This window comes from Orcinus orca, chromosome X (genome assembly GCF_937001465.1).
Source record: "Orcinus orca chromosome X, mOrcOrc1.1, whole genome shotgun sequence".
Lineage (NCBI taxonomy): Eukaryota > Metazoa > Chordata > Mammalia > Artiodactyla > Delphinidae > Orcinus > Orcinus orca.
In genome coordinates this window covers 117,147,578-117,291,756 of record NC_064580.1, presented here as the reverse complement: position 1 = coordinate 117,291,756, position 144,179 = coordinate 117,147,578, and the positions used below count along the sequence as shown (strand labels likewise).

The following is a 144,179-nucleotide window of genomic DNA, read 5'->3' as shown; positions in this document are numbered from 1 at the left end:
CAGTGGTTGAGGTTGATAGCCAAGACAATACTGAAAAAGAAAAATAAAGTTGGAAAACTCACACTTCCCAATATTGAAACTTACTACAAAGCTACAACAATCAAAACAGTGTGGTACTGGCATAAGGACAGGCATATAGAACAACGGAATGGAATTGAGAGTCAAAAAATTAACCCATTAACATGGATGATCAATTAATTCTTCACAAGGGTGCCAAGGCCATTCAGTGGGGAAAGAATAGTCTCTTCAACAAATGTGGGGAGAACTGGATATCCACATGTGAAAGGATGAACTCGGGTCCCTACCTCACACCATATACAAATATTAACTGTGAATGGATCAAAGACCTTAGTGTAAGAGCTAAACTATAAAACTCTTGACGGATAAACCACAAGGTCCTAATGTATAGCACAGGGAACTATATTGAATATCCTGTGATAAACCATAATGGAAAAGAATTTAAAAAAAGAAAAAAATATGGAGACACTGGGAGGAAATGTATCAAAATGCTAATGGGTTATCTTGATGGGGGGGTTATGGGTGAATGTTATTTTTTACTTTATGCTTTTATGCATTTCTAGCTGTCTGTTATGAATAGGTATTGCTTATAAAATTAGAAAGAAAACAATAAATACTATTAAAAATAGAAAGAAAAAAATTAAATACGATATTTTAACTATGAGAATGTTTACTCTAAAATGAGAAACAATCTTATGCTCAACAATAACAATTTAGTGAAACAAAACTAGTACCCTTTATAACAGTCAAATATTTAAAATGGAAAGGAAATAAACCAAAATATGAAGAGAAAAAAAAGCTCTTGGAAGAAAATATAGGAGTATATCTTGCTGACTTTGGGTTAGGGAAAACCTTCTTAGATATGACAGCAAAGGCACAAGTGACAAAAGAAAAAATAGATAAATTGGAATGCATCAAAACTAACAAATTTTATGCTTCAAAAGGGCACCATCAATACATATATACAATGGAATACAACTCAGCCATAAAAAAGAACGAAATAATGCCATTTGCAGCAACATGGATGTAACTAGAGATTACCATACTCAGTGAAGTAAGTTATACAGAGAAAGACAAATACCATATATCAATTATACGTGTAATCTGAAATATGACACAAATGAACTTATCTATGAAACAGAAAGAGACTCACAGACATAGAGAACAGACTTGTAGTTGCCAAGGGGGAGGGGGGTACGAGAGGGATGGACTGGGAGTTTGGGGTTAGTAGATGCAAAGTATTCTACTTAGAATGGATAAACAACAAAGTCCCACTGTATAGCACAGGGAACTATACCCAATCTCCTGGGATAAACCATAATGGAAAAGAATATAAGAAAAAGAATGTATATATATGTATAACTGTCACTTTGCTGTACAGCAGGAATTAACACAGCATTGTAAATCAACTATTATACTTCAATAAAAAAAGGGCACCATCAAGGAAGTGAAAAAACAACACACGTGAGAAAACATTTGCAAATCATATATCTTGGAAGGTGCCTGTAACAGAATATATAAAAAATACAACTCCATAATAAAAAGACAACCCGATTAAAGAATGGAGAAAAGACTTGAATAGACATTTCTCCAAAGAAGACATACAAACGACCAATAAACACATGAAAAGATGCTCAAAATCACTAATTATTAGGGAAATGCAAATCAAAACCGCAGTGACAGAGTAGATCTTAAAAGTTCTCATCACAAGGAAAAAAAATTGTAACTATGTGAGTTAATGGATGTCAACTAAACTTATTGTGCTATCATTTTGCAATGTGACACATATCAAATCATTATGTTGTACACCTTAAACTAATACAATGTTATATGTCAATTATATCTCAATAAAACTGGAAAGAAAGTAAGTGAAAAATTATTTTTATAAAAGAAAATAAATGTTGGAGAAGGATGTGGAGAAATTGGAACTCTGTACACTGTTGGTGAAAATGTAAATGATGTAGGCACTATGGAAAGCAGTATGGCAGTTCCTCAAAAACTTAAACATTGAATTACTATATGATCCAACAATTCCACTTCTGGGTATATACCCAAAATAATTGAAAGCAGGCTCTTGAAGAGATATTTGAATGCACACTTTCATAGCAGCGTTACTCATAACAGTCAAAAGGTGGAAGCACCCAAGTGTCCCTCAATGGATGAATGGATAAATAAAATGTAGTATACACATACAATGGAACATTATTCAGCCTTAAAAAGGCATGAAATTCTGAGGCATGCTCCTACATGGATGAACCTTGAGGATAATACGGTAAGTGAAAGAAGCCAGTCACAAAAAGAAAAATACGGTATGATTCCACTTATATGAAGTACCTAGAGTAGTCAGATTCATAGAAACAGAAGTAGAATGATGGTTGCCAGGGGTTAAGGGGAGGAGGGAAGGGAGACGCCTTGTTTAATGGGTACAGAGTTTCAGTTTTGCAAGATGAAAGAGTTCTGGAGATGGATGGTGGTGATGGCTGTACAGCAATGTGAATGTACTCAATGTCACCCAACTGTACGCTTAAAAATAGTGAAGATGGTCAATTTTATGTTATGTGTATTTTATACAATTAGAAATAATTTTTAAAATTGGCAAAGGATTTGAATAGATACTTCTCCAAGGAAAATATACAAATGGCCAATAAGCATGTGAAAAAATGTTCAACATCATTAGCCACTAGGGAAATGAAGATCAAAATGAGATACCAATGCACACCTGCTAGGATGGCTATAATTAAAAAGACAGACAATAACTAGTATTCTCCAGGATGTAAAGAAACTGGACCCTTCATATATTACTGGTGGAAAAACTGTGCAGCCACATTGAAAAACAGTTTGGCAGCTCCTCAGAAAGCTAAACATGGAGTTAACATGTGTTCTAGCTATTTTATCCCTAGGTATATATCCAAGAAAAATGAAAACATATGTACACACACACACACACACACACATATGTATCTATGTGTTTGTGTATACACACGTGCTATATATATTGTGTTCATAGTGACATTATTCAAAATAGCCAAAAAGTGGAAACAAACTAAATGTCGTTCAACTGATGAATGGATGAAGTGTGGTATATTTATACAATGGAATACTGTTTGTCAATAAAAAGGAATGAAGAACTGATACATGCTACGATATGAACCTTGAAAACATGCTAAGTAAAATAAACCAGTTGCAAAACCCCACATATTGGGCTTCCCTGGTGGCTCAGTGGTTAAGAATCTGCCTGCCAATGCAGGGGACACAGGTTCGAGCCCTGCTCTGGGAAGATCCCACATGCTGCGGAGCAACTAAGCCCGTGAGCTACAACTACTGAGCCTGCGCGTCTAGAGCCCGTGCTCCACAACAAGAGAAGCCATGACAATGAGAAGCCCCCGCACCGCGATAAAGAGCAGCCCCTGCTCGCCGCAACTAGAGAAAGCCTGCGCACAGAAACGAAGACCCAACACAGCCAAAAATAAATAAATAAATAAATTTATTTTAAAAAAACACACATATTTATGGTTTCGGTTAATAAACGTCCAGAATTAGAGACAGGAAGTAGGTGTTTGCCATGGGCTGGGGATTTGGGGGGTGGGGAGTGTCTGCTAACGGCTACAGGGCTTTGCTTTGGGGGGATGAGAATGTTCTAAAACTGACTGTGGTGATGGCTGCTCAAGTCTATGAATACACTAAAAACCATTCAACTATACAGAACTGCCTGGTATGCGAATTATATTCCCATAAAGCTGTTAAAATGTGACGGTATTCTTCCACATTTACAAAACTCGCAGATTTATTTATTTCACAAACATTGACAGAGTACCTACTATATGCCATTTCGTGTGCTAGGTGACTTTGGAGCCAAACCCCCTAAATTTTACATTAGAATCGTCACAAAGAGTTTTCAGTACAGTCATGTGCACCAATGACTATAATACATGGAAGATAAAGTGAAGACTGAACCCAAAGAGGTACTAAAAGTTCTGATGACGATAAGATCAATTCTTAATTTGGGCAGGCACCATTTGAGGCGTTGAAGGGTAGTGGAGTTTTAACTGGTATCGTTCAGTGAGAGAAGCATTCTAGCTGTGTGTGGGATACCAATGCACAGCAGAAACAATGGAAATGAGAGGCCCCTATTGTGTTTGGGAGATGTCAAGACCCCAGTTGGCCTGGAGGTGAACACTGGGGTTTAGTGGCCCCCTAAATCAGGACAGGAAAGTTAGGCCATATCCTGGAGGGCATTGAATGCCATGCTAAAGAGTTTGGAGTTGGCTTTACTGGGCAAGAAAGAAACATGAAGGCTTTTGAGCAGGGGCATTACCTGATCAGAACTGCGCCTTAGACAGATACCCTTGACCCCCACCCTACCTCCACCGCCACCCTCACCCTCACCCTGAATCACACAGCGACAACTACACCTGTCATCCTCAAGAAAGAGATCCAAGCAAATGGACTAGAGAGGCTCATGACTTGAAGACACCAGGCACAGCACAGAGGAGGCTGAAATGTCAGAACTAGAGGGACTTACGGAAATATCTTAAATCTTCTGGAAAACCAGTCACATAGGATACCAAGGAGAATCAGAACACTATCAGGCTTCTCAAGAGCGACACTGGAGGCTAGAAAGTAATGGAGCGATGCCATAAAAAATGTGAGGAAAAATAATATTCAATCATTAATTCAATGCAAGAAAAGCAAAGGATCACGCATCTTTCTTAGAAACTACTGGAAGATATGTTCTAGCAAAATGAGGGAATTAAACAAGACTGGAAAAGAAATGGGATTCAGGAAACTGGATCCCGCCTGGGAGTGTAGTGTGGGGAAGTTTCAGGATGAAAACTTAAGCAGGCCTTAAGTCTAGACCGGTGTGGGAAGATAGGAGACCCTCGGAGCTTGATTTCTGGCGGGAAAAAAAGAGTACTTGATGAAATATCTAATATTATGGAGAAGTTGTAGAACATTTAGGGTATGTAGATTAATAGATAAAATAAAAGAAAACAAAACAGTAGGTAATTAGACATGCCAGGAAAAAACGAATATTATATTATTTGACTCTACAATAAAGGACATTAACATAGTTGTAACAGTGTAAACACTTGTTTTATTTAAAAATATAATTACAACAGAACTATATAGTGTCAGATTGTTAGATCTTCATCTATTTAGTGCTCTTTGAGCGTAACAAGAAATCAATAGATGTTGTCTGAAACTGGTGAACCTAGAAGTACCAATAAAATCATACTTTAAAGAAATGTGGTCATAATTACTAGAAGAAACAGCAAAAAGTATTTAAGTGGTTACTTCTGTGGAACAGAACTAGGGTGTGGTAAAATGTGGGTAGGAGGACTGTAGTTTTTCATTATGTGATATTTGATTCTGAATTGTTTGTTTTTATAATTTTCATACATTATAAAATACATATTTAAATTATGCAATTATTAAAAAATCCAACCCTGGATGTGTTGTGAAGTTTGACCTGGAGAGGGTTGAAACTTAATTAGAAGTATGGTGCAATAGCTCTGACAAGAGATAATAAGGGTCTAAACTAGGCTGGTCAGGCAAACAAATGTTCAACCAGATTTATTCAATTTATATTCACGAAGACCTTTTCTGTTAGGAGACTCATTAGAATGTAATCTCCTTCCAAGAAAGGACCTTATCTATTTTGTTCACTACAGTATCTGCCTCATATAGCACAGTGAGTGACACCTGTAGAAACTTGATAAATATTTGTTGAGTGAGTGAATGAATAAATCTTGACACATTTTTGCAAGGCCAGCTTGCATTCTTTCTGATTCCTAAGGTGGTGCTTATTTATAAAATAAATGCTTCCTTAGATGGCAATAAAACAATAGCTATATCATTCTTGTCTCTTCTGCCCCCAAAATGACAGAATAGAGTGGGACCCACTTAACCTTACGGAAAGCAGGGTGACAGCTTGCTACAGGAGCACAGGCAAGCTCTGTAACGCTGACGTGTGTAGCCCCAGGTAAATGGTTAGTGGGGATGGTGGGTAGGGATTGTTCTAGCTGGACCTAAGAGCTTTAGGGTTTCCAAGATTCCGTTCTCTTTATCTTTAGCAAATAGAACAGGATCAAAGACAGAGTTGAAAAACCATGATCTGGATATTCTCGAACAAGGTATTTTAACAGAATTTTGTACAGAATTCCCATAGCCTTGGTTGGAATTTGAGAAAGCAATAACTCAAAAGGCTCAGTGCCTGAGAAGTATTATACCAAGTTGTACAACAGTCTATAAGCAGTGCCAAAGGAGTTTTGCATCAGTATATTAGAAAATAAGAAAGACATGTTGGTTCCTAGCTGAAAACAACTGAGAGTACACTTAATCTGCAAGCCCACTTCCTGAATCCTCTTGGAACTCTGAAGATCTAACTTTAAGGAAAAGTAGATGGGTAAAGGACACAAGCAAGGCAAGGTTCTATATAAACCCCACCATCTCAGCAATTGCTAGGCAGGGTATAGACTAAGTCCATTCATCCATGTGTAGTGTTTGCAAATTCCTAGGCATTTAAGTTTAGAGTCTTATTGAGTATGACATGATATTGTGTCCATAAAATAAAAAAGATCTGTTAACTGCATGAAGACAAGTTACCAAGGCAAGAAGCCAGATACAGGGGTGGAAGACAAAAGAGTCATGTTAGTGGCGGTGAGGGGCAAGGTGGGGAGCTGGGTCCACCCCACCACAACTCTCAGCAGGTACTCCACCTCAAAGAAGATCTCCTTCAAAATTTGGGACCCTCCCAGTTTGCTCCAACTTGTAGCAATTAACTCTGTTAATCTCTGGATTTTCTAAGCTAGTCAATGTAGCTTGTATTATCTGGTTTGGCTTCATGGCTACTTCAGTAATATGAAAAAAATTTTAAAAATTAAGAGCTGGGAGAATGCTCAAAAATGAGAGATTGTTTGTATTTTCACAGTGCACACAAGGCATAAAATATGTTTCTCAACATTGCAGCTGCTAAGTAACACAAATAGTTTTCCAGTCTCCTAAACACTTGATTATGCACTACTGCATTCCTATGATACCATTCAGAAGTTGTGCTTAAGTTCTCCATGATTTAGATGCACAACCGGCATAGGAAACATCATTTCTTGTTTATTATTTCTTTTGCTAGACTGAATGTTTGTATGCCCCCCCCACAATTCATATGTTGAAATCCTAACTCCCAATGTGATGATATTAGGAGGTGGGGCCTTTGGGAGGTGGCTAGGTCATGGGGGTGGAGCCCTCATGAATGGGATTAGTGCCCTTATAAAAGAGATTCCAGAGAGCTCTCTTGCTCATTCCACCATGTGAGGACACAGAGAGAAGATGGCTATCTGTGAACCAGGAAGAAGGCTCTCACCAGACACCAAATCTCTCAGCACCTTGATCTTGTACTTCCAGCCCCCAGAATTGTGAGAAATAAATTTCTGTTGTTCATAAGCTACCCAGCCTGTGGTAATTTGTTATAGCAGCCTAGACTGAGATGCCTTTGGACTTAGCAGCCAACACCACCACAATTTTAGACTAGACAGTTAAAAGCAGTCAGCGTTTACTCAGGAAGAGGTGACCATGGTGTTTTGTCCTAAACACAAATGCTAAGGCTCTGACATTCATCCAGTGTCCAGGCCTGTGCTGGGTACAGGGGATATAGAAATGAATAAGACAGGCCCATTCTGTGCCCTCGTGGAGCTCAGAGTCTAGTAGAGAGCCAGACCATAAACAAGAAAAGAAAGAAAGAGCATTTCAGGTTGTAAGGACAGCTACAATGGGCATAAACAGGGAGGCATCGTAAGCGCCATGGGGGGCAGGGGATACTACTGGGGGGGTCAACATTTTTCATAGGAATAAGACAGCCTTGCTCTGAGAAGTTTTCCTTCTAGTGAGGGAGACAGACTACAAATAAGCAAACAAAAGAATTAACCTAATTGTGGGCTATGATAAAAGAAACAAACAAAGAAACAAAGGATGGTCAGAGAAGACCTCTCCCAAGGGGTGCTATTTCAGCTGAGGCCCCATGGGTGAAAAGGAACTAGCTAAGCCCAGAGCTGGGGAAAGAACATTCCAAGCAGTGGGAACAGAAAATCTGAAGTCTCCAAGATGGAAAAAAGCTGGTCATTTCCAGAAAGGTGGCCAGTGTGGCCTAGTGAACAAAAGGCAGACTAGAAGGAAGCAAGTTTGGTGAAACCCACAAGGGCCAGCTCCGGCCCAGCGTGAGGAACAGGATTCTTATTCTAAATGCACTGAGAAAAGAAAAAAAGAAAAAGAAAAGAAAAAAAAAAGAAAAAAATAATGCAGTCTACTGTTCCTTGCCCTTTTGGTCCAGACAGTCTTTCTCTGTAAACTTTCATTGGGAAAATGGGTATGGGTTGTTGAGAAATGTGAGATGTCTGGAGAACCTACTGTATAGCACAGGGAACTCTGCTCAATGCTCTGTGGTGACCTAAATGGGAAGGAAATCCAAAAAAGAGGGGATATATGTATACGTATAGCTGATTCACTTTGCTGTACAGCAGAAACTAACAACATTGTAAAGCAACTATTCTCCAATAAAAATTTAAAACAAATGTGAAATGTCTGAAAGCAGAATAAACTAGTGTTGGCTTTAAAAATTTCACTGATGTCCAACTGAACATTTGAATACGGTGGTAATATGCAGACCTACTTTTTCTTTTTTTTTTCTTTCTTTTTTTTTTTTTGTCCACGCTGCACAGCTTGTGGGATCTTAGTTCCTCAACCAGGAATCGAACTCATGCCCCCTGCAGTGGAAGCGTGGAGTCCTAACTACTGTACCACCAGGGAATTCCCCAGACCCACTCTTGTAGATCACTACGACCATTTAACCTGGTAAGCCAGGTGGAGCTTAAGTTCATTCCTCCTTCACTTTCTCTAAAATGGTTAGGGACAGTGTTTTCAACATGGAGTAATATTTGTAATGTTTGTACTGCCTTCCTCTGCTAGTAAGTAACCAAGGTAGTAGTTTGGTCAGTTATATACTGCCTACTTCCAAAGAGGATGTGAAGTGGGTCATGTAAATCCATGTATTACAACAGGATAAAACAATAATCAATATATAAAGTTCACTACCGAGGGAAAATTCAGGTAGGAAAAAAAAAGTAAAACCAAAAGTCAAGTTAAAACAGTATGCTGGAATGCTACAAGTGGATCTCAAAGCTAGATATGGGCTTCCTGGTGAACAAAGGAAAGGAGGAAGCAAGACCAAGTTCATATTGTCTATAAGATAAACCATAGTGTTGCTCAGGATAAGTTCAGTTTTTCCTGGCGTAGAAACCTGAGAGAAATTTCTCTCATGAATCCTATTAGACTGGGGACATGGTGCTGAAGTGGACCTGTATCTATTTTCATAAGCAGCTTTGTTAAGGGATCAATTACATACCGTCAAATTCACCCATTTTAAGTGTACAATTCTTGGTGTCCCTATGTTTTCTTAAAGACGTCTGCCTAAGAACACCTAAGGAGATTTGTAAGCAGAGGACAGAATTATTATCTTTCCTTCAAATAAAGGGATTCATATGGGTAATCATACTCTCTCCGAGCAAACAGTTCTATAATTGTTAGCATATTCCTTCAAACTACTCATCTTAAAGATTACAGTATTTGTTCCATTTTATAAAATGGAGAGCCTAAGGAGCAGGGAAATTAAACAATTTAGCTGAAGTCAGACATTTAGCCAGGGCTAGACTTCAAAACCGGACTGTTACACAAGCCATATTCTGATTCTAATTGCTTAATATGGGATGATTTCCCCTGTTTACAGTTGGCTACTCTTGTAGTGTGTTCATCTCACTCAATTGAAGTCCGGAAATGTGAAAGGCTCCAGGAATTCAAACACCCTTAAGGTCCCATTTCAGATTGCTAAACACAGATTAAGTGTGAGTAATACACTCCAGTGCTGTAAGTGAAGAAATAAGATGGTTGCTTCTTCATTTTTGGAGAAACATATGAAAGTTTATGCTGAACCTTAAAAAAGTAGGTAGACCGAATGTAAAATAGATAGCTAGTGGGAAGCAGCCACATAGCACAGGGAGATCAGTTCAGTGCTTCGTGACCACCTAGAGCAGTGGGATAGGGACGGTGGGAGGGAGGGAGACGCAAGAGGGAGGAGATATGGGGATATATGTATACATATAGCTGATTCACTTTGTTATACAGCAGAAACTAACACACCACTGTAAAGAATTATACTCCAATAAAGATGTTTTTTTAAAAAAAAGTGGGTAGAACATTCCATCACACTGGTCCAGAAATCAATTTCTCAGAACTTTGGTTAATGGCATGCGGCCCAACAGGAATGTATAGATAATTGCTCACAAGCAGAATGTGAAATATGAAGATATTATTGCAAAAGACCTTGCTATTTCCAGAATATATTAACAGAAGTATAACATGCAGTCCAAAACATTTGTACATTCATTCTCTTTGTTTATCCAGCAGTTTTGAACTCCTTGTAAAGTATCCTACAGAGCCAAGCAAGGATTTGACCATTCTGGAACCCACAGTCCCAGAGCAGGACATGAGTATGATCTCTCCAGGCTCCAGCCAGCATAGACTAAGAGCTGGGGAGGGACAGGGGGACCGAAAGGTGCTTGCTGGGATCATCTGAGAACCTAGCACAGTGCTGGGAACATAGTAGGTGCTCAGTAATTGGATTTTAACCTGAAGACAATGGGGAGGGGAAACAGTATTTTATTTTCTTATTGTTTGTGCATTTAAAAAAATCCTTTTTGTTGAGTGTAAGTATAGAGCTTGGTGAATTCTCACAAGCTGACCACACCTGTGTAACCAGTCACTCATTTCCAATGGAGGATTTTCTTTTAAATACCACATCTTTAAAAAAAAAAAATTTATTTATTTATTCATTTTTGGCTGTGTTGGGTCTTCGTTGCTGCGCACAGTCTTTCTCTAGTTGCGGCGAGCGGGGATACTCTTTTTTTAAAAAAAATTAATTAATTAAAAAAAATTTTGGCTGTGTTAGGTCTTCATTGCTGTGCTCAGGCTTTCTCTAGTTGCGGCGAGCGGGGGCTACTCTTCGTTGTGGTGCGCGGGCTTCTCATTACCGTGGCTTCTCTGGTTGCGGAGCATGGACTCTAGGCGCGCAGCCTTCAGTAGCTGTGGCATGTGAGCTCAGTAGTTGTGGCTTGCAGGCTCTAGAGCTCAGGCTCAGTAGTTGTGGCGCACAGGCTGAGTTGCTCCACCGCATGTGGGATCTTCCCGGACCAGGGCTTGAACCCGTGTCCCTTGCATTGGCAGGCAGATTTTTAATCACTACGCCACCAGAGAAGCCCGCGGGGCTACTCTTCCTTGTGGTTGAGGGCTTCTCATCGCGGTTGCTTCTCTTGTTGCAGAGCACGGGCTCTAGGCCCATAGGCTTCACTAGTTGTGGCACGCAGGCTCAGTCATTGTGGCTCATGGGCTGTAGAGTGCAGGCTCAGTAGTTGTGGCACACATGCTTAGTTGCTCCGCGGTATGTGGGATCTTCCCAGACCAGGGCTCGAACCCGTGTCCCCTGCATTGGCAGGCGGATTCTTAAGCACTGCACCACCAGGGAAGCCCCACATCTTCTTTTTTAATTTAAAAAATTTTATTCTTTATTTTTTATTTTTTTAACTGAAGTATAGTTGATTTACAATGTTTCAGGTATACAGCAAAGTGATTCAGATACATATATATATATACATATATATATTCTTTTTCAGATTCTTTTCCATTATAGGTTATTACAAGATGTTGAATATAGTTCTCTGTGCTTTACAGTAGGTCCTTGTTGTTTATGTATTTTATATATAGTTGTGTGTATTTGTAAACCCAAATTCCTAATTTATCCCTCCCCCCACCATTGCCCTTTGGTAACCATAAGTTTGTTTTCTATGTCTGTGAGTCTGTTTCTGCTTTGTAAATAAGTTCATTTGAATCATTTTTAAAGATTCTACATATAAATGATATCATATGATATTTGTCTTTCTCTGACTTACTTCACTTAGAATGATAACCTCTAGGTCTATCCATGTTGCTGCAAATGTTATTATTTCATTCTTTGTTATGGCTGAGTAATATTCCATCCAATGGAGGGTTTTTAACAAAGAAATAAGCAAAAATGAGTAAGACCTGCCCTCTGTGCTGGAGGAAGGCATAGTTCAATAAGGGAGACAAATGACAAATAAAATGTTTACATTATAATCTACGTGCTGAATGTTCTAATAGAATTGTGTACGTGGTACCTAGGAACGTGGTGGAGAAAGTGGTTCAGTTTACCATGACTTAATGAAGTCCTCACAGAGGAGTGGACATTTGATATGGATCTTAAATGATAAGAGCTTGTCAGGTGGAGAAGAGTGGAGATAGAACTTTGTACGTAGAAAGAATAGTGTGGACAAAGGCAACTTTGGAAGAAATCTGAGAAGGCCAGTGCTGCAGGAGCCCTGGGGGCATGAACATTCCTCCATTGACCCCACAGTCCTCTCCATCTGATACTCTTTTTTTCTGCCCCCTTTATAGCCCAACTTTTCTAAAGATCATCTCCTTAACACTGCTTCTTCCTCCTCAGCTCCCATCTACTCCTCAACCCATTTCAATCTATCTTCCAGACTGTACTTTACTGAAACCACCCTTGCCGAGGCAGCCAACTTCCATGTTGGCAAATCAAAGGAACATTTTTTGGTCTTTTACCTTGTGTCTCAGCAATATCCAGAAGTCAGTCATTGTTTCTTAGGACAATCTCTTTTCTTGGTTCCTGTGACCTCCCACATCTTGAATTTCTTCAAGCTTCTCCCTCAGTGTCTTTTTCCTGGATCCCTGTCTTTCTCTATTCATGCAAAGAGTAAATAAGATAATACATTAAAAGTGCTTAGAATAGTTCATGGTAAATAGTAAGCACTTAATAAATAGTATCTATTATTATTTCTGGCCTTCTGATGGCATCTTTTTCATTTTTCCCATCCTCTTGGTGATTTATTCTTAATTTATTACCCAACCTCTAAATTTCATTATTCCTCAGGACTCATGCTTTATATACCATCTATAATTATAAGTCACAAATTTCTATCTCTAGCCTTTCTTATCCACTGAGCCCTTTTTTCACACACCAGAGAGAGTATTCACTCTGAGACTTATATATCATCATATTTACTGGTGAAATATTGAATACTTTTCCTTAAGATTGGTAACAAGGCAAGGATGTCCACTCTTATCACCTTTATTCAACATCATACTGGAGGTCCTAGCCAGTGCAATAAGTCAAGAAAAAGAAATAAGAAGCATACAAATTAGAAAGAAAGAAGTAAAACTTTTTATTCAGATAACATAATTGTGTATAGAAAAATATCTAAAGAATCAAAAAAAATCACTAGAGCTAATAAGAAAATTAAGTAAGGTCACAATATAAAAGGTCAGTATACAAAATTAATTGTGCTTCTATATATAACAATGAAAAATTGGGAAAAGAAAAATTAAAACACATTATTACTTATGATAGTATCAAAAAAACTTCAAACAGCCAGAGAAAAATCTAATAAAAGACATTTGTGCTCTCTAGACTGAAAAAGAAACACATTGTTGAAAGAAATTAAAGAAGACCTAAATAAGTGGAGAGATACATCATGTTGATGGATTGGTAGAATCAATATTGTTAGGATGTCAGTTCTCCCCAAATTGATCTATGCATTTAATGCAGTCCCATTTATAATCCCAAGAAATCTATCTTGTAGAAATTGTCAAGTTGATTTTAAAATTTATATGAAAATGCAAAGGACCTAGACCAAACAATCTTGAAAAAGAAAAACTTTGGATGGTGTACACTACATGAATTAATACATACATACATACTCTAAATCTACTGTGTAGTACTGGCATAAAGATGGACAAATAGATCAATGGAACCGAATAGAGATCCTATATATATATATATATATATATATATATATATATACACACACACACACACAGAGTTGATTTTCAACAAAGGTGCAAAGGCAATTAAATAGGGAAAGGATAGTCTTTTCAACAAATGGTACTGGAAACAGCCAGATATTCTTAAGGAAAAAAAATGAACCTTGACCCCCTACCTCACTGTTTACTTAAAAATTAATTTGAGATGCCTCATGTACCAAAATGCAGCTAGATATAATTAAAACTATAATGCTTCTAGAAGAATATATAAGAGAATAGTTTCATGACCTGGGGATAGGCAACAGGTTTTTAGACAAGATATACAAAGCACTGACATAAAAGAAAAAATAAGGATAAATGAAACTTCATCAAAATTAAAAATTTCTCATCAAAGGCACCATTAAGAGAATGAACAGTCAAGCCACAGATTGGGGAAAATATTCACAATACATACAACTGACAAAAGACCAAAAAACCCAATAGAAAAATGGGCAAAAGACTTGACACTCTACAAAAGAAGGTAGATGGAGGGCCAATAAACACATGAAAAGGTTCTCAACATTATTAGTCATCAGGGAAAAGCACACTACAACTGCAATGAAATGCCATTTCATACTCTTTAAAATGGCTAAAATAAAAAAGATTGATAGCATAAAATGTTAGCAAAGATGTGGAGCAATGGGAAAACTCACGCATTGCTACTGGGAATATAAAATGGCAAACCACTTTGGAAAACTGTTTACCAGATCCTTATAAAGTTAAATATACATCTTTCCTCTGACCTAACAATTTCACTCCTGGTTGTTTATCCAAAATAAATATAATCATAGGTCCACAAAAAGAGTCATATAAGAATGCTTACAGCAGCCTTATTCATATAGTCAAAAACTAGGGGTGAAGGACCAAAACGTACATCCATCAACAGGAGAAAGGGAAATCTGTGGTAAATTAATACACTGGAATATTAATCACCAGTAAAAGGAACAAACTACTGATACATGCAACAACACGGATGAATCTCAAAAATATTATGTTGGGGACTTCCCTGGTGGCACAGTGGTTAAGAATCCGCCTGCCAATGCAGGGGTCATGGGTTTGATCCCTGGTCCAGGAAGATCCCACATGCCGCGGAGCAGCTAAGCCCGTGCGCCACAACTACTGAGACTGTGCTCTAGAACCCGTGAGCCACAGCTACTGAGCACATGCACCACAACTACTGAAGCCTGCGTGCTTAGAGCCCGTGCTCTGCAATGAGAGAAGCCACCGCAATGAGAAGCCCGTGCAAGGCAACGAAGAGTAGCCCCCTCTCGCCGCAACTAGAGAAAGCCCGCGTGCAGCAACAAAGACCCAACGCAGCCAAAAATAAATAAATAAATATTTCAAAAAATATTATGTTGAACAAAAGAAGCGAGACATAAGAGTATATACCACATGATTTCATTTATATGAAGTTCAAGAGCAGACAAAACAAATCTACAGGATAGAAATCAGATCATTGGGTGGGGGAGGGGCATGGAAGAACTTTCTGGAGTGATGGAAATGTTTTACAGCTTGATTGAGGTGTTGGTTATGCAGAGGTATATAACTCATTAAACTTAAGATTGATTAATTTTTACAAACTAAAATTAAATTAAAATAAAATGAAAATTAAAACACAAAGCCCCAAAGCCTGAAACAACAAAAAGACTTCATATATCCAACTCCTTAATTGACAGGTGATTACACAGGCATAAATGGAACTCAGATATTGAATGGTAGTCTCAAAATCCTTTGACACCATGAAGAAAATAAAAGACGGTCTTGTGATAGAAAATGACTGGACAAAGGTCTGTTTTAATTTGGGTAATTAGGACGCCACGCAGTGAGCAGAGGTTGACACATGCCTGGAACTTCGTGAGCAAGGGAAAAGTGGTGGAAGATGAATCAAAGAGGAAGGGCCAGATCAAGTAAGGCCATATAGGCCGTGGTGAAGAGCTTGGATTTTATTTTACGTGTGATGAGAAACCACTGGAGGGGTTTAAACAGGCCCATGGTATGACTTGCATTATAAAGGATCACTCTGGCTGCTCTGTGGAGAGTCGATTTGGGGAATGGGGAAGAGGAGAAGCAAAGTGACCAGTCAGAAGGTGTGTTGGTTATTCCCCTTACCCTCGTTATCTCTTACACCATTTCATTATCTGCCCTTCTCTGACCCTGAAGGCTGACAACTGCAGACAGCATCTCCAGGGCCCCTTTGCTGCCTGGTTTCTGGTTGAGTTGAGCTTAGGCCATGAGAGGCACTGGCAGGAGATCAGAGGTGAGAGCAGAGAGATGAGGGTACTCATTACCACTGCCCCCTGCCCCATTTCCTTCCTTCCTCACCCAGGTCCTGTCTGGGGCTGTGTTCCTGCAGCTCCTGGTGCTTTCACTGGGACTTCACCATCTCTGGGTTGTTTTCTTAAGCTTGCCCCCCGCCTTGGTTAATAGTCAATAGTTAATGGTTTACACATAATGGTTTATGGTAATAATATATGCAGTAATAATATACAAAGGTTTATAGTTAATAGTCATTAGAGTCTTTTGGGGTTATCTCTTTTGAGTGTACCATCTGTTGGTGCCCTGAATGGCACAGATGGTTGTTACAGGCAAAGATGCTGATGGCTTGCACTACAAAGATGGTGAGAAGAGGCCCCATTTGAGATATATTTTGGAGGTAGAAACCAGAGGACATCCTTACGGATTAGATGTGGAGGATGGGAGAAAGAGAGAAAGGGAGGGAAATTCCTAGGACTGGGGCTTGAGTGGTTGGTGGTGCTGTTCATTGAGGCAGGAATGTCTGAGGGAGATGCAGGCTTATAGGAGCAGAGACGAGGGAATCAAGAATTTCTTGTCTGCCGTGATAAGTTTGAGTTGCCAATTAGACGTCCAAATGGAGATGTCGTGAAGGTGTGTAGACATATGAGTCTAAAGACCAGTAGACATGTTAGCTAGAGAGAGAAATTTGGGAGCCATGAGTATGTTGTAGTGTTTCAATCCAAGGGGCAGGATGAGATCACTTAGGGAGAGAGTGTGTTAGGGAACCCCCGTTGTATGAGTTGTGCTGGACACTCACAGTCCCTGACCCCTAGCAGCCCAGACACAGGCAGTGACCTAGGCTCAGTCAACCTAGGACTCCTGTCCGGGACTTCGAATCTGGAGCCAGTGTTGCAAAGAAGCAAGGGACAGTTCCGAATTCCTTCGGATGGCAGCAGCTGCAGCATCCACGTGGTCACTGGCAGTGGTTGGTGGTGACAGTGTCAGCATGCAGTGTCCAGTCTGTTCCTGGGGTGTGAACTTGGCTGGAATGCTGACCCCTGAGCTTCCCTCAGTCTCAGACCGTTTCCAAGCCTGTTTCACCGGCCTTCCTGTCAACTCCGTTCGCTACCTGATTTCCTGCCAGTGAATTCCTTTTCTCCTTAGGTTAACCAGAGTCAGTTTCTGCTGATGGCAACTAAGAACACTTTTAGCACAATGCCTTGAACTTGGAAGGCATTCAGCAAATATGTGCTGAATAAGTGTCTGAATAAGTTTCCTCCTAAGTCGAAATTAGTAAGGAGTCCCATGCTTTTCCACCATGGCTGCCATGGTCTAATGGAGAGTATTCTTTTTCGTTAATTGACAGCTTTCCTTGGAGTTTTCAGAGGACAGAGAAACAAGAGGTCAGCAGCTGAAGTAACTGTTATCCTAATCTAATAGGAATAAACATGTTGACGCATTGGTGAAGTCAGTTTCCTTCTAAAAATGCCATGTGGGAATTATTATTCAAGGGGAGGAATTCTTCCCTGGATCCTCTGGTAGTTAAGGATGCTCCAGGTCAACCCACCCACCATTCCCCATATTTTAAACAGCAGTTATAGAAACCTGTGAACTCCTGAGTTTAAGATATGTAGCCACAATGAAAGCAATGATAAATTTTGTCCTTTGCAACTAGAATAAAGAGATCACGTTTTACTTTTCCAAACTTCTCAAGGTAATTCAATTCCTCCCTCCCCTCCGGCGCTTTTAAATGAAAGTCAACTGTTGTCTTTGAAGAGACTTAAAGAAATTATTGAAACAGCTGGAGTCTAAATCTGCTTTGGCAAAAACAAAAAAAAGTGTGGAATTATCCTACACTGGTCTATTTTACATTTTATTGAGTTTGAGCTGCCTAAGGGGCCATCTGCTGGGGCTCCTGTAAAGAAACCAGCTTTCTGTCTACAGCTAGCTCTGAATCCAAAGAGAGGCTAGCTCCTCAGCCACGCTGTGAACCCAGTACAGGAGAGTGTGCCGTCAACTGGAGCTCTCGCTGATGAAAGTATGGAAATGTCAGCAGCTGGAGAAATAAGTTAATTTTGAAAGGATCACTACATCTGATGCTAGATCCTGTCAATTCCACCTTAATGGCTCTGTCATGTCTATACCCTCCTCTCCATCCCCATTCAGTCTTGGCCAATGCTTCTCCAATGTTAATGTGGACACCAATCACCTGGGGATCTTATTACAATGCAGATTCTGATTCCACAGGTGTGGCGTGGAGCCTGAGATTCTGGTCATGTGACAAGCTCCCAGGTGACACGCACACTGCTGGTCTTGGACCACACTTTGAGTAGCCAGGGTCTAGGCCACCATAACACGTCTTCCCTGGATATTTACAGCAGCTTTCTACCTGGTCTCCTGGCTCTAGGCTTGATCTTACTTGCAACAGATTTTCCCTAGAGAAGCTAGAAGATAGAAATGATTAGAAGCTAATCGTGGATCTGTAACATTCTCACCTCTCTCCACTTAAAATTTCCCAGTGGCTTCCAGTGTTCTTAGAATACCATCCAGACCCTCTCCTGTGGCACCAAAGGTCTCTATGCCCACGAGCCTCCAAGGCCCACTCTCCTCTGTAGCACCGGGCATTCCAGTCCTCTCGCAGCACTGGTGTTCGCTTCCCCTGCAGTGGAAGCGTGGAGTCTTAACCACTGGACCGTCAGGGAAGCCCATCTTTGCACGTCTTTGTACTTCTTCAGTTGGGGCTGTTCCCCTCTGTCTGCCTAGTGAATGATTCTCTGCTAAGTCTTTTCTTTCCCTCCACAGCTCCTGCCTCTTACACAGAGGGAGGACCTCTCCCTATGGGTTCCCACAGTACCCTGAAAATCTCTCTACCACCAATTTTAACAAACTGTATTTTAATTGTTTATATGGTTATCCCTTGGACTAAACTGTGAGCTTCTTGAAAGCATAGACTCCCTTCCTTCCTTCTTTCCTTCCTTCCTTCCTTCCTTCCTTCCTTCCTTCCTTTTTCCTCCCTCCCTTCCTTTCTTCTTCCTCCTCTCCCTCCTATTCCTTCCCTCTCCCTCCCTTCCTCCCTCCCTCCCTCCCTCTTTCCCTCCATCCTTCCTTTCTGTCACACTGAACTATCGAAATTTCTGAGATCTCCGGTCTATGGGACTTTGCAACACTGTTTGATCTCCCACCTTCCAGACGTGGAAATTCCTATTCATGCTGCAAGATTCAGCTGAGATGGTATTTGCCCCAAGAAAATTTTCTAAATAATTCTTATGCCCACTCCAGCCCCAGCCAGACTAGGGGCCCCTACCCTGTACAAACAGATCAGAGCTCTGAATACACTGCATTATCATTGAATATTTACTTCTCTGCTCAGCTAGACTAGGTGCTCATTCATTCATTCAACAAATATGTGTTGAGCATCTACTGCTCTAGGCACCAGGGATACAGCAGTTCACAAAGGAGACAAAAATCTCTGCTCTGCTTCCTTGGATCTTACATTCTAATGGAAGGAGACATGTAATACACAAATATCAATACGTATGTCAGGTGGTGACAAAGCCTTTAAATGAGAATAAAGCAGGTTAGGGTGATAGAGAGGGACGGGGAAGTGTCTGTTTAGGGTGGTGAGCAAAGGCCTCTTGCATAAGATGGTACATTTGGGTAGAGACCTGAATGAAGTAAGGGAACAAGGCGTGCAGACATCTGGGAGTGTTCTAGACAGAGGGAATGGCAAGTGCAAAGGCCATGAGAATGGATCGTGCCGGGCATGTCTGAGGAACAGCATGGAAGCCAGAATGGCTGGAACAGCGTGAATAAGGAGAGTGGTAAGCAGCATCGCTGAGCCTTGGAGCAGGACCACCTTTGAAAATAAAGAAGATTGTGGACTCAGGAAGACAGGGAACTTCACTGACGTTCAACAGCCAACACAGAATAACATTTCTTGAGCATCAAGAGCTGTTGTTTATTGCACGCCTGCCGTGGGCTCATTGCCCTTAACACTCATGATGACCCTGCCAGGGAGGTAGTGTTAACCCAACTGCACACACGAAGCAACTGAGGCTAGTGATTTGCCAAAGGCCACTCAGCTAGTAGGTAGATCAGGTGCGACTGCGACCTGGGTCTGTCTGACTGCAAAGCCTGTGCCACTTCTGGTACATTTCATGATGTATCCTTATAGTTAAAAAAAAGAAAACAACAGTTATCGAATAACCAGAGCCTTTTTTGAGGGGTGAAATGAAACATTATCACAGATTGAATGGTTAAAGAAAACAGGTCACAGCATACAATTTAAAACTTAAAAGTACAAGACTTACCAAGAATGTAATGCCATTCGGTGTTCTAAGCAGGGCCTGGACTGAGTGAACATACGTTTTGAATGCGAAGGGATGGGGGGGTGTACATTTCCTGTGGCTGCTATAGAAAACGACCACAAACTTAGTGACTTAAAACAACAGAAATTTATTCTGTTCTGGGGGCCAGAAGTGTTGAACTTCAAGGTGTCAGGCATGGCCAAAGGCTCTAGGGGAGAATCCTTCCTTGCGTCCTCCAGCTTCTGTTGGCTTCAGACTTCCCTTGGCTTGTGGCTGCACCACTCCAGTCTCTCCCTCCGTCTTCAAATGGCTTTCTCCTCTTCTCCCTGTATCTGTGTCTTCTCATCTGTCTTATATTAGGACACGTCATTAGATTCTCCCACCCAGAGAATCCAGATGATCTCTGAACCCTTAATTACATCCGCAAAGATCCTTTTTCCAAATAAGGTCGCACTCATAGGTTCTAAAGGTTAGAGAGTAGACATATCTTTTGGGGGCCACTACAACAGTTGGTGACATAACATTAACAGATCCATAGTCCCCCCCATGACCGTCCCAACCACATTTGAGTCCCCACAGGGTTCTCCTGAACCCTGGCCCTTCTCAAATGCCTCAGACCTTACATAGGAGAAAGAGAAACAAAGTCAGACTAGGTGTGCATAAATTCTTGCTCTGAAATATTATAAAGTATAGCCAACAGGTTTGTATTTAGACAACAGTGTTCTTATCTCTCCTTCCAGGCAGCCACCGGGGTGATACTCAAAATATTGCACAACTGATCTAGCGCAGGTACCAACCCATCAGAATGGATGCCGCAGCCCATCAGGATGGTACCCACTGTAATCAACAGGCACTTCTAGGCTGGTGTCTACTGGGAGCAGAGCGGTAGTAACTAATTACTAATCCCTTACATTTAGGCAGTCACCTGGTTTTCGATGTTTTCTCATAGCATTGATACTGTTTGGTTTCCACGACGGTGCTGTGAGCATAGCAGGGCATGTTATCTCACAGACAAGTGAACAAAATCAGAGGAGTTGGTTGCCTCACCTGGGATCACTCAGCTGTGTGGGGCAGAGGCCGGCCCAGACCCCTTGTGATTCCTAGTCCAGGATTCGTTTCCCTTTACCAGGCGGTACTTGCTAGGATAGACTTAGTTTACTTTGCAATGAGCATAACGTGCATAGAAGATGAGGGCTGGATATCTCTTTTGGAAGCTGAATGGAGGAGACTGACCAGTGGCCAAAATCCAAAATGCCTTCAGGAGCTGGCAGATAAACTAAGAGTGCGACCGCCTGGGGCGGGTGGTGGGATGCACAGAGAGTGTGGTGGAACCTACATGGATCTGCAAAGCACATGCCTCCCTTAAAGGTGCTTAAAATCAGATATTTTTTATAACTCTGTGGTAGCCAAACAAAACAAACCTGTTTGTCTTATCAGCCCACAGGACACCTGTGTGTACCCTTTGATATACCAGCCATCTCAATGACAGATGACAAAACTGTGATTCAGAGAGGCCAAGTAATTCGCCCAAAGTCAAACAGCTTGTTACTGACAGCTGAGGTTAGAAAACAAACTACTGGTGACCAGTGGGGAGAGGGAAGGGGCGAGGGGCAAGAGAGGGGTAGGGGATTAAGAGGTACCAACTCCTATGTATAAAATAAATAAGCTATAAAGGAAGCAGCCGCATAGCCCAGGGAGATCAGCTCGGTGCTTTGTGACCACCTAGAGGGGTGGGATAGGGAGGGTGGGAGGGAGACGCAAGAGGGAGGGGATATGGGGATGTATGTACACGTATAGCTGATTCACTTTGTTATACAGCAGAAACTAACACACCATTGTAAAGCAATTATACTCCAATAAAGATGTTAAAATAAATAAATAAATAAATTACTGCTGAATGAAAAAAAAAGATATATTGTACAGCACAGGGAATAGAGCCAATATTTTACAATAACTTTAAATGGAGTATAATCTATAAAAATATTGAATCACTATGTTGTACACCTGAAACTAATATAATATTGTTATATATTATATATAACTATATATAATAGTTATTATATATAGAACTATATATAACTAACCCTAACTATACCTAAATAAAACATAAATTAAAAAAATGTTACAATGCTAAGAAAAAATGCGCTCTTCTCACTCTCTGCCCAGTACTCTTCCCATCCTTATTCACAGGCTGCACTTGCCCCTACAGTGCCCTGATAGGTCTATCACCCTGGGACTGTGGCTCATAATCCAGGCTTTTACTATCCCTGTGACGCCATACTCCCTTGTCCTCCCAATCGAAATTCCCCAGACATTCTCCCTGTTCCCTATAGCCCTGCTCCATGTTTGGTCTAAGCTGAAAAAGGAAGGCACGCTAAGGCAGCAATGAGAGGCAATGGCTTAGGGTGAATTAGCGTAGCCAGTTGGGTCAGTTGTTATGTCAGTCAAGGATAAAATCTCTTTATTGCAAGGTCATTGGGGAAGGGAATATAATAACAGCATGAAGAAGAGTTTGGGATCTCTAGTTATAGAGACCTGGGATCAAATCATGACTGTGTGACTTTGGGAAAGTTACTTATCCTCTCTGTGCCTTAGTTTCAGCTGAAAAATGGTTATAATACTAGTCTCTTCTTCCTAGCACTACTGTGAGGATTAGACACAGTATATGCAAAGCTCTTAACACTGTGTCTGGCATTTGGTAATTCATCAGAAATGACAGATCTTGAACATAAAATCTTAGACAATAAAAAAAGATGCATCCCATGTGAGCATTCCTTGGCAGTCTAGACGGCTTCTGTGCTCCAGATCTGCCTGGGGTCAGAAAAGAGAAGGGTGAGGAGGGAGAAAAAATCCTCTGTGTCAACTGGTGTTCCTACATGTTAATGTATATAGATAGCCACCACCATCAGATTATCTTTATGTAAGCAAGAGCGTTTTCATATACTTTACCCATAAATGGGAGTTCCTTGGCAGGGCTATTTTGTGCTGGACCAAGAATAAACTCACAGGAAGAACGTAATCATGGAATAGACAAATTGGATCCAATATGCAGAATTGGGAGTGTCAGCCAGAAAACTGTAAGAGGCTAGAGATAGACTGGGAATAAAGCACAACAAGTGAAAGAAAACAGGGACAGACTCCGTAACCCCTTGTTCTGCTCAACATTTCTTATCGATAATTGGAATAAAGACTAGAGGACAGGACTTCACTGGTGGTGCAGTGGTTGAGAGTCCGCCTGCCGATGCAGGGGACACGGGTTAATGCCCCGGTCCAGGAGGATCCCACATGCCGTGGAGCAGCTGGGCCCGTGAGCCATGGCCGCTGAGCCTGCGCGTCCGGAGCCTGTGCTCCGCGGCGGGAGAGGCCACAGCAGTGAGAGGCCCGCGTACCGCAAAAAAAAAAAAAAAAAAAAGACTAGAGGACAAATTCATTGAATTCGGGAGGGGCATACAGCTTGGAAGGGATGGTTAAATACCTTGCATGACAGAATTAGGTTTCAAAAAGACCCAGAAAGAAATCTGACTTCCTGGTCTAATCAAGATGGAAAAGCCCCTCTAACAACTAAAAAAACCCTGGACATAAACCAACATATGAAGACTCTAAAAGGTGGAAAGAAGAAGGTGGACTTGGCTAGGGACCTCGGGACTTCAGGAAGGACAAGGCAGTGAGTTCTCTGGGTTTCCCTTTGCCTCCCATATATCCAGAACAGGGAGCTGGGAAAGTCTGCAACCTGGAACCACCAACAGGCACAGACAAGAAAAGCTCCTTGAGGGGCCTGCTCTCCCTACCCAAAGGGCCAGAAAAAAGGTGGCCTAACACAACAGAAAACCTTTTTGCCAACACCTGCCCCAATCCAGCTAAACACCAGTCTGTGTGTCTATGCCTCTACCCATACCACAATGAACTGATTACCGGAGCTATATAATAAGGCTTCCATTGGGCGGTAGGACGATCTCTCCCACTTCATTCTTCTTTTTCAAAATTGATTTAAGCTCTCCTAAGTTCTTGCCTTTCCATTTCATTTGAGTGGGTGCTTATATTATTGATTTGCGCCATTTCCTCTTTTCTAATGTATGAATTTAGTGCTGTAAATTTCCCTTCAGCACTACTGTAGTTCTGTCCCACAAATTTTAATGTGTTGTTCTTTCATTGTCATTTTGTGCAGTGTTTTATTTGATTTCCCTTGAGCCTCCTTCTTTGACCCATGGATTATTTAGAACTATGTTGCTTAGTTCCCAAGTGCTTGGAGATTTTTCTGTTATCTTTGTGTTAGTTTCTAGTTTCTAGTTGGTTTATAGTTTGATTCCACTGGGGCTGGAGAGCATACTCTGTATGACTGGAACTCTTTTAAATTTATTGAGGTTGGTTTTATGGCCAAAATAGAGTCTATCTTGATTAATGTCCCATGGGCGCTTGAAAAGTATCTGTATTCTGCTGTTATTGGGCAGAATGTTTTATAAATGTCCATTAGATACTGTTGGTTAATGATATTGAGTTCTTCTATACCCTTGCTGATTTTTCTGTCAGTTGCTGAGAGTAGGTCATTGAAGTCTCCAACTATAATTGTGGATTTTCTATTTCTCCTTTCGACTCTATCAGTTTTTGCTTCATGTATTTTGAAGCTATGTTGTTTGATGAATACACATTTATTTATTTATTTATTTTTGGCTCTGTTGGGTCTTTGTTGCTGCGCATGGACTTTCTCTAGTTGCGGTGAGCGGGGGCTACTCTTCGTTGTGGTGCACAGGCTTCTCGTTGTGGTGGCTTCTCTTGCTATGGAGCACAGGCTCTAGGCGTGCGGGCTCTGGAGCGCAGGCTCAGTAGTTGTGGCGCATGGGCTTTGTTGCTCCGGGGCATGTGGGATCTTCCTGGACCAGGGCTCAAACCCATGTCCCCTGCATTGGCAGGCGGATTCTTAACCACTGTGCCACCACGGAAGTCTAGACAAACTAAATTTAATACAATTATTGATATGTTAGGATTTAAGTCTGCCATATTATTGTTTTCTCTTTGTTCTGTTTCTTTTTTCTTGCCTTCTTGTGGATCACTTGAACGTTTTCTAGAATTACATTTTGAGTTATCTATATTTGAACAATGAAGAGGATAAACTATCCTACCAACATTCTCTTTATGATGACATATGAATTCTCTAGATGATACAGGCTTCCTCTCCAATGCTCCTGACTTCCTCCTGAGCCCTTCCTGGGAGAATCTTTAACATCCATATTTCTATTAACAGTCTGTTTAGGCCAATGTAGGATTTTTCTATCATGCTTTTCAAAAAATTTCCAGCCTCCACTCATTACCCACTTCCAAACTCACTTCTACATATTTGGGTATTTGTTACAGCAGCACTCTCCTGGTACAAAATCTGTATCATTAAGGTTTCAGAGTAACAGAACCAGTATGAAACATATATTGAGGTTTATTGCAAGAAATTGGCTTATACAATTGTAGGTTCTGGCTAGACAAGTCTGAAATCCACAGAGTAGACCAACAGGAAAGGCAGTCTGGGACTCTCAGTCATGAGCCAAAGCTGCTGTCCAGAGGCAGAATTTCTTCTTCAAAGAAGCCTCAGCTCTGCTCTCAAAACCTTTCACCTGATTGAATCAGGCCCACCCAGATTTTCCAGGATAATGTCCCTTACTCACAGTCAACTGATTATGCACTGTAATCACATCTACAAAATACTTCTATAGAAACATCTAGATTAGTGTTTGATTGAATAACTGGGGACTGTACCCTAGCCAGGACACATAAAACTGGCCATCACAGATGGTAAATTGCCACATTCACATTTTAAAAGTGTTTGACAGCATATACTAAAGCTAAACATATATGTCCTTTATGACCCAGCAAGTATCCTTCCAGGTTTAGATGTAGTATAAATGCATGTATCTGCCAAAAGTCATGTACAAGAATGTTCATAACAGCATTTATTTGTATTAGCTTGAAATTGGAAACAACCCAATTTTCCATCAACAGGAGAACGAATTAACAAGTTGTAGCACATTCATTTAATGAACTACTACTTAGCAACGAAAAAGAACAACCTACTACTACATGCACAGTGCAGATGAATCTCACAGACATAATGGATGAGCAAAAACAGCCATTCACAATTGAGTACATTCTGTATGATTCCATTTATATGAAGTTCAAAACCAGGCAAAACTAATCTACAGTGCTAGAAATCAGGATAGTAGCTACCTTGGGATGGGAGTTATTGACTGGAAAGAGGCACGAGGGAGCCTGTTGGTGCTGATAATGCTCTGTTTCTTGATCTGAATGGTGGTTAGAGGGATGTGTGTGTACGCACGTGCGCACGCGCATGTGTGCACATGCATGAAGATCAATCAAGCTGTACAATTAAGACCTATGCACTTAAATTATACCCTAATAAAAAGTTAAAATAATAAAAAGATCCAGACAGGATAGGAGAATGGGTTGAAACCAACAAAATGATCTTTAATGTCTAACAGTTTTAAAGTAGGGCATGAGGAAGACCTGGGGGCTTCAGCTGACCCCAAGTTCTGTATGAGTCAGCCATGTGACATGGCAATTTTTAAAGTGCAAGTAATTTAAGCCGCTTTAGCAGATGCAAAGTCTCTGTTATATTTCATCTTGTTGGTTCCAGCCCATCATTTTCAAATCTCTTTGGATCTTAATTCTGTCATGTAAGACAAAATGGGGGTGTAGAAAGAACTCTTAACTAGGAAAATAAAGCCTTGGAATGATCTTTCTAACTAACTAAGACAACAATCTAAAGTTGAGCAAAAGTCCAATGAGTTGTTTTGTTGGTAACTGGACTTAGATTTAGAGACCAGATACAACATTTTTCAAAAGTTGTTGACAAATTTAAGAGGAACCAGAGGCCAAGAGTTAGGATGGTAATGAGAAGTAACCCTGCCATATACGGAAGAACTTGAGACAAACAACTAAGGAGGGATGTGGAAGAGTTTTCATTTTGAATATTGGAAGGGCTGGCATTTGGAAGAGGGCATATCTGTTCACGCCCAAGGGCAGAGCTAAACCTGTGGTAGGTGTGATGGTGAAACTGACTTGGGTTCTACTGTATTAAGAAGGAACCTTCTAATGCCAGGGGCTCTGCAAAAGGAGGAGAGCTGGCCATCATGGAAGAGTTTAAGCAGTTGCTAAATGACCTCGGTGTGGAGACGGTGCTCAGAGGAGTCCTGCTGCATTGTGCCTCTTTCCAGATATGAAGAAGCAAAGAATGGCACCAAGGGGAAGGAAGGTGAAATCTCAAAGAAAGGAAAATGTTGACCTATGTTCAATCCTTACTATCCATTTGCAATCTCTTGAAAGTAGTAGGTGGGGATGCCTATGAAGGTAAAGCATCACACATTTTTAACTAGAAATGGACCAGAAATAGAAGGTAAGGTTGTTGCAACTTCCCTGAGGTGCCTCTGTAAATGACGCTAATATCAACTCCCAGCATTATGTTTTCAGGAGAGAGAGACCAGTTTCAAATGCTGTCTAGCCTCTCCAGTCCATTTACAGGACCACCTGTTAAAAACTTTGCATTGGGGCTTCCCTGGTGGTGCAGTGGTTAAGAATCTGCCTGCCAATGCAGGCGACACGGGTTCGAGCCCTGGTCTGGGAAGATCTCACAAGCTGCAGAGCAGCTAAGCCCGTGCATCACAACTACTGAGCCTGCACTCTAGAGCCCGTGAGCCACAACTACTGAAGCCCACGAGCCACAACTACTGAGCCCGCGAGCCACAACTACTGAAGCCTGCGTGCCTAGAGCCCGTGCTCCGCAACAGGAGAAGCCACCACAGTGAGCAGCCCGCGCACCGCAACAAAGAGTAGCCCCCGTTCGCCGCAACTAAAGGAAGCCCACATGCAGTAACGAAGACCCAATGCAGCCAAAAATAAAAATAAATAAAATAAATAAATTTATAAAAACCTTGCCTTCATGAAGCAGCGTAGAAGAAAACCCTATTATGACCCTTTTTGTGGACATTCTCTTCAACCTCACTCCTCCTGCCCCTCCCAAACTAAAGTCCACCGATGTAGAAAATCCACTAGATCTTTATACTCACGATAAAGTGATTTTGCTTTCACTGTATTTAATTTAGTAGAGTTGCACCAAACATAAAGGATTATTCCAGCAAGTGTTGGTCAATCTGACCCTGTCCAGAATGCAATTCTTATTTTATTATACGGCTGCAAAAATATTGTCACAAGTATCTGTGACTATCTATAAAGGACATAAAGTTATTAAAACACATTCTCTTACCAGAGCAGTACAAAATATTACATAAACAAATCAAGCTAGAAGCGAGCATATTTCATTTGCTTAAATAGCATGAAGGAAGCCACCGAAGCAAAGCGTCTGATGGGCTAGCAGGCAGCAGGGAGATAATTTCAGTGATGATATGACATGATAAATGGCCTCTGCTGTACACAATTTTCACTCCAGAAAATGATTCACCTCCCACTCCTATCACATTGCTCTTTCCCATTGATGCATATGTCAGTTCTGTCATCTCTGGAGTCTGAACAGGACCAAGTTTGTCCTGTGTGTCTGGAGCTCCAAAGATGTGAAACCATGAAAGAAAAACAAACCCACAAAGCACAGCCTGCTTTTGGACATCTTCTAAAATGTAAATATTATTTGGGTCCCTTTTCTGTGTTTTCGTTGAGAGTCTAAAGATACCCATAGAATAATACTCTTTTGAGACAAGGCAGCTTGAGAGGAGGTGAGAGCAGCCATGCTGTGACCCTGTGGAAGCTAGGTTTGGAGTTCTAGCACTTACCAGATGTGTGAGTTTGAGCAATTCACTTAACTCTTCCTCATCTGCTAAATATGGATATAATATGACTTCCTAGGGTTGTTATGAAAACTAGGTAGTGCCATGCATGTAAGTTGTCTAGCCATACAGTTTGTGTCTATTAAGTGGTACTTGGTATTAGGATTCAGTCATTTAACAAGTATTTATTGAGCACCTATTTGCCCAGCACTGTTCTAGGTGATGGGAACACAGCAGTGAATAAAGAAACCAAAGTTCTTTCATTAATAGATCTTAAATCTACTGAAGGGAAACAAACAATAAACAGAATAAATAAGTAAAATGTGTAACTTGTCAGAAGGTGATAATTACTGTGGAGAAAAACGTAGCAGGGAAAGAGAATGGGGGAGCTGGGATTGAGTCTGGAGTTGCAGTTTTTGACGGGTGGTCACCTAAGGCTGTGACATGTAAGCAAAGACCTGAAGGAAGTGAAGGAGTGAGCCAGGAGCCAGAAGGCTACCTGGGGGAAGTATGTTTCAGGCAGGTGCAATAGCAACTCCAAAGCCCTGAAACAGAAGCGTGGTGGGGGGGGGGTGTTCAGACAGCGGGGAGGCCAGTGTAGAGTGGTATGAACGATGGGGAGAGAAGTAGAAAATGAGGTCAGAGGAGTAATATGGACGAGATCACGTAAGGCCATGAGGGACTCCCTGACAGGGAGTAGGTGCTACATATGTAATAGGTATTCTTATATAACGCCATCATCGTCACCAGACTCAAATATTTAAAGAATCACCCTTTTCTGGGTTAAAAGCTATAGAAGGCACGAGGGTGGTAGCAGAGAGATTTTTGAAATAACTAGATGAGAGATGATGGCAGTTGAGACAAGAGTAACCGCAGTGGAGGTTGTGAGACACGGTCAGATTCTGGATATATTTTAAGTTAGAGCCAGCAGGATTTCCTGATTTAGTAAATGTGGGGTGTGAGTGAAAGAGAGGATTCAAAGATGACTGCAAGGTTTTGGTGCCCGAGCAACTGGAAGGAGGGGCTTGTCTTAATCCGAGCTGAAGACTATAGAGGTGGGGCACATTCCAGGAGATCAGTAGCTTGTTTTGACCATGTTAAGGTTGAGATGCCTATTAGACACCCACTGCGGGCAGGCTAAGTAGGAAGTTGGATATCCAAGTCTAGAATTCAGGGGGGAGGTCCATGCTGGTGTTAGCAGTGTATGAATTGTGTTAAAAGCCATGGAACTGGAGGAGATCACCAAGGAGTAAGGATAGATAAAGAGAAAGAGGAACTGAGCCCTGGAGCACTCCAATGTTAAGAAGTAAAAGAGAAGAATAGACAAATCCATGGAGATGGAAGGCAGGTTTATGGTTGTCAGGGGCTGGAGGTAGGGATGGAGAGTGACTGTTAATGGATAACGGGTTACTTTTTGGGGTGATGAAAATGTTCTGGAATGAGATCATTGTGATGATTGCCAACTCTGTGACTCTCCTATAAACCACTTAACTGTACACTATAAAAGGGTAAATTTTATGGTATGTGAATTATATCTCACTTAAAAAAAAGAAGTTGGAAAGAAGAGGAGGACTCAACAAGGGAGACTGAGGAGTGGTCAGTGAGGTAGAAAGAAAACCAGGAGAGTGGACTGTCCTGCAAAGAAAGAGAAAAAAAGTTTCAACAGAAGTGTTACCAAATGCTGCTCAGACTTAACCTAGGTTGCAGTTACATCAATGGATTTAGCATCATGAAGGTCACTGATGATCTTGAGAAGAGCCATTTAGGTGGAATGGTGGGGGTGAAGCCTTGACTGGAGTGAGATGGGGAAACAAACCCATTGGTCACTGTTGGAGGATGCCAGGGATCCAACTCATTATTTTGAAAACTGGAAAATAGAAAGAATCAAGCATCCTTCCTGCCTTTCTAGGAAAATGGTACCACTATAAAACCATGTGAGGGGGCATTTCTCTTTATAAAAGTATTTCTAGCTAATAAGTGAAGATGGGATGATAGAATTCTAATATCACCACGTTGCAATCCTCAGTGTAAACCTGTGCATTAGATTAGCAATACTAGCAATAGCTGCTAAAATCACACCAGGAGGCATTATCATACTTCCGTAGCTCCTAATGGAGGCAAATGCCACCACCAATGAAATGGTCTTGCTTTTTTAAAAAAAAAATCAAACTAAATCTGGTTAAACCTCTAGATTCGACTACCAATGTACAGAAAACACAGGAGACAAAGGAGCATGTTAAATGAAACTACAGGGATGCAGTCAGTGAATTAGAGAATGTGGGGAATTCTACAGGATAAACAACAAGTTCTTTCCAACAAATAAATTCTAAGGGCAAAAAAAGAGATGGAAGTGGAACACTGACAACACAAAATTCTGGCAAGGATTTGGAGAAGCAGGGACTCTCATTCATTGCTGGTGGGAGTATAAAATTGTACAGCCACTTTGGAAGACAGTTTGGTGGTTTCTTACAAAACTAAACACACTCTTACCATATGATCCAACAATCACACTCCTTGGTATTTACCCGAGGGAGCTAAAAACTTATGTCACGTAAAAATCTGCACATGGATATTTATAGCAGCCTTATTCATAATTGGCAAAACTTGGAAGCAACCAAGATGTCTTTCAATAGGTGAGTGGATAAATAAACTGTGGTACATCCAGAAAATGGAATATTATTCAGCACTTAAAAAGAAATGAGCTATCAAGCCATGAAAAGACATGAAAGAACCTTAAATGCATATTAAGTGAAAGAAGCCATTCTTTAAAAAGCTACATACTGTCTGATTCCAACTCTATGACATTCTAGAAAAAGCAAAACTATGGAGACAATGAAAAGATCAGTGGTTGCCAGGGGTTGGGGCAGGGAGTGATGAATAGGCAGAACACAGAAAATTTTTAGGGCAGCGAAAATACTCTGTATGATACTATAATGATGGATACATGTCATACATTTGCCCAAATCCATAGAATGTGCCACACGAAGAATGAACCCTAATGTAAACTATAGACTGTGGTTGATAATGATGTGTCAGTATTCATTTATCAGTTGTAATAAATGTCCCACTCTGGTGGGGATGTTAATAAGGGAGGCTATGCATGTGTGGGTGCAGGAGGTATATGGGAGATCTCTGTGTGTTCCTCTTAATTTGGCTGTGAACCCAGAGCTGCTGTAAAAACATAGTCTTTAAAAAAAATCTAGTAGAAGAATCTCAATATATTGCTTTATACTTTTCTGGATCTATGACGTCTAGAAATTTTTGCTGATACAACTGGAATTCTTATTGTATATCCAGGAAGTCTCGTAGCTTTCATGAAATTACATTTCTAAGGAATTCTCAAGATTAGATTTTTATTACAATGTTTTTCTATTCCTCTTGGACACTAGAACTGATCCACTGTTCAATGGAGGACTCCTTTGGTCTTAACTTTGTATGGTTTCCATTTCCACTGCCCTCTACAATTCTGTGCCTTCCTTGCTAACCATCTTTCTGCCTCTTTTCCATATGTGTATGATAAATTAACGAGGAAGAGACAGACAGATAGACAAACAGACAGACACACACACAGGAATATGAATGGGAGGAGGGAATTTGGAGGCAGTGAGTATAGACAACTCTTTTAAGGAGCTTTAGCATGAAAGGAAAGAGAAAAATGAAAAATGGGGCAGTTGCTAGAGAAGGAAGTGAGTCAAGAGACATGTTTGTTCACTGAAGGGAATGATGTGGTAGAGCAGAAAAAATGGCTGACTTAGAAGAGAGAGGGGGGAATTGTTATAGCTACATCCTTGAATAGGTAATAGGGGGGTGGAGATCTAGTGAGGAATTGGAAAAGTTGCCCTTAGGTAGAAAACACACCTTTTCCAATGTAACAGATTTGGTTGTGGGAGCTTTGGGAAGTTCTTTTTATCTTCTGTTCACTTATTTTCTCAATAAAATAGGAAACTAGATCACTTACTGAGAGTGAAAATGGGGGAAGAGGTGTCAGAGGCTTTAGGAGAGAGGAGTAGATGTGACGTGGTCTTCCACACGAGTTGGACAGTGAATGTCTAGGAAAATAGTTTGGTTGCCAGGCAACTCCAAGGATCCACTTGTGGCTATTAGTCATGAATTTAAAGTGAGAACAGATAGTGTGGTTTTGTATTTTCCTTCAGCCACAGTTCAGCTGCAGGTGCAGAGCAGGGAGAGAGGTGAACTTAACCAGGTTTGGGGTTTTGCCAAGTAAGTATGCAGATGTGAGAAGGGCATTAAGTTGGGGCATACACAAGGGAGTGATTACAATGACTGAGTATGGAGTGCAGGCTCAGTAAGGAGGGGACAGAAGACATCAAGGGGGTAAGGTATGGTGAAAAGGTAGTAGGATCAATGGATGGGAAGTCTCATGGGGTCAAAAGATAGTTGGGAGTGAGCTGGACAGATAGGAGATGCTGGTCCCCCATCTAGCCTTGCAGTGAGACATTGAAAGTTTTGGTAGAAAAATTGGTAATGGCCAGGTCTAGGGTATGAATTGAGTGGCTGAGGTGAGGCTGAGGGAGAACAAGATCATTGGAGGAAAGGATGTCAAGGGACTGAGAGGCTGGAGTGGGTACTGAAGTAGCGGTGGTGTTATTAGTGGAAGAGGTCGTGGCTGTGATGGCAGCCCAAGCAGACGTCATTGCTATTGGGAGGAAGGGGACAAGGGCAGCTCTGTAGGGAGTTCCAATGTCTCCCCTTCTGGGAGCTCTTCTTTGACTCTTGTGGTTAAATGAGCCTCTCTCACACCTCTCTCCTCCCCTTCCCGTCACCCATGCATCCCATTACTCTATTTTGTTTTCTTTAATGCACTCATCGCTGTCTGAAAAGATCATGCTTCTTTAGTTATCTTCTTCCCCCTTATTGTCTGCCTTTTCCACTAGAATCCAAGCTCCATGAATTTGTCTTTTCCAGTGCTTTATCCTCAGGGCCCATACAATGCACTTAATAACCGGCAGTTAGAAAATAATGAAAGAGAAGAATGAATGAGTTTGATCATGAGTGTGCTGCCTTCTCAGCATACAGGAGGGCCCTTTACAAAGCCTTTGGAGAGTGGGGTGAACAGGATGCATTCAGGGGAGGGGAAGCCTGTGTCAGCTGGTGATGAGGGTTTCTGTGAAGGGGGTTCCTGCGAAGCGTGGAGGACCAGTGAGGAGTCCTCAATTTCTGTAAAGTGTGGCCACTATTTTTTCCCTTCAGGAGAGTGTAGGCTGTTACATGTTGAGTAAATAAATACAGAATTCATGCGAGTGACTCGCCGTGCACAGCCCACTGTGGGTTCAAGCTGAGTTGTTTCCAGCCAGCGGAGGAGTAACTCGATCTTGGGCTGCCCTCCAACTGCAAAATATTGCCTTTCCTCCGGGGCTCTATCTCCATCTTTTCGCATCCCGTTCTTTTTTATCTCCACTGGCGCCAGTCAGGCTCCACCTCCCCTCGCCTCTACTGAAATAGGCCTGGTCAAGAACACCAGTGACCTCCTGTACCCAGTCATTCCATCGTTTCTGCCTCAATGCTCGGCGGCAGGGTGAGACACATCGACAGCTCTCCCCTCCCTGGAACATTTTCTTCTCTCAGCTGCCGTGAAGATAACCTGGGGTTTCCCCCTATCTCACCAGCTACTCCTGCTCCGCTGCTTGAACTCCCAACGTGGCCGTGAGGGTCTCAGGGCTCAGTCTGTGGTCTTCTTTTCTCTGTCTTCATCCTGCTTCCGGCTATTTCCCTTGGCTTTGCCTCTCCGCTCCCATGGCCTCCGCTGCCAAGACTCCCATCCATCTCCTGACAGCTCTTCCTAGCCAGGACTCTTCTCTGGGCTCTGGACTTCAGTATTTCTGTCCGCCTACTAGACATTGCCTCAAACCCAAACGTCCAGAACAGAGCGCCCTCACCAAATCTCCTCTGCGTCACTCATCTCTTTAAATGGCATCAGCACAGATCCAGTGGCTCTGGTCAAAAACCTGGGCGACATCACCGATTCCTCTTTCTCTTTCACTCACCTCCAGTTACAAATCCCTCATCAAGGCCTGTCAGTCTTACCTTCTAAATAGCTCATGACATGTCTTTGTCTCCACCCATCACCCCATCCAAGCCAGCATCCCCTCCCACCTGGATGGCAGGACTCATGTCCTGACTGATCTTCCTGCCTCTGCTCTTTGCTCCCCCACTGCAGCCAGATCAATAATCTTTTCAAAACATAAATTGGATTATGTCTCTCCCCCACTCAATACCGTGTAATGGTTCTTCCATTGTCATCAGAATACAAATCCCCAATCCATGACATGCCCGTGTTGACCTCTCTGGTCTCCCCTGCATGACTCCTTCCCCTTCCTTAAACTCTGAACTTCTCTTGGTCCCTCAGATGTGCATGGTGAGCACGGGCCCTTCACATGTGTTTCCCCTCTTCTCCGCTATTCACCTTCACCCTGTTGACCTGGATAACTTCTCATCTTTCATGTCACAGCTCAAATGCCACTTCCTCCAGGAAGCCCACTCTGACCCTCACGCTCCGCCCTCGGGGTCCTTGCTCGATGTTTCCAGAGCTCTCTACATACTCTTCGTGTCATAGCGTCGATCTGACTGCGTTGTAACTGCTGACTTTCTGTCTCTCCATCTAGACTAGAAGCTCTGGAGGGCAGGGACCTCTTGTCTTTTGTTCCCCTCCGGATGCCATGTGTCGGGCTCATAGTAGGCTCTTTGCACCAGCTTATCCTTATACTGGAATATTCCTCACCAGCATCTTTAAAAGTCTGGCTGCTCATCTTTCAGATCTCAGGTCAAAGGTCGTCTCCTCACGGATGCTAGCCCTGACCACCGATCAGAGCTAGTTATCCACTCACTATCACATCACCCTACTTCCATTCTCTGCACTGCACTTGCCACTGCTGGATATTTTCCTTGCCTGTGTGTTTATTTTTTATCTGTTCATGGCCTATCTTCCCCAGCAGGAATGTACACTCCATGGGATCGGGGACCTTGTCCAGTTTTGCCCCACATTATAACACAGCACCTAGGTTAAAGCTTGGCATGTGGTAGGATGAATGTGGGATGAATATATGTTGGATGAATTGAATGAGTGAACCAATGAATGAATGAATCAATCAATCAATTAATCAAATATAACTCTCAGAGGAGAGCTGGCAGTTCTCAAGTGGAAGCTGTAAACTAAGTGAGGAGCTCGTGAAGCCTGCTTCACAAGCTGGGGCCTAAGATGGTCATCGGTGGATGCCTAAGGACCGTGGCCAACATTCGCCCAGCATGAATGGCTTCTGGAACTCATGAGAGAAGGACAATTGGGAAGGTTCTGTTTTTAAATTTCCAAATGGGGCAGACCTTTGGTATGGCAAGAAGAAAAAATAGCCCCCAATGTCTCTCCCCACCATGGCTTCCTAAAGGAAGGGGCTGGCAGAGGGTGGCTTCTCAGAACTTCTGATGGGTGATGGAGGCTGGTTAATTGGTAACAAGTAAGGCCTGGGACACAGATGTCACACGAACACTCATGAAAACCAGTTTACCATTGGCTAGACCCAGGGCAGGACGGAGCTTTTGAACAGTCTCAGCTTTGCTGGAGGGCAGTGAAGAGACATACTGGCCAACAGTCCCTGCATTCCATTGCTGCCCTGCCTCTCCCCATCCCCTACCCTCACATCCTCCGCCCCTAGTCCTCCAACAGCAAGAACAGAAAGGCATCACTCCACCTCCAGAAGCTCTGGTCTCAGGAACTCGTCCAACTTTACTAAATCGAGCTCTTCGCTTCTGTGAATACTAAGAAGCGAACCTAAATGAGCCCTTTCCAACAGAACTTCTCCCTTGCTCAGCATCAAAATCAAGGTTCTGAGCTTTCCAACAAACATTTCTGAAGCCACCCTCTTTCTTTTTTAAAAACTGAAAACTGCACAGCTCTCTCGCAAAGAGCCCTCCTCCCCACTCCCCCTTTGGTGGCCAGCCATGCCAGTTTGGACACCTCCCAAGGACCAGACTTTTTATGCCAGACTTTTTATGAACAAAGCACAAGTTCCCCCAAATGCTGCCTGATTGATGGAAGTCCTGTGGGATTCGACCCTTAGAGGATTGACACTCAAAGGCTGCTTGATTATTAAGTACCTCCAGAATAGACACTAAGGCCCCCAATATAAGACCAAACTCCCTGAAGTCTCATTTGCTTGCTGTTTCACATATTGCTGTAGGCAGTTCCACACCTTATGCGCCCTCTGGTCCAAGGGGACCCTGTGTGGTGTTGCTCAAATAATAGAAGACATAATTCCTACCCTTAAAGGGGTCCAGCGGGGCTAGATAATCATACGTGCCAAGGACATACGTGTTAATGAAGACACTTGTAGTACAGACGCATATGGCGTGACCAGCATTCTCTCTTTGCGCCACCTCTGGTGAGTGGGCTGAGCTCTCAGCTGTCCTTTGGGCCCCATGACACAAAAGAGCTGACTCCAGAACATCAGGATCAGGCCGCATCCAGGGCTAGTGATAACAGCTCAAGTTTAAATTCTGGTCCCCGGAACAAGAAAATCTCAGAAGATCCAAAGAGCCTCCCAACCCAAACTACCCCCCAGTGGAGTGTCTGTTAACTGAGTCAACTGGAAATGACCAGCCTTCCCCCCGAGGCCGGGGTGAAGGCTGTGAACCTAGGAGCACAGGGAGGAATTTACACTTGTGGCTCCAGCCTCATCCTCCTTGCTTCTTTTTTTTTCTTAATTTATTTTATTGAAGTAGAGTTGATTTACAGTGTTGTGTTAACGTCTGCTGTACAGCAAAGTGATTCAGTTATACCTATATATTTTTTCCTATTCTTCTCCATTATGGTTTATCACAGGATATTGAATATAGTTCCCTGTGCTGTACAGTAGGACCTTGTTGTTTATCCATTCTATATACAATAGTTTGCATCTGCTAACCCCAAACTCCCAGTCCATCCCTCCCCCACCCCTCCCTCACCCTTGGCAACCACAAGTCTGTTCTCTGTGACTGTGTTTCTGTTTTGTAGATAAGTTCATTTGTGTCATATTTTAGATTCCACATATAAGCGATATAATATGGTATTCGTCTTTCTCTGTCTGATTCACTTCACTTAGTATGATAATCTCCAGGTCCATCCATGTTGCCGCAAATGGCATTATTTCATTCCTTTTTTATGGCTGAGTAGTATCCCATTGTATATATGTGCCACATGTCCTTTATCCATTCCTCTTTTGATGGACACTTAGGTTGCTTCCATGTCTTGGCTATTGTGAATAGTGCTGCTATGAACATAGGGGTGCAGGTATGTTTTTGAATTAGAGTTTTGTCAGGAGATATGCCCAGTAGTGGGATTGCTGGGTCATATGGTAATTCTATTTTTAGTTTTCTGAGGAACCTCCATACTGTTCTCCATAGTGGCTGCACCAGCTTCCATTCCCACCAACAGTGCACCTCTTCGCTTCTTAGTAATCCACTCGATCACACTCCATCACGCAAGCGCATTTACTTTAATGGGAGGTAGAAGTACAGACACGGAGCTGAGGAACTCCCCTCAAAGGACGGCGCCTGAGACTCTGGCAGCGCAGAACTCAGCAAAGCCACTGTGAGCTCAGGAAATGTAGACATTTTGTGTGGGAGGCGGTGGCTCTTGGAAAAACAAAAAAAGAAAGAAAGGACAACCACAGAAAAAGCAACTTGCTGAACTGGTTATCTTTTTGCTTCAGGGCTGGCCACACAATATCCCTGTCACAGAATGAGTTTAAAGGAAAATGAGAAAGCATTTCATGGTCTGCAGAAACCACCAAACTCTAGCCCTGCCCCAGCACAGCAGCCCAGAGCACACAGCACTCTGGGAGACAAGAGGGACCACCAAAGGCTGCCATGCCCACTGTCTCCACTCTCTCCCAGCATCCCACATCCTGGCCCCCAGGGGACTCTTTCCCATCCAGACTTGGCTGTGAGACATAGAACTGGGCAAAGGACTCCCTCAGCCCTTAGCCCAGGCTGTTTTTAGCCAAATGGGTCCAATGCACCAAGCCACAGTAAAATCCACTGCCAGCAGCCGTAAAGAGATGGGGAAATGCGGGGCGGATGGGAAAGGCCTCTGAAGTAGAGAAGCAGTCCCTAAATAGGGAGGAGAAAGCCACATGCTGAGGGGTCATTTTCTGAGAAATCAAATGGGCCAAGTGCAGAAAACATGCAGCAAAATCCCCCAAAGTGTTTGTAAAATATAACCTCGACTCTCAATTCCTTGGGTGAGGCAAACTTGCCTGTGAAGAATTCGTGTGCGGAGCACCTTTTCGGAAATGACCTTCAGACCCTGCAGCCAATTTCTTGGGATAATCTGAGTGCTAGATGGAATTTTTTAAACACCCGGTCAACATTTGATCCATGGCCACGAGGCACATATTCCAACAAGGCTGTGCTAGCTTTGGGTCCCAATAAAGAAGGTGAAAGGGGTTTTCTCAGGTGTCACATAACTTTCCTCTAAGAGCGCCCCCGTGAGGTCACGCACGCTGGCAGCAGCATCGGCAGCAGTGTGCAATGTCCCGAGGGAGCCTCTTGGAAGGGCAACACTCAGTTAATGAACGTAAAAGTTCTGATGTCATTGAAGAAATATGAAAGCTCTGATATGCTTGTTAAAAATCAATCTCTACTTTTTTGTGGTGCCAGGTGTTTGGGGAGGACGGGCAGGGGATGGGGGAGGCCACTAAAGTCACATGCTCTTGTCTTGAGGGGGAGACTTTCTCCATAAGGGCCAGATAGTGGATATTTTTGGCTTCATGGGCCCTGTGGGCTCTGTCACACAGGCTCAATCCTGCCTTTGTGGTGCGAAAGCAGCCGCAGACCATATGCAAACCAATGAGCATGGCTAAGTGCCAATAAAACTTTATTTGCAAAAGCAGCCTGGGCCCGATTGGCTCTGTGGGCTGGATTTGGCCTGCAGTCCATACCTGGTGACCCCTGCCCTCTGCTAAGCGAATGCTCATTTGCAGATTTCTTCTTGTTCAGCATCTCCAAACTTGCTGAAAGGTAAAGGGACAAGCTGAGATCCCTAGACGCCTATAATCACTTCTCTTCAACCATTCTCAGTTTAATCCCATGATGTCATTCTGAAATGCAGTGGGTCATTGACAGGGTCACATTACTCAGAGAAAAACAGGATGCTCGACACCTAAAATATTCAGAACAAGCCCCGAGCTCATCGCTGCAAAAATGCTCTTATATAATGGGAAGCAAGGGAAAAGGGAAGGGAGCCATGGGCGGCTGCCACTGCCCCCACCCCAGAGCACATAGCCCCTTGCAGCTGTCACTCCAGTGGCCAGATGACTTCATTTCAGCTTTCCCCTGCCCCAAATAAAGGGGGTAATAATCTCTCACTTGGGAGAAATACCATATGGTAGATGCTTTGAAAAGTTGTAAGAAAAGTAGAAATCACTTAGGGGGAAAAAGCTACTTCCAAAAGCATGAAATTTGTCTAGAAAAGGATCAGGCAGTTTCTTTGAAATACCATAGCTTCCTAGAAAATCGAGTCTAAAGCAGTGGATTAGGTAACAAGAGGGGCATTATCAAGGCAAATTGATGGGGAGATCTCTTTCTTGTGTTTACATACCTTTAGTACAGCCCAAATCCCCAACACTTATTCGCAAAGCCCTCCCGTGACCTGCTCCCGCTGGAATCTCCAACCTCAAGGCCCACCACTCTCTATCTTGTACTCCAGACTCAAAAATACATGACACAGTGACTTCTAATTCCCCAAAGGCCCAGGGCCATGTGGTTTCATGTCTCTGGGCCTTTGCTCATGGGGTTCCTTGTTCTAGAAGGACCTTCCTGCCCTTCAAAATTCAGCCTCCTTATATGTATAAAATAAATAAGCTACAAGGATATACTGTACAGCACAGGGAATACAGCCAATGTTTTATAGTAATTTTAAATGGAGGATAATCTACAAAAATATTGAAGCACTGTTTTGTACACCTGAAACTAACATAATATTGTAAATCAACTATACTTCAATGAAAAAAGTCAAAATTCAGCCTCCTTTGTCTGTTCCCTGACCCTCCCAAATATGTTTGGCACCCCGTCTTCTGTGCTACTTAGGGCTCTTTTGTACATATTTCTCCCATGGTATTTACCACACTGTTGAGTCATTTGTTCGATTAAATGACTGATTTCTTCCACCAGATCAAGAGCTCCTTGCTGTCTGATACATCTCTGGATCTCCAGAGCCTAGACAGTGCTGGGTTCGTGGGAAAGAGCTCCATATTGCCCAGGTGTTCTCCTTTGAACCACAGCTATATTTTCCAGGGCTTGCTTAAGTTACGGCTCCAGGTTAAGGTCTCTAGAACACAACAATCTGTAGTCCTGGGTTCCTCAGTGTGAAGCTCCAGTCAACTGAGTCATTGGCATAGTTCCTTCATGAACTTTAACCCAACTCTTCCAGTCCAATTACTGAGAGTCTCCCAGACATCTCCTTCTTATCCTTCGGGTCTCACGCTCAATGTCTCCTCTTCTGAGAGGCTTTCCCTGGACCCACAGTCTCGGGTAGGTCTCCCCATTAGTCTGTCTTGGCTCACCGTTCTTTGGCTTTATGTCACTCATCACAATCTGTAACGATTTGTGATATTTCTTTGTTTATTGTCTGCCTCTCCCACTAAAGGGTTAGCTCCACGAGGGGCAATGTTATTCAGTGTTGTAGCCCTGGCCTAGAACAGGACTTGGCATTTAGTTGGCATTTAATAAATACCTGTTGAATGAATGAATGCCGTGAGGTCTGAGTAACATAATACACCTCGAATGTCCCACACGTCACCATCGCCTAGAGGCGTGCCGTAAATGTTTCTTATCGACATCTCTTCAAACACACTAATCCCAGGAAACAGCTAGGATAACGAAGTGGCATTTCCCCCATTACACGGCTTGCAAAAATGCTTCCCTCTGTCTACAGACAAATGAGAAGGGAGATGAAAGCCAGAAAGAAGGCAGTTGTCATCTTTCCTGGACAAATAAGATGTGTGCAGAAGTTGACAGCATTCATGTTTCCTGCAAGGGCAGCAGAAGTTAAATTCCCCACAGCTTAAGCAACTGGGAAAACCAGAAATGTTCACACATCACCTTAAAAGTGGGTCTGACCATACTGCAGAGGGAGACAAGCCTGGAGATTATGCCCATATAAGGCCCTGCAGGCCGCTCCCAGGGGAGCCTGAGATAATTTGGCGCCTCTCAGCAAAGACCAGCAGGACTGCTCTCAGGGCTTTGCTCACCAAGAACCCCAGATCTGCCGTCTCCATTTTCATCTAAACATTTGAGGAAAATTCTATTACTACCCTAAACATTTCAGGCCTCACAGACTTTGAAGGAAGTGCTGAAAATAAATCAAATGCGGCCACGGTGGACATGCTCGCTTGAGGCTCCCTGAGCTGCTAGGAGGCTGGGGTGGGAGGCCAGGGCTCTGGAAGCCACCTGAGTTCAGACAAGGGCTAAGAGCTGCTTCCTTTTCTGCCAGTGACCTATAAGGCCAGGGGATTGGCAAACTCTTCCTGTAAAGAGCCAGATGGCGTTTTTGACTTTGTTAAGGCCTCCGTCATAACTCCTGAACTCTGCCGTTGGGAGTGGAAAAGTCTTAGACCATAGATAAATGAATGTGTGTGGCGGTGTCTCAATAAAACTGTACAGATGGACACCGAGATTTGAACCTCATATAATTTTCCCATGTCATGAAATAGTCTGCTTTTGATTTTTCTCAACCATTTAAAAATGTAAAAGCCATTCTTAGCTCTCAGGCAATATAAAAACAGGCAGGCGGTGGGCCCGATTTGGACTGAGGGCTGCAGCGGACTGCCCCCGGAAGCAGGCAGCCACGCACAAGGAACACAGCCTCAGGCATCTGGCCTCACTTGGATGTTTCAAGCTTACCTCTGCCACTTTCTGGCTAGGTGACCTGGAGCAAGTCGGTGGAATCTGAGCCTCAGTTTTCCGCATCTGTGTAGACTTCCCTGTCATCTGTGGAATGAGGATTTGAAGAGATAAGGAATGGGGAGCACTCAGCATAGCTCTTGGCACATAGTAAGCACTCAGTAAATGTTAGCTACTGTTATCTGAAATGCCCTTTGCTTGGAGCCGGGGTTCCCCCTTCGGATAACCCAAGTGCCTAGCACAGTGTCTGGAATGCGGTAGAGGCTCAGGAATTGTTTGCTGAATGAATGGAACTCAACTGAAATGTAGCAGCTGACATTAACTAACTAACTAGCTAGTTAGCTAGTCGCTAACTAGCTGCCCGGGCTGTCGAGTTTCAGCCTGTCTCACTTCCAGACGTTTAGTTTTGGCCCAGTGTCCTGGTTGGGTCATCACTGGGGACAAACGGTTGGTAGCTGCTCAGTAATCACTCAACAGATGAATGAATGAATGAACAGCTACTGCCTAAGCCACGCCTTACGGTGTTTGAAGTCCAAGAAAAGAGATTCCCTTCTCCCCTCCCCTACCAGCCCTGGGGCTCCCGATGTTGCGAGGGGTCATGAGGATGCGGGGGACCCCTCTGAAAGTCTGCTTGGGGAGGCGGTAGGTCATTGTAGGGCGCTACCTGTTTGCCTTCTTCTCTTGCCTCCCTCGGCTGGCCCCCCACGGGGGCTACTGGCCTGCCTACCACCTGCCTCTCTAGGAGACATGGCTCTCACACAAACTGTTTGGGGCTTTTTCAAGGCAAATTGCTCTCTGCATCTGCATCCTCATCCAGAGGGGCCTTGTTCCAGCTGCTAAGGTAAAAGAGGGGTTAGCCAGTGATTCAGGCCCATGTGCTTCATGGGGGGAAGCCATTTATTTTTCTATAAACAGCATATGGTGCTCATCTACCCCTCCCAAGGAGGCTGTGGGGATTCCTGGCACGTGGGTGATTTTAAGTTTCAAAGATTCTCCTGGGTCCTGGTTAAAAAAAAAAAAACTGCAGAAAAGACGGAAAAGGAAATTATCTTGAGCAGTCCCTAAACCACGAAGAGCATCACGGGTGGATTGGAGGCTCCAGCACAGGCCTCCCTGGAGACAGGAAGGCCCTGGTGAGGCCCAGCCAGGCTGATACGGTGCTGGTTTTCCGGCCGGAGAAGCAGCGCGGGCATCAATGAGCGCACTGTGCTCAGCCTCGGGCGCCACCGAGAAGAGGCCTGTGGGCTACGTGAGCACTGACGAGACCTTTAAAAGCTTCCAGCTTTCCTCTAGAGGAAGTCTTGACTTGGCTCCGGCTACAAATACTGTCAACCACATCATAGCTGTTTCACAAAAGCACTCAGAAAATGGAAAATGTGAAGGGCATTTGTGGGAACCAACAAGGAGCCAAACACAAGCACGGCATCACTTTTCCCACCACCCAAGGAGCCACCTTCCTGAATCTCAAAGAGGCAGAAAGGGGAGTCGGGGGCCTCATGCCCGTTGAGCTGGTGAGCTCCGGAAGGCCCACGAGAGTCGGCATCTCAGAGCCTCCTTTGGACCTCTGAGCCCATGGCACCAGCCATCTCTTCCGATTAAGAGTAGGGATAATATCCGTAACAGCCACCACGGATAGAGTGGTCACTGTCCCCCAGGCACTGGAACTAAGCAGCCCTGTGACCTCGGACATTCACTGAACCTCTCCTAGCCTCAATTTCTTGCTTACCTGTAAAAGAGACACAATAATAGCGCTTACACCAGAGGATGCTTGTGAAGATTCAGCAAAGCAATGCGTGGGAAGGGCTTAACCCTGCCCCTGGCCCATACGAGGTACTCAATAAGCGGCAACTGTTATTATTACTATTCCATGTGAAAAGTATCAAATGATTAGGATCAAAGAGGGAAACGAGAATGGTCTTAACTCTGCCTTCTGTCTCCCCTCACCCTCACTCTTCTCACCTTACCCTAGCTCTTTAACACAGACCCTATCCATTTTCTCCCTATCCCCAGAAGGGCAGCCGGGACGAGGACTGACCTGACCGTCGAAAAGCATGAGCTAATCACTCACAGGTCTGGGTGCCCGTCAACCGCCACTCTGAGCAGATTGCCTCTTTCTTCCTCCCGGCCAGGTCCATTTTCTGCAGTTTACATCTCCTTGACAATGCCACTTTGGCCTGGTTCCACAGGACAACGCACGAGGCACGCCCTGGCAATGTGAAAAGGCGTCAGTTGGCTATCTTGCCAGACTGTGTAGCTGTGAATCAGAAATACCAAGGCAACTGAACGCAAAAGCCACACCTTCTGTGATGGCCACCAAAAATAATGCCCCCAAAGGTATTTTTTCCCCTTCCTCTTCTGAGTGTAAAGCAGAAGAGAGGGAAAAAGAAAAAATGAGTGGCAGCAAACCAGTCCTATGAAGAGAATGTTTCATCTTGGTTCGTGCATTTGTTCATTCATGGCATTCCTAGTGTCTCCTCTAGGCTGAGTAATATGCCACAGGTATGGGGAAAATGAGACGAATAAGACAACGGTGCCTGGGCCCGAGGGGTGCACCATCTACTGGGGGAGATGGACAAAATAAATGAGCAATTGTCATATGGTGTGGAAAGTTCTCTGCTGTTGGGCCCCAGAGGAACGGGCACTGAACTCATCCTGGGAGTATGTTTGTTTTAGTCTGAGAACAAGCCAGCGACAACAACAAAAAATAGGCTTTGATGAAAACAAATGGAACTCAGCAGCCAGGAAACCAAATACAGAGGGCACAGGGCCTGCAAAGGCAGCTCTGGATCTTCTTCCTCTGGGTCATGGTGATTCTGCTGCTATTTCTTGTCCATTCCTGAGCCTGCTGATTGGGCTCTTGCCTCCAACCCTCAAGAAAGAGTTAATCCTTAAGAAAATGCTCACAATACTGTTTTAATTGAAGTATAGTTGATGTACAATGTTTTAGGTATACAGCAAAGTGATTCAGTTATACATATATATTCTTTTTTGGATTCCTTTCCATTATAGGTTATTACAGGATATTGAATATAGTTCCCTGTGCTATACAGTAGGACCCTGTTTATCTATTTTATATATAGTGGTGTGTATCTGTTAATCCCCAATTCTTAGTTTATCCCTCCCCCACCCCCTTTCCCCTTTGGTAACCATAAGTTTGTTTTCTATGTCTGTGAGTCTATTTCTGTTTTGTAAATAAGTTTATTTGTATCACTTTTAAAAATTCTACATATAACTGATATCATATGATATTTGTCCTTCTCTGATTTACTTCACTTAGGATGATAATCTCTAGGTCCATCCATGTTGCTGCAAATGGCATTATTTCATTCTTTTTTACGGCTGAGTAATATTCCAGTGTGTCTGTGTGTATGTGTATATATATATACACATACATACATACCACATCTTTTTTTTAACATCTTTATTGGAGTATAATTGCTTTACAATGGTGTGTTAGTTGCTGCTTTATAACAAAGTGAATCAGCTATACATATACATATATCCCCATATCTCCTCCCTCTTGAGTCTCCCTCCCACCCTCCCTATCCCACCCCTCTAGGTGGTCACAAAGCACCGAGCTGATCTCCCTGTGCTATGCGGCTGCTTCCCACTAGCTGTCTATTTTACGTTTGGTAGTGTATATAAGTCCATGCCACTCTCTCACTTCATTCCAGCTTACCCTTCCCCCTCCCCGTGTCCTCAAGTCCATTCTCTAAGTCTGCGTCTTTATTCCTGTCCTGCCCCTAGGTTCTTCAGAACCTTTTTTTTTTTTTAGATTATATATATATGTGTAGCATACGGTATTTGTATTTCCCTTTCTGACTTACTTCACTCTGTATGACAGACTCTAGGCCCATCCACCTCACTACCAATAACTCAATTTCATTTCTTTTTATGGCTGAGTCATATTCCATTGTATATATGTGCCACATCTTCTTTATCCATTCATCTGTGGATGGACACTTAGGTCGCTTCCATGTCCTGGCTATTGTAAATAGTGCTGCAATGAACATTGTATACCACATCTTCTTTATCCATTTATCTGTTGATGGACATTTAGGTTGCTTCCATGTCTTGGCTACTTTGAATAGTGCTGCTATGAACATTGGGGTGTGTATACCTTTTCGAATTACAGTTTTCATTTTTTTTGGATATATGCCTAGGATATATTTATTTTAAACATATTTATTTTAAACATCCAAAATAAAAATCCCAAATCCTGTATACAGTAGGATTCCAATCTTGTACTTGTTTGTTTCTGTATGTGGGAGTTCATAATGCACATACAGAAAAAAGACTGGAAGGAAACACATACAAACATTAACAATAGTTCTCTTTGGGAAGCATTTTTATATCTTCTTGTTTCTTAAATATTTTCATTTTTCTACGATGAACATGTATTAATCTTTGTTACCTGAAAAACAATGTTAATTTTAAAAGCGAAGAGTCTGTCTGCAAAAGGCTGCGTTGCTATGTGATTCTGTTTATATGACCTTCTGGAAAAGGCAAAACTATATAAACAGAAAACAGGTTTGTGGTTGCCAGGAGCCTGAGGTGGGAAGGGACTACCTACAAAGGGACACATAGGGCTTCCCTGGTGGCGCAGTGGTTGAGAGTCCACCTGCCGATGACAGGGACACGGGTTCGAGCCCTGGTCCGGGAAGATCCCACATGCCGCGGAGTGGCTAGGCCTGTGAGCCATGGCCGCTGAGCCTGCGCGTCCGGATCCTGTGCTCCGCAACGGGAGAGGCCACAATGGTGAGAGGCTCGCGTACTGCAAAAAAAAAAAAAAAAGGGACACAGGAGGATTTTTTGGAGTGATTAAAATGTTCTGTATCTTGATTGTGGTGATAGTTACATGATCGTATGTGTTTTTCAAAACTCACAGAACTGCACACTTAAAAGGATAAATTTTATCGTATATAAATTGTTCCTCAATAAATCAGATTTTTTTTTGTTAGAGTCTGGATCATTTCTCCAGTTCTATTATTTTTTGAAGAATCTAATGGACCTAGGAAGATAATGACAAATCTGGAGGATATGATCTCAAAAGGAAGATTAAAGAAAGAGATAAAAAAAATTTCATATTCCTCTCAGTCTCTTCAAGTTCAGCCATAAATGGCTGGGGCTTGAGTTTGGTGTTTTGGTTTTACTCCTTTTTTAAAGTGACTTGAGACCAGGATATATGAAAGACATAGTTTTTCTTGGTATTTAATGAGGTGACTTGAGTATGAATTCAAGTATATGATTTACAACTGGAGTGATAACTTTATGAAACATTTACATCTGTGACAACATCTAATAAAACTTTTTATTATTATTAGAAACATTGCTTGTATGGTTAGAACAGACTGTCAAAATAATCCCCCTTGGACCAGACACATCACAAATTGATCATTTACCTTGTTGCTCTTGCCAGTATCATATCTAAATTCAGGGGACTTCCCTGGCTGTCCAGTGGTTAAGACTTCGCCTTCCAACGCAGGGGGTGCGGGTTCGATCCCTGGTCGGGGAGCTAAGACCCCACATACCTCGTGGCCAAAAAACCAAAACATAAAACAGAAGCAGTATTGTAACAAATTCAATAAAGACTTTAAAGATGGTCCACATCAAAAAAAATCTTAAAATTAAATACATAAATAAATAAGTAAATTCAGTCTGATGGAGAATTGAGAAAAGGGCCAGCCACTGACACAATTTTCTTTACGAAGATTGGGGTTTTCATTTACTACAAGGGACACAACATAAAGACTATCTTTGAGTAGGAAACTACATGACCAGAAACTGGCAAGAACATAAGATTATCTGTAGAAGGAGAGAGGGATGCCTAGACACAGACCCTCCTTCACACGAAAGGACTTGAGGACCCCCTGTGTGTATGGCATAGGGATGGGTGCTACAATTCCTGTCCTGAGTGACCAGGGTAGACACTGCTGTTCAAATTCAGTCATATCATTTAAATATTTGAGGCTGCTTTGCCCTTTATTTCATATCGAATCAGATCATTGTCTATAAACACTGACATTAGATGCTGTTATAATTGAGGTAGCATCGAAGCTACTTCCACTTCTTCCTTAGGTAAACAATAACAAGAGGAGATTCTAGAATAAATCAGTGTTATGGAAAGGAGATGGGCAACAGGCTCAATACAGACAGAAGAGCTGTTCCAGTTACTTTTTATTAACCTGTAAATTCTTCTGTTTCTCCTCAGAAGTGGCTTCAGATGTGTGGTACAGAAACTGCATGTACACATGCTCCTGGTTCAGATAAAATCAGTTGAGAAATCACAGAGAAATACCGAAAATTAGAAAATATCTAAGCGATGGGTCCTGGTTAAGGGCAAAATGAAAAGATGGCATGGAGTTTTCTACAGAAAAAAAATTGGCCATGTTAGTCTATTTTATTGACAAACTAGGAAATTCGAGCTCTAGACCCATAAAGCCAGAGGCCCACTGGACATCTCCACTTGGGTATCCCATAGGTACATCATGCTCAGTGTGTCCAAACCTGAATTCCTTCCCTTTCCCTGTCTCCCTGCTCTGCTCCTCCTGGGTTCCACATCTTGGTGAATGGAACCACCACTCACCAGTCACTCAGTCCAGAAACCTGACAGTCAACCCTAACCTCCCACTCTGCCTCACCTCCCATATGCAAGCAGTCAAAAGGTCTCCCCTAAACCTGCTTTGTCATTCCCTTACTGTTACCACTGGTCTCCATATTCCTGGATCCAATGGATGCCCTCCTGTCTTTGTATGACTTGATCTCTTTACAGAATTTGACACTATTGGCCATCCTTTCCTAATGAAAACTCTTTCTCCTTTAATATCTATAACACTGCTTTCGTTTTCTACCAACCTCTCTAGTCTCTTTAAACATCACTGGTTTTGCTTGCTTGTTTGTTGTTGTTTTGTATTTTTTTCTAGGACTCTTCCTATTATATACTTTCTCTTGGGGATCTCATCTGCTCCCAAAGTCCAGATTTTTCTCCTGTGCTCCAGGCTTATATATCTAACTTATCCTTTAAGGCTCAATTCAACATGAACTTCCTCAGGAATCACAGAATAGTAATTCATCTAATTACAAGTCTGTCTCTACTACTAGACTGTGAGCTCCCTGAGGGCAGGAACCATGTCTTATTCACCTCTGAATTCCCAATACCTTGCGTAGGCACTCAGATAAAGTTTGTTGAATGAATGAATGGTTAGTAGAATCAAGTCATTGGTCTCCTATGAAAGGTAGAGGTTTGAATCCCCCTACTGACATCCCTACCATTGGGTCAAAAAGAGTAGAGTTCAGCTGGATAGAGTATACTGTAATGAGAGCAAAGTTGCTGGCTACATTATTACCCAGACCAGCCAAATTTGTCCTGGACGGTAACTCTAGGCCAACTGTGAACTCTGACCAGCTGTCTTGAAAACGTAATGTTAGTCATCAAGAGGAGTGGGTGAGAATGCAGCATCACTAACCCAGATGGTGGTAGGGTCTCACCCCAGTAAGTAATCTTCTCCTCTCATTGGTGTCTCCATCTGAGCACCCTTTTGGGGTGGGATTGGTGTCGGCTGAAGAAAACCTTGGGGAGAGGGAGAGGACACTTTTTCTTCCTAGTGTCTCCAGGGGCTACACATCTAACCCCGTCGTCTACAGGGAAAGACTGAGGTAAGCCAATGAAGTTTTCTGTCTAGGTTAAGGGCATACTTTGTGAGGTTCTGAGTTTAATATACATTTTTAGATCAGCACATCAGTCCTACAATCTCTGGATGGGGGAATAAAATCCTGCTGAGGAAGGAATGTAATCATGAGTTAACATAAAAGCAATTTTAGGAACTACCTATCGGGATCAACGTTACTTTTTTTTTTTTAATGACAGCTCTCTGTGGATCATCTTTCTCTCAAGGTAGTTCTGAACTGACTTTTCCCAACAACTCCAGAGGCAACGAAGACTTCGTTTTGGAAACATTGGCTGGGTGAGCTGATGACTCACACCTCAGATGAATTAATAAAAGTTAAGAAAACAAAAACCAGATGTTTCCTTCATCTTAATATAGGCCTCTATGCTCTCTTTTGTCAGTTATACTGTCAATTGCTGGTTTCCTTCTCTTGGGGCAAAAATCAATTTTTAAAAAGTTTGAATCTCTGCATTTTTTGATGAACTCTGTCCCCACAGTTGCTATTTGGCTCAAATGTCCACAAAGACTGCAGCTCCGGCACCGACGGTTTCAGCAAGCGAATGGCACACAGTGCTTGAGGACAGCATACCAGAGGGCTTTGCACGCTACACTGGATTTGCTAGAGAACTCCTGCAACAGTCTCTGGGGAAAAGCACAAAGTGAAGCAGTCTCCTTGCTCACACATAAACCTCCCCAGAACCAGAAATGGTCTGGCCAACTAGCCGAGGCTTCCTTTCCAGATCCAGGATTCATTCTTTGGCCCTTGACCCTCCCAGAAAATGCTAAGAACTGTATTTTAGAGTGCCCACAACATATATTTTCATTCTCCTGGCCAGACCAGTGGAGGATACACCGAAATCCAGAGTGACGCACTCTTTAAAGTTTCCTAGTAATACCACCCATCATTCCCGGAGAACGTCGGAAGCATTCTGTTTTTTGTGAGGGAAAATCATTTATTTTTTCCTCCATCTATTGTACTTTGCTTAAGGCAATTATTTTCCCCAGACGCCACCCCAAGCAGAAAGCTCCAGGTGTTCTTCGGTCATAATGGGAGAATGGACTGCAAGTCCTGGTGTTTTCCAAGCTTGCATCCTCTCATGCCCTCCCAACTTTCTCATTCGGAGCCCTGAGCTGCTTTCTCTCACTCCTCTTTTCCTGCTTGGGTTCCATCTCCCCTCACCTTCCAGAGGCAAATTTAGATTTGCACCTTTCCTGCCTACATTTCTGAACGTCTTTGTCAAAAAAGGGATTCTCTAAAACTGCAGTACTATCAGTCCACACACCCATTTGCCCAACCCAGATCGCTGGGAATCATCGTAACCCACTTCACCCCTCACTCATTCACCGCATTTAGTCTCCAAGTCCTGTTGAGTCTATTGACGACATGTCTCCTGCGTTTGTTCCCTCCGCTCCATTCCTCCTGACGTTTCTACAGTCCAGGCCATGCCCTCTTTCACCTGAACCACCATCCCCGTGTTCGCTCCTCCTCTGTCCGGAAAAGCCATCCTTCCCACTGCAGCCACAATGAGAGTGATCCTTCTAGAACCCAAATATGGTCATGTCTTCCACACACTGCCACTCCCTGGTCAGAGAGTGGGTGTGGAGGCCTGGGAAAATCCCTTACACCAGTGAGTAACATGGAAGTGTCCGTTAAAGCTAGGCTAAAGCCACAGAAATGGCAGGGCATTCCCCAGCCTCCTGACCCCTCTCCCAGCTGGGCATTTATCATCCGGACTTTCCTCCATCCCAGTGCCATGTTGCTTGCGTACTTGCTAGTCTCCCTCACTGGACGGTGGACTCTGGATCTTGTTCAGTTCTGAACCCGCAGCACCCTGCACAGTGCCTGACACAGAGCAGACATTCAAAACTAAATAAGAGACAAAATCCCCTCTCCCTCCAAGGCAATGTGTTAGTTACCTACTGCTGCTATGGCAAATTACCACAAACATAGTGCCTTAAAACAACCTGCACTTGTCCTCTTGCGGTTCTGTAGGTCAGAAGTCCGACACAACTTCACTGGGCTAAAATCAAGGTGTCGGCCGGGCTGCTTTCCTTCCAGGGGTTCTGGGGGAAGACTTTGCTTCCTTGCCTTTTCCAGCTTCTAGAGACCGCCTTCCTCTCTTCAAAGCCAGGAATGCAGCATCTGTCTGCCCCTGCTTCTGTTAGCCATCTCTTTTTCTGAACACAGCCAGGAAATGTTCTCCAATGTTGCGGGCCCGTGTGATTGGACTGGGCCCACCTGGATAATCCAGGATACTCTCCCCATCTCCAGGTCAGCTGACTAGCAACCGTAACTCCATCTACACCTGTCTCTTTGCCATGTCACTATTCACAGGTTCCAGGCATTAGGGTGTGGACATCTTTAGGGTTCATTATTCTGCCCACCATAAGCAGTAATGGGTAAGGGCCCTGAATCCCATATAGCGGTCCCTTTCTAATGCTTTTTACATGATTGCAATGCTTTTACCTAATTGGCTGCGGCTGCCTTTATATCAAAACCATGATTTAAGTCACGTCTGTGATCCTAGTGCCTGGTCCAGGGCTCAGACCCTGTGAGGTGCTCAGTGTTTGCTGACTGGAAGTTAGGAAGTAAAATATTGGTTGGCTGGAATGTTTAAATAGCAGCTTCTTGGTTCCCCTTAGAAAAGGGAGCTTTGATTGTTGGTCCCAAGAAAGTGTTAAAAAAACAATTTTATAGCACAATCAGGGGGTCCTATCGCCATTATCTTGCTTTCTCACACTAAACCAGCTCTCAGATTGGAAAAACAGTCAGCTTCCATTATCTGACAGAAGTCTTCCAGATTTTTCAGATGAAAAAACAGCTCACATGCTTTCTGCCTAGTCCACATGGGAACACAGCTGTATAGGAAATTCAAGCGAACAAAAGAAAAAAAATCATGCAATAAAGCCTTGTGACTCCCCAGGCAACCAAGAACTGAATACTTCTCAAGCAATTTTGGTAGGATTAGTATTTAAACACACAGTGAACAACCTCAGTTCCAACAAATCTGGAGAAATTAAGCCTTGTTTCCAAGAAGCGCTCACAGAACTTTCAATGCGTTTTTCCATCACGGCGAAAAGAAAGAACTTGCACAGCTAAGCTGCATCTCTCGAGTGGGATCCCACGCCCACTGGACAGCAGCAAGTTTAAAACGAGCAGGACACCGGGGGCAGGGCTCCCAGGCTGCAATGGCGGTACGGGTGCCTGGTAAAGGAGAGGGGCTCTTTCACTCAACAGACAGAATTGTCCAGAAACTATCAGGTCTCATGGAGTTCAGGCTCCAGCAATGACAGCCCCGGCTAAGCCGGTTCTCAGAGTTCAGCCTTCACCATGGCAACCGCTTGGGAAACCTCCAACTTGCTGAACTGGAGATTCTGAAGGAAAGTCACCCACAGCAGAAGCACGGTCTTCAGAGAGTTTTCCGTAGTTTATTCACATGGCACCTCATCAGCAAAACCTGACAGAATACTCAAGCTCAATGTCAAGAGCCTTCTGAATCCCAGTCAAAACGTTTCAAGGTACATCACTTCACCTGATCCCCCAAACAGGCCTGGCAGCTACTTGCGGCTGGAATCATACTCCAGTACCTACCACAGGGCTGGCACATGACAGCAGCTCAGTAAATGTTTGCGGGATCCGTGACCTGTCATCATTTTATAAAGGAAGAAACAGCCTCAGAGAGGCTCAAGCAGCCTCCTCAGCATGCCGAGCAGCCGGCAGGGCTGGCCTCCGGCCTCTGTCTTTCCCACTCCACCATGCTGGCCTTCTAAATCCAACTCAGTAAAGGGCAGGAGGACGTTTCGCTCCTTTTCGACAAACATTCGTTGAGCGTCTACCCTAAAGCAGACCTTCCCACCACTCCTCGCTGTCCTCTGCCTGGGCAGTTCCTTCAAGCCTTGGTTTTAGTGTCACCTCCTGAGCAAGGCCTCCTCGATGAGCCCTTCCACAGCCACCGGGCCACCACCGCCTCGCACCCAGTACCCTCTATGCCGTTTCCTGTTTGGTACTCATCCCTGTCTCTAATTACTTGATGTGCGTATTTGTCTATTTATGGTTGGCCTTCCCCGACTGGAAGCTCCGTGATGGCAGGGTGCCGGCTCAGGCTTTCTGGTGACGCCATAAGATGAGGGAGACGAGCCCACTGAAACAAACAGCCAATGTGCTCTCAGGTGCATTCATAAAGATGTCCAGAACAGTGGACTTCCGGCGCGTGTCTGAAAGACAGGGAGGCGATGGGGTTGTCAGCACGGGGCGGAAAGACTCAAGAAAGACACACCAGCTCTTCTTCTCCAACGTCTGAAGGCTGCGACCCAGAAGAGGGCCGTGGACTTGCCTCAGAGGAGCGGTGGGAGAGGGCTGGAGGGACAAAGTTGCAGGGGCAGGCTTGGGTTCAAGGTGCTCCTCGTTAGGATTGTTGGGTACTTCCTATCTTGCACACTAATGTGTGAGTACTAAGAGGGTGGCCGGCATCCATTTTATTCCTCCCGCTATGTAAATAGCGCAGTACCTGGTATGTTTGTCACTCCATAACTATTTGATTGAATGAATGTTGTGTCGAAGATCAGTTACAGGCGGAGGCTGTCACTGCTCACTCTGCCTGGAATGTTCCTCATCCCCCCCGCCCCCGCCGCCTGTCATCTGCTTGACCCTCTGGTTACTCTGTGGTCTAACCTTAAATATCCCGTCGTCAGGAAAAGCTTCCCTATCCCCCTATGACCGAATTACAGGGCCCTCTCAGAGCCTCCTGTATTTTTCCATCGTGTGATGATTGTATTTGACGTTATTTGCTGGTTATTTGAGGTAGATATTCCCCTACCCGAAGGCACTCAGTCTCTCTTGCCTGAATGATCCCCAGCAATGCCGTGAGACAGCTGTTGGCATCCCCTGTAGAGTATGCTCTGTGAGAGCAGGAACTGCTGTTACTTGCTGCTATAGCCATCGCGTGGGGCACAAAGCAAGTAGGCAAATATTTCTTGAATGAATTAACTTTACAACTAAGAAATTGCTGAAGGCTCAGCAACATGTAAGTGGTCGACGTTACACAATAAGCCAGCAGTACAGTCTAGATTTGAACCCAGGTCTGTGTAACTCCAAACCCTGGTTTTTTTCTACTACACCAAACTCTGCGGGTGCAGAGCCATTGTTCAGGACCTCGCGGTCTGCCATAAAAGGTGGGCCCCTTGGTGGAAATGTTGGAAGGCAGAGTGTGAAGGCATGGCACCAGCCAGGTTGCCTCACCCATGGGCTCAAAGAGATACAGGAGGGCACTTCACTAAGAATTCGAGAAACTTCCCAACCAGGGGAACTTGTGTCTGGCAGCCAACAGTGCAGCAGACGGAAGGACTGAGCTGAGACTTCATGCCCTACCCTGGCCTGATGGCAAGCAGGTGGTGGATGGGCAGCAGGATGGACGTCTGCAACTCCTTTCATCATCCTTCTAGTTATACTCAAGATGGACTAGCCCATCGCGTGCTATTGGAGCTGGGAGAGTAGCAGGTAACAAATCTAGACTTTGGATTTGAATCCTGGATCTGTCACTTACTAGCACTGTGACAACTTCCCTCCACCTGAGTTCCCTTATCTGTGAAAGGAGAATAACACAAAGCATGATTAAGATTAGATTAAAATGTGGATGAAAAGAACACCTCCTATATACACTGCCTGGATCTAAGGGGGCTCAAAAAAATGAGCACTATTTTTATCATTCCCAGTTTATTTCAAGCCTCATACCCCAATGCTGCATCATCTGTGTGCAGTACTTCCTGGCAAGGACTTTCTGATTAAGTCAAGACATCTACATTTTCATCTCCTTACACCTGTGCACTGAGTCAGGTAAACAAATAGACTTGCTCAAATCTAATGCAGGGTTTTATTTGTGAATTAGGAAACATGCGTTTGTTCAAGAAACGAGCATCAAAGCTGCTGTCACCAAACCCCAACCTACAAAACTTCTTACGTACAAAGAGAAAGACCTGTCTTTAACTTGGAAAAAGGACTATTTGTGTGATCGTGCTCTCAACCCAACTTGCAACTGCCTTTCTACCTAACTGGATACAGAATTTACTCCCCCCATATAATGGAACTAACATTTTCATGACATTATCCACCACTGAGCTAACAGGCTACAAATCAATGTAACAGATTCGACTGCTTTGAGTCGTATTTCTTAAATGGTCCCATAAGCAAATACATCCAGCCTCACACATAAGCACCAGAAATTTGCCACCCCGTAAGTTACGTTCTGTTAGGTTTCTGTTTGTTGCTTTTTAAAACATCAGTCTTCCCCCTTTCCCAGTAGGTATATAGGTAGAAAAATAAATGAAGTCAGCACTCTTCACTTCTCACTAGAATAAACTGTGACTCAAACACTGTGAGTGGTTATTTGCAAGGCTATAATTTTTTTAATGACAGATTTTCCTAAAAGAAACCACTATAACATCTGTCCAAGAACTCCAAGGGAAAACAAAAAATACATAAAAGATTAAAAGTCTATTACTTTAACAGCACATTGCCAAACACGGACAACTAGGATAAAATGCCAAGGAACCTTAAAAAATAACTTGAAAAGATGCAACGTTCAAGTCATTCAAACGTGTAGGGTCCACAAAGAACAGAAAAACAAGTCCGAGAACAGTTCTACTTGTGCATGATGGGAACTCAGACTGTACCTCATCCAAGTTCATTCAGGTGTCTCAAACCAATAGATGTATGAGCAGAGTTTGTTTTTGCTTCTTTGCTTGGAGATGCGCACGCAGATTAGAGAGGAGAATCTTCCAGATGCTGATGTAAGCGCAGCAGACTTGGTTCCCCTCTGATAAAGTACGAAGGCAGATTTAGTTGACTCAAACTTTATCAGTTTCCCTAAGAAAAGGTCTTATGCATGCTGAAACAGACGAGTTACTGAATTTGTCATGCTAAGTATTTACAGCAATTTTCATAAAGTGAGCTCAGTAACTTGACAGGATAAAAAAGGTAGTTGTGAATTTCTTATATAACCTTTTACAACGTGAATGACTTCGTGGGTAAATGACGCTGAAGTTCAAAGCCCCTCAAACACACATTAACAAGAAATTATTGACTGCATGAAGAGGCACACATTGTAGAAAATGCACACTTCACGGGGTTCCTGCATAGCAGGAAAGTCACTACCACTACATAACAAATGGCTATGCCAACAGTTAGAGCTGCCACTCAAGGGTCCAACAGTAGAATTCCCTCAAAATCGCAAGGAGTGTTTGCATCACAGCAAGGAAACCTTTGGGAAGACAAGTACATATTTTGTTTGCAAAGATATTTTGTGTTGGACAATTTGAACATCGCATAAACAAATCCGTTTTTGAATTGGGTACGATTTAAGGCAATGCTACTCAGACCTGAGGGGGAAAAAACCCACAGAAGTTTCTAGTTTTCTTCTGAAACTTTGACGGGTCAGAATCAGTGTCGGAAAGGATCCCCCCGCTAAGATTCAATGCACCATTAGGTATCTGCAGCTTACAAAATAGGATCCACTTGCATACTCTGAATACGAAATGGGCAATGTTATGTACTCTTCCTTGAAAACTGTAAAAAAACAAAACAAACATGGCAGCTTAGGTATTTCATATTAAAATGTCACATGAGCATGAAGACAACTACACCTGGTGCACACAAAGGAGCAACCGCCCTCACAGCAAGCTCTCCGCAGCGCTGTACTTCTCTCATGACTGGCTGTGGTGTAGTGTGGAACGGTCATGGATTCATAAATTAACTTTTAACATCAACTACAGACTAATGAATGACAATTAGACACAAGTAAGTTCAAAAGTTTTACATTTTGCTCCTGTTTGGCTGCTAAAGAGCAGCGATTTAAATTCATATAAAAACTTCTGACCACAAAGCTTGCTATACACATAAAGTACATAATCAAAAAGTAAGCAGCAATTGAATTTCTTATTTAAACTTATCTGGTATATATTATTTACATATTTGGGGGGAGAGCTCTCCGAAACCACCATGCTCCTTACTCCCCTTCCTGGCCTCTGCCCCCTCTCCGCCTGCCCCAGCCCCTCCAAATCGAAATCAAGTGCTCTGAACTATATACAACTGTACTTTGGCTAAGTGGGCTGGATGGCGCGACTCCTTCCCAGGTCTTGGAGTGGAAGAAAAGAAACAAAGTCTTGGAAGTCATGTGCAGCCTTCTTTTCCGAGTAGCAGTGTACTGTAGCCAACAAATCTGTTCTTTTCATGGCAAGGGGGGCAAAGGGCCCCCGCACTTCACTCCCCAATCTGAATGGGGCAAGATCCAGAGCCACTGGCCTCTTGCACCACAACAGGCCACCGGACAAAAAGGAAAGGAAAAGGTCACGACAGAGGCAGCAGCAATCAACACAAGTTTCCCGACAAAGGAATTTCTCCTGCTAGCACTCCCCCCTCTTCCTCTCCCTCCCCTCCCACAAATTCATTGCCTTAAAATTAATTCATATCACGAGAACTCGGTACTCTGGTTAAGTGTCAAGTAAATATAAGAAAGAGTAAATCTGTCACCTTGTATACTTGAACTGGGACATAAAGCTGGGACACACGACATCACTGAAATTAACTTTCTAAAACAGATCCGGTCTACATAGTGCAGCCAATAAAACGTAAGAGTTTGTTCACAATCTGCCTTGTACAGGGTATTTATAGTCTTTCGATGCCATATAAATAGCATTTATACAGCTTAAACATTCAGAGACATGCACTGGGACTTTTTAGGTAGTACGAATTTCTTCACAATCACATGTGCAAATTTTACAGATCACTAAGTGAGTAATGAGTAAGCTTAGGCTGGACCGTGTCTTGTATTATCTAACAAATTTAACGGGGGTTCAGAGTCATCCATAGGAAGAACCAGGCGTGTTCCCCGAATGACCAGTTCATGGTCCCCGAATGCAAGTTCCCGATCCAGGGCATCTTCAGAACTGTTTCCCATAAATCTCCTAGGGGCACCGGACGATGCTGATTCAGTGTTCACGGTAGAATCTCCATACGTCAAACTAATATCACCATCATTGAGAATAAGATCGGAGTCATCATCTTTCAACTGTTCCTGGTTCTAAATTCAAATAAAATAAGTTTTGCGAATTGTTATGAAATTCAAGAAACATTTCCAATAGCAGAATTTTCAAGGATGCCCTATTTAAAAAGCTTCAGGGGCCACTCCCTGCCCTCAGGATAAAGTCGAAAGTCCTCACCTTGGCTTAAAAGACACTGTGCGACTTGGGCCCCTCAGCTTCATCTCCCACCACCTTCTGTTTCTCTGACCTCACCCGCCTCACTGTGTGCCCGAAGACTGAAGTGCTGACAGCTGCCCCAAATCTCTCGTGTTTTCTCTTACGTCCTGTCCCCTCTCCCCTCCTTCATGTAACTAGCGCCTACTTATCACTGAGGTCTTGGCTGAAAAGTCACTTTCTCCCAGAAGTCTTCCTTGATCATCCAAGGCTAGCTTAGGGGTCCTCCTGTGTTCTCCCCTAGCGTCCTGTACTTAGTCTTCTCCTTAGAGTGGCACTTACCCCTTTGCGTAACTGCTCAGGCAGTGGTCTGCGCCACACACCGCCCCCCCCGCACTAGACCCTAAGTCCCTTGTACGCTGTACTTCAATCACCTAACAGTTTGGGGGCACAGAGAAAGTATTCGCTAAATATAAGTTCAATTGATTGTTGAACAGATTTATATAAATGAAGCTTTTACTGCCGTATCAACAATACCTAGAAATACTGAACCCTCACTACACACTTGTCACCCAGCTCAACGGGCGTTGGTTCTAATGGAAACTTTGGGGCCAAAAAGAATATAAATAAAGTTCCAGAAAAGGGAAAAACGTCTAGCATATATAGTGCCACTGTGGCAAATTAAAAAGTGTACATGTGCACAGGAAAGTCTAGAAGGTATTCCACAAAATGATGATAGTTAGCTCTGCATGACAGAATTGCTAGTGGTTTTTATTTTCTTATGTTTTTGTACTATCTGAAATTTTATTATAATGAGTACATATTACTTTTAAAAATCAGAAAGTCATTGTTTAAAATATAGAGTAAGAATTATTCTAAATACTCATATTGATCTAGCAAAAAAAAGTCTGTGACTAATACTCCTTGAGGGAAGTAGAGCTGACAGAAACATCCTACACTCAGCTCTCCTATCCTGTGCGTGTTTAAAATCTTTAAATTTGTCTAAGATGGTCAAATAGACTGAGGGCACGATTGGACAAAAATTTTTCAACTTAAAAAAAATTTGCTGTTGCTAGAAATTTGCCTAAATACTCAAAGACAAAGACATGTGAATTAAAAACCAAACAAACCCATTCCACCAACCAGCCATAATCCCTTCCTGCCCAATCCAGTTATAACAGTTAAGTCTAACAAGCGTGTCTATCGCTTAATTCAGCAATACTCAAAGCTCTGTGGCACCTTCACTCGTCAGCAGGGGCTCTTCAGCACCTTCTAATGACTTTATTAAGTTTCAGGTTTGGGGCAATATCTACCAAATTTTAAAATGCATATGACTTTTGACCCAGCAACTTAACCTTTAAAATCTATTCTTTATAACTTTATATTCTTGGGTAAATTTATATATACAAGGATATTCACTGTAAACATTGTTTGTAATAACAAAAACACAAAAGGAGGAACAATGTAAAGGTCTAGCCACAGGAGACTAATTAAATCAATCTTGGCAAAACCACACTGTGCAGCCACCAATAGAGAGAAGGTAAGGGATCTCACGGACTCTTAGAAACATATCCATGCTGTATCATTAAGTGAAAAAAGCAAGTAGCAGGACAATACTCTTATTATGATCCCATTTGTGTAAAACAATAGAGAGAGCTATATATACACACATAAGTTTGTGTAGATAAACTATAGCAGGGAGTATCCAAAATAAACCCTTAATAAAGACTGCCTCTGGGGGATGGAGGTGGGAGAAAGAGAGCGACTTTTATTTTTCACTTTGTACGTTCCATACTGTTTGAATATCTGGCTGCAAGCATGCTACTTTTATAATTTAATAAGTAGTTAACATAGCAAAAAATAAAATTAAAAAATTAAGTTTTATGGTTGTTACGGGTTACATGGTATCTCCCCCCCGCACCCCCCCCAAGAGATGTGAAATCCTAACTCCCAGTACCTGTGAATGTGACCTTATCTGGAAATAGAGTCTTTGCAGGTGATCACATTAAGATTAGGTCCTTGGTATGGGCCCTGAGCAAGTATGACTGGTGGGTGTCCTTATAAAAAGGGAAAATTTGGAGACACAGACGCATACGCGCACACAGGGAGAATGCCAGGTACAGATGAAGACAGAGATCTGTGTGATGCATCTTCAAGCCAAAGAATGCCAAAGATGGCCAGCAAACCACGAGAAGCTGGAGAGAGCCCTCGGAAGGCCCCAACCCTACTGGCACCTTGACCTCAGACTTCTAGCCTCCAGAACTTGAAACAGTAAATTTCTGTTGTTAAGCCATTCAGTTCGGGGTACTCTGTTATGGCAGCCCAAGGAAACGAATAGAACAATGCCGTATTTTGCTATCCACAGGACACACAGGCATTGTGGAACTCTTCTGGCTTTTGGTGATGGCGAGTGGGTCTTTGGAATCCCAGAGCCAGACCTCAATGACTTAACTGACAAAGCTGGCTGACCCCTCAGCACAGAGCCACATGGGCTAACAGGGTAAAGAGGGAATGGGGGCCGTGCTTGATATGGGAGCCTGGGCAAAGTGGCAGGGAGGGACAAGACAACACGGGGTGTTCCCCCCAGCCCACCAGTAGTCTGTCGGAACTGTGCACTGACTCAACATAACACAACGCTGCAGGGTGCTCCTCCCTGACCCAGGTGCCACCCCTGCTAAGACTCCTCTTCCCCATCCATTCTCTGTGGGATCTGCTCGAAAACACCACAGAGGCGGTCACAGGGAACTGGAGGGTGCATGTCTACACTGCTTTACCACAGCCTCATCTCTCAACTCAAGGTGTTGCATCAGAGTAGTCAAAATTGGTGGGTTTTGTTAACATGGGTACTTTATTTGATGCACCAGATTATTTTTGAAGGGTTGGGTTAGAAGTAAAGGTTTTTAAAAAAGAACTTGAAAAATTAAATGTTCATATTTTAAAATAAAAACTGGTTAGCATTTGTCATTTCTTTCTTTGTGGCAATACCTGCTGAATCACTAATCTTATGTCGGCAGCTAAGGAAAAAATATGGAATCTAGATTATATCTAGATATATCCATGCCTCCCAGCAATACGGTACACAGGTAGATAAACTTTCCCTAATACCCGAAATAAAAGAGCATCTGTTGCACTTTAGGGGCATCAAAAAATGTTTTAGTAATCCTCTCCACATGACTGTGACGACCCTGATTTATAGATTACAATATACGCAGTTAGTATTAAGCTCAGGCCACATGCTGCAAATAAATGAAAACCAGCATGGAAATAGAATTATTTACTAAAATCACTGACAGTAAGATGAGATGCTATTCTGTATCTTTTTTCAAATGACGGCTCAAAGGCGGTGAATTATATTTATAGATTTCAGTGCATTTTCTGGCTGAGCAAAATATGTTTATATTCCTGCTTGTGGATTTTATACCTTAAACGCAAGCAAAGCAAAACAAAACAAAAAACCAGTAACCCATCCACAGAACAGATAGTTTTAAATTTAACTTAATGAAGAACTTAGGTTCTGGATAAAACCAACTTACCTCATAAGCCTGGGGGCTGGTTAGGCATCTCGCAACGGGTCCACAGCAGGCAGGGAGGGTTGTCGTGAGAGGAGGCCCACTGTGCGTCAGCAGAGGCTTCAGATAGCTGTGCCAGTTAAGGAAGAGCTGCGTTCCTTTCTTTACCAATTTAAAAGAACAATCTGTTTGATAACAATCACTGTCACAGTGTACCTACCAATTCAGATAGCAAATGTTGTCCCATTTCATGACCCTATTATGCAACGGGAGGGAGATTTTATTATTATCTCTGTTTTACAAATATGGAAACTCAGGCTCATAGAAGTCAATGATCTGCCTAAAGTCACACAATTAAGTAAACGGAGGACCAATACTCGAACCCAGATTGGCTTGATTCCAAATCCTATGCCCTTTCCACTACATCATATTGCCTTTCTGATTTTACTAAAGCCAAAAGGAAGACAAAATCACTCTCAATTTAGCGCTGAAGGAGACACGGAAGAAACTAAAGAATGGTAAGAGCCTAAAAAGAGATTAAATATTCCAGTAGTAGAATATAGCAATAAAAATGGTTTTAATTATTTATTGTAGACTCAGCTGGCCTCTTCAATGAGTTGAAACTTTAGTATCAAAGGAAACTCAATTCTAAAAACATTAAAAAAATTATGCATCATGAGGTCCTCTGTCATAGACTCTTATTTCAGTATTCATCTATTCTCCAAAAATAAAAATAAAAACAGATGCAACAATATATTTGATACTCAGAAGAAAAAAAGAGGGAATCATGAGAAAAAGCAGAAAAAGGGAGAAAGACACATACATATTCGCTACTTTCTAAAATTACAACTTAAGGTTGTTCTCAATTAAAAATGAGGAGGCCAAAGAAATTTACATAAATTCACATATTTATAAACTCTAAGATTAAAGTACTTCATATAAACACACTTACATAGCTCATAAAACATCTTGCCACACAAAACCACTGAAAATCTGGAATGATGAATTCTACTAGTGCATTAAGTACAGAAAGTACCAGATCGTAGTTTAGTGGTACTTAACACGCTAGTACAGAGGCTAATAAGTCTTGGTATTTAACTCTATAAGAACAAATTCCCTAAAAACTAAAACTTACCAAGTATTGACAAAAGGAAATCTGAATAGTCCTGTATTTATTAAAGAAACTAAAAACCTCTTCATACAAAAAGTTCCAGGCCCAGAAGGCTTCACTGGTTAAAATCTTCCCAGACTTAAGAAATACACAAACTCCTCCAGAAAAATAGAAAAAGAGAAAAATTCTTCCCTACCTGTTTTATAAAACTAGCACAATCTTCCTATAGAAACTTGACAAGGACATTACAAGAAAAAAAAATCACGAGCCAATACCTCTCATGAAAAGACACAAAAATCAGACACAAAATACTAGCAAATTAAATCTAGTGACATACACAGTGAATAATATCATAATCAAGTGGGATTTGTTCCAGTAATGTAAAATTGGCTTAACATTCAAACAATTGATGAAAATCAGCAAGATAACACACTAAAGGAGAAAAAATAAATACATGATCGTCTCAGTTGATGTAGAAAAAGCGTCTAATAATATTCAATACCTATTTATGGTAAGAACTCTTAGCAGACTAGAAATAGAAAGGAATTTTCTTACATTGATCAAGGATATCTCAAAAACTGACAGCTAACATCATACTCAATGGTGAAATATTGAAAAATTTCCCCCTTAGGTCAGGAATAAGACAAGAATGCCCGCTATCATCACTTACATTTAACATTGTACTGGGAATGTCCAGCCAATATAATAAGACATAAAAATAAAACATTATTATTCACTTGGTTATGTGCATAGAAAATAGAATCTAAAAACTATTAGAAATGTAAGTAAACTTAACAAGATTGCTGGATACAAGGCCAATATATAAAAATCCAATTATATACCTATATATTAAGGGCAAAAATGTAGAAAATAAAATAAAATGAAATACATACCATTTACAATAGCACCCAAAATACCAAATATATAGAGATAAATATAATGAAAGATGTGCAAGACCTGTCACTAAAAACTATAAAACATTAATGAGAGAAGTTAAAGAAGATCTAAATGAATGGACGATATACAGTGTTCATGGACTGGAAGACTCAATATTGTTAAAATGTCAGTTCTCTCCAAATTCATCCACAGATTTAATACAAATTCAATAATTTGCCAGCAGCTTTTTTTCTGTGTGTGTGTGAGCATGAGTGTGCATGTATGTATGGAAAATGACAAGTTGTTTCTAAAATTTAGATGAAAATGCCATGGACCTAAAATAGCTAAGGCAATACTAAAGAATGACAAACCTGTAGAATTTCTCCTATTGGATAGCAAGACTTATTAAAAAGTACAATAATTAAGAGAGTGTGGTATTGATGTAAAAATAGACAAAGAGAAAAGACGGTCCGGAAACAAGAGCCCCCCGACTTATATGGCCAAGTGATTTACAACAAAATTTCCACTGCAATACAGTGGGTTAAGGATGGCATTTCCAATAAACGGTGCTGGGTCAACTGAATACTCGTATGGGAAAAAATAGGTCTTGACCCACACCTCACACTACACACAAAAATCAATTTGTAATGGATCGAAGACTTAAATGTGATAGTTAAGACAATCATATGTTTAGAAGAAAACATAGGAAAATATCTTCATGACCTTGGGATATAAAAGATCTCTTAAGACACAAAAAGCACTAACCATAAAAGAAAAGATTAATGAAATAAACTTCATTAAAATGAAGAATTTCTGTTCCTCAAAAGACAGGATTACAAAAATGAAAAGGTGAGCTATAGATTGGGAGAAGATAGTCACAATACATATAACTAACAAAGAACTCAATTCAGGAATGTAGAAAGAATTACAAGTAAATAAAAAAAAAGATAAGACAGTTCAATTAAATAGTGAGCAAAAGAAACGAACAGACACACTTCATAAAAGAGGATATCCAAATGGCCAATAAACATATGAAAGGAAACCTCATCAGAGGAATGCAAATTAAACCACATGAGATATCACCACGCACTCACTAAAATGGCTAAAATTTCAAATGCTGGCCAATGCCCAGTTTTGGAGAAGATGTGGAACAACTTAACTTGCTGGTGGGAGTGTAAATTGGTTACAACCACTCTGGAAAACAGGTTGGCAATATCTATTAAAGCTAAACATACACTTGCTCCAAATTCCATTCCTAGGTATATACCCAAGAGAAATGAGTGCCTATGTTCATCAAAAGATGTACAAACAGGGAATTCCCTGGTGGCGCAGTGGTTAAGAATCCACCTGCCAGTGCAGGGGACACGGGTTCAAGCCCTGGTCGGGGAAGATCCCACACGCTGCGGAGCAACTAAGCCTATGCACCACAACTACTGAGCCTATGCTCTAGAGCCCGCAAGCCACAACTACTGAGCCCACGTGCTGCAACTACTGAGCCCGTGTGCCTAGAGCCCATGTTCCGCAACAAGAGAAGCCACCGCAGTGAGAAGTCCGCGCACCACAATGAAGAGCAGCCCCCGCTCAGCGCAACTAGAGGAAGCCCTCCCACAGCAACGAAGACCCAACGCAGCCATAAATAAATAAATTAATTAAAAGATTATTTTTTTAAAAAAAGATGTACAAATGTTTAGCTTTATTTATAATTGTCAAAAGCAGGAAACAACCTAAACGTTTATCAACAATAGTTTCTGAGATATCCTTAACCAAAAAAAAAAAAAAAAAGAAAACCCCCAAAAACCAAAACCCCGTAGTATATTCATACTATTTATGGAACACTACACAGCAATGATAAAGAATGAATTACTGGTACAGGCAACAATATAGATAAGTTACACAATGTTGACTGAAAGAAGCAAAACATAAAGTAATACATAGTATATAATTCCATTTATATGAAGATCAAAAATAGGTAAAACTAATCCATGTTGCAAGGAATCAGAACAGTGGCCGCCCTTTTGGCTGTAAGGCCTTCAGGGAAGTCATTACTGACTGCAGGGAAAACAGGGAGCCTTCTGGGGTGCTTGAAATGTTCTTCGTATCTTTATATGGGTGGCAGGCACACAGGTGTATACATAAGTCAAAATTCATTAAGCCGTACCCTTAAGATTTGTATACATTACTGTATTTAAGTTATATCTCAATTATAACAAATGAACAAACGGACTGCACAAAGGAACTGAAATCTAGAATGATGAATGATTAATTATACTAGGGCACTAGGTATTAAAATTACCAAGTCTTAGTCTAGTAGTACTGAGTCAAACAATTCTTGGTGGTCACTTCTATAAGAATATAAAAAAATATTATTCTACTCTTTCTCTACATTAGGATCATTTAATTATTTTGTATATTATGCAGAAAATATACAAAACATTTATGAAGGAAAAACTAAACAATTTTTGTTAAATCAGAAGGATGAAAAAAATCCCAAGAGATATGGGAGTGGCTTATACCCAAAATGCTGATAATGGAGCCAAAAGTAATGACATAATCATTAAACAATTTTTTTTTTTTTTTTTGCGGTACGCAGGCCTCTCACTGTTGTGGCCTCTCCCATTGCGGAGCACAGGCTCTGGACGCGCAGGCTCAGCGGCCATGGCTCACAGGCCCAGCTGCTCCGCGGCATGTGGGATCTTCCCGGACCAGGGCATGAACCCGTGTCCCCCGCATCGGCAGGTGGACTCTCAAACACTGTGCCACCAGGGAAGCCCTCATTAAACAATTTTAAGGAGCCAGGATCTCTCTCCCTCTAATAGGAGTCTTAATACCATAGATAAGCGAGTATTCATGTTCCCGTATATTAATTTTGAGTCCTCGTAAAAAGTGAATGTAAAAATCTAGCAAACAGAATATAGTAAATAGTAGCTTCTAATGATAATTGTCAAGCGCATTTTTTGTAAACATAGAAGGTTTTGATCAGAAAGTCAAAAGCAAGGGAAAAACATTTTACATGGTTGTCCCAAATTTGCTTCAATGGAACATAAACCAGGTTTTGATTCCCTTACTGATAAGTCTCAGCCAGAAAGAACTCCATGGTCCCTTTTTCTAGTTCAACTTTCAAATAAGAAATTAATTTTAATAAATAGTGAGTGATAAAATGTTTTTTAAAAGGCATGATTTAAACAGGTTATTATACATAGCCCGACCCAAAGTATAGCTATGAAGAAGACTGTTACGATAGGACAAGAAGGAAATTGGTAAACAATGAAGCACTGGCATTCTGAATGGAGAGGAGAATCTCCCAGTCTGTGGAAAGGTCAGAGAAAAAACGACATCGCTGACTACTGCGGTACCTAGCATCACTGAATTTCTCATTCTCATGTTTTTTCCTAAGGCAGTCTTTCCTCTTTTACTCTAACAAGCACACGGACAAACACCAACAAATCCCTTTTGCGGCATTCACTCGATTAGCTAAAGGACAATAAATATTAAAGTTTGCTCAATAAATAAACCTATATATCAAAACAAGTCTATCATAAGGGCTCCTGAGTCCCTGCATACAGCAAGCTTCTGCAATAACCAGTCCTTACTGGTTCCATGGGTTTTCAGAGGATTCATCTGTGTGGGTTTCCTCTGGTAACCTTCTCTACTACACTGAAGGGGAAAGGGAAGACCAAAGGCAGGTTTTATATTCCAGTTCAGGAAGAGAGTGGTCAAAACCGTTGTTCCATTAAACTCTAGCGTCCACGTCCACACTGCCATTTTTTTCTCAGTTAAGGATACTTATGATCAAAGTTATACCATATCCGGAAAAGCCAGGCACTCTCTGCTTTGGTAGTTCTTCTTTCACTTTCAGGAATACCCTGCAAACAGATTATAAATCAATACATACACAAAGATAAAAACACATTTAGTTAAGAGTCATTTCTTTGTAGAATCAGGAACATAGCCTACCGCATACGAGATACTCTCCAACATGGGTAACATGAGAAATTTAATAGCTTGTACACTGCAGCTTGGGAATAAAAAATTGAAGTGTTTTTCTGAACACTTCTATTACTCAGGCTGCTTACTGATTTATGAGTCTACTGGCATTTAAAAAAATCAGTGTGGGATAATCCATCCCCTAAATCTGAAAGGCTTACACCCATGTGAACTGCACCTTAAGTAGAAAACATCCCATCAACATCCCGATCTCTGGGAGTTGTCATGGGTCCCAAAGTTAACTGGCATTTTCAAAGTTGCTACTATGTTCTTAGAACACTAGCAAAATGTAAGTAAGTAGGGAAATTCCATGTTAAGCCTGACTGGGTAGGAGGGAAAAGTAACAGCAAGCAGGCCTCTTCAAAAACAGCTCCCCCAAAACATCAACTGGGTCCTTATGTGTAATATGATGCGGTCGGCCAGCAGTGGCGCTGTTAGGCCACCTGGTTCCTCTCGGCTCTGACACGAACTAGTTGGGCAACTCCCTTTCCCTCTCTCCAGCGGAGTTTTTTCTTGTATACAATGTTACTCGAAGGCTCTATCCAGCATGAATGTTCTATGTTTCCGGGATTTTCGAAGAGTACGGAGTTTAGATTCTGGCTTTTGGTTCCTGTTCTTCCTGGTCTTCGAAATAAATGAATCTTCCTCTCAACATGTATCAAAACATAGACAATATAAAAATGTTTGAGAACACTGTATGGGCTTACAAGAGCGGAGAATCACCCATATTTCCTTTCACATCAGGAGGCATTGGTTTGTATGTCTCCGCTTTTTGAAGAGCGACGAATCTGTAAATCTCACATGATCCTCTCACCACATGAGCACCTGTACACCCAACTCCCACACGCTCCGTAGTTACTAAAATCTTCCTCTGGGCTTCCCAGTGGACACTCGAAATACTGAGTAAACAATATACTGAGCCAAGGCATCCATACGGTTTTGAGGGCAAGGTAAAAATGAGATTTTTTTTCCTGGATGTCACAGCTGCTACTCACCTACCTGGCTCTCTCCCTGTCACTCCATTTCCATTTGTCCTCTGTGGCGACAGAGGGGACATAGCAAGTGGAGACTTTCGCAGATGGTGATCAAGCACTTGTCCGAGGGCCTGTTTGGTAACTCTTCTTGTTTGGCCGTGGGGGTGGAGGCACTGAGGAGCTATTGCCCCTTGGAAAGCACCCCAGCAGCTCACCGTCATTGGAATTTATCCAGCCTTGTTGTACAAATAGTGCAAGCCCATGAAATTATACTTTAAGGTTCTGACCACAAAAGGGGCAAGTACTTACTATGTCACGTACACACTCAGCACTCAATAGCTAGCAAAATTAGCATTCAGGAAATGAATCTGATAAAAAACATTTTTAAACTACACTCTGAAGACAAATAAACCAGGGCTTGTTTCAGACAAGAAAAAGAACTGTGTTTTTAAAGAGATGCTTTCCATCTTCAAAAACCTCATTTCTGTGATTCCCCATCTCATGTCTAGGGCAGAGGCACATAGTCAGTGGTGCTCAGAAAGCATTAACAAGTGGCGGGAAAATACCAGAAAAGGGTGGTCAGTCTAGGGAAGGCACTGAGTCACACTGCATTCAGTCTACCAGGTTCAGGTTCAGAGGAACAACTGAGAAAGTGACACATGGAAGTAAGCAAGGAAACATGGGCAAGGCTGAGGCACGGGGTAAGAAAGCACATTCTCCTGAACAGGCAGGAAAGACTGGCTGAAGAGTCCAACGCTTCTGGGCAGTTCTCAAGGGCAGCTGCTGGTCATCCAATTTGAAAGTTACACAGGAAGAGCAGCTGGAGTGGGGCTTACATCAGAGACAAGCCTTCATGCGCAAACCAAAGTGGAAAAAGGCTCCCCGTGCCAGAGCAGTCACTTGAAAACCCAGGAGCACTTAAGGGACTGCTCTCGTCTGTGGCCAAAGCCCAGGTTGGCCCAAAGATAGGAGAGCTGTCACCCTTGATAACCACAAGCTGCCTAAAATTCAGTTTTGTCTCTATCGAGCAGTGAGAAAAGCCAGGAATGATGTCAGTTAAAAGCTGATGCAAATAGGACAGGATCTAAATAATAGTGACATGAAGTCTACAGTAGATTTGTTTTCTTTCCAAGCGACTACACATTTGACAGAAATGCCAGAGACAACACAAATGCATATTTACCAAATGTTCTTGGTCTGAATCAACACCAACCCTAAAGGAGAAACACAAAAGGAAAATGAGATCTTGCAGTCAAAAGAAAAATTGTCTATTCACATATGGGCACTGTCAGGCAACTACTTTTCTCAACGCAGAAGCTATGGAATGCTTAATATTTTCGTGCTTCTCGATGGCTGGTGACGTAGACTTTTGGCTCCCACCACTCTCCTTAGCACGGCTTGGACCCTAAGGCAAGCAGGGTCTACTAATATTCTCTTCCTGCAATCCAATCCCACTTACCAGTTTCAGAAAAAGAACTTTTTCTTCTGTAAGTCCACTACAAGCAGGAGTCAGGGAAAGCAGCATTGCCCCAGTGGTTGAATAAGAACTACAACGTAGTTCCAAAAACAAGGCTGGCCCAATGCAGTTCCAGGAGGGAGCTGCATGTTTTCGGACCTCTTGGCTCTCACGGCAACATCCTCTTATGACTGCAGAGAGGGTCCAATTACAGGGGTTTTCCCATAGGCTAATGGACAGACATTAGCCTTGGTTCTTCAGAATTCTTTCTTATCTGCTTTCCGTATCCCAGGGAACAGCTTCATTATGAAGAAGCTCTCTTTGACTCCTCTACCCCCTCAGCACGAGCACTCACCAACCCCGCTCATTCTTCCCCTAAACTGTTTCTCAGGTCTTCTCTCCTTTCCAACTGCTCAAGCTCGGGCCTCATTCTGACTCGTGGGGTCTGGAGCAACTGGCTGTAAGGTTGCCCAGCTGCCAGGCTCTCCTCTAGAGTTAGCCATCTAAAGCAGAGAACTAACTCACTGGCTTGTTCCCTGGACAAAAGACTCTGAGAGCAGCTTGCAACCCAGAGGGTCAAGTCTAAAGTCCTTTGTGTGGCATGCAAGACTCTACAAGCTAGCCTCCCCCGCTGCTCCAGCCTAGCTTTCCCCTCATCCTCGCCCACATACCCGCTGTTAGCCAGACCGACTGCTCCTCTCCCCAAATCCTGTCCTCCCCTGAGCTTCCACGCCTCCGCTCATGGTGTTCCCTCTATCGGAAATGTACTGCCCCTTATTTTTTTTTTTGTCCTCCTTTTTCAAGTTCCAAAGGAACCATTCTATGGCCCCTTCAGGCGGGACTTTTCCTTTGTGCTTTTACAGCACTTTCTAGATTCCTTTATTATAATACTTAGCACAGTATAGTTATTTACCGGTCAGTCTCCCCCAAAAGACTGTGAGCTCCTTGAGGATAAAGGCCATGTCCCAATTCATCTCCGTATCCCCAGAGTCTAGCACAGTACCTGACACACAATAGGTGCTCAAATGTTTATCGATTAAGGTCACTACTACAGACAACACAGTAAAAATAGCAGTGTGAGAAGCTGTAGCAGGAGCAGCCCAGTAACACCGAAGGGAGGAAAATGATGCACGACCTTATCTGGAAGGCAAGTGAATCAGGGCCAAAGACTTGAAAACAGATGGCCACGACCAGCTTCAGAATTGAAAGAAACGCTCATTTCTTCCTTGTTAAGATGGCCAGAAGCTGTTTAATATCTTCTTAGCCAGATTAAACTCTAATCACATTTGTGTATCTCAAGTGACATCTAGTGGTCTTGAAGACAGCACATTTGGGTTTTTTTGTTTTTCTGGTTTTTTAAATAAATTTTATTTATTTATTTATTTATTGGCTGCATTGGGTCTTCGTTGCTGTGTGCGGGCTTTCTCTAGCTGGGGTGAGCGGGGGCTACTCTGTTGCGGTGCACGGGCTTCTCATTGTCGTGGCTTCTCTTGCTGTGGAGCATGGGCTCTAGGCGTGTAGGCTTCAGTAGTTGTGGCACGTGGGCTCAGTAGTTGTGGCTTGCGGGCTCTAGAGCTCAGGCTCAGTAGTTGTGGTGCACAGGCTTAGTTGCTCCGCGGCATGTGGGATCTTCCCGGGCCAGGGCTCGAACCTGTGTCCCTTGCATTGGCAGGCAGATTCTTTTTTTTTTTTTTTTTTTTGCAGTATGCGGGCCTCTCACTGCTGTGGCCTCTCCCATTGCGGAGCACAGGCTCCAGACGCCATGGCTCATGGGCCTAGCTGCTCCGCGGCATGTGGGATCTTCCCAGACCGGGGCACGAACCCGTGTCCCCTGCATCGGCAGGCGGACTCTCAACCACTGCGCCACCAGGGAAGCTCGGCAGGCAGATTCTTAATCACTGCACCACCAGGAAAGCCCCCTGAAGACAGCACATTTGTAATTCTCAGATGGAACAGTACTGGAGGCCAATTCAAGGTAATAAAATTTCTCAGAGCAGTTATTATCTGCCAGGCACTGTGCTAAGCACAGGGCATAGACATGAATTAGACACGGCTCTGCCCTCAAGGAGCTCACAGACTAGTGGGGGAGACAGATACAACTAGAGCATAATCCCTAAGGGCTTTGCAATCCAGGAGGGCTGGGTTCCAATCTGACCTCATCTCCTTTCTAGCTGTTTGAATTCAGTCAAGTTATGCGGCCCTATGAACCGCAGTTCGATCACCTGGAAAATGGGGATGACAGACCCCACACAGAGTCGCTGCAAGGATCAAACAAGAAAATGTGTCTAAAGATTTTAAAACAGTGTCCCATACATCACTAACATTCTCTAAATGGTAGCTCTTATAACAATATCATTATTACAAGGCTGACCAAAACACGTGCTGTAACAGAGGTACTCCATGCAGACGGAAGAGTGGTACTGAGAGAAAAGAAGAGGGCAAAAGGAGGAGGCGTTTGAGCTGTGCCATCTCCTGGGAGTGAGAGGATTTCAGGCAGAGGCAACAGTGTGAGCAAAGGTTTGGAGATGGAGAAATGCAAAGTATGTGGTAAATGACAAGGAGCCAAAGGTGACTGTCACAGACTATGCGAAAGGACCTACGAAGAGCTGGCTGGCTCTCACTCGCTGAGGAGCCGTTGTCCACGCAACAGGACAGATCATGTCACTTTCTTGCTTTCAAATCCTACAAGATTGCCAATTTCGATTTAAAAAAAAACTCCTTACCGTGTCCTACAGGACCCGATAGCAGGGGTCCACAAACTACAGCCCACAGGCCAATTCGGTGCACCTCCTGCTTTTGTGAATAAAGTCTTGTGGGAACACAGCCACGGCAACTGATTCACATATTGTCTATGGGACTTTCACGCTGGAGTTGAGTAGCTGAGACAGAGGCCATACAGCCTTCAAAGCCTAAAATATTACTCTCTGGCCCTTTACAGGACACGTTTGCCAACCCCTGCCCCTAAAGGATCTTGCCCACCTCGTTTCCTACCTACCCTTCAGTCACTGTAGTCCAGCTAGGTGGGCTTTGTTCCTTTCCATTCAATAGGCTACATTTGTGCCTACCTCAGGGCCTTTGCACATGCTCTCCCCTCTGCCTGGACTGCTCTTCCTCCTGCTCACCATTTAACTGGCATCATCTTGTCATTCAGGTAGACTGAGCTCAAATCTAACCTCAGAGAGACCTTTCTTGATCTCCACCTATAAAATACATCTATCCCCAGCTACTATCATAGTACCTTGTTTGCCATCATAGCATTTAACATCATCTAAAATTGTCATCTTCATTTATTTACTTGCTAGCTTACTATCTGTCTTTTTCCACCACAGTATAGACATTATGAGACCAGGGACCTCTTCTATCTTATTACTACCACTGCACCTCTCCAGACCAGGGTCTCTTAACCTTCGCATTACCAACATCTTGGTCCAGATCATTCTTTGTTGTGAGGGCTGCTCTGGGCACTGGAGGACGTTCAGCAGCATTCTTGGCCTCCCCTCTTAGATTGTGACAATCAAAAATGTCTCCAGGCACTGCCAAATGTCCCTGGCGGGGGGGATCACCCCCAGTTGAGAACCACTAAGTTAGAGAACCATGGCACATAGTTGGTTCTCAATCAGTATTTATCGAATGAATGAATAAAAGGCTTTACAGACATTAATTAGCTCACTGAATCCTTACAACAACCCTGGGAGGGAGGTACTGTTACACACGTCACAAACAGGGAACCTGAGGCTGAGAAAGGTTAAAGAACTCGCTCAAGATCACAGAATTACTAAACGAAGGGGCAAGAACTCAAAGTCAGGTCTGATCCTGCATGAATTTTAAACCTGGAGGACTTTTTAGTATCCTCACAGTTGTACTAGACAAATTTGGGGGGAGGTAAGAAAAACTTAAATTCCAGTCTCTGTTTGAAAAGAGGCCAAAAAACCCCCCCCAAACAGCAACAATAGTAACAAGAGTTAACCTAAGACTGTAAAGTAATGGATACAACTGAATGCCAAACTATGCTACAGGACAGGCAAGATGGAGCCAAAAAGCTTGCAAAGCTGGTGAGGTAGATTCGACTTTATGTGAATAGGTAGGTTTTTGTGGGGTTTTTTTGGCGGGGGGGTAAGCGTGGGTATTTGGTTTGGTTTACGTGGAAGGCAGTTAGGGAAGAGAACTGATTCTACTTAAACACTGAGACTCCACTTAAGACTGTTATTTTTCCTAAATTATCTCACATTTAATTTTGTTGTTCTTAGTAGAATAAGGAAGAGCCTTCATTTACAAGCTCTTGAGGAAAAAAAGGAGTTTAATCCTTCAAAAATGGACCACCCTCATTTCTTGATGCAGCATTCTAGGAGAAATTAAGTGAGACTGGAGGCTCCTCTGTCCACCACTTAATGATATGTATGACCTTGAATAACTTAGAAACTTTCTAAGCCTCTATTTCCTCACTTGTAAATGGAGCGATTGTCATTAGACAAATACGTAAAATGTACCTAGCACAATGCCTAGCACATAGTAGGTGCTCAACAAATGCCACGTCCTCCCTGAAGTAATAATCAGGGTTACAAGAACATTATTTTGGTGTATTTTCAATTATCTACAATAACAGCACAGGAATTGTAAGAAAGGGATTTGAACAGTAAAGGGAGAGAAAGGCAGTAACAACGTTCAAAGTCTGAGCGCCGGCTGCAATTTAGAGTGTTAAGAGAAAGGCATAATAGAATGAAAAAAAATGGAGAACAGATTCTATAAGATGTGAAATACTGTTTTTGCTAATGAACCTTACACATGCTGGAAGCTCAGTAGCTCTTAAGGTCTATGAAGTTACAGCCAAACACAGAAGTAAAATCTACGAAGGCTTTAGCAACATACACTGCTATACCCATGGAAACAAAGGCAGAACTCTTGAGATACAAGGGAGTTTTCCAATTGAGTACATTAACTAGTGTGCATTCAAGACTAAGACGTCACAACCTTGGCCTTGGATTGTCAGGTCAGGAACCATGCTGATCATGAAGATGAGAAAGAATGACAATATCCAGTTGTGACTGGGGTTGGGATAAACCGGACTGCCTCATATACTGCAAATATAAGAAGATTTTTGATCCGGTCTGGTAATACGGATCATAAACCTTAAATAGAGGCATATCCCTTGACCAAGCAATTCCACTTTTTAGGAATGCATCCTAAGGAAATTGATAAGTGCACAATGGTGTATGCATTTACAAACGTTCACACTCAGAGCAAAATCCTCAATTGTTAGCCATAACAGCAAAATCCTAGAAACAATACAAAAGTCCAATGGTAGGGATTTGGTTAATAAATTATAATATATGCAGCCACTAAAATAATGATATTTACTAACATAAATGTCTATGCTATATTACATTTAAAAATCAGTTTACAAGAGTACCTGAAGTGTTGCCCCTTTTTGTTAAAAAAATATGTAAAGCACAGCAAGAGGTCTAGCAAGACATCCCTCAAAAGTGTTAACAACAGTTTTTATTCTTCTTTTGCATGTTTTCCATTTTTTTCTGTACTACATGTTATATACTTTTTAAAAGAAACGAAATATTAGAGACCTGTCAAAGCTCAAAATTGTCTCATGATTAAAACAACCCATATTATATTTTAATATTAAAATGAGGGCCCCTCACTACTTACCTTATATGCAAGCATGACAGCATGGCGGTGGTACCACCACCAAACACCCACACAGTAAAAAACACAATCAGAAGTGTGGTGCTGAACATCATTTGGCGGGCGTAAGTGGCAGTATCTCGAATGGCCAAGGCAAATGCCATTGCACCACGAAGGCCTACAAGGGAATGGAAGGACAATGCGAGCTTCATAAATTCAGAGAAATAGGGCACATTCTGAGACCTTAGAAGAGCATGAACAAATACGTAATATATTTTAACATACAAAAGTATATACAAACAAATACAAAAAGAATTAGCAGATGATACAGGCATTGATCGTTTAACAATTTTTTGAAATCTGTTTTAAAATTTACTTACACTAAAGTTCACTCTTTTGGGTGTACAGTTCCATGAATTTTGACAAATGTATAGAGGTGTGTGACCACTACTACAAGTGAGACACAGAGTGGTTTCATCGCCCCTCTCCCAAATTCATTTGTGCTACCCTCATTTTAGTCTAACCGCTCGTCACCCTACCAAACCCTAGCAACCACTGATCTGCTCTGCATCGCTGGGCTTTTGTCTTTTTGAGAATGTTGCGTAAATGGAACATATGATATGTAACTATTTGAGCCTGGCTTCTTTCACTCAGCATAATGCCTCTGACGTCCATGCATGTTGTTGTGTGTATCACTAGTTTGTTCTTTTTAGTGCTGAGGAGCATTCCATGGCATGGATGTACCAGTTTGCTTATTCCCTCACTCACTGGAAGACAGACAGTTGGGCTGTTTCCAGGTTTTGGCAATTACAAATTGCCGTAAACATTCACATACAGGTTTTTGTGTGAAAATGCATCATCTTTACCTCCTCCACTACACGTGACATAGTTCCGAACTGGGAATTTGGAACCAGAACATGAAAAAATCCCCATAGAAGGGAATGGCACACTTTTAAAAAGAATTTTCTACTGGAGGTTGCAACTTTAATATTTAAGGGAGTCTCACATTATCAGCATATCATTTCCGTCTGAAATCAAGTTGGTGTATGCACTGTGAGTTGTTTCTTGGAGTAAGCAAGAGAGGGAATTATAACTTACCAGCAAACATCATCATGTGTTGAAAATTTGATCCAATCTTACTTCTTCTACCCAAATTAAGTAGGAGGGACAAGGGATAAATATTGGCAGCTCTTCCCAAGAAAATAGCAATCTAAAATTATTAATAGGTTAAGGATAATTCTTTTCATTATTAACATTCTTTACACTATACCTTCAAGATGGTGAAACACTATCTTAGGGAGCTCAGTTTCTAACACACAGTCTTTACTTATTTTTTTAATTTAAAAAATTTTTTAACATCTTTACAAGAGTATAATTGCTTTACAATGGTATGTTAGTTTCTGCTGTATAACAAAGTGAATCAGTTATATGTATACATATATCCCCATATCCCCTCCCTCTTGTACCTCCCTCCCACCCTCCCTATCTCACCTCTCTAGGTGGTCACAAAGCACCGAGCTTTTATCCCCCTGTGCTATGCAGCTGCTTCCCACTAGCTATGTATTTGACGTTAGGTAGTGTATATATGTCAATGCCACTCTCTCACTTCATCTCAGCTTACCCTTCCCCCTCCCTGTAACAGTCTTTAGATTCCACTGTCTGACTCAGCACCGTCCAATGGAACTTTCTGCCACGATAGTACTATAGCTGCACTGTCCAACATGAAGAGTGCCTGAAGTGTGGCTAGTGTGACTGAAATTTTCATTTAATTTCATTAACTTAAATTTAAATAATTACATGTGGTTAGTTGCTACCAAAATTGGACAGTGCAGGTCTAAGATATAGGATATTCATTAGATGAATAGGAACATGTTTAAAAACAGAGCTTCTTTGGCATAACCTTAAGATTACTAATATAACAGTCTAGTTCATCTTAACTGACAGTGTTGGTAGGGGGAAGAGTAATACTGGCTAAACTTGCCCTTGCTTCCTCAGAACAAAGGGCAGCTCAAACACCTCATACCACTGAAATTCCTGCTAACCTTGATGTACTTCTCTGAGTTTACACTTTCACCCTGCTTCAAAGGGAAGGCTTAATTGGAATTAAGAATGGTTTAAACTAGAAACCAATTTTAGTGTCTTTTTCTCCAGTTTGCTCTCTATAGAGACTCTTGCTTTAAAATACAATTTTGGTTTCAGGGGTTACAATACAGTCTCCACCTCATTTTCTGAAAGGAATATAAAGGAAAATCTAAGATTAAAAACAAAAGAAGGTGGGGGAAAGAAAAGAAGGTGGGGGAAAACAGTGCTGACCTAAGTAACTTTGGAAATGCGTGGAGTTTGTAGGACTAAAGGCAAAAGGAACTGCAGATAAGCATTACATGCTCATTGATAAAGTTGCTTCCCATGGGAGCACTGGGTAACAATCCTGATATTACTATGCATGCTGGAATGGAACAGTTAAGTAATGGATGGTAGAAGGTGGGAGCCAGGTTTCCCACTATTGGAATGGGGATTCACAGATCAGCAGGGGAGGAGGCTAGAATGACCCATATGGTAACGGATTAGAGTTGGAGACATTGGTATCTGGCTTAATAGAAATACAGATGGCTACCTATGTAAATATTTATAGATACACATATATTCAGGAGCTAATATATACATATATATTCCTCCTCTGTCAGCTGGAAGGGCTTAGAAACCAGGACACCCAGTAGCACTGAGCATACCTAGAGCCCAGATCTTGGTTTCTAACACCATTCCCCAATAAAAGGAACCAGGGCTCCTTGGAGAAATGGCTGATTCTAGGGCTGGGGCAGAAAATATATAAGATGAGCCTGAAGCACCTTATAGTTCCAGAAGGTGAGGAAGCACTCACAGAAAGTTAAACAAAAACAAAACAAAACAAAACAAACACAAGGGACACCGGAGCCCACTGAAAGAGCTTCTAGTGGCCAAAGCTGGAACAGGTCAAGCAACACAATTTTAAAAGAAGTACTGTATTATAACCTGAAGTATAAAATAAATATCAATGAGTTCGTACTGATATAAATAAGTGATAGCTTAAAACAATAAATGGGGGAGAATAGAAAAATCTCCCGTGGAAAGAATTTCAAATAATTTTCTAGATACTCTGTCTTCGAGGCGGTGGAACTGAACTCCCCAGTCCCTAAGTGTGGCTCCCTGTAGTGACTCCCTTCTAAGCAGTACAACATAGAAAGGGGGGAAATTGAGGAACTTTACAATGGAGCAACCTGACAAACACTATCTAGGCTAAGTGATTAAGACCCAACACAGCCAAAAATAAATAAATAAATTAATTAATTAAAAAAAAAAACGAACAAGAAGTAGTGAGGCATAAACTTAGGGGGAGTTTTCCTGGCACATTCCAGGCTAACTTACAACCTAGGAACACGACTTCCGGGAAGGCTCTGCTGCCCTAGTAACCAGACTTGGGAATGGAGAAACGCTGCAGCCTTTTGGCCGTTTCCTGCAACAGCAGATTTAAACACAGTGCTAATGGTCACTTAATATTCACAATAATTGCAGACCCATGAATGGCACCTCCCCTCAAAAAAATTGGGGGGTCAAAAATCGACCAAAAATTTCCAAAGAAGGCAACCTTTCAAGAAGACAATTTCAAGAGGCATATTTTACTCACATGTTTTCTTTTCCTTTTTTTTTTTAACAATAAAGGGCATGGAAAATGCTCAATATCATGAATTAAGAAAGACAGGCAAATCCCACATTATTAACATGCTGATAAGTATGTGCCCTTACCATGATGTGATGAGAATGGCACATTACTTCTGTGGTCTTCCTCCCAAAGAACACACAAGCCTGGTCTAAACACGGGAAAAACATCAGGCAAATTCCAGTCGTGGGACACCCTGAAAAATACCTGACCAGTACCCCGTCAAAATTGTCAAAGGTCATCAAAAACAAGGAATGTCTGAGAAACTGTCACAGTCAACTGGAACCTCCAGAGGCATGATGACTCGACAAAATGTGGCAGCCTGGATGGGACTTTGGATGAGAACAAGGACATTAGGGAAAAACTCTGGGGATCTGAATAAAGTATGAACTTCAGTTAATAATAATGTCTCAAGGGCTTCCCTGGTGGCGCAGTGGTTGAGAGTCCGCCTGCCGATGCAGGGGATACTGGTTCGTGCCCCGGTCCGGGAAGATCCCACATGCCGTGGAGTGGCTGGGCCCGTGAGCCATGGCCGCTAAGCCTGCGCGTCCGGAGCCTGTGCTCCACAACGGGAGAGTCCACAACAGTGAGAGGCCCACGTACCGCAAAAATAAATAAATAAATAATAATAATAATGTATCAATATTGGTTTATTAATTGTGACAAGCATGCCATGCTAATGTAAGATGTTAACAATAGGGGAAACTGGGTGTGGGGTATATGAGAACTTTCTGTATTCACAATTTTTCTGTAAATCTAAAACTAGTTTAGAATCCAAAGGTTATTAAAAGTAGTGATTCCCTGAAAAAAAAAACAATAAACAAGAAAATAAAACAGTAACAACAAAACATGTGGGTCAACGTGGCAGTGACCGCTAGTTATATCCCCAATATCTATTTTTCCTTCCCTCAATAGTAGTAGATACTCCTCCCCATCACCTCCAATTTTCATCTGAGTATATAGACACCCAGCCTCCTCTGCTGGGAGGTGTAGCCCATGGGTGTTAGGTGGAAGTGATGTGTGCATGTTCTGGTGGGGGTGAGCCACCTGGGACCCTAAGAACAAGGGCAACTCCCTAAGGTTGCTCGTAAGGCTGCTTGGGTCCCTGCTGACTTTGTGGAGCAGAGCTTGCCACATCAGTCCAGACTTTCCCATGAGAAAGAAACACATTTCTATCCTCTTTAAACCTTGGTTAACTTGGGTCATTGCCACATGAAACCAAACCTATATCCTAACAGACATAGCCAGCAAGAGAGCAACTCTCTCCTGGTAAGAGTCAATTTCCATGGTAGGATTCTGTATTGAGGAACTTCAATTCCTAACAGACTCAGAAACCTATAGAGAATATTTAGCCTTGTTTCTGGATAAGTATAGTGGATCAAACCACTTGACTGCTCAAAAAATTTCTCATAGACTAGCAGGATATGAAGTTACTGATCTCATGGGAGTCTTCCAGCTAAGGTTCTTCTCTTATGAATAAGGCTTTATCATTTTTTGCCTGAAGTTAATTCTCAGAAGACTAAGACTGCAGAATGGCATTTCAGTAATACTTTACTTTCTAACACAGATCCTACTTAGAGCTTTAATTAAAGAAATATTTCTGCCAATCTCTTTTGGCAGAATCTTCATTCTGAGGTGTTTTTTTAAAAACAGTACTTCTTTTGAAAATCACTAATTCAAACATCCCTCTCTCTGACCACAATGTTTCATGTTCACCTATCCCGGATAATTCTTCCACCTCACTGGGACCTCCAGTCCAAAGATCCTGCTACTTTTCCATTAGTCAGTCCTCTCCCTTCTTCATTTCCTTTTTTAGCCACATCTTAATAAAACTCATTCCAATACCTTGCATTCACTTACCCCTCTGTTTTCATTGCACCGACTTGACAAAACACCAAACTCAGACGGACTCAGCTATCTATTTTCTCCACGCTTACAGCTAAATTCTCCTGGACAAAGTCATACAACGGGGCAGATTGATTCTACTGTTAATACTTATTCCTCAAACTCAAATGGGTCCCTAACACTGCTCAGCGATTCTACTGCATTCCTTTGGTCAACTCACTTTCCCACTCTTGCAACCACTATTTCCAAACCTTCTCCTCAAAACTCCTATCACCTATGGGAGCCAGCCTCCTAGAGGGTTCCCTAGTATTCACACCCTTGTGTAGCCTCTGCTAACACTGTACCAGGTTTTGTCTGTGTGACCAATAGAAAATGGCAGAAGGGGTGATGGTACATCACCTCCAAGATTAGGTCACAAAAGGCACTTTGGCCTCCATCTTGGTGCTCTCTCAGCTCACCCACTCTGGGGAAAGCTATGTTGTGCGCTGCCCCATGGAGAGGTCCACGCAGAGAAGAACTGAAGCCTCCAGCTAACAGCCATGTCAGTGAGGTTGGGGTGGCTCCTCCATCCCCAGTCAAGTCTCGAGAGAGTGAAGCCCCAGCCCAGAGCATGACTACAACCTCAGGAGGGATCCTGGAGCCAGAACCAGCCAGTGAAGCTGCTCCTAGATTTCTGACTCTCAGAAACCATGTGAAATAATGCATGTTTGTTGTTTTAAGCTGCTAAGTTTTAGGGTAATTTGTTATATAATAGATAACTGATAGGCCACCTGCTCCTATCTCACTTTCAGCAGATGATCTCACCTCCTACTTTACAGATAAAAATAGAAGTAATCAGACAGGAACGCCATCTTGCAAATGTACCCTCATCTCTACATACCCTACCCTTTCCTGGAACAATGGCGGAGCTGTGCTCCCTCCCACTGAAGGCCTGTCCCTCCCCACGTGCTTTGGGTTCCATCTCCTCCTGCCTTCTCATGAGGCTGGCACTATTGATTGCTGTCTTTCATGTAATCAGCTTCTCCTTTTCAGCTGGGTTTTAAAAACTCAACGAGAGAGAGAGAGAGAGAGAGAGAGAGAGAGAGAGAGAGAGAGAGATGGGGGGAGGGAGGGAGGGAAGGAAGGAGGGAGGGGTGGGTGATCCTCCTTCCATCTTTCATCATCTTTCAACTACTGCCCTGTGGCAGACTGCAAACTGCTCCCCACCATCCAATCTCTCTTTCTTCCCTTCAGTAATCAAGGACAAACAGTTTTATCTTTTGGGGTTGGCAGAATGGCAGGAGACTTTTTTTCTGTCATTTCAATCTGTTAGTATTATTTGTGTGATAAACAAAAAATGGAAATAGAATAGAATAGATAAAAAAGTTGAAATCCTGATTTGCTTTACTCAGAGGAAAATTTTATATATTTAACTGTATTCTTATCAATCACCCCTCCAGAAAACCCATGCAAATCTCAATTTAAAAAGAAGTTTCCAAAATGGAACACATAATAAAGGATACAAATGCTCCTACCACAAATGTTGGGTTAAAGACATGATTCTGGAATGTGAACAGTGTCAGTCCCATGTAGGAGAAGATGAAATTCTCTGCCAAGAAATTGAGAAGCTCAAACAACTGAAACGAAATTTTAAAAGGTTAGTCCAGTAAATAAAGTTACATAATTTGAAAACATGAGTATTACTAAGATATTGAAACAGATACTTCAAATATGTAACGTTCATGTATATCCCCCCAAACTCATGATTCAGAGGGGAGCAAATGTAGAGATGACATTTTTCTGGGCCCACAGAAAAAGCCAGAAATGTTACCCCTTCACTTCCCCAGTCAGCTTCCCTTCTTCAATCCCCATATTCAGTCATTCTTGTCCTCATCCTGCAAACCCTGCCAATTTTTCTTTTGCAATGTTCTTTGCTGTCCCTGCCACTGCCTTAGTCTAACTTTCATCAGTTCCCACCCATAATGCTGTGAAAGAGCCCTAACTGGTAACCCTGCAATCCCTAAAAATATGGCAGTTCCAAGACACGTCCCTCTTTACGGGCTGTAAGATCCAGTTCAAATCCTTTTATCCTGGCACAGAATGCTTCATGACGACTCTCACAACAGCACCTTGCCATGTGATTTCACTTTTTACATGGGTCTCAGCCCTCACTGAGGGAGTAGGGCTTACACATTATAGCCTGGTGCTCTGTACCCTCCCCTGCTGCCTGCCCACCTCCACCTGTTCACATCACTGTGATGAAAAGGCCACAACTAGAAGCATGAAAATTACAAAAGAAGAAATCTCATTGGTAAAGGCAAATATACAATAAAGGTAATAAATCAACCATATATAAAGCTAGTAGGGGGCTTCCCTGGTGGCGCAGTGGTTGAGAGTCCGCCTGCCGATGCATGGGACGCGGGTTCGTGCCCCGGTCTGGGAAGATCCCACATGCCGCGGAGAGCCTGGGCCCGTGAGCCATGGCTGCTGAGCCTGCGCGTCCGGAGCCTGTGCTCCGCAACGGGAGAGGCCACAACAGTGAAAGGCCCGCATACCGCAAAAAAAAAAATAAAATAAAATAAACATGGTGGGGGTAAAATGCATTTGAACTTAAGAGCTCAGCAAATATATGCACCCCACTGTTCACTGCAGCATTATTTACAATAGCCAAGGTACAGAAGCAACCTAACTGCCTATCAATAGATGAATGAATAAAGAAGATGTGGGGTGTGTGTGTGTGTGTGTGTGTGTGTGTGTGTGTGTGTATACCCAATGGAATATCACTCAACCATGAAAAGGAATGAATTCTTCCCATTTGCAATGACACGGATGGACCTAGAGGGTATTATGCTAAGTATAATAAGTCAGAGAAAGACAAATACTATATGATTTCACTTATATGTGGAATCTAAAAACCAAAAAAAAGAAGAAATATAACAAAACAGAAAAAGAGTTACAGATACAGAGAACAAACAGGTGGTGGCCAGAGGAGTTGGGGGTGGGGGAAGGAAAGAAATAGGTGATGGAGACTAAGAGGTACAAATTTCAAATTGCAAAATAAATGAGTCATGGGGATGAAATGTACAGTGTGAGGAATACAGTCAATAACTATGTAATATCTTTGTACAGTAACAGATGGTAATTAGACTTATGGTCATCATTTTGAAATGTATAGGAAAACCAAATTGCTATGTTGTATAACAGGAACTAACATAGTGTTGTAGGTCAATTATACTTCAAAACAAACAAACAAACTCATAGAAAAGAAATCAGATTTGTGGTTACCAAAGGCAAGTTGTGGGGAGAGGGGGAATTGGATGAAGGTGGTCAAAAGGTACAAGCTTGCAGTTATAAGATAAATAAGTACTAGGGATGTAATGTACAACACGATAAATAGAATCAACACTGCTGTATATTACATATGAAAATAGTTAGGACAGTAAATCCTAAGAGTTCTCATCACAAGAAAAACAATTTTTTTCTATTTCTTTAATTTTGTATCTATATGAGATGATGTGGTCGTCATTTCATGACGTATGTAAGTCAAATCCTTATGCTGTACACCTTAAACTTAGACAGTGCTGTATGCCAATTATATCTCAATAAAACTGGAAGGATAAAAAGTCATAAGACAAGGGAAACAAGGAAAGGAAGTTAACTGACTGACCACTGGAGCCACAATAATAACAGCCCCTGGCTATTCTGCTGACCTATCTATACCCTAAAAGCTGTCACCCTTCAATCTGACAATCCCATCTATCTCTGGAGTCAACAGAAGAGGAGTTGAAATGAGCAGACATCACTTTGAACAGAACAAAGATTATTTTTCAGTAAAGAAAAAATTTGTTTTGCTGCAAGGAGGAAAAGTTTATTCACAAACTATAAAGTTTCTCTTACCTGTTTAGTTCTATGCTGAGACTCCGTGGACAAATTATTGTATGTATAATGGGCCTGTGTGATGCCACAAAACAATACTGCAACCACACCTATAAATACAACAAGTTCCAAGTTCACATAAAAGGAGAGTTCCCAACTTCTATACGGAGGCTCTTATTTTACAGAAGTAAATTAGATGCTTAGTGTTAAAATTTTCGGTTGTGACTTACTTTGTTGAGAGGAACCGCTTCCATTGAAAATCTTTTAGATTCTAAAGTGACAGCATAAATCCCAACCCTAACAAGTGTGTTCAAACACTAGAGGGGTTGGTCCACACACAGAAAAAAAATCACTGGCTAAGTCCCTCCTTGTAAGGGTTTACAATTAAAAGGAAAAAGTAACCTACCTGTGAAACCCCATGCTTCAGCCAAGAGGAAGGTACTCCAGGACATCAAGAAGAACAGGCCTGTCTCCAACAACTGGAACTCTCGTAATTTGGTGAACTTTGTCACGTAAGACTGTCAAGGTTGATAACACGATCTCATAATACAGAAGTGTGACTAGAAAAAATAGTAGTCGAAGCAAGGCAAGCATAAAAGCAAAAGAAGGGTTCTCCAGTCTCTAACACAAAAGTCACAGAATAAGGAGGTACCAAAGCAAAGAAACTCTGAATACAAGCATTGTACTAAGGAGTCAGCAGCCTTCCCTTCCATGAGAAAGTCCTATAGCTTAGTCCATCCAATTGTTTTACGGGTATCACATGCCTTGCTAGAAACCACACAGTAAAGAATAGACATGACAGTAAAGGACAGGAGTGACAGATCAGATACACAACATGCCAACTCTATTAATTTGTGACCCAAAGCGAGACAGCTTCCATAATGATAGCAATTTATATCTATTAAGAAATATGTCATTTCCATGAGATTTCATGTTCATTTAATCCTCTAATACCTCTGTGATGTGGAGTATTCCATGATGAAGAAACTGAGGCACGTCCCTCACTCATACTAGTCTAACAAGTATATGTTACTTGCCAGTGGAAGGGCCCGTGTCAAGCTGTGGCGAATCTCAGGCTGGAGTCTACATTCTCTTCAAGAACTGTGTACTACAACACAAAGATTAAGTTCCTCAAGGAACTTATGCTAGGGAAGAAATCCTGGTCCTTCTTCAGAACTCTTTTCACTGTCCTTTTATGCCTCAGTTCGTCTGTAAAAAGCCCGAAGACAAGTTTCTTCCACCACAAAACTGAAGTATAGAAAATGAATATATTCTCGGAAAAAGTACTTGTTTTATATGAAAGTACCTTAGAAGTTTTAGAGCTGGAAGCTCTTTAGAGATCAAGCCCCACTCATCTTCCCTGCTGTCCCAGCCCTCTACCTTCCTACACTGAGGTCCCATGAGGTGAAGTGTCAATGCTTCTATATCAGAAGCTCCAAAAGGCAGAGGCCACGTCTGTCTTGTTTATCTTTGATACACAGGGCATAGCATATGGCATGTAGCAGGCAATCAAGAAATTTTTTTGAAGAATGAAACACTGATATAAAAAGGAAAACTGAAGTTCCAGAATTTTAGGGATATTTGCACTTAAAGAATCCAATAACAGAAAATTTAGATCCATTTATTAAACTATCATTTTCTATTATATTTTAACTTATTATATTTTAACTTAAAACTACAATGAGTAAAAAAAAAAGAGGGTTGTTTTTGAATGAATACAAGATTGACTTACTCAATATTTCTAACAGCAAATTAGTGGCAGTGCATAGGACTCAAGAGCGGAAGGTTAAAATCGGTGACAGCTGAGATGAACTCCCAGCTATCCTAACCTGGGAACCTTATTTTGTTCAACTGGCATCGAGGTCATACATTCCTATTTGTCCTATTAAACGAAGAGCAAAATACTGCCAGGATGAACAGCCGTACAGAACAAGCAGAGGCTCTTTGGAATATATCTACCTTTATATCAATTTAGTCTACAACCTTAAAGTTCACCCCATATAAAGCAGAAACTAACACACCATTGTAAAGCAATTATACTCCAATAAAGATGTTAAAAAATAAATAAATAAATAAAGTGGATGGATCTTAAAAAAAAAAAGTTCACCCCCAAAGGGTCACTGTGTCCAATTAGAATTCTGTAGTGAGTGTTTGAGGGCATGAAGTCCTACACAAAACAATGAAATTCTTTTATTTATTGGTAAAGATGATTGCCTAATGTTTTCAAACCAAGTACTTGTTTATAAGGTTCATAATTATAACACTATGTCAATTATGGAACTAGTGGAGACCATGGAACACAGAATTCAATGACTCTGTGAGGTTAACAAGAAAAGATAAATAGAATAAAAGGATATTAAAGCTGTCACCACTCCAGTAGCAGCACCCATCGCGAAAGAGCCACTGAAGATTCCAAGGAAAATCCCGATAGACTTGAACATGGCTGTGACATCAAAGGTGTGGCTGTTGTCTCCGGCTGGCTGGTATGCTACTATTGAGCTACAAAAGAGAGGTGGTTCTTACTTCTAGAGGCAACTTTTACTTTTAAAACATTATCTAAAAAAAGAGTAAAATAAATTTTAAAAAATTACCTAGTGTAGAGCTTGAAGATGAAATCAGAGGGCGTAAAAACCAAAAACTTTGGATTTGAATTGCCAAAATAAGGTTGGACCAAGCCTTTTCCTCCAGCCTCAAGATACTGTGCAGTACTATTCTTTTGTGACTCTGTTTATGACTTACTGGTACTGAGTGCCTGAAAGCCCTAATGTACTAATGTGAACAAACTAATGAAAAATTCCCCGTATTTCCAACAGAGGCATAAGAATATAAAGAATATTGTTCAATACTCAACCCGGTCACATTTTGTTTTTCCTGTGGGAAAAAAAAAAGATGACTAAAGTACCCTTTCAACTTTTAGAATAACAGAATGGGCCCAATGCCTCCTATCTATTCATTCACTGAAATGGACTTTTATAGATAAAAGGGCTTGAAAGGCCTGCCAAGGAATTAGAATCCACTTGACAGTACTTTTAGCATACCCAGCTGGATCCTCCACCTCGAACTTCTGAAAGAAAGCCACTCTGTAAGAGGCCAAGACAAGCAATTAGAAGGGACACTCTCCATCTTGAACTCACAGTTCAAACCTAGTCTAAAAATACTTCTTTTAAAACAGTCGCCCCAGGAAGTAAATACAGCGGAGAAAATCACTGTTGCTAGTGGGTCTCTGGCAAGAGCACCTACCATTACTAAATCAGTTCTCATCTCAGTTAATTGAGGTGCCAGTGTTTTTATAATAAATCCAGACTCAAAGACATCATGCAAGTCATGTTGAAGAAAAGAAGCAGAAAAAACACATTCCGAAGAATATAATGAATTCTCCCTGTGGTTACTGCAATGTTTTTTATGGTTCAAGGCTAAAAAATGGCCTTGCTATACCATGTTTACCAAGTTCTCTTCATACCTCGCTGGTTAAACTAAAAAGCAGAACAAAACAAAATAAAATCTAAGACCAAGCTAAAATTTCCTAATTTTACCTATTTTATTGAAGTATGACTCTAACATGAATTTCTGGTAATGGCATCTAGAAATTTCTGAGACTCAATCTGAATTGAAAAATTTAAACATTTGCATTTAAATCTTCAAAGTGACCAGATCATTTTGGGACTGGTAGATTTGATATTATTTCAGTGAATAGGAAATGGCCTTTAATGTCATGCTATCTTACCTACACATAAAGGGCTCCACCACTGTAAATGAGATTTGACTACATTATAGCATGAAAATATAGTGGCTGGCTGGAGAAAAGAAAGGATATTGCTACAATAACCTTCCTCCCTGGCGATAGTTTTCAAAATGCCGGCAAGAACAAAATATCGATGCCATGCCTCCTGAGACTGCTTTCCCTGGATTGGTTCATGGAAATTCAAGATTCACACTAATCATTATTTTATTCTTTAATCACTAAAATGTATAAGAACACAGGAAAAGCATGGTGGGCTGAGAAGAGATGACAGGTTTGTTTTCTTCCTTTTCAGTCAAATGTTGGCCTCTGGATTGAAATCTTAATTCATCTTTTCTACATCAGTCAACATTTTATCTTGAGGCAGTAGCATTTTTATGAATACTTAAAAAAAATCCTGAGAGTAATACAATGTACAATTTAGGGGGGAAAAATCACCCCATCATTCCACTACCCTGACAGATCTATTATTTTCCTTCTGTATTTCTTTCCCCTCTTTTTGTTACATGCATGCTATTTCATGTTTAGTTGTAATCATAGTGAACATATGGTTTTGAATTCTGCTTCTTCAACTGACAATGACATAAGAATTATTACAGTCTAACCATGGTTTTTTAAGACTTCAAAAATGATCCAAATGGATATAACATAATTTATTTAACCATTTCCTCTCTGTCGGACATTTAAAAGTTTTGCTTCTATTATTTTTGCTACTATAAATAACAGTGTGAAAGAACTTATTTGTGCTTTCTACAAATTTTGGACGATTTTCCTGTGCTACATTCCTAGAAATAGGGTATTACTATACCTATGGCTCCTTTTACATGTTGAACAATGGCTTTCAAATAGATCTGTATTACATTTCAGGAGGGAAATATGACTACATCTCTCAATGTTTTAGTGATCATATCCATTGGCCTAGAAATTCTACTTCTAAAAAATATCCTACAGAAATACTCTCAAGGATTCACACAGATTTACACATAAATATGTTCACTGCAGTGCTATTCGCAATAGTATGATATTAGAAAACACCAAATATTAATCAACAGGGGGTTGGAGAGGTAAATCTGTCGTGCATTCATACAATGGGATAATGGAGGTATTAATACAGTACAATGTCTATGTGAAAAAAGCAAGTTACAGAAAAGCATGTATAGTGCTATGCCTCTTTCTGTTTAAAAGTTAATATATTTATATGTATGCTAATATCCTAATGGAAAAAATCTGGATTAAAAACCTTAATAGTGGTTATTTCTGAGAGCTGAAATTTCAGGAATTTTCTACTTTCTAAGTCAACTACTTTGAATATTAATTTTATTATCATAATGATAAAATATAAAAGAGTAGGTAATACCAATTTCAATGTCAACAACAATGTACAAGTGATATAGTTTTACAACTCCAGGGTGTCTCAATCCTGGCATTATTGATATTTGGGGCCAGATAATCATTTGTTGGGTGGTGGGTGCTGTCCTGTGTATTGAAGGATATTTAGCAGCACCCCTGGCTTCTACCCACTAGATGCCAGTAGCAACCTCCTCCCATTCATGATAACCAAAATGTCCCCAGACATTGCCAAATATCCCCTGGTTGGGGGGCGGGGGGCTGCAAAACTGTCCCCGGTTAAGAATGACTGTACTAGACCATTACCAGCAGTAACTATTTTCACTAACAATTTTTTTTCTTGTTAACTGAATAGGTAAAAATGGCCACTAATTTAATATGTATATCTCTGATAACCAGTAAAGTTAAAGAGTTTGTCAGCCATGTTTGTTTACTCACACTTATATTCTATAAAATGTAAATGACCCTAAAAACATATTTTAAAGTAGTATGAATTTAGGTCTCCAGGGTAATCATGGTATATCCATTCAGAGGTATGCTATGCAACTTAGACTTCATCTCTAACTAGGTATGTATGACACTGTATCAGTACACACAGCTCTACCTCATACAGCAATATATGAGGGAACCAGTTTCACTCCACCCTCACCAGATTAAAAGCATTAACGTTAACAAAAAAAAAAAGTCACTGCTAACCTAACAGGTCAAAAAGCAAACAAAAACAACTTCCAACATAAATTTCAAGAACAGATGTCTTAACCTGTTAATTGCCAAGCAGAAGTCCTTCAGAAAGGGGCCCCCCTCTTTGTAAAAGGCTGTTTCTATAGAATATACACATTAGAAAATCATCAAACAGAAATCAACACAAGGTAGACTATTTCTATCTAACGTACTTTTAGAGGCAAATGAAAGATGATGAAAAACATAACGCAGAGCACTCCAGCTAGTGACCTCCCATAGCCAGCAACATCACTGGTTTCCCTTCATCTTTTGGGCAGGAACTCATTTGCTCACTTCTATTAAGATACTTACACAGCTAATGATTCCCCGGGTATGATACTCTTTAGATACAGTCCTTCTCCACCACACTTCCAGCAGACTATGGAATGAGTTAACTCATCGCCTGTGAATCTAGAATAGTACTAGCTATGTACCATCCTTAGGAAAATTGAGGAAAGAATCACTTGAATCGTTCTCTACAAGGCTTAAATTCTCTCACATGACCCTGTTTGAGAAAGGTTGCAACAGAAGGACAAGAAGTCCTTTCCTCTTTGTGAGACGTGTAACGGAAAGGGCATTCTCTTTCTAACACATTTATTCTTCACCAACACTGATACGTACACCCCCAAGCTCAAAATTTTCCGATGAGTTTTCTTCTTTTAATACTATTCAACTGTTCTTAAAGTTGCAGGAAATAAGTTACTTTATTAATGGAAAAACTAAGGCACAGGGCACATCAGCTTAAGATAGGACCAGAAAGGAGATTTTTCTGACTCTTAATCCATTAGGGCAATGAGGAAGGAACACGTATTAGTAAATGATTAAGTAGCAGAATAATTATCTAGGATGGCGAATTGATGCTAAAAGTAACTGCCTGTACCCTATTCTCTTCGTCTGGTAGCACTGGTGATCTTACATGTTCTTATGTGCTGAAAACTTCAACAATCTTTGTAGCTTCATTTTTTTTTATAACATGTAAGTTATAACCACACTATCCATTTCTTCCTCCCTTCAAACAATAGAAAACTTTTACTTTGCACCTATCATCCTTGAAGGTACATACATTTAGTATCAATATTAGTTCTAGCCTTTGGGCTTTATTTCTTAAATTAAATTTACATTAGTTGTAGACAGCTGCAAAGAATCTGGCAATAAATATGGTGGAGGGGGTAGAATTTATATACATTACATTCACAAAAGAAGATTTGATCTTTTGCACATCTTCATAAACAACATTTAAGGGATTAGTGTTACATCTCAGAAAGGATAATTTTCACTTTGCTGTTAGACAATGGGGGCAATCAAGCTGTGTAAACCAGAGTCAGTGACTGATTACTCTTTTATAGTTAATGAAGTGGAAATTAAGGAGAGAAATAAAAGTAAGGAGGAAAGGTGAAGGGGTTTTACTTCTCTCTTGTAGAAAGTTCTGGTGTGGAGTAAAGGCAACTGTCTATAGGGTTAGATATTTGCTTAGCAGGACTGAGTTGGCAGGACTGAGTTCCTCAGAGGTTCAGACCCATTCTTTCACCTGCAAACACCTTCTGGTAGCATGTATAGTAATTTCTATAACTAGATTAAAATATTGCTCATTTTCATTATCTTTAAAAAGTGTATTATTTAATACTTCTAAAAATTAAAAAGTTTCTGAAATGATTATGTTAAATAAGAGAAATATGAATTAAACTATGAGGTATTTCTCAATCATCAAATTGGCAAAGATACCAAAGTCTGACAAATACTCTGTTGGTGAAGCTATGAGGAAACAGGCACTCCCACAATTTGGTGGTTAAAATGCAAAACAGCATAATACCTTTGACAGGCAATTTAGCAATGTAACAAAATTACAAATGTATTTACCCTTTAAGCCACTCATCTCACTTCTGGGAATTTATCCTACCAATATACCAGTGCATATATAAAACAGGTTAAGTTCAAGGTTAATCACTGCAGCATTATTTGGGATAGCAAAGAATTGAAAACCCTTTATGATTCCACCAATAGGAGACTGATTAAATAAACTATAGTACAGTTCATAGAATACTATGCACCTGCAAACAAAGAATGAGAAAATTCCTTGTTTTGATACAGAAAGATCTCCAGAATATAGTTATGTGAGAGAAAGTCAGGTAGGTATAGAACATATACAGCATGCTACTTTTAAAATAAGAAATAAGAGGCAAATAAGAATATTTATTCATATGTGTGCTTACATTTGAATAAAGAAATACTAGGATACACAAGAAACTAATAAAATGGTTACCTATGTAAGGGGCTACGGGGACAGGTGGATGAGGACAGGAGTAAGAACGTGACTTTTCAATGTATACCCTTCTATATCGTTGTGATTTTTGAACCATGCGAATATATATGTACGTCAAAAATTTAATTTGATGAAAAACTAAAACGTCCATGTTATAATATTAAAACAGAATACAAAATTATACATACACTACAATCACAACTATGTAAAAATACTATGCATAGAAAAAAAAGAATTTTAAAAAATGTCCTAGAATGTTTACAGTAATTGTCTTTAGGTGTCAGGAGTACATATCATTTTTTTCCCTTCCTTTTCTTCCGTGCATTTTCCACGTTATCTATATGTATATATTTCTTCAAGAGGAAAAAAATGCTTCAGTTTTTCAAATGTTTCCATTCATAATGCACTTCACTCAATAAGTGACTTTTGGTTCTTAGAACCCTAACATTCAATATACAGAATATAATAAGAAAACAAACACTTACGAAGACAGCACTATGGCAACAGCATCATTGAGGACACTTTCACCAAAAAGAAGTGCATAGAGTTCAACATCAACTTGAAGCTCGTGGAATATGGCAAGAACAGTCACTAGCAAGTAGAAAGAGTCAGAGGAATATTAAGACATTACAAATATAACATTTTTCCCTTCACAGATGATCGTAATAGTTATTTAGAAATTCATTCTTCATCTCAGAATTCAATCCTAATAAACATTCTCTTACCATATCAAAGATTCAGTAATTTTATGTCAATATTTTTCTTTTCCATAACTGTGTACCTGTAATATCTCCCTTCTCTCTCTTACAAACACCTGAAAATAACCTTGGAGGACTGAGTTGGCCTACATTCTTCATGCAAATGCTAATAATCTTGTCTTGTACATTTCTTTTCCATAAAAAATACATGCAGAATTTCTTACAGACCAGGTGATCATTAATCTTTGATGAAGAAAACTATTATGAAAAGCATTTCCTGCTGCAAACTTCATTTTTTCCTCGGAGCCTTACAACTCACTTCTATTTGACTTACAAATTTCAAGCACACCAGTTTAGCAAAGACAGTAGGAAATGAAAACACAAGTTTGGTTTTCGGTTGGGATAAAATTTATGACCAGAATTACAGCTGCTATATTTAACTTAATAAGAATCCAATCATCAGGCTATTACAGCTTGAGAAGAAAAAAAACCTTCTCTTAGGAAACAATTACATGAGAATTCTTAGAAAATCAGAAGAGACTGAAGTTGCATTATAACTTTAATTGCTGAGTCACGTACAGCTCGCTTGCTAAATAAACCCAAGCAGACATGAAAGATTATTATAACCAGAGTTGGGAGAGCCTCTTCAAATGCCAACCAAAAAACAGGAAGCTTGTATTTTAAAAGATATAGTTTCTACTGCAAAGCATTTCATCTGGAATATGCTGATATCAAAGCTAACCAAGAGAAGGAGAAAAGGAGGGCAGGAGCAATGCTGTAGAATTTTAAAAAGAGAACCTATGGCTCATCCTTCTATCAAGTGAACAACTGCAAAATAATAGAATTATTATATGGGCAAATACCTATATAATTCAGAAGAAATATAACTATCCAGCTTTATATAAGCAGAACAGTTTTGCTTGAGCCATCCAGGCAATACTCCCACCAAAACAAAACCAGTTTTAAGTAATGTAGCCAGTCCAACTGACTCAGGTTTCTCATAGATTTTGAAAAGTCGAGGACCTTGCTTCTAGTAAGAGAACACGGAAAACAGAGACCACTGGCTTCCTGCAAAAACCATCCCAACTTCATACTGATAATGGGAACAGCTACAAACAGTAAGGGGGCAGCCCTGACTATCTTTAAGGAGGCGATTTGCTTTTCAGTTCTAAAAATGCCAAACTATACAAATACCTCTCTAAAATGTCCTCTGAGCTTCTAAAATCATCTCTTATAGAGTACAGAGCATATTTTCCTACTTTCTATAACACCCTGTGTTATCAGAGTTAACATAGGAATTCAGAGATAACCTTTGACTATGCTGGATGATAATTAAAGATTATTAACTTACAAGGTCAAAGGGTAAAAGAGAACAAACCTCTACCAAGGATCTAAAATCTAGCATCAGTAAAAGAAAACTTGCATCTTTAGTTCAAAAAATGCAGTCTCTGCTCTTCAGCCTATATATTCTCTAAGTTCTTAATCTGAATGTAGCTGTGAAGCTCACCAATACTATATTAGAAAAACTACAATCTAACTTATCTAACTCAATACAATTAAATTCATTCTCTAGTCATGCTAATATCAAAACTATTTTATAATCCAAAAGCCAATTTTATAAAAACAATTCTTTAATGTATATTACTGCCCACCAATGACCCCAAATCACACTTGTTCTAGCACAACAGCCTTCTAACAATCATTTTAAAACTTTTTTTCTTACTCTTAAATGCAGATAGCTGAATGTAAACAGATTTTTAGGGATCTGTTTTCTAGAGGCTTGAAAGGAAATGTATAGTTATTACCCATCTTAACTAATATAGTTCATCTTCTATACCCAGTCACTAGGGATAGAGACCAACCTGAATTTCTGAAGAAAATACCTTACGGCCCTCATTTAAACATCATCAAATTGTGGACTAGTAATAGGAAATACAGTAAAAAGAAACAAATGTGTGCTTAAGCCAAAAGGAGCCATTAATTTTGTTTTTTTCCTCCACAGTTGGAAAGTATAGTAAGATGGGGAGTACCTAATCCTGAATTCTACACCTCAAAGGAAGAAATACGTACATGTGTGTTGATGAAAAACCACTGTACAACTTAAGTACTTAAGCTCCACACTCATGTAAAACATACCTGGATCCGTTGCTGATACGATAGCACCAAACAGCAGGCAATCTGTAAAGTAAAAATCTCCCGCAAGTTGTCCAGTTACTTTCATCAGTGTTACACAGCCATACATTATTGATCTGTTCAATAAACATATGTCTACTTTAGAAAAAAAATCAACTGTTAAAGAAGTTACAATACAGTAAGAACAGAAAGATGGGTCTACTGTAGTACTTTGTGACTAATCCCAAATTTACTGCATGTCATTTAAATATGGTAACACCTTAGCCTTAAGGAAAATTCAAACAACTTATCTGTGTGAATACATTTTACTGCAAAAGTTCTTGGACACATTCGAGAATACAATACTGCAGAAGTCAAATATGTATTATTGTAAAATGATAATTTGAAGGCTAAAAGTGTTTTAAGCTTCAAGTACTTACCCAATTACGAAACAAGAAATTGCGGTTCCAAGAAAAGCATACGCTAAGATAGACCCAAGGTTTCGAAAGAAATGTCTCTGACGGAAAAAAAAAAAGTTACACCGTGTTAGAATACTCACCAATTATTTAAAAAAGAAAAGGTTTTCTATTCTAGTGTGCTATGCTAATATTAAATGCATTATTCATTCAAGGAAATAAGTAAGAGAAAGAATTTTTGTATGGGCATAAACTTCAGCATGTCAAAAGGATAGGAGAGGGAGGAGGGAGAGGAACCTGGAAGGAACTGCCTGTTTCTGAAGGTGTCGAAGATGATAAAGTCCATGGAGTTTAAGGCTGTTCAAAGTATATGAAATACAAAAGCACTTACTCTTTTCAGACTATATCCCGCATAAAATATGATAGGAGGAAGTAATATGTTGAAAAATACTTCTGGATCAAAAGTAACCTGTTAAAATAAAGAGTTCTTTTAGATGAATTCCCTCAGGAGATTTCTTATTACATTATCAAATGAGCAAAAAGAAAAAAAGATTAAATGTTAAACTGGCAAAAGGCAAGAATATTACCACTGTGGTAAGTGAAAAATATTTCATATAGGATAGCTGTTATTCCACTTCTCAACCAAATGACAAGGAGATGATGGCGTTGGAACAATCAGTTAAGTCCTATCTGTGCAAAGTATCTTAAAATACTATGATAGCAAAAATTTTTTAAATAAGAGAAAGTATGAACATGTCTGCTTTAAATAAGAGACCCAAAACTGGCAACATAAAATTTGGGGGTACAGCATTGTTGTTGGCAAGAGGAAACAGACTTCTTGCATAGGTAACATCTCTAAAGGTATATAACATAATATTGTGGTAAAAAGTTTCTGCACAAGTCAGATTTCTAGTCCTGACAGCCCATTCCTTTTTTTTTTTTTTGCGGTATGCGGGCCTCTCACTGTTGTGACCTCTCCCTTTGCGGAGCACAGGCTCCGGAAGCGCAGGCTCAGCGGCCATGGCTCACGGGCCCAGCCGCTCCGCGGCATGTGGGATCTTCCCAGACCGGGGCACAAACCCGTGTCCCCTGCATCGGCAGGCGGACTCTCAACCACTGCGCCACCAGGGAAGCCCCAGCCCATTCCTTTTAATACCTATTTCCTATAATAATACAGACGCCCCCTTCTGTTCATAAGGCTGTAGTATTTGACATGAACACAGAGCAGCTACACATACTCATGCTAAAATTTCATTTCCTAGAACTCTTAAGGAACTGGAATTTTCCACAGGTGGAAAAAAACCTCTTGCTGCAAAGTAAACTGTAAGTCCGTATGAAATTTTTAAAAGCATTAAAGATGGTCAGGAACACAACCAAGTAGCTATAAAAGCCAAGTCCTGCCAATGTAGAAGGCAGAAGTGGAGGCAAATGGCCAAGGGTGGGCGAAAACAGAGACATGAGCAAAGAGGCCCTGAGAAGCTTCAGGATGGCAACTATGGGGAGGACAGGAGAAAGCAGCTCCAGGAATGTCTGGAAGCCAGTAAGACTGCAACCCAACCTACATCAAGCTTCACGCACACCATGGTACAGTACCTGATACTCAGGCTGAGGCCCCTGAAGTTGTGCCAGATTATGAATCAAAGAAAGATTAACTTGTGCTCAGCACAGAACACAATCAAGGCAAGAAAGAATTCAAAAAAATATTAATGGAATATTTTAGGTATTATCAAATAAACTCAATGTGCTAAAGTACTATAAAACTCTAAGGGCCATAAGCAAATTGAAAGAAACACTTATAAATTCTGCTTCACTCAATACTGGTCACCATTTATTACAACTGTAAACACTACAGAGTGAAACAAAAAGGGTTGTAGTACTTAGCCTCAATCAGAAAAGCAAACTATAGACATGTCAATTTCCTTAGCCTTGCATTACATTCGTTAATTGAGGTTTTACTCCATTTGAAAAGACTGATTATTCTAAATATCATTAAAAATGCATTATTTTTCTCCTGAATCACTTTGCTGCTATTATATACCTTAAAAAAAATCCAAAGATTCCCTTTAACGAAGAACTTACCTTTCTAAGCATTTCATTATCTTGAACGTTATTGAGCTCATGTGAACTGATCTCTCCTTTCAGCGTATACTCATAAAATTTTCCACTAACATTTACCAATAAGGTAGTTGGGCTTGACTGCACTTCACAGCTCAGGGTCACATTATTCACATCACTTGGAACATGAATGCCATATCGAAGCACAAGGCCCACCAAAAGACCTGGAAATAATAAAAGAATAATATAAGCTCTTCTTTCAGACAGAGACTACTTCTTTTGTACCCCACACATACCTTTGAATTGATAACAGAAAACCTCTTATGATAGTCCCTTGTGATTCTAAACTCATTTTTAGACCAAATGAAGTTACATTTTAAAGTATTACTAAATTCACAAATCTAAGAGTTCGATATTCATATAAGCCAGTGGGACAGGAAGGGAAAACATTCCCTAGGGTAACAACGTGTATCATTGCGTCCCTAGATCAAGATATAAATAAGTGATTAGGAAGGTAACAAAATGAGGAAATACCTTCAAGTCATCTGTACACAGAATATGCTCCAAGGTGTCCCAACCTAACTGTGTAATCATGTTAGAAATGTGTTTACCACCTCCATCCATCAATTCACAAGACTTAAACACATGCATTTTTCAAGTTATTCCTAAATCACATGGCTGGCCAAATAACACAAATTTTACAAATTGGAAAGTCAATAATTTTTCTAGATTGAGTTCTTCTAATACTAAAAGGTGAGATTTTAATTTTAAAATATGTTTCAAAATCAAAACATGGAACAGAAGTCCTGACTTTGACACTATGATGTCAATGTATTGCTGGAATTTTACTTAGATCATCATATTGACATTCAAATATGCACAATGATCTAGGTACTATAAACCTATACTGATCAAAATGTTTAATAATGATTTTATTGAGATATAATTCTATACAAAGTTTACCCTTTTAAACTGTACAATTCAGTGGCTTTTAGTATATTCACAAAGTTGGATATTGATTACTACTATCCAATTCCAAAACATTTTCATTGCTCCACAAAGAAACCCTAGACCTATTAGCAGTCACTCTCCATTTCCCCCACCCTGACTCCCATCCCCTGGCAACCACGAATCTACTTTTTCTCTATGCCTATTCTGGACATTTCATATAAGTAGAATCCTACAATATGTGACCTTTTATGTCTGGCTTCTTTTACTTAGCATAATGTTTTCAGGGTTTATCCATATTGCAGCATGTATCAGCGCTTCATTCCTTTTTACGGTCAAATAATGTTCCAGTGTATAGATATACCTCAACTGCAAATTGAACTCAAACGTCTGGAACTTTCCTTAACTCCACTATTAGTGGCATTTTACCTTCCTGTCTCCTTTCTCCTTTCTCTTTCACCCTAACCAGTCAGCCTTTCTTTTAATATATATGATTGGACTACTATGCTAAGTAGGCCCCCAGGGTTCACAGATGAAAACAAGGTCCCGCCTTCAAGCAGCTCTCAGTCCAGTTGGTGAAAACAGACTGAATAAACAATTATAACACAATATGTGTGTGTGTGTGTGTGTGTGTGTGTATACACACACACACACACACACACACACACACACACACACACACACATATATACAAGGTATTATAAAAACAGAAAAGATGTACCTAAGGAAGCCTGAGGGAGTGGGACATTAGGAAAGTCTTTCCAGAGGTGTCACCTAAGCAAGTAACAAAGTAAGAGAAAATGGTTGTCCAGGTAGGAGGAATAGTAGTACATACCCAGTCAAGGAAGAGTGAGAAAACACAGCCCGTTTAGGGGATCATAAATAGTTCAGTATGGCTGGGATATAAAGTGGCAAGAGTTGAGGTGTGAAACAAGAGACCTCGCATGTTGGGGAAGGGAGTGTAGACTTTGTCCTGAAAGCAAAAGGAAGCCACAGAACCATAGATGTCAAAGGGCTTGACATCAGATTTTTATTTTAGCAAGACTGGTCTAGACTACAGAGGTTCAGAAAGGCCAGATAGAAGGCCACTGAGGTCATTCACGCACTAAGAGTGCAGGGCCTAATCTAAGAGAGCAGAGATAGGGAGAGAGGGGGATTTTTTTTAGAAAGTATTATCTTGTAGAAGGATGTGGTGACTGACTGGACTGGGAGGAAGGGAGATGAAAAACTAAGAGGAACCTAAATTGACTTGGCAACTAGGTGGGTAAGCTGGCCTAGGCAATCGGGGGGTAGGAGGGCCAGTCAGTGGGACAGGGAACAGACTTACAGGGGGAAATGCGCAGCTCCGTTTTGGACATGTTGAGTTTGATGTACCTGTGACACATGCACAGTTGAGTATGTGGGATCCGGACCTCAAGGAAGGGGGTGGATCTGGACTGGAGATATACACTTAGCAGTCATAAGATGGTTGAAGTGAAGCACAGATGGGATTACTTAGGGAGCAAACAAAGCGGGAAGAGGACTATGGATATATGCTCGGAGTTTTATGCCAAAATTAAGGGGTTGGTAGAGGAGAAGGAGATGATGAAGGAGTCTAAGAAAGAAAAGCCACAGGAGTAGGAAGAACAGAGGAGGAAGTGGTGAAAACTAGTAAATGCTGCAGCAAAGTCGAGGAAGACAGGCATTAAGAAGTGTCCATTGGGTTTGGCAACAAGGAGGTCATAGGTGACCTTGCTAAGAGCAGTTTGAGTGAAGAGGTGGGAGCAGAAGCCAGAGTGGGAAGCGATAAAGCAGAAACGGGGACTGTAAGAGCAGTAGTTGGCTGAGAAGGGAGGAGGAAGCAGAGATGAAGGATCCTTCTGGTCAACTTACAGTCACATGTATTTTTTTTAAGTGAGCAGCAACAAGTAACTGGTAAACAGTACAATGACATCGACTCTAAAAAACGTTTTAACAAAGGTTCAGATTTAAAATAAATGAAAGATAAAATATTTGCAAATCATATCCTGATAAGGGGCTAATATCCAAAATATATAAAGAACTCATACAACTCAAAACCAAAATAACAATCTGATTAAAAAATGGGCAGAGGATCTAAATAGACATTTTTTCAAAAAAGACACACAGATGGCCAATGGTACATAAAAAGATGCTCAATATCACTAATCATCAGGGAAATGCAAATCAAAAGCACAATGAGATATCACTTCACACCTGTTAGAATGGCAATTATAAAAAAGACAAAAAATGGCAAGTGTTGGCAAGGATGTGGAGAAAAGAGAACCCTTATGTGCTGTTGGTGGGAATGTAAACTGGTGCAGCCAGTATGGAAAACAGTATGGAGGTTCCACAACAAATTAAAAAAATAGCTACTATATGATCCAGCAATTGCACTTTTGGGTATTTACCCAAGGAAAATGAAAACATTAACTCAAAAAGATATACGCACCCCTATGTTCATTGTAGCATTATTTACGATAGCCAGGATATGGAAACAACCTAAGTGTCCACTGATGGATGAATGGATAAGATATGGTACATATACACCATGGAATGTTATTTAGCCATGAAAAAGAATGGAATCTTGCCATTTGAAACAACATGGATGGAGCTCAAGGGCATTATGCTAAGTGAAATTAATTAGACAAAGAAACACAAATACCGTATTCTCTCTCTTATATGTGGAATCTAAAAAAAAAATAAAAAACAAAGCTCAATAGATACAGAGAACAGATTGGCGGTTGCCAGAGACATGGGGATGGGGATGGGAGGTGGTAGAAATGGGTGAAGGGGGTATAAATTCATCTAAAATTTAAAAATAATAAATGAAAGATACACTTTGAAAATATCTCACCTCCAAAAAAAGAAACAAAATTAAAAAGTGATGGCTGGATATCAACCGTGTTTGATAAACATAACCTGGGAGAGAAAAGGCTATCAATCCATAGTCATCCTGCCTATATGATATAGGGACAGCTCTTTTCTCTACTATCTCACAAGACCTTCTAATTAAGATGTTCAGTAGTAGTAAGTTGTCCCATTACATTTATGTGTAAAAATCACAGTTAAGCTACTACAAACAGTAAAAATATCAGCATAAATTCTTTCCATATCCCCAAGCTTGACTGTGTAAGGAAGAGTACCCACTGGTTCTACCACGCCCTGACCCAATGCTGAAATGTCACTGGGTGCCCTGAGGAGGGCTCAGCACTTGGACAAATCTGAAACACACACCTTGGCAGTTAGAACACCAGCAAGGAGAATAATTACTTAGGTTGGAAAAAATCAAGATCCTTTTATAAAAGCATCAGACAGCTGAAAAATTGGAATTTCTTTGAATACAGTTGACAGATCAAGTTAACTTGGGTTCTGTGAAAGGTCAAATCCTAATCACAGAGTTAAAGCAATTCTCACTAAACAGAAAGTACACAAAAGGAGTGCTTTGTTAAGGGGATAAGGCAGAAAATTCTAGCCTCCTACATAGATAGAGGCACAAAAACTACTGATATCATGAAATTTAAAATTATCACTAACAGGCAACAAAGAGTACAACCACAAAGAGATATCTTTCACAAAACAGAGAAGTCCCATTCCTCCTACACATTCCTGACCCTCTTGTGCTGGAGACCCTCCCAGGGATACAGAACTCAGTATCACCCAAGGCCGCAACACTGTATGAGCCTCACAGTGGAAATTGGTTTTCTGATGGATTTCAGCACATTCTTCCAGATTATCACACTAGAAGCCTCTAATAGTCAAAAATATGGAAGGAATATCACTGGGGTATTGAGTGTGGCCAAAATTGATAAGATTTCTACAGATTAAAAAGTACATGTATGTGTGTGTGTATTTATTTATGTGTGTGTGTATATTGTGTGTATGTACATATATAACACTTATCTACTTCTTGAAGAATGCTGTTAGATTCTGTCTGAAAAGCTAATTAAACTACTACAAATCTCTCAGTCATTATTTTCTCATCTATAAAATGGGGATAAATGACTTGCCCAACATTACTTGGCATTAAGTGGCAAAACCAGAACTGAAATCTGGGTTTTCTATTTCCAAAGTCTCTATAATTTTCTAATCACCTCCTTGCTCTCTCATCACTACTAACTTGCTCTCTGGTGGTTATGTCTCCATTCTCTCATAAGCTTCCCTCACAACTCACCTCCAAAACCCTTGTAACTTTAAGTGTTAACTCCCTTCATATCCAACCTTATTAAATTTAGTACAGTAGAGTGTAGGAGAAAAAGCACAAGTTTGGAAGGCAGACAGAAGTATGAATTCTGGCTCCATCAAGTTCTAGTCTGTGATCCTAGGGTACATAACTTCTCACTGAACCTCAGTTTCCTCATATGTAGTGATGATAATACTAACCTGTTTTGTCTTTATAGATAAGTTTTATCTCTTCAACATGAGGCAATATGGTTTAAGGGGCTAAGAGAATGGGGCTCCTGAGGCCGATTGACTGTGTTTGAATCCTGCCTTAATACTTACAAGTTATGTGACTTCGGGCAGGTCATTTAACCTCCCTGTGCCCCAATTTCCTCATCTGTAAAATGGGAAAGATAATAGTACCCGTCTCACAGGGTCGTTATGAGGTTTAAATGAGATGATATTTGTTGAGCACCTAAGCAGTATCTAACACATTATAATGCTCAGTAAACACTACCTATTCAGTCACTAGATTGTAAGTGCTTTGAGGACACGGATGATGACTCATATCTGTATTTCTCATCATATCGCATACATCAAAGACACTTAATAAATATTTATTGATAAATTGCATTAGTTAAACCTAGGGCTCTGGATGCTGTAGTTTAAGGCATGATAAATATTGCTTCCCTGTCTTCTGATTTTTATACCATCTGTAAGCATACTGCAGTGAGTGATCACTTTTCAGACTTACTAACGGTGACTCACTTTTAAGCTTCTTAAGCAAGCTAGCCCAATGAACAGAACACTTGGGTGCTTCGACATTGTAACTGGGGCAATTAGGCTATATTACAATCTAGAAACTGACCACATTGGCAACTTAATCTCGCTCTCTCTTTCTACCCCGGCTTCTCAAAAAAATAAAGGAGAAGCTTATTTTAAGTAGCATTTTTCTGGGATTTAGATAGCTAAATCATCAGTGGGCTGAATCCTGGAGGTCTGGACATTCCCAGAGTAAGAAGCCCTTTCATCTGGAAGTCAAGCTGAAAAATAAAGGTCTTAAAATAATACATTAACATAACAGCTGTAATGGTACAAGAGTCGTAAAAATAGGTAAATGGCAGATGGTAATTAGGATTAGAAAATGTCCATTTCCATGGCAGTAAAAATACTTTGACCCAGCCCCATCTTTTCTCAAACTGGACTTGGGAGTTGGTCAGGAGGCTGTTCATCCACAGCCCCCATCACCCATATTGAGAAAATGAGACAGGCTAAAGAATGCCAAGTCGTGGCAAATCAACCCAAATCGACTCACAGATAACACTCTTTCACTTTATATTCCACAAGAGATACCCTTGCTTTTCCTTCACAAAATACCAACACTAAGGTACTCCATCACTTTTCATTAACTTAGAAACATCAGAGAAAGCAATCAGTAATCCCATTTTTCTCCTTTAGCCCAAGAGTTAGAGGAGGTTAATGATTATCAACTACCAAAGAGCAAATATTTTCAGGGAAATTCTAAGTCCCTATTTGATTTTTATAAAAAATACTACATCTGCCTCTTAACTTACAAGACTGAATAATTAAAAGAAATATTCTGAGCCTAATCTGAGAAAATGCAGTTATAACAGCAATAATAATAATAGTATTGCAGCTCTCATTTAATGAGCATTTACTTAGGGGTCAGGTACTAAGCTAAAAACATTTCTTCCTCACAATAATGCTACTATCATTGTTCCTAACTTATAGATGACAGTGTAAGAAGGTAAGGGACTTGCCTAAGATCACACAGAGTTATTGGCATAGTAAGGCAGGAACCCAGGTCTGACTCTAAAGCAGGGGTTGGAAATCACAGTGATGGTCTGTTTTTGTATGGTCCAAGAGCTAAGAATGGCTTTTAAATTTTTAAAGGTTTACAGAAAGGAAAAAAACAAAACAAAGAAAAAAATGCAACACATTTTCACAACACAGAGATTGATGTGATCCGCAAAGCCGACAATATTTACTCTCTGGCCCTTTACAGAAAAAATCTGCAGACCTCTGGTCTAAAGCCTTACATCTTTAACCACTTCATCACACTAGATCTCTCTACAGGAAAGAGGTTTCTGTGATCAGTTCCTTCTTTTAACACCGTAATACTTACTTGGCATTTAATGGAATTTAAGATGCCTTTATTTTCTTTATATGACCTGTCTACCCAAGAAGGATAAGTTCCTTGAAGGTGGGGATCATATACTTCTTTGTATTTTCTGTGCATAACATAGTAGGCTGAGTAGCAAAGGTTTGTTGAGGATAGTAAATAAATCACACACAGGTATACAGAGAAATTATATAGAGATATATAGCTTATCTGGCTAATTTAGCTTAAGGAGCACTGCAAATAGAATGCAAAAAAAACCCCATGAAATATGAAAACCACCCAATATGTCTAAAAACTAAGAATCCTAGGGAGCAAAGGTATTTTGCACACAGGCTTAGAATTTTATTACCTTACAAATGAAAAATAAGCCTGAGTTCCTGCATTTTCCTGATGGACACAACTACCTTTCCTTGCTATGCTACCCTTGAGCTGCACGTTCCAGAAGCCTGTATTTACTGGAAAGGGGCGCGGGGGGGGGCGTGTGTGGAGAAAGGTCCTTTTGTGCCAAGGCTTCTCCCACCTATCTGCAAGCCTGAGACACAAAGCTCAACAAGCTCATCAGTTTAAGCCTGTTCCAAATGAAGATAATCTTCGCTCGTGTACTGCACAGAAAGGATTGTTTGTCTGCCCTCATCTCTCCAGCCATATATGCCTCCGCGGTCATCTTAGATTAAGACAGTCAGCAATATGCATCTTTTCCTCTCATGAGGCCAAAATGCCTCCGAGTCCATGGTTTGATGTGCCCTTCTCTCCTCATGACCAAAAAATAAAGATAAATAAGAAACCTCGCAAAGAAAGCACACTAAGACACAAGAACTGAAGCCATTTACTCAACGATCTGTCAATAATCTTATGCTACCAGCAAGTCACCCATAATACCGCATATGCGTGGTGTTCCTAATTACTGTTTGGCCGAACTGTCCTGATCATCCTACAGTACAACATGCTGCTGGAAGATCTTTACCTCTTGTCCTCACCGCGGCACGGCCTGAATTAGAAGAGGCAACCATACGTATCCATATCAGATATTACAGGCATAGTACAATACATCAGGACGTCATCAAAAATGCCCTAAGCCTTCTTCGGCTTCTTTCCTGTTCAGGTTTTTACTTGGGGTACACGGGAGTCAGCTTTTCATTCTCAGCCTCCAAAGGACAGGGCGTAGCAAGATCTGGGTGATGGGGACAGGTGGACTCTGGCTCCAAAAGAACGTCAGATGCTGAGCAGCAGAGATACTACTGCAGCTTCAATGGACCTTAAACGAACTGACACCCAGAGAAATGGATCGCTATGCTGGCTTCCCCTCCCCCAGTCCTCAGCCTAATCTGAGACACCGCACCCACTCCCTTCCCATCCTCAGTCCCAGGTCCCGAGCTCGGTAGGCAGAGGCGGAGGGGGTGGCGGGTGCGGAAGAAAAAGGGGGTGGGGTCGGAGGAAAAAAAGGTGCGGACCGGCAGAGGAAAGGGGGGCGCGAAGCGGAGAAAACGGGGGGCGACGCTGAGGAGGAAACGGGGTAAGGCAGAGAAACGAGGGGCGTAGCAGAAAAAAGGGGCGCGAGGGAGAGAAACGGGGGTGGGGGAGAAAGGCGAGACGGAAAATGGAAGGAATTGGAAGGGGAGCCGAACGTAGGCCGTGCAGGGCCAGGAGAGGAGGCGAGGCAGCCGGGTAGCAGAGAAGGGGGGGAGCGCCAGGGGCGGACACGGGCTTGAGGCACTTGCCATAAATCATAGCCAGGCCGGTTTCGTGCAGGAAGCGGGCCCGGCGGTGCTTGAAGAGCCAGATCGTGAGAATGGTGAGCGTGAGCAGCAGGATGAAGATGAGCAGATTGGCGCTGTCCTGCCGGTGGCTCTCCTCCGCCTGCTTCTCTGACACGATCTCCTCGTCCATGGCTCTCGCTTCTCCGCCAGCGCCGTCCGAAGCCCCGGCCCAGCGAAAGACTCCCACTGCGAGGAGCAACCAGAGCGGCAGCGTGAGCCGGCGGGCCCGGGGGCCACCGCCGCCGACGCCGCGGCGGAGGGGCGCCCGCAGCCAGCCGCGCCGAGACATAACTCCCCCCGCCCCCGGCCCCGCTCCTCACCCGCAGTCGCCGGCTGTCGGACCACTCCCCGAGGCCTCACGGGAAAGGGGCGGGGCCCCAGGGAAGCCGTCGGAGCGCGCGCCGCCGCCGCCGCCGCCGCTCTTAAAGGGGACGCGACACTCCCAGCGCGCTGGGCCCCAAGCCTTTGGCCTTCTGTCCCCCACTGCACCAGCTCCCCGCTCAGGCTCCGCTGCCAGGCAATGAAAGACCGTCGAATCTAGCCCACTGCCTTCTGGAAAAGAAACCTGGGCTCAGCGTAATCAAAGCGTGGCAAATTGCGCTCTGTCTAGTTCGATCCTATTCTTAGAGCTCTCAGGGGAATCGATCTTTCATAACCCATCTCAATATTGTCCCCCAGTGTCTCTTAACAGGATAAGAAGTTGTCCTCTTGGGAAGGGCCTAAATCTCCATCTGTAATTTAAATCGGATTCTGCTTGTTCTGTCCTCGTAGGGAAAAAAAACAACAGCACTGTAGTAGTTCACAAATAATTGACTCAAAGGTAAGGATTATGTGTGTGTGTATGCTCGGTTTTCTCTACACGTAAATTACCTGGTGTGAGTCATCTCTTGCAGATAAACTCTTCAATCTCACAAAGATTCAATCGGTTTGTGCTCAAATTCACCCATGCTCCAAACACTCCCCTCCCTCCCCAGGAAGAAATCTTTTGTGCTGTGATCAGTTTCTCCTTCCCCTCTTGCTCCTTTTCCCTTCTATCTTAAAGCAGATTTCCCCAGCTCAGAAGCCACCTTTGACACCATATCTCATCTCTCTTCCTCAAAGGGTATTTTCCCTGTTCTCAGCCTCTCAACCTTGCACACCAGAATTTTCACAGTCCTCACCTCTTTGAGAACAGCGGATTTCTATTTTCTCCATTCTCCTCAGATCACTCATTAGTCTTTGTGGGCTTTTTGTTCCCTCTAGACTTTCTCTAGAATGTTTCATTTCTACCTCTGCAGGAATGAACTCCAGATCCCAAGTCCTGACCTGCCACCCTCCCTTCAGGCCTCTACCTGTTGGATGCTGAGCATATCCTGCTGAGGCTCCTACCAATCTCCAAAACTAAAAATGTTTTTAAATGAGCTCATTTTACCCCTACCGATATATAGTCTTTCTCAATTCTTTCATACCATTGATGATACTAGCTATCAATCCAATTCCTATCATTCTGCCTAGAAGTCATGACTCTCAAACGTTTTGGCCACATTACGGCCATATAACCTCTTTGCTAAGGCAAACAACATCCAGGCAACTCCCAGCTGTCCCAGTGTGGATTCACTCCCATTAACCAGCTCATTAAGTTCTGTGAGGATGGTGAGCTAAAAAAAAAAAAAAAAAAGTGCTGGAATGGTGCTTAAGTCCGAATTCTATCCCTGTTGGGTCAGGAGCTGTGCCAGTGACTGAGCCCAGTCTCTCCTCTTAGTACCTGGGTCTGCCTGTCCCTTCCCAACCTCATGGCTGCCCGTCCCCTATACCCTGCCTCCAGCCTAACCTCACTGCCCTGTGTGAACAGGGCTGGGCTGTGTAGAGACAAGAAACCCAAGTGAGGATCCTTCCCAGTCTCCCCACTGCCCCCCCGCCCCAGACCTATCTCTGTCACACCAGAAGACCTAGCAAAGAAGTATCCCCGCTTCTTCAGGCCTAACCACCCAACCCAAGGCTGTTTTGCCCCGGCACAAAAGCATTTTTCATTCTCCTAGTGTTTGGAGCTCAAGAAAAAACCAAAACAAAACGAAAGTCACAGATTGCTTGCCTGGCGGGAGTTAACAAACGTCTCCAAGCTCCAGACTCTACCTCTGTTTACTGGCTCCAGCGATTTAGTATCCCCACTCTCACCCTTTCCCCAGCAACCTCGTTAGAGCAGAGTTCCAGGAGGAATCTTGAGAGGCCGAAAATTTTATCAGGCAGGCCAACTCCATGAGCCCTTGGCTCCCCTCAGAATGTACTTCTTTCTCAACCCAACAGTGCCCTGTGTGCCTCTCGCCCTCCAGTTTCTCCTCTCACTACTGCTGCCCCCTGCCAAGCCTTGTCATGTGCTTTCTGGAGTACCCTCCACTAGGAACAAACTGCCCAGCCCTCTCAGTTGCTGCACCGATGCCCTCTCCATCTCCTCCTTTTCCCGGTACCTGAATCTTGCTCAGGACATCACAAGCTCTGCCGCTGTTTCAAGTGGAGGCTGCTTATTTCCTCACCACTCCACTGTCCTACACACCCACACACACACACTCACGCTCACGCCCTGTATCAGGTGGCCTGAAGGAGGAGCGGGAACTCCGCTCACTCCCCATTGATTGTTGTTCCAGGCTCCTTACTGCTCCACCCTGCCTCGAAGCGCTAACACCCTCTCCTTTCCCGGTCTTCTAACGACTTCCTGGTCTCTCTTGCACTTTCACCAAGCACTTGGGTATATGCTTCACAGCTTCCTCTCCCCTCCCCCCCACCGCCCCGCACCTACACACCTCAGCCCCGCCTTCGATGCTCGTACAGGTAAGTCACACGGAGTTCGAGACTTGCCTCCTTTTTTACTGGGAAAATCAAGATCCTCAGGAAAACAGTCCTCACCGTCCTCACCGTCCTCAGCCTGCGGTCTCCCTTCAATATACCAACAGTGCCCACGCGTTCCTCCTGCGCTCCAGCCTCAGTGCTAGCGCTGTTCCCTGCTCCCTTATGAAACGTAAGCCCCAGTCTACGCTCCGCATCCCGCCACCTCCTTCCTGCCTCTTCTAGGACCTACTCCAACTGTCATCTCCCTCCACCATCTTCAGCGGCTCCTTCTCCACCCCCTTCCTGTTCTCTAAAACCGCCTTCAGGTCTCTTTTAAGAAACAGCACCCCGCCCGCGCCCCTCCAGTCCACACGCCCCTCTTTTACCGCACCATTTCTCTCCTCCCATTTCTCTCCTCCCGTTCAGACCGAGCTTCTCAAAAGAGTCGTCTGCACTGCCGCCTGTTTTGGTATGGCATGCTTTTGACATTTTTTAGTGGTTGAAAAGTAAAATCGAAAGAAGACTGTTTTCTGACACGTGAAAATCCCGTGCGATTCATATCGCAGTGTCCACCAGTAAAAGTTGACTGGACACAGCTATGCCCATTTGTTCACTGATTGTCTGTGGTAGCTTTGGGACTACAAGGCAGAGTGAGTGGTTGCAAAGGAGACTGTGTATTAATCTCCAAAATTTACAAGCAGCTCATGCAGCTCAATATCAAGAAAACATAAAACCCAATCCAAAAATGGGCAGAAGACCTAAATAGACATTTCTCCAAAGAAGATATACAGATTGCCAACAAACATATGAAAGGATGCTCAACATCACTAATCATTAGAGAAATGCAAATCAAAACTACAATGAGGTATCATCTCACACCAGTCAGAATGGCCATCATCAAAAAATCTAGAAACAATAAATGCTGGAGAGGGTGTGGAGAAAAGGGAACACTCTTGCACTGTTGGTGGGAACGTAAATTGATACAGCCACTATGGAGAGCACTATGGAGGTTCCTTAAAAAAAACTAAAAATAGAGCTACCATTCGACCCAGCAATCCCACTACTGGGCATATACCCTGAGAAAACCATAATTCAAAAAGAGTCATGGACCACAATGTTCATTGCAGCTCTATTTACAATAGCCAGGACATGGAAGTAACCTAAGTGTCCATCCACAGATGAATGGATAAAGAAGATGTGGCACATATATACAATGGAATATTACTCAGCCATAAAAAGACAGGAAATTGAGTTATTTGTAGTGAGGTGGGTGGACCTAGAGTCTGTCATACAGAGTGAAGTAAGTCAGAAAGAGAAAAACAAATACCATATGCTAACACATATATATGGAATCTAAAACAAAATGGTTCTGAAGAACCCAGGGGCAGGACAGGAATAAAGATGCAGACATAGAGAATGGACTTGAGGACACGGGGAGGGGGAAGAGTAAGCTGGGATGAAGTGAGTGAGTGGCATGGACATATCTACACTACCAAATGTAAAATAGATAGCTAGTGGGAAGCAGCCACATAGCACAGGGAGATCAGCTCGGTTCTTTGTGACCACCTAGAGGGGCGGGATAGGGAGGGTGGGAGGGAGACGCAAGAGAGAGGAGATATGGGGATATATGTATATGTATAGCTGATTCACTATAAAGCAAAAACTAACACACCATTGTAAAGCAATTATACTCCAATAAAGATGTTAAAAAAAAAGAAAATATGAGGGAAAAAAAAAAGAGAGAGAGAGACTGTATAGCCTGCAAAGCCTCCAGTATTTCCTGCCTGGTCCTTTACAGGAAAGGTTTGCTGACCTTTGCCTCGGCCTCTGCCAATCATTACTCTACACTTTTACCAGAGGGATCTTTCTGAAGCACAAGTCTGATTATATATATCACAGCCCTGCTCCAAACCCTCCACTGACCCCATGGCCTTCAGTTCTGGCTCCTTAGCTTGGCACATGGAGCTCCATACATCCTGACTCCAGACTGTTTCTTCACCATATATCCTGTCTTTCTCCCCCAAATATATTGTGCTTCAGCCTTTCTGAACTCCTTGTAGTTTCCTGAAAGCTTCATGTGCTCTCATGTGTCTATGTGCCTTGCCATGTTCTTCCTCTGCTTGAAGAGTCCTTCAACGCATTCCTCACCTAACTAGCTTCTCATCTGACAAAACTCAGTTTAAAGGTCACCAAGATTTCCAGGATACCCTCAGGCTGAGTTAGGGGCTCCTTTTATGGGTTTCCAGAGCCCCGCCCCCTCCCCAGGCAAATCTCTCTCTTAGCCCTCCTGAAATATTATGTTTGATTGAAATGTTTCTGATGCCACAGGTCATGGGTATCTTGAGGGCAGGAACCAGGCGTTACTTATTTCTTTACTGACAGCCTCTAGCCGAAGGCCTAACCAAAACAGGTACTCAATACAACATATCTGAGCATCAGTGAATGTCTCTTCAATTTCACTGAGTACCAAGGAAATCTCCATGTTTGTAGATGACATTAAATTCCCCTAGGTACCTAGGTTCAGTTCAAGGATAAAAGAAGGAGGACTTTACTGTACTGGGTACATAGTAAGTGCTCAGGAAGGACTTAATAATTGAAAAGTGTACATAAGTTTAGGCCAGCGTTTGCTGCAGTCCTTGGTTCTTTGGAGGTGCGTGATAAACATTGAATTAATTAATTCATATGTTGAGGGAAAGGCTGAAAAAGCTAAGTTGAGGCCGTATTGTGGAAGGTCTTAATGCCGCAAATAATTTTAACTCATTCATTTCCCTGCTCAAAACCTCTCCAGTATTAATTTGGCAACAGAAAGGGGGATAAATGAAATGCAGAGTGATGGGCGATGGGGGAGGCCAGTTAAGAGGTTGGAAAGGTAGTCTTGCTGAAAAGCAGTGAGGCCTTAATTTTTGGGATGCAGTAGGAATGGAAACGGGAGGCTGGGTGAGAAAGCCAACATGGAGGGTGGTAGGATAACCTGTTTTAGCAGCTGATTTGGTGAGTGGATGGGGAGCGCTTGAGGAAGAAGGATTGAAAGATGACTCCCAGGTTTTGAACCTGGACAACTGGAAAGCATAAGACTACTAATAGCATGAAAATGGGAGTCAGAAGGTAGAGCTCAGCTCTGGACAGGTTGGATTTAAGGGACTGGTGGGATATCCAAGTGGAGGTATCGAAATGGGTGATTAAAAGCTGGGGTCTGGAGTTCAGGAGTGAAGTCAGGACCAGTGACAGAAATTGGAGCTATGTGCACAATATTGAAGCGTGGGAGTCATGTGTTCTCCAAAGAAGAGGGAGTAGAAAGAGAGCCAGTACTAGGACAGTAGTATAGGGAAAGCCTATATTCAAAGAGTAGAAGGAAGAATAGAAGGTCACACATATCAGTTAGAACTCAACATAATTATGCTGGAGTTTTCAGTTTATTTCCTGAACATACCAGCCCAATGTGCTAAAAAAGCAAATAAGATTTTTGGTGTCATTTTCAGTGTCAAGGCTATTTGAAATGAATACTCGTATTAACCTCAGACAAGTAACCTAGGATACTTTATGCAGATGTACTAATGAAACCCCATGAGAAATATTAGTGGATCTGGAAACAGCCCAGAGAATAGCAATTAAAATAATCAGGGCTTCCCTGGTGGCGCAGTGGTTGAGAGTCCGCCTGCCGATGCAGGGGACACGGCTTCGTGCCCCGGTCCGGGAAGATCCCACATGCCGCAGAGCGGCTGGGCCCGTGAGCCATGGCCGCTGAGCCTGCGCGTCCGGAGCCTGTGCTCCCCAACAGGAGAGGCCACGACAGGGAGAGGCCCGCGTACCGCAAAAAAAAAAAAACAAAAAAAACAGAGGGGTGGAGCAACTGATGTTTTAGGAAAGACTAAAGGGATACAGAGCCTGTTCAGTCTGGAAAAATAGCTAGAAGAGTCAACAGGAGCATCAACAACAATAACAATGGCTAAAATTTATTGAGTGCTCCCTGTGTGTGAGATTATTGTAAACAACTTGTAGGCATCATCTCACTCGATTCTGACAACAATCTTAACAGGTAAGTACTATTATTATTCCCACTTTACAGATGAGGAAACTGAGGCACAGTGAAGTTAAGTAACTTGTCCAATCTGCCACAGGTAGTAAAGGAGAAGCCAGGATTTCAACCCAATCTGATTCTAGGGGGAGTGGCCAAGATGGCAGAGTAGGAAGACCCTGAGCTCACTCCTCCCATGGGCACACCAAAATTACAGTTATTTGTGGAGCAACTATTGATGAGAAAGACCAGAAGACTAGCAGAAAAGATTTTCTACAACTAAAGATATAAAGAAGGAACCCCCATGAGACAGGTAGGAGGAACAGAGACCCAGTATACTCAAGACCTGTACTCCTGGGTGGGCAACCCACAAACAGAAGGATAATTACAATTGCAGAGGTTCTCCCCAAGGAGCAATGGGTCTGAGCCCCACATCAGGCTCCCCAGCCCGGGGGTCCTGCACCAGGAAGAGAAGCTCTCAGAATGTTTGGCTTTGAAGGCCAGCAGGCTTACTTTTGGCAGAGCCAGAGGGCTATGCGAAACGGAGACTCCACTCTTAAACGGCACACACAAAATCTCACACACTCCGGCACCCAGGGCAGAAGCAGTAATGTGAAATGAGCCTGGGTCAGACCCGCCTGCTGATTTTGGAGAGTCTCCCGGAGAGGCGGGAGGCAACTGCAGCTCACCCTGGGGACACAGACACTGGCGACAGCCATTTTTGGGAGCTCGTTCTACCACGTGGACACTGGTGCTATCAAGTGCCATTTCGGAATTCTCCTTCTAGCTTATTAGTGCAGGGACCTGGCCCTGCCCCTGCTCACCAGCTTGTTGGCACCAGTACTGGGACACCTCAGGCCAAGCAACTGGCTGAGAGGAGATATAGACCCACTCACCAGCAGGCCTGCTGCCTTAAGAACCCCTGAGCCCACAGCTGCCCCGGGACCCAGCCCTGTTCACCAGAGGGCTCAGGAGCTGGCCTTGCACACCAGTGCACTGGCACCATCCCTGGGACGCCCAGGGCCCTGCACCCAGAGACCCTGGGACCTGGCTGCACCTACCAGTGGACTGGCAGTAGCCCTGGGATCACCTTCACCCACCAGTGGGTGGGCACCAATCCTGGGATTCCCCAGGGCCCTGGCCCCACCCACCAGGCTGACACAGTCCTCAGGACCTGGCCCTGTACACCAGCAGGCCAACACCAGCTCTGGGACACTCTGGGCCCCTTAGCCAGTGGCCTGGGATCTGGTCCCACCCACCCGTGGGCTGACACCAGCTTTGGGACTTCCAAGGCCCTGCAGCCAGATATCCGAGGAATTGGCTCTGCCCAACCAGCAAGCTGGCACTAGCCCTGGGATCCTCTGGGCCCTAGCCCTTCCCAGCAGCAGGCCAACACAAGCTGTGAGACGCCTTGGACTGCTCAGCTAGCCACCCCGGGTTTTGGCCCAACTCATCAGCGGGCCAGTGCCAGCTTTGGGACACCTTGGACACCACAGCCAACCTTGTCAGGAGCCAGCCCCACCCACCAGCAGGCCAACAGCAGATCTGGGAACCTCGGCCCTCCAACCACCCACCCCAGAACCTGGTTCTGCCCACCAGTGGGCCAGCACTAGCCCTGGGACCCACTGGGGCTCTCAAGCCAGCAACCTTGTGACCTGACCACACCCACCAGTAGCCTGCAGCCTCTGCACAAGTCAGGACCTGGCAACCAATCAGACTGGGGGCCAGCCGTGCCTACCAGACTACCAACCACAATAGAAGGACCCACACATCTCACATAGGGGGCACCCCTAGAGCATATAGCTCTGGTGACCAGAGGGGAGTGTGCTGCTGGGACGCATAGGATATCTCCTACAAATGGCCACTTATGCAAGGTCAGGAAATGTAACCAACTTACCAGATACATAAAAATAAATACAGCAAATTAGGTAAAATGAGGTGACAAAGAAACATGTTCCAAACAAAGGAACAAGATAAAACCTCAGAAGAACTAAGTGAAGTGGAGATAGGCCATCTACCCAATAAAGAGTTCAAGGTAATGATTGTAAATATATTCAAAGAATTTGCGAGAAGATTGGATGAACAGAGTGAGAAGTTAGAAGTTTTTAACAGAGTTAGAAAATATAAAGACCTAAACAGAGATGAAGAATACAATAATTGACATTAAAAATACACTAGAAGGAATCAACAGTAAATTAGATGATACTGAGGAACGGATCAGCGAGCTGGAAGACAGAGTAGTGGAAATCACTGAAGCTCAGCATATAAAATAAAAAAGAATAAAAAGCAATGAGGACAGGGACTTCCCTGGTGGTCCAGTGGTAAAGAATCTGCCTTACAATGCAGGGGTCACGGGTTCGATCCCTGGTCAGGGAACTAAGATCCCACATGCTGCGGGGCAACTAACCCCCATGCCACAACTACTGAGCTTGTGGGCCTCAACTAGAGAGCCCACATGCCGCAAACTCCAGAGCCCACGCACTCTGGAACCTGCACACCACAACTAGAGAGAAGCCCGTGTGCCGCAACAAAGAGCCCGCGCACCTCAGCGAAAGATCCTGCATGCCTCAACGAAGATCCCTCGTGCCGCAACTAAGACCCAACGCAGCCAAAAAAAAAAAAATCTTAAAAAAAAGCAATGAGAACAGCTTAAGAGACCTCTGGAACAACATCAAGCTACTAACATTCACATTAAAGGGGTCCCAGAAGGAGAAGAGAGAGCGAAAGGGACTGAGAACATATTTGAAGATATAATAGCTGATAACTCCCCTGACCTGGGAAAGGAAACAGACACCCAAGTCCAGAAAGCACAGAGAATCCCAAAAAGGAACCCAAAGAGGACCACACCAAGATATACTGTAATTAAAATGGCAAAAATTGTACATAAAGGGAGACTATTAGAAGCAACAAGGGAAAAGCAACGTTACGTACAAAGGAACTCCCATAAGGTTATCATCTCACTTTTCAGCAGAAACTCTACAGGCCAGAAGGGAGTGGAATGATATATTTAAAGTGATGAAAGGGAAGAACCTACAACCAAGAATACTCTACCCAGCAAGGCTTTCATTCAGATTTGATGGAGAGATCAAAAGTTTTACACACAAACAAAAGCTAAAAAAGTTCAGCACCGAACTTCCCTGGTGGTGCAGTGGTTAAGGATCCGCCTGCCAATGCAGGGGACACGGGTTCAATCCCTGGTCTGGGAAGATCCCACATGCTGCGCAGCAACTAAGCCCATGCGCCATAACTACTGAGCCTGCGCTCTAGAGCCCGCAAGCCACAACTACTGAGCCTGCGTGCCACAACTACTGAAGCCCTCGCGCCTAGAGCCCGTGCTCCACAACAAGAGAAGCCATCGCAATGAGAAGCCAGTGCATTACAACGAAGAGTAGCTCCCACTCGCCGCAACTAGAGAAAGCCCACGTGCAGCAATGAAGACCCAAGGCAGCCAAAAATAAATAAATAAATAAATAAATAATAAATAATTTTCGTCTCTCAAACCTCTAAAAAAAAAAAAAGTGTTCAGCACCACTAAACCAGCTTTACAACAAATGCTAAAGGAACTTCTTGAGGTGGAAAAGAAAAGGCCACAACTAGAAACATGAAAATTATGAAAGGAAAAATCTCATTAGTAAAGGCAAAAACACATTAAAGTAGTAAATCAACCATGTATAAAGCTAGTAGGAAAGTTGAAAGACAAAAGTTATAAAATTATCTATATTTGCAATAATTAGTTAAGGGATACAGAAAACCAAAAGATGTAAAATATGATATCAAAACAGTAAATATGGGGGGAGGGGAGTAAAAATGCAGGGTTGTTAAAATGTGTTTGAACTTAAGAGATCAGAAGCCTAAAATAATCACATATATAGATTAAGAGGTACAAACTTCCAGCTGCAAAAATAAATGAGTCATGTATATGAAATGTACAGTGTGGGGAATCTAGTCAATAACTATGTAAAATCTTTGAATGGTGACATCATAACTAGACTTACCATGGTGATCCTTTTGAAATTTATAGAAATGCCAAATCACTATGTTGTATAACAGGAATTAACATAGTGTTGTAGGTCAATTATACTTCAAAACAAACAAACAAGGTCATAGAAAAAGAGATCAGATTTGTGGTTATCAGAGATGGGGGCTAGGGGGAGGGGGAATTGGATGAAGGTGGTCAAAAGGTACAAACTTTCACTTATAAAAGATAAATACGTACTAGGGATGTGATGTACAACATGATAAATATAATTAACACTGCTAGGTGTTATATATGAAAGCTGTTGAGAGTATCCTAAGAGTTCTCATCATAAGAAAAAAATTTTTTTCTATTTCTTTAATTTTGCGTCTATATGAGATGATAGATGTTCACTAAACTTACTGTGGTCATCATTTCATGACGTATGGAAGCCAAATCATTACGCTGTACACCTTATACAGTGCTGTATGTCAGTTATATCTCAATAAAACTGGAAGAAAAAAATAAATAATAAAATAAAAAATAAACCCAATCTGATTCTTGAGCATATGTTCTTAACCACAGTAGTATAAACCTTCCAGCAAAATAATCTTAAAGATATGAATCAAGTAACCAGTCTTTTAACTAAGATTCAAAACTCAAAATACCAACACACCACTTAATGTTTTAAGAGGAAGACACATTGCTTTGTTGTTTGAATTTCTTAGACTGAGCAGAAGAATAAAATATATATATATATATATATATATATATATATATATATATAAAAAACACTAGTTTATATAGTAGTAAACCTCTAGAATTTGTGATCCAGGGGGGTTGTAATAAATAGCTTGAAGAAAGGTTTAGCATCTACAATAGATATATGGCTCCTATAGATACCTATAATAGTCAGGAATATATTTCTAGGGAAGGTGGGTTTTTGAACTAAGTAGGAAAGGACAGAGCGTGCTAGGTAGAGGGAGAATCTGCTTGGGAAATGGGTACATGGATGTGGTGTATGAAGTTACTCCTCCAGTTGGGTGGCATGTAACAAAGTTAATTAACTTGAAGACAATTCTGGGATTGCAGTGCTTTCTCTATTCAACCAACTATCCTGGGGAAACAGTGATGAGCCTTCATAAACAACATCTCCATCTCCATAGGAAACGCTTTAGAGATGGTTATCCCCACCTTTAATAACATCCACATCATTTATCCACTGTGCATGTGGACGACGGCTGTTTCTTTGGGAAAACTAAAGGCACTTCTTGGGTCACCCAGGAATTTAAATGCTCTTTCTCATGAAGTTTGACTTTTGTTCTAAGAGCTCGTGAAAACACTGCTGCCATTAACTGTAACTTGCACCTTTGGGATTAACTGTAACGTAGAGAACACTGCATGAGTGGACCCAAGGTACTTAGTAACTGTGACTTAGTAAATTCCTTAGTAATTGTGACTATGAATATCTTGGCCTCCTTTCAGGGTGGAATCTATAGATGAGACAAAATCCTACCTCATGAATATGAGTTAACCATTTATTTCTAGAAAATGTAAAACTAGGTAGCTTGCACTCAGTATGTGGGTAACAGATTCAAAAGAAGAGAGTGGGGAATGCATTTTAAGAGTGTAACGGAGAAAACAAAATTCAAGGCCTGGACAGGGGTCACTTCCCTGAAGACTAGGATAATGTATTGGTGGCTTATACAAATACCAGATTCCTTACTGGCTCTCTCTTTTTTCTATAACCTCATCTTTTTAAAAGAAAGTCACCAGATCTCAGCTCCTTTAAGAAACCTCCTAATCATTTTCTGCTTCAGATAAATTAACAGAAGTAATTTAATAGGGTACCTGAAAAAACTAATTTCAATTTGACTATTATCAAAGCCAAAACAAAGTTTTAAGATTTTTTTTGGATCACCTATGTTTTCAACCTTGTCACCTCCCAGCGGTGGAGAAGGAAGCACTTTCCTGTTAAGTGCAGAGAGATTATTTCCTGGTTCGTCCTGATTGTGAGGTCTATAAATAGGGCTACATTTGTAAGGAATACAATATACTGTACTTGACATTGATCAAGTACCGTGTCAACTCTCGGCTTAGAGGCGAAGAAATTGGAGAGGGCCCAGAGAAAAATAATGACTATAATTAAAGGTTTGGAAAATGGGATCCAGGACAAAAACTATATAGGTAAAGTTGAGGAAATCTGATGACTCTTGGATGCCTTCTTTATTTTCTCAACGTTTTCAGCTTTGAGGAAGCTCAAGTATATCGGAAAATGCTTATCATCAATCAAAGTGCTACCAAAATCTAAGGGATTTTTGAATCCACTTCAAAAATAATGGACGGACTCTCTATAGAGATTCTTTCAAAGGAGGATACATCCCTCTCTACTTCTTTCCCATAATTCATTCATTCATTCAGCAAACACTGAATGCCTATCATGTGACAGGCAACGTTCTAAGTATAGACAGAAATCTCTGTCTTCTTGGAACTTACATTCCTGGAGGAAGAGAGCTGGTAAACAATAATAACACAACAAACATAAAAAATAGGTAAATTATAGAGTATGTTAGAAGGTGATATAAAAATAGAGCAGGTGAGGGAGATCAGGAATGGAAAGAATGCAAATTTAAAAGGGTGGAGAGGATAGGCGTCTAGTAGCCAGTAAGAGTGAGCAAATTGATGCAGCTAAAACGAATTCTGACAGGGCTAAGGGCAAAGGATGGTGGTCACACTTTGCATTTACCTTGTGATATGCAGTTTACAACATTGTGCCAACCAGTCAGGAGGCACTGGAGGAGTTGGTGGAGTTTGGAAAAAGGGGTGAATTCTGTTTTGGCCATAGTAAGTGTTAAAGGCCACAGGATAGAAATAAATGATCAGCAGGGAGTTGGAAATGCAGGTCTGGAGCGCAGGAAAGACATTTGAGATAGAGATGTCGACTTGGAATCACTAATATTGACGATGGCTGAAAGCAGTGGGTATGAATAGGTGAGCTGGCCAAAGGAGAATACAGTGGAAAGAGGTCAATGTAAAATGTCTATAGTGTAGTGGATGAAGACAAAGAAAAAAATTGAGAAAGGAGAGTATATTTTATCCTGATCAGAGAGACAGAAGATGGATGGGCCTTTGTTGTTAGCATCACTTTATTCCTCCCCTTTCATTTCTCCCTAGTGTAAACTGGTTCTCTTCGTGACGAAAACACTCCCGCCGCGCTACACCCTTTTGGGCGTGAATCTTTCTCATAGACCTTTTGAAGGTAAGGAGAAGGGAACTAACTTTTACTGAGTGTCCCCCGCGTGCGACGTGTTTGCGGCTCCAAATGCCGGGTGGTTTTCCTCTACACCCCACCCGCCCCCTCGCTTTCACACCCTTGCCTCCTTCCGCGGTTCCCAGTAGTCTGAAGTACAGGAAAGGTCCACAGAAAACAAAGGGCACAGCTTGAGGGAAAAGCAAAACAAACAAATAAACATTCCCAGCCCTGGGGTAAGGAGCCAGCACTGACCGCCTTTAACCACCGCCTGCAGTGCCCAGGGTCCCTCTGCCCCGCCCGGAACTCTCCACAGGCCCCGCCCCCTGCCCCGCGGCCCGCGTTCATTTGCTGGCGCCCTTCCACTCCACTTCCCCATTGATCCGCTTGCGCCTCTTCTTTTACGCCGTCCGCTCAGCTCCGCCCCTCGCAAAGCGGCAGCGCGGCGGAGGCCCTGCCCCTCGGTACTCGCGGACTGTTTTCCGTGTCGCTTCCCCTTCTTCCCGGCATCCCCGTTTCCGCTTTCTCACGGCTCTTTGGTTTTCCCACCTCTCAGGCGCTTCGCGCCCAGGGGTTCACTGACGTCATCTCTCTGCGCTGCGCGGACACCCGCCGGTGGAGGAAGGAATAGCTCCGCCGCCCTTCGCTTCTTTTGTTGGGCTGCTACTCCTCCGGAGTCATGGCGCCGTCGCTGTGGAAGGGGCTGGTGGGCATCGGCCTCTTTGCCCTAGCCCACGCGGCCTTTTCCGCTGCGCAGCGTAAGTGCCTGAGGGACGGCGATCGCTTCCGTGCGGGACTCCGGGGGCGGCGTGTGGGCGCACCCTTGAGGGAGTGTAGGACCGCGTGTCCCGGGAACGGTCATTTGAGACCTTAGAGTTTGGGGTGGCTGTGAGAAGCAGTGCGGGGCTCCCCGGTGGAAGGCTTGGAGTCTGAGTTTGAGAAGAGTGGGGCACCTGGGGTTGCAGCAGGGTTGGAAGTGGGTGTTGGGGAGAGGGCTCAGTACGGGACCGGTGGGCTGCAGGGTAGGCAGAGAGGGGATCTATCCGGGAATCCGGGACAAGTGATGTCAGATCCAGCGTGGGGCTGGCAAAGTTTCAGATCGAGGACCTCGGATGCTCATGGTCCCATGACAACTAGGTGGACAACGTCTTGGGCACTCCTGGGTTGTCCAGGCGGACTGACAAGTTAAATGACCATTTGCCTCAGGGAGGCACTGTGATGCGGGGCAAAGAGCACTGGACTGAGGGGCTGGTTCTTAAAAACTTGCTTTACCGCTAAATCTGTGACCTTGGGCACATCATGTCCCTTCTCTGAGGCTTCACTGAGGTGGATTTTAATTCTTGCACTTTCTATGTCAGAGAGTGATTGGGAAGTTTAAATGAAAAAAAACAAAAGTGCTTTATCACACATATACAATTGTATTGTCAAGAGGAAACTTGGAGTCCAGCAGAGGATGCAGTGCAGTGAGACAGCTGATCTGTTTTGAGGTCTACCTTCTCTCCGAGACCAGGAGTTAGCAAACTCTGGCATGTGGGCCAAATGCAACCTCCCTCCTGTTTTTGCCATGAGCTAAGAATGTTTTTAGATTTTTAATTTGCTGGGGGAAAAAAGCAAAAGAATATAATTTTATGATCCATGACAATTATATAAAATCCAAGTTTCAGTGTCCATCAGTGAAGTTTTATTGGCACACACCCACGCCCATTCGTTTAGGTATTGTCTGGCTGCTTTCTAAGGGCAAAGTTGAGTAGTTACAATGGAGATAGTAAGGCCTGCAAAGGCTAAAATATTTATTATCTGGCCCTTTACAGGAAAAGTTTGCTGAGCTCTTTCCTAACCTATAGAGCCCATAAGGGCAGGGACAATGTGTATTTTGTTCATTGCTGTAATGTCAGTGCCCAGCACAATGTTCCCAACTAGGTACTCAATAAATTTGTTGAATGAAGGAAAGAAATTCAGAGTTGAACTTTATTTGCTACATTACTTTCCATCTTCAGGAATAAAGTAGCAAATGAAATGTGAATTCCTCAAAGCTCCAATTGTTTTCAAGATAAAACGTTTTGTTCTATTTATTGTACATAATTAAATGATCCAATTATTAAAATTACTCTTTACATACAGGTATTATGACAACATTTGTCTGGCAGAAATTCAGCTTTATTTTTTTAAAATTTATTTTGAAATTTTAGATTTACAGAAAGGTTGCGAAGATAGTACGGAGAGTTACTGTATACCCCTCACTCAGTTTCCCCCATTGGTAACACTTTACATTACTATGTTATAATGTAACAACTAGGAAACTGACATTGGTATACTACTATTAAGTAAAGTCTAGCTTTTATTTGGATTTCACCAGTTTTCCCATTAATGTCTTCTTTCTATTCCAGGAATCAATCCAGGATATCATATTACATTTAGTTGTCATGTTTCCTCAGGCTCCTCTTTCTGTGACAGTTTCTCCAAAGCTCCAATCTTGAATGACAACAATAATAATAGCTAACATTTATTAAGTGCTTACCATGTGCCAGGCACTGAACTAAGCATTTTACGTGTATTATGTAATTCAATACTACCAAAAACCCTGGAAGGTAGATATGATTGTTATTATCGTCTTTGAAAGATGAAGAAATTGAGACATACTGCTAGGAAACTTGTGCAAAATTACAGAGATGATAAATGGTGGGGCTGGGTTTCAAAGACAAGCAGTTGGATTCTAGAGCCTGTGTGCTACACTGCTTGGTAAAATTCAGTCTTGAGTAATTGCTTGAAATTGCGCTGTGCTTAGGTGCTAGAAGGTGCAGTGATGTCCTGAGGGAGTTCAAAGTCAAGTGGAGAAAGAAGTGCATCAAGCAACAATCACCATAAAGTAATATAGATGCTATGCTAAAAGTATGTAAAAATACATGGAGATGGGAGTAGTCATTTTTCAGGGGGTGGGGGGAAGGGGTTAAGAAAGGTACCTAGAGTCTGGCTGATCAAGTGTGGTCTTTAGCCCAGCATCTTGGAAATCATCTGGGAGCTGGTCAGAAATGCAGAAATTCAGACACCCCCACCCCAGATCTATGGAATCAAATCTGCTTTTTAATAAGATCCCCAGGTGATTTGTATGTACATTCATTTTAGAATAGCTTCCCTAGAGGAGATTAGGATACAGTGGTACTGCGTCATTTTCTACAATAGACTTCAGCTGTAAAATCTTACTGTCCTAGAGCAAGGAGATAGATGACTGAAGTCCAACCCCTTCATTTTACAGATGAGGAAATGCCCTGCTAAAGCTGGAGTTAGAGTCAGATTAGGCTTCATGCAAAGAAGAAAGGTAGCTGGGAATTGAACAGGCAGTAGGAAGTTAGCCAAAACCTATTTGGGTATTGGTTTGATTTTTCTTTTACACCTGTCCTTATGATGAAACCTGTGAGATAAAGCTTCAGAAATGTCTCTAAACACATTCTCTTTTAAGAGCCAGTGCATGCTCACTCACAATAATTTGAGGTTTTAAGCATGTTATTAAGTAGGGATTGTGCAAGATTCCTCTAGAATTAGGATTTTGTGTTTTTATGTGAGGTGAGCATGCCTTGTGGCATTTGTCACTGCAGTGGGACCTCTTTATAATTCTCATGTTGGAAAGAGACCAGTATTTACCTTTGAGGCTAATTGTGTCCTGTCAGATTGTGGCAGCAGGTAGCACCCTGGGGTGCTGTGCCATGCTGGTCTTTGCCGTGACGAACTTTGTCATGGCAGAGCTTCTATCCTGTGTCTCATTTGATCCTCATATTCCCAATTTACAGTTGCAGAAATTTAGGCAGTGAAAAGATAGATACTGTATTTTTTTGATTCTCAGGCACATTCCACCTCCCACTCCTACATTTTAACACTCTGAAATTGAGATACATGTTACAATCCACGAGGGTGTCTTACATTGAATGAGATTACGACAAATTGAAGAGCTGGTATTATGATCTCGGCTTTTCAGCTTCCAAATCCTGATCCTTTTCCTTCATACCTTGCTGCCTCCCGAGGCTAAGGCAGTAGCAGAATTATAATTAAATAATATAAGCAGCAATTGATGTCCCGGAATTTCTCCTATTCCAACACCCCCCAGCATATTGTCTCAGGAAAAACATTTCCATAACAATATTACTTTGTCCATATTATGTGATGGTGGTGCTATTTCAGAGTTGAGATTTTTTGTAGACTTAATTTTTAAATAATTGTGATTTCTTTGACCAGATAGTGAAAGAATTTCAGAGAATTCTAGTTTTCCTGTAGTAATGAAAGAAAAATTATGTTTAGGTATTTCTTCCTCATATTTGCTCACTTTTCACTCTTCTCCTGTTTTATAAGGTGACAAAGCAGGTCATGATGGGAATAAAGTAGTTCAAGATCAGACTGACTGCCTTAGAAGATAGAGGTTTTTGAGGAATCCGAGATTAGCATTACTTTTTGTAGCACATGTCAGTTGCTTCTTTGGTATATAGATTTGCTTGCATTTTAAGAAAAATGGGCTACAGTTTCTTTAATGGTATGCTTCTGGTTTATAGATCGTTCTTATATGCGATTAACAGAAAAAGAAGATGAATCACTGCCAATAGATGTAAGTTGGTCATTTATATTCCATTAAAATATATATAACCGAATCACTTTGCCATATACCTAAAACTAACACAATATTGTAAATCAACTATACTTCAATAAAAAATATATATGTATATATATTTTAAAAATCAGCCACATAGCTTAACATATATTTTAAATTTGTTTTGGTTTTTTATTCTCTTAATTTTCCAGAGATGAAATAGCATATCTGTTATCTACATTTTGTCACTCATTATAAAACCCAAAGATTTGGAAACAAAAGATTTCTGTTTGGTTTCTAGAACTTAGTTTATTTTTTTGGCCATGCCGCACAGCTTGCAGGATCTCAGTTCCCTGACCAGGGGTCCAACCCGGGCCCCCTGCAGGGGAAGTGTGGAGTCCTAACCACTGGACAGCCAGGGAACTCCCTAGAACTTAGTTTATAATAGTCTTTCTAGAAGTTGCTCTGTCTGTAGTCTGAGATGGACTTAAGTTGATTATTTGACTTTATTTTTTTTTTAGAAAATTCCTTTTATACATAAAGTTTAAAAACAAGTAAAACTAACAAAACATTGTTTAGGGACAGATACATAGGTGGTAAAACTAAAGAAAAATAGGAAGTGCTTTTTTTTAAAGCTGAAATAATATGTGAACTTCACTCACAGTTTTTTATCTTTATTGGATTTTTGTTTTGTTTTTTTGCCTGCGCCGTGTGGCTTGCGGGATCTTAGTTCCCCGACCAGGGATTGAACCCGTACCCCCTGCAGTGGAAGCATAGAGTCCTAGCCACTGGACTGCCGGGGAATTTCCCCTCCCCCCTTTTAAAAATCTTTATTAGATTTTAAAGAACAAAAGTAGTAAGTTCTTTGTAATAGAATCAACCAGTAAGTGTCAAAAGTAAAACTGACCCCATACAATTAAAAAAAAAAAAAACTGACCCCGTTGCTCACAATTCTACCTCTACTCCCAACAGTTTGGAGTATATCAGTAGTTTAGTTTTCTTCTATGCATAAACAACATTATCTTTGTGTATGTATAGTTTTACGTAATCAAAACACAGAGTGTTTCTTTTAAAAAAGTTATGTGTATATATGTATACTTTCATAACTAGCTTTTTATTACTTAACAATTTATCTTGACATATTTTCATGACAACTCATAGATTTACCACATCCTTGTTAATGATGCCTATGATTGCATTGTATGAAATGGGTCTTGGTACACTGGTGGTGGGGATGTAAACCAGTATAACAGATGACATTAGATTTTAGTTTAGAAAGAGTAATAGCTTGTGGCTAATTTTGACTTTAATTGTCATAATTAAAGACATGGTGGATGTGGCTATTAACTCATTCTCCCATCACCTTTGTTTTGTGGTAGATGCGTGCACACACACACACATATACACATTTATATCTGTTTAAAATAACTTTCTTCTGTTTACAAATGGGAAAATTTGAAAAATACAGAAAATCACAATCAAGAAAATAAAATATGCCTGTAATCCCATGTTGGTTAATATCAAACATTGGAAGTTTTTGCTTGCAGAACCTCTTTGGAAAGCAGTTTCGTATTACCTAATAAAGTTGAATTTGTGTATACTCTACACCAGTGGTTGCACTCCCGTGTGTCAGGAGACATACACAAAGATATCCATCCTGATGTTGTAGAAGTCACAGACAGGAAACAGCCCACATAGCCATCAACAGTAGAATGTATAAATTGTGGGATTTTCGTGTAATGAAATACAATGAAAATGAATGGACTACAACTATGTACTTCAACAGGGAGGAATCTCACCAAAAAAAAAAGCTCAAATGGGCAAAAGTAAGCAGTGTATGTATTAGAGGTACATACAGAGCTGGTAAAATTATAAATAAAAGCAAGGAACTGATTAATAAACAATTGGGGACAATAGTTAACTGGGAGGGAGGGTGAAGGATATAATTGGAGAGGGGTTCCTGGGCCTTGAAAGGTACTGGTAATGTTCTATTTCTTAAGCTAGGTGGTGGCTGAGGGGTGTTCTTTTTATACTCTGTGATATTTAACAATAATACATTAAAACATTCATAGTTGCTCTTAGAAGCTGGTAATAGTTGATAACTGAGTTCTGAATGGCTTGGTACCTGTTTTTGCTATTTGCGCAAAACCCAGAAGTATCTTTGCAGCCGATTCACAGAACTTATAGAAGATACTGTTTTGTCTGAGTCCAAATCATTTAAAGTGAGACTCCTTGATAGGATCTAGAAGAAATACCTGTTAAGAGGCTAGAAAGAGATGGAGAGAAAATTGTAAATTTTTATAATAATATTTGTATGTTGTTTAGTAATTTCAATCTTTATACTCACAGATAGTTCTTCAGACACTTCTGGCCTTTGCAGTTACCTGTTATGGTATAGTTCATATTGCAGGGGAGTTTAAAGACATGGATGCCACTTCAGAACTAAAAAATAAGTAAGTCTTTTCCTTTTCATAGGCATTTAATTTCGTGGGGGTTTTGCTTCATTTACATAATTTAAAATCTATGTTTTTTATGGTACATAAAAGTTGGTTTTGTTTTTACATTTCGATTATGCAGTTTGTATGAGTAACGAGGTAAAAAAATTGAGGCAGTGTTTGATGTGACAGGAAAAATGGAAGTTGAATGACAGATTATTGACATTAGAATAAGATGTTATGTTATGGTTTCTTAAATTACTTGTTGGCTGGTTGGATAGATAGGTGGATGGAAATAGATATATAGGAAGATATTCCCTCAGGAATTTTTTCCTTCTTTCTTCCCCACCCGCCTTGCTTTCCCCTCTCCTTCCTCCCTCCCTTCCCTCCCTTCCCTTTTCCTCTTCTTATCCTCTTGACCCAGCTTAATCTTTGGAAGATTAAGAGGTTTTCTGTTTCCTCTATCACTTGAACCTAGTCTGTGACATAAACTCTGCTCTTAGGCCCTTTTCTATCCTTGGACTAAAGTATATGTGTTATTCTGCTTTCTTTTTTTCTCCTATACTACTTCTAAGCTATTTTCATGAGCTTTGCTTGCTTTTCTTTTCTGTATTTCTGAATTGCATAAAATCATCCTTTAGCTTTATTCAATTCCGTCTCTGGACTTTACCCACCTTCTTGATCCTAGAAATTTTAACACAGTATTTCCTTAGAAGAATTCACAATAAGGATTTATGTGTTAGAGGAAATTCATCCTCTTTTTACTTTTACTTTTTAATTTACATTTTAAATAGTCACATCTCAGGCTTCCCATTTTATGTTGGGGTATGCTTGGGTTTTCAGGCGGGCTGACTTTGAGATTTGAGTTTTTATCAAAAGAAAAGTTCTCTTTCCTTCCAGGAAATTAATATTTAAAAACAAACCAATACCAAAAGCCATACACTTAGGTGTTTGTGAACTTTTTTTTAGGCTGCATATATCTCACTGGAAAGATGAAAGGATACTCCACTATCACTACCCACTACAGTTCTTACAAAGAGTCTACCAAGAATCACAGGCAAGGGGCTTAGAAAGAAAGAAGTAAAACAGAATGGCATTAAGTAGGTGGTAGCAAAATACATGAATTTAGTAGGTGGTAGCAAAATATACGAGTTTGGACAACAGCAGGTACAGAAGGGCCAAAAGGAATTTTCCATTGTACTTGATTCTTGGAAGACAGATCTGTACAATTATCAGATGGCTTGAATAGTGAGGGCCAGGTGAGAATAATCAAAGTTATAATCTATGTACTGTTTTTTTTTTAAGGACTATTTGGCATGGGCTAGTGTTAGATTTATAGAGGTGATTAAAGTTGAGCGATTATTTGTGTTTTCATAGGCATCTTGGAAGGAATGCCTGAATTAAAAAATTTGAGGGTTTTACGTTGCATTTCCGGGTTTCTTATTTTCCTTGTACAGGAAGAAAGTGAGATACAGTATGTTTACCAATTATAGTCTGATTTTATGGATTTAAACTTAGTTAAAACTATAATCCATAGCAAAATCATAATTTATTAGAAGCCTGCTTATTTTCAAATAAGCTTTTATAAAGGTTTATCTAAAATTGATGCTTTTTTTCTTTTAAGGACATTTGACACATTAAGGAATCACCCATCATTTTATGTATTTAATCATCGCGGTCGAGTACTGTTCCGGCCTTCGGATACAACAAATTCTTCAAACCAAGATGCATTGTCCTCTAACACATCATTGAAGTTACGAAAACTTGAATCACTGCGTCGTTAAGATTTTTACAAATTATAATAACAGAATAGGACAGGACACAGAGCTGGAATATTGGAGTTTGGGGTACAAAACACTCCCCCCCATCAGTATTTATATTGATCTTTCAGACCTAATTGAAAAAGTCTATGACCCTTGTTTATACACTGTTAATCAAATCATTAATGCAATATAAGTTATCTGTGAAATGAGTCTTTGATCTTTCATAGAGAGAGAATTCTTTTTTCATCTAAAACAAATTCACATGTTTTGTAAAAGTCACTGTTTTGAACACATTTCTTTGAAAAATGATGGTTTTGTAATTATTTATTTTCTTAGATTTCTTTTCTTTTGCACTACAGTTTTTAGGATCCTTTTGGAGATAGTGTGACTACTGCATTTTGCAGCGTGAATGATAGTAAAATGGTCTTAAGTTCTTAACAACAAATGGACTTCTCTAAAGAGACCAAAATGGTGACTTATCAGTTTTTCTTATGCCCCCTAAAAAGTGGCTCTGCTTCAGCAGATACTTGCCAGTTTTTAATTTACCCATTACTTCTCACCCTACCCCGCTCCCATATACCTCCTAACATCAGTCTTGTTTCATCCCTTCTCTGGGGTTCTGTGTGCAGCGAGCAATTTTTGTGTCAGAAATCCTTTGTCGTAACAGATATACTTAACGAACTCAGCTTGCTGTAAAGCTACTTGTGTTCTCTTCATTTATTGGTAAAAAATGTCCCGAATTGATCATGTAGTGTAAGAATAGTTGAAGATAGACCAAAAAGACCATCCATGAATTAATTATCCTGCCTGTGTAGAATAATAGTAATCACTGAGGAAAACTGATTACTTGTCATTAGCCAGTTTAACTTATTCAAAATCTGTTATTTTATTGCATACTAATGAATTACTAAAAATAAAGGAAACCTCATTAAAGGTAGACTTCAACAGAATTGGGCCAAATATGTTTTAAATATTTGGAACTCATGTCTTTAAAAATAATTAAGGTCATTGAAGAAATTGTTTCATAGCTTCTGATTTGTTTTCCATCTTCATTGTATGTTGCTGAAGGTGAGGATGAGGGTACAGAGAAGAATTTTTTTAGAAACAATAATTTCAGTTTTAGGGGAATTTGGCTAGCTCTTTGATCTGCAGGAAGCTTAACATTTCTACATTTCTTCGTAGAAAACATTGCTTTTGTTGAATCATACAGGTATGGAAACATTGCTTTTGTTGAATTGTATAGGTATAAAGGGAATAACTGTATGCAGATTTGAAAAGGAAATGTGCTTTAGGCAAGAGTCATGAGATGTCCTTATCCTTGAAGGCATTTTTTCCTATTAGTAATGAACCTCAGCTCTTCTCTTCTGCCTGGTAACACAGCCTGAAGTACAAGATTATTTTGTCATCGGGTTTTTATTCATTGTTTAATTTTGTTTTGCCAACCCAATCTGTCTGTGGAACACTGACTCTGCTCTCTAAGGAGAACAAAGTTAGAAATCTGTTGAAAACCTAAAATAATTTAGAAATGAGTTTAAAATGTGAAGTCAGGGGTTAAAGTGGTTGTATTTAAATCAGAACAGTGTATGAGAAACAAGCTCCTTACATCAGGCCTGTGTACCGTTTCCTCAGGTATGACTTGATTCGCAAGAGCGTCTTATTTTCTTCTCTCTGGGGGCCTGTCTTCCTTTCCTAATATGTTTTAATAATAACTTTACTGAGGTATAATTCACATACCTTACCATTCACCCATTTAAAGGGTACAATTCACTGGTGTAATATATTCATGAAGTTGTGCAACCATGATCGCAGTGAATTTGAGAACATTGCCATCAGCCCAGAAAGAAACCCTGTGCCCTTTAGCGGTTACCTGTCTTTTTCCCCCAATGCCTCCCAGCCACTAATCTACTTTCTGTCTCTGTAGATGTGTCTATTCTGGTCACTTAATATGAATGGATTCCTGCAGTATCTGGGCTTTCATGACTGGCTTCCCAAATATGGTTTTGTTCTATGTGGAGTGAGAACTTCTCCTCTTGAGAACTGATTGCTGTAAAAGGAAGTGGTTTGTAAAAATCAGTAGATGTAAGGAGGGAGGGTCACATACCTAACAGGTTTCTCAGTCCGTCTTATGCTGAATAGTTTTTTCTCAGAACCAAGCATTCATGATATGTTACTACTTATAATATTTTTGTCTAGTCTCTAGAATGGGTATTGATATGGATAGCCCAGTCAGGAAAGTCCTGCTAAATATGATGCCAAATAACGTGGCAAATAATTGACATAGCAGTCTTCAGTTGTGTCTAATTTTGCTAGGAGCTTGTATACCTCTGATCAGGTGAGCTTCCCAAATTTTTTCTTTAATTTCCTCCAATGAATTTATGCTGTCTTTTAAAAGTAGGTACCATAGGATTTGGGTGATTTGGGTGCTTCATAACAGCGCTAAATGGATTAAGTTCAGAATTCTATTTATACTACTATGAGGCAGTACTAAGGTAGCCAAAAATGTAGTCATGCGAGCTAGTTAAGCCTGCAGTTGACTGTGATTTCAGTGACATTCAGAAGTGTGTACTGTTGAAGGCTCTCTAGAATATCGGAAGACTTAATGACCAGGGAACCAGCCAAATGCTATGGCCCTAGTGGGCCAGCTGCAGAAAATGCAGATTGGTGAATTAGAGACTGTGATGCTCTGTAACTCCCTAATGATTGTTTTCTAAGCATTGTGGCTTATTTTTGAGTGGCATGACAGCATCCCCCTGGTTGTATGTGGCCTGTTTCCATGATGTACTGAGTAGTGTTGTTTGTTGTGAGCATCGATGCCTGTAACACCAAGCTAAACACAGTCTTTTGGATATGTTTCCTCTCTTTAAATGACCTTGCCCTGTCCAATAAATAAATGATTGTCTCACCCTGTTTTTGGTAGTGGTTTTTTTTTTGTTTTGTTTTGTTTGTTTGTTTGTTCGTTTTACTTTTAATCTCATTTTCTTCTGTTTCTCTGTCCCCAGAAAAACGTAAGATCTAATTTTAATGACTGTATTTTTTCCAGTGTGATGCTGTTTTACTAAATTCAGTGGATACTTTACTTTTCATTGTACATGTAAAGTCTTACTGCAATTTTATGTTTTTTTAGAGTTGAAATAGAATGTGTAATCTCATTTATATTTATATTTATGAATTATCGAATGCCCTTTGGAGTATAAGAATATTGGTCTTTGAGTAGCAGTGTCTAATCATTCCAGCACAAATGTGTTGTATAGCCAAACTGCCATGACAAAATGGGAATTTATACTTAACAGGAAATCATTATGATTAAAGCATCAGGGGACAAATCTAAAGTTTAATGGAAATCCAAGAGGAAGTTCTGGTTCACAAAGCTTGGCGTTTATCTGCAGTATTTTGAAAGATAGCACTACTAGTATTCAAATCTACACAGGAATATCTCAAACTAACCTACTAATCAAGTATTCTTTTAAAAGGAAAAAAAGAAAGATAATATATGCACATGGCAAAAACCCCAGATGGTACAGAAAGGCATGAGGTTAAAACCTGCTCCCTTCCCTCCTCCTAATACCTCTCTCCAAAGGTCACCAGCTTTAAGTGTCTTGTATATTCTTTCAGGAAAAACGTTATTTGCCAGCAAATATATACTTAAAAAGTTTTTACATTAATGGAATCAGACTGTATACACTCTTCTGTACCTTGCTTTTTTTGCTACCTGTGTCTTATAAGATCTTTCTGTATCAGTATGTACAGAAATACCTCATTCTTTTTAATGACTATGTGGTATTCTAATATATGATGTGTAATAAATGTTCAAACATTTATGGGCTTTCAGGTTGTTGGCAATGTTTTACTATTGCTAAACCATATTGCAGTGAACTTACTTGTACATATAATGAGATTAAACTAACAAGGTTACTTCCTAGCAATAGAATTGCTGGGTCAAAGGATAGTTTTCATTTTCAGGTCAGTAGTTGTTGCCAAACTGATCTCCAGAAATCTTTGCCCAATTATGCTTCCACATATAATGTATAAGAATAATTATTTATGAGGCTTTTGCCAATACTGGGCCCTCAACTTTTTAAAATTTGATCATGTGAAAGTGAATAAATGGTATTTTGCATCTTAATGAAGTTATAATGCATTTTAACGAAGGAGATGGAACACATTTTCATGTTTATTGGTTACTTATATTTCATTTCCTGTGAACTGTGTGGTCATGTTCTGTTTTCTATTAGATGATTTGTTTTTTATTAGTTTGTATGAGCTCTTTGTAAGCTAAGAAAATTGGTCCGTTGTCATATGTTTAATAATATTTTCCTGAGTTTTATTTATTTATGTAGTTAAACTTATCAGTCTTTATGGCTTCTGGGATTTGTGCCTTGCTTTAGAAAGGCCTTCTTTACATTTAAGAATAAATTTAATGTATTTTTCCAGTACTTTTAAGTTTTTTTTTTAACCTTTAAATCTTTGCTTCATTTGGAATTTATTTAGGTGGAAGGAGTGAGGTAAGAATTCAAGATTTTTCTCTTCCAAATAGCTATCTGGTTATCCCAACCCTATTTGTTGACTTTTTTCCACATTGATTTGAAAAACCATCCCTCATACATTGTTTCCATATATATTTAGATTTGTTTCTGAACTCTGCAGTCTTTTGCAAAAATTACCAGTCTTTTAAGTTATTACGCATTTTCATATTTGACATGGCTAGTCCATACCACAATATTATTTCAGGATTTTTTTTCCCAGTTATTCTTGCATGTTTATATTTCTAGATGAACTTTAGTATCATTTTATCCAATTCTAAAATCCTATTGATATTTTTCCTAAAATTTTATTTTGAAAAATTTCAAACTTACAGAAAGTGTGAAAGAATAGTTTGATGAGTGCCAAAATACTTTTCATTTAGATTCACCATTCCTAACATTTTGTTACTTTTGCTTTTGTTCTCTCCAAATGTGCCTCTTTCAAAACCCTCCTGAATTGTTTGTGGTGAGTTACAGACTTCATCATCACACTTCATCACATCACGACGTTCCTAAATATGTCAGCATGCCTCTCCTATGAGAGTGAAGACATTTTCCCATTTAACCACAATACCATTCTCACACTTAAGGAAAGGATGAACCATCTAATCTATTCAAATTTACCCATGCATCCCCAGAATGACTTTTATAGCTGCCCCCACCAAGGTTCACAAATTACATTGGTTAGTTTGTCTCTCTAGTCTCTTTTAAATAGTCCTACCTCCTTTTTAAAATGGTATTTTCTAAATAAACTTATTTTTTAGAACTGTTTTAGATTTACAGAAAAATTGGGAAGATGGTGCAGAAAATTCCCACATAGCCCGCCTCAGTTTCACCACTGGTTAACATGTTAGCATGGTACATTTGATAACAATCCTTGAACAGATATTGCTACATTATCTTTACCTGGAGTTAATGTTCGGATTTCCTTAGTTTTTACCAAATGCCCTTTTTGTGTTCCAGGATTCCATCCAGGATACCACATTGCATTTTTAAATTTCATTTTTAAATATTTATTTATTTATTTGGCTGTGCCGGGTCATTTAGCTGCGATGTCTTCTTAGGCTTCTCCTTGGCTGTGACAGTTTTTTAGACTTTCCTTATTTCTGGTGACCTTGACAGTTTTGAGGAATACTGGTCAGGTATTTTTGTACAATGTGCCTCTACTGGGATTTGTCCAGTGTTTTTTACCATTATTAGACCTGGATTAGGTGTGCCATTGTTCTCATACCCAGGGCATACATTTATTAACATGAATTATAAATGTTGATTTTTTTTTTTTTTTTTTGGCTGTGCCACGCAGCTTGCAGGATCTTAATTCCCCAACCAGGGATTGAACCTGGGCCATGGCAGTGAAAGCGCGGAGTTCAAACCAATGGACTGCCAGGGAATTCCCTGTTGATGTTATTCTTGATCACCTAAAGCAGTGTTTGTCGGGTTTCTCCATTGTAGAGTTACCCTTTCCATACTGTCCTCTTTGGAAAGAAGTCGCTGTGCACAGCCCACACTTAGGGAGTAGGGAGTTATGCTTCACCTTCTTGAGGATGGAGTATCTACATCAATTATTTGGAATTCTGCACGGGAGGTATGTCTCTTCTCCCCCACTTGTTAATTTATTCAATATTTTATTTATATGAGTTTGGCTCATGGATATTAATTTATTTTGTACTCTGGGTTATCATGTAATACTACTTCATTTTGTTGCTGAAATTGTTCCAGTTTTGAACATTGGTAGCCGTTTCATTTGACTCTTGTGTCCCTTTGACATCACTCCCTTTGACATAACTCCCATTACTGTGGATTTTTTCCCCAGCATTTCTTACTTTCTGGCACTACGAGATGTTCCAGGCTCATCTTGTATATTTCCTTCCCCAGTCCTAGAGTCAGCCTTTTCTCCAAGGAACCTGGTTCTTTTTATTGGAGAATGGTATTAGAAACCAAGATCTGGGCCCTAGTTGTGCTCAGTTGCTCCTGGGGTTTTGTCTCTTCAAGGCCCTTCCAGCTAACAGAGCAAGGAAATATATGGGTGTGTACTAACCTGTGCCTATACACATATGTATAAATATTCCTATATGTAACATCTGTATTTCTATTAAGTGAAACACAAGTTCTTACTGATGTTTGATCCACCACATGTATCATTCTAACCTCCTCCCCTTGCTTATCTGTAAACCACCCCAACACTGAGAGACCTGGTTCCCACCGTCTGCTATCCACTTACTTGAATTGTTTAATTCCAGTATACAAGTGCAGTGTTTTCAGAATTGTTAACACGTATTCCCATGGGAAACAACTTTTTCAACCAAAGCACAGTGATTGTGTAAGGTTTTTTTTGCCATTCGTTTTATAGACTCCACTCATTTCCAAAGTTACTTAGGTCAGCACATTTCCTGCCCACTCTCTTCAGTACGTTTGTTTCAAAAATTTGTAATAGATTGTTTTGTCACATTCTGCATTCTATCCTGGGATTCCCCTGACCTAAATGATTTTTTAAAATATACATCAAGTTTCACTTTTTGTGATCTAAAGTTCAGTGGGTTTTGACAAATCCATGTGTTATGTATCCACAATTGCATTATCATATAGAATAAATTCACAGCCCTAAAAATCCCTTGTGCTTCACACGTTCAACCTCCTCCTTCCCCTGAGCCCCTGTTCACCACTGATCTTTTTATTGTCTCCATGGTTTTGCCTTTTCCAGAGTGTCATATAGTTGGAGTTATACCGTATGTAGCCTTTTCAGACTGGCTTCTTTCACTTAGCAATATGCATTCAAGTTTCCTCCATGTCTCTCTGTGGCTTGATAATTCATTTTTTAAATCTCTGAATAATAGTTTCTTGTATAGATGTTCCACAGTTTGTTTATCCATCACCTGTTGAAAGACATTTCCAGGTTTTGATGATTACGAATAAACACTCACATGCAGGTTTTTTGTGTGGACCTATTTTTTCAAATTAGTTGGGTAAATACCAAGGTGCATGACTGCTAGATCATATGGTAAGATTATGTTCAGCTTTATAAGAAATTGCCAAGCTGTCTTCCAAAGTGGCCTTACCAATTTTGCATTCCCATCAGCAATGAATGACTTCCTGTTACTCTGCATCCACGGCAGCAATTGGTATTGTCAGGTTTCAAATTTTAGCTATTGTAATAGATGTGTAGTGATATCTCATTTTAATTTACAGTTCCCTAATGACAAAGGATGTTGAGCATCTTTCATATGTTTATTTGCCATCTGTATTTCTCTTTTGGAGAAGTATCTGTTTAGATCTTTTGCTTAATTTTGAAATCCGGTTGTTTTCTTACTGTTGCATTTTAAGAGTTCTTTGTATATTTTGAATACAAGTCCTTTACAGATACGTGTTTCGCAAATATTTTCTCCCAGTCCATGGTTTGCCTTTTCATTCTCATAACAATGTCTATCACAGAGAAATTTTTATTTTACTACAGTCCAACTTATCAATTTTCTCTTTCATGTATCAGGCTTTTGGTATTAAATTTAAAAGCTCATTTCCAAACCCAAAGCCATCTAGATTTTCTCTTACGTTTTCTTACAGAAGTTTTATTGTTTTTTATTTTAAATTTAGGTCTATGATTCCTTTCTAGCTAATGTTTGTGAAAGATATAAGATGTGTCTAGGTTTTTTTTTTCATACAGACACCCAATTGTTACAACACCATTTGTTGAAAAGACTCTGCTTTCTCCATTGAATTGCCTTTGCTCCTTTGTCAAAAATAGGTCAACTATATATGTGTGGGTCTATTTCTGGGCTGTCTACTCTATTCCGTTAATCTACATGTCTACTCTTACCAATACCACACTGTCTTGATTACTGTAGCTTTACACTAAGTCTTAAATTTGGGTAGTGTGAGCCCTCCATCTTTGTCCTTATTTGTCAGTATTACATTGGCTATTCAGGATCTTTCATCTTTTTCTATAATCTTTAGAGTCAGTTTGTCGATATCTACAAAACAATTTGCTGGGATTTTGATTGGGATTGCTTTGAATCTATAGATCACATTGGAAAGAATTGACATCTTAATAATATTGAATCTTCCATTTTGTGAACATGGAATATCTCTACATTTATATGGATCTTGTAGTTTTTCACACGGAGATCCTGTACATATTTTGTTTGATTTATATGTATTTCATTATCTTGGTGCTATTGTAAATGGTATTCTTTTTTAAATTTCAAATTCCAGTAGTCATTGTTGGCATTTAGGAAAGCAATTGACTTTTGTATATTAACCTTGTATCTTACTCCTTTTTATCATTATTTTAAAAATTCAGGAATGGATCTTGAATTTTGTCAAATGTAATTTTGGTATTTATTGAGATAGTCATGTGTTGTTTTCTCCTTTTACCTATTACAATGGTGAATTATAAGAATAGACTTTCAAATGTTGACCCAGTTTTGCATTCATGGGATGAAACGAATATCCATTAAAGATAACAGCGTGCTAGGATTTTTGGTTTTTATGATTTTCTTTAATGTTAACCCTGCCTTTATAATACTTTCTTTAAACCACATGTTCACTACTGAAACTAGATTTCTGCTAAAAGTTGGGTTATTTCTTCCTTTGTTATTAAGGGTACTGACTTCTTTCTCTGCCGTAATTTATATGCCTTTTTTTTTTGCAGTCAAACATTTTATAATGTAGTATTTGGTTCATACAAAAATGTATGGAGCATATATGTAAGCTGAAACTTAACAAAAGGGACTTGCGTAAACTCACATCAAACTTAAGAACAGGAGCATTACCAATACTATTGCATCAACCTTTTCTGTTATGTTTAGTGGGCTTTTTTGTGTGTCCTCTTTAAGAAATATTTTCCTATTTTTGAAGTCTTAAAGATATTCTTTTCTAACTTCTTCTAAAGTCTTAATTTTTCTTTCACATTTAAGTACTTAATCAATCTGAAATTTTTTTGTATATGGTGTGAGGAAGAGATCCAATTGTATTATTTTTCACATAGATTGCCAATTGTCTCAGCACCATATGCTGCAAAAAGAAAGTCTAGTCTTTCCCCAGCGATCTTCAATGACACCCCTGAAATGTATCACATTCCCATATATGCATGAGACTATTTCTGGGCTCTGCTATTCTATATCATTGTTCAGCTCGTGTACCTCTGCATCTATAACACACTGTCTTTATTACTAAAGGTTAATAATAATAAGTCTTGAAATAGTAAGGCAGATCCCCCTAATTTGTTCTTCTTTGTGTTTGTCTTGGCTATTCTTGGGCATTTACTTTTCCATATAGATTTTAGAATCAGCTTGTCAAGTTCCATGAAAAACTATTGGAATTTTGATTGTAAGTGTGTTAGATTTATACATTAAATTGAGGGGCAGAGGAAGTGGACACTGAGTCTTCCTACCTATGTGTAGACCTTGCTTTAAGTCTTCTCTGGTATCTTTCAATAAAATTTTATAATTGTCTGCTATTATTAGACATGTTTAGTTACATTCATTCCATACATACACACACACATTCTCTCTCTATATATTTCATATATGCTATATATATTTCTATATATATATCTCTTTAATATTTATTTATTATATAATCTTGCTGATTTTAGTAATAGCTTAAAAAACTTACATTTCCTGAATTTCTTGTTGCTGTTATATAGAAATAGTTAATTTTTATGTGTTGATTTTATATCTATTCTCTTTGTCAAATTCTTTGTCTGTAGACAACTTTGAGTTTTAAGTTTAGCCAAATAACTTATTTACCTTTTATTGTTTTAGGGTGCAAGCTAGGGATTCTTGGAGTGCAGTGTTGAATAGAAGTGGTTGACATCCCTGTCTTGATCTTGCAAGGAGTACTTCTAATTTTTCACAACTAGGAATAATGTACACTATAGATTTCTGGTAGATTCACTTCTTAACAAATGCTTTTAATTTTGTCCTCATGAATAGTTGTTGCATTTTATCGCTTGTGTTTTCTGCATTGATTAAGATGATTGTATGACTCTCCTCCTTTATTTGTTAATACAGTGTGCTGGTTATTCATTTCTTGCCTCTCAGCTCCAAATTAATCTGTTTGGTCTGATCTGTGGAAATGGTGGGTTCCTTTAATTTTTGTTTTTTCTTCTTCTTGTAACAGTTGTCACAGAAGTTTGTCTGTAGAGGGCGCCAGAGACATTGTAAGGGGAAAGTTTTGCTTCTGGGTCCTGGGTTGCTGGCACAGAGGGTTCCTGCTGGGCACCAGGCTTCTCCAATGCCAGGCCCTGCACTGCACAGAGCTTCTCCACTGCCAGGCTGGTGCAGGGCATAGTGGCCAGCAGCACTCGATGGCCAGCAGCTTCCCTTGAAACCCTCTCAGGCAGTAGTATACATCAGACTGCTTCTGGTGAGACATCTCTGTATACAACATTCTCAGATACCCCAGAGGCAGATTTCTAGAAATTTCCACTGGTGTGGTACCACAACTTTACTGCCATTCTCTGAGTTGCTTCTAGTTTCCTTCAACAAGGTCAGGATTTCAACCCTTGGGCGGGGGTAATACTTTTCCTTGGGTGCTTTACCCTGCAAGGGGGCTCTTTCTTGTGTGTTCTCAGTCAAGGGGGTGGTACGATTCCTTGGGCGATCTATCTCAACCCTGGGAGGGGGAACTGTTCCTTCGGTACTATAGATCAGCCATGGGGTGGGGGGACTCTTCCTTGGGTGACTATCTCTCTCACTGTGGGAGAACTTTCCCTCGGGCACTGTCTCTCAGCCATGTTGATGAGGGGGCTTTCCTTGAGCGCTCTCTTTCAGTCCATTGAGGAGGACCTCTTCCTTGGGTGATTATCTCAGTGCTGGGGGAGGACTTTCCTGCGGGTGCTCCCCATCTCAGCTATGCTGGGGGAAAGGGTTTTCCTTGCTTGCTTATCAGCCATGTAGTGGGGAGTCTCTTCCTTGATTGCTCCATCTCAGCCCTGGGTTTGGGGCTGTTTCTTAGATTTGGGGAGGAACTCTACTTTGGGTGCTTTATATTAGCCCTGGGGCGGGGGCTCTTCCTTGGATGCTCTATCTTTGCCATGGGTGGGAGGTGCTTGAGTGCCCTGTCTCAGCCCCATGGCAGGGAGGAGCTCTTCCTAGGGCCTTCTATCTCAGTAGTGTTAAAGGAGGGGCTTGCCCTTGGGTGTTTGATCTCAGCCCCAGCCAAAGGGATTCTTCCTTGGGTGCTTCATCTCTAATCCCAGAGGGTGGGTTTGTGGCACCACAAAAATTCTTTGCCACACATTGAGTCACAGCTGGGTCTCTCCAACAAGAACTGGATTTCAACCCTTTTGGAGGGGAGTATTTTCCCCTTACGTTCCCTCTAAGCCCTGGAGAGGACTTTTCATTGGGTACTCTATTTCAGCCAAGTTATGACACTCTTTCTTGGGTGTTTATGTCAGTACTGGAGGAGGAAGTTTCCTTGGGGACCCTATCTCAGCTATGCAGTAGCAGAGCGTTCCTTGGGAGCTGTTATCTCAGCCCTGGTGGGGGCATTTCTTTGGGTGCTCTAACTGTCCTGGGAGTGGTACTTTCCCTTGAGTGTTTTTTCTAA

General features: G+C 41.3%; 2 protein-coding genes across 6 annotated transcripts; one reads left to right on the top strand and one right to left on the bottom strand.

The window, feature by feature from the left end:
- Positions 1 to 57,214: 57,214 nt before the first annotated feature.
- On the bottom strand, positions 57,215 to 112,252 carry SLC9A6 (solute carrier family 9 member A6). 5 transcript variants are annotated; one of them, XM_049704959.1, is made up of 18 exons: positions 112,096 to 112,252; positions 109,639 to 109,870; positions 109,280 to 109,504; positions 100,337 to 100,536; positions 98,649 to 98,726; positions 98,282 to 98,358; positions 97,866 to 97,978; positions 95,517 to 95,622; positions 89,318 to 89,464; positions 87,372 to 87,472; positions 86,987 to 87,075; positions 84,613 to 84,726; positions 78,670 to 78,781; positions 77,596 to 77,749; positions 71,665 to 71,695; positions 69,307 to 69,386; positions 63,561 to 63,666; positions 57,215 to 59,912 (listed from the first exon to the last, which is right to left on the bottom strand). In XM_049704959.1, the coding sequence occupies exons 3-18, from the start codon at positions 109,446 to 109,448 to the stop codon at positions 59,640 to 59,642; spliced, it is 1,950 nt and encodes a 649-aa protein (XP_049560916.1). In that variant the 5' UTR covers positions 109,449 to 109,504; positions 109,639 to 109,870; positions 112,096 to 112,252; the 3' UTR covers positions 57,215 to 59,639. The 5 variants fall into 5 exon arrangements, with proteins under 5 accessions (XP_049560916.1, XP_049560915.1, XP_049560917.1 ...); XM_049704958.1 differs by lacking the exon at positions 112,096 to 112,252 and adding an exon at positions 111,763 to 111,777; XM_049704960.1 differs by lacking the exon at positions 112,096 to 112,252 and adding an exon at positions 110,189 to 110,210.
- An 11,453-nt stretch (positions 112,253 to 123,705) lies between these two features.
- Positions 123,706 to 135,018, top strand: MMGT1 (membrane magnesium transporter 1). The gene is made up of 4 exons (XM_004278737.4): positions 123,706 to 124,098; positions 127,879 to 127,931; positions 130,263 to 130,366; positions 131,973 to 135,018. Exons 1-4 carry the CDS (start codon positions 124,020 to 124,022, stop codon positions 132,130 to 132,132), a joined length of 396 nt encoding a protein of 131 aa, XP_004278785.1. The 5' UTR covers positions 123,706 to 124,019; the 3' UTR covers positions 132,133 to 135,018.
- Positions 135,019 to 144,179: the final 9,161 nt, after the last annotated feature.

Bases quoted from the DNA above. Each gene is read 5' to 3' on its own strand.
- SLC9A6 (XM_049704961.1), bottom strand. From the start codon at position 109,607: ATGTCTCGGCGCGGCTGGCTGCGGGCGCCCCTCCGCCGCGGCGTCGGC. The intron at 98,727-100,336 runs GTAAGTTCTTCG...TTATTTTAACAG, and splicing joins ATAATGAAATGCTTAGAAAG to GTTACTTTTGATCCAGAAGT. The intron at 84,727-86,986 runs GTAAGAGAAACT...ATTTCGTTTCAG, and splicing joins CTCAGCATAGAACTAAACAG to TTGTTTGAGCTTCTCAATTT.
- MMGT1 (XM_004278737.4), top strand. From the start codon at position 124,020: ATGGCGCCGTCGCTGTGGAAGGGGCTGGTGGGCATCGGCCTCTTTGCC. The intron at 127,932-130,262 runs GTAAGTTGGTCA...TTATACTCACAG, and splicing joins ATGAATCACTGCCAATAGAT to ATAGTTCTTCAGACACTTCT. The intron at 130,367-131,972 runs GTAAGTCTTTTC...TTTTCTTTTAAG, and splicing joins ACTTCAGAACTAAAAAATAA to GACATTTGACACATTAAGGA.